The sequence below is a fragment of the Pseudonaja textilis genome, chromosome 3 (genome assembly GCF_049901715.1).
Source record: "Pseudonaja textilis isolate UNSWEBS1 chromosome 3, rPseTex1.2, whole genome shotgun sequence".
NCBI lineage: Eukaryota > Metazoa > Chordata > Lepidosauria > Squamata > Elapidae > Pseudonaja > Pseudonaja textilis.
Genome location: NC_141992.1, coordinates 42,421,812 through 42,531,779, shown reverse-complemented (window position 1 = coordinate 42,531,779; position 109,968 = coordinate 42,421,812). Strand labels below are relative to the sequence as shown.

General features: G+C 38.3%; 1 protein-coding gene and 2 long non-coding RNA genes across 13 annotated transcripts; 2 read left to right on the top strand and 1 right to left on the bottom strand.

The window, feature by feature from the left end:
• The first annotated feature begins 3,206 nt into the window (after nt 1-3,206).
• LOC148126084 (complement receptor type 2-like) lies at nt 3,207-14,412 on the top strand. The gene is made up of 13 exons (XM_087929351.1): nt 3,207-3,568; nt 3,761-3,940; nt 4,394-4,573; nt 5,313-5,495; nt 5,987-6,169; nt 6,565-6,747; nt 7,024-7,209; nt 7,999-8,262; nt 10,174-10,359; nt 10,508-10,537; nt 12,590-12,668; nt 13,080-13,171; nt 13,518-14,412. Exons 1-12 carry the CDS (start codon nt 3,562-3,564, stop codon nt 13,141-13,143), a joined length of 1,725 nt encoding a protein of 574 aa, XP_087785477.1. The 5' UTR covers nt 3,207-3,561; the 3' UTR covers nt 13,144-13,171; nt 13,518-14,412.
• A 19,697-nt stretch (nt 14,413-34,109) lies between these two features.
• LOC113444293 (uncharacterized) lies at nt 34,110-92,406 on the bottom strand. Of its 11 annotated transcripts, none has more exons than XR_015742796.1 (7): nt 91,709-92,126; nt 89,434-89,838; nt 72,629-72,753; nt 64,549-64,695; nt 51,040-51,146; nt 44,562-45,093; nt 34,110-37,328 (listed from the first exon to the last, which is right to left on the bottom strand). It is a non-coding gene; the product is annotated as an uncharacterized LOC113444293 (long non-coding RNA). The 11 variants fall into 11 exon arrangements; XR_015742800.1 differs by lacking the exon at nt 34,110-37,328 and adding an exon at nt 49,611-49,996 and having other exon boundaries at nt 42,572-45,093; nt 91,709-92,209; XR_015742804.1 differs by lacking the exon at nt 34,110-37,328 and adding an exon at nt 65,074-65,170 and having other exon boundaries at nt 42,572-45,093; nt 91,709-92,206.
• Nucleotides 91,055-101,211, top strand: LOC113444292 (uncharacterized). Its single transcript, XR_015742805.1, has 2 exons — nt 91,055-91,134; nt 100,201-101,211. It is a non-coding gene; the product is annotated as an uncharacterized LOC113444292 (long non-coding RNA).
• Nucleotides 101,212-109,968: the final 8,757 nt, after the last annotated feature.

Below are 109,968 nucleotides of genomic sequence, written 5' to 3'. Positions count from 1 at the left end.
CATCTGTGCCCTTCCAATTCAGTTAGATTGGACAGAAATTGTAGATGAATATAAAAAAAAATAAGTTGTTCTGAGTTCAATTGTGAAATATACTGGTTTATGTCATCCTGGTTATGTTAGGAATTCTGAACTGAGAACCATACTGCCATGCGTTAGAATCAGATTTGGTCAGAAAGTTAATTATTATGTCAGTCTTCCTTTACCTTGATCAAACTAAAAGATAGGATGGAATGGCCTTTCAATGGGGTATGAAAATGTGCAACTTAACCCTTAGGAGTGTGTTTGTCAGTTGCTAAATACAGATATAAACCTTGAATCAGTTTTATACATTTTGTGTTACCCAAAACATAGCATGGAAAAGTAGAATCTCTCTGTTTTCCACTAGGAAAATCATGTGGATATCCAGGAGAACTGGAGGGTGGCAGATTGCTTGTAACAAGAGATTTTCGCTTTGGTTCCACAGTAAATTATCAGTGTGAGGAAGGGTAAGTTTCAAGGAATCCAACACAATTTCCAGTAGTGCGATTCTTCCTGTTTCTTTCTTTCTCTTTGAGCAGTATAACTTGAAATTGTCTGGTGAGGACTTTTTTTTTGGGGGGTAGGGGGTTGTAGGAAATCTCACTTTCCTCACCAATCATTGGGCAAAGCCTGTACCTCAATGGGAAAGAGGCGCACACGTACATGCCAAGAAATTTTTAATGTTTTATTGAAAGATTGCAAGCCTTCATTGTCATTCCCCAGATGCCACTAAGGCTTGTCAGCAAATGGCCCTCCATCAAGAACCAACAAATTAGAGTCCACAAAGTCCAGGCATGAAATCTTACCATGAAATACAAAGTCTGAAGTCAAGGCATAAGTCCACAAATCCACACACAAAGTCCAAAATCCAGGCCCAAGTCTCAAGTCCAGGCTTGGTCTCCAAGGTCCAAGGCCAAAATACTGGCATGAAATCCAAGGTCCAAACATGAGGTCAGAAAACAAGGCATAGGTCCAGAATCAGAAAACATGAAATCAGAGCACAGACATGACAGGGAGGTGAATGGTTGGTTACAACACTGTTTTGCTCCATGTATCAGTCTGAGTGATCACCAGCTGGTGCAATATATTAGGAAGGGTAAGGCTGCTTCCTCATGAGTAGCCTCACTGATTTCCATATGCCTTCCTTTGCTACTACAGTACATGCCCTGGGATCTGAAGGGGAAGCAATTCCTCCTTCACTGACCATGTACAGCTATACCTCTTTTTCACCCTGTACCTCTGGCTATCGATGCGTCCCAGCTGCAGCTGTATTTCTGTTCTTTCCTCTTCAACCAAGCACTCATCCAGTCGCTAGCCCACCAGCTAGGGGTGGGATTCAATTTTTTTAACAACCGGTTCTGTGGGCATGGCTTAGTTATTGGGCGTGGCTTGGTAATGTGACTGGCTGGGTGTGGCCAACTCAACATCACTCACATCGAGGCACGCATCTCCTCGTCTGGCCTCTCGTGACTGTGGGGATGCTGCAATAGTCGTAAGTGTGAAAAATGGTTATAAATCACTTTTTTCAGTGCCACTGTAACTTTGAATGGTCACTCCACACAAGCAAAGTACCAGCAAAAGAGGGGAAAAAAACTCCAGAGAAGTTCCAGAGACAGGAAGTCTAGGCCTGCCAAGAATGTAAAAAGGGTTAACAGAGAGGCAACACCAGAATGTTTCCTTCCTGCCTTCCTTACAGGATTAGGCCAGTAATTTCTTCTAACAACCAGTTCTCCGAACTGCTTAGAATATTAACAACCGGTTCTGGTGAATAGGTGCGAACCTGTAGAATCCAACCCCTGCCACCAGCCCTTCCAATGTTCCTGGCTTCTCCTTCTATTGCTTATCCACTCCTGGCATGGATTCTCCTGCACCCTACCCACACTGCTCTGTGTCCTTTTCCAAAATCCTGTCCTGGCCAGGTTGGGAGGCTTCAGCCTGCTGTTGCAACTTTTGCATCTTTCTCGTTCAATCTAAGTTTGCTAAAACAAATAATCATAAAAAATTAGGACTAAACAGAATGAAAAGGAAGGACCACTGTCAGGTACACAGATTGTATCAATGAAAAGTTGAGTTGAACATGTTCTTCCTTCTGATATATTTTGTCTAGAAAATAAATCAGTAGAAAATTTCTCCTTCCATTGTATGATTATAAACTTATAAGACTTTTTGCCAAAATAAGACTTCGCAATCATGAAAACTAATTTCTCCTGCATGTTGCTGTTTTGCTTTCTAGCAATCTGTCTCTACACATACAAATATGCTGTCTGTCTACACATATAAATGCATATAATTATCAACTGACACCACATGAATAAAAAAGCATGGGATGAATGAATACTAAAATACTTTGAGGCCAGTCATCTTTATCCCTGCATTTTATTCAGAACTGAAGGCCATGTCAGAACTGAAACAACTTGAGGCTCATTTTGAATTAGAGTAAACAGATGGATATAGAGCGTCCATTTGATTCCAACCTTCTAAAGTTTGCATTATTCTATAAAAAAATAAAATGATTATATGCTGTTTCTTTTGTCTTGCTACAGGTATAGGCTGATTGGCAAGTCTTCCAGAAGCTGTGCATTGTTTGGTAAAACAGTAGCATGGACAGGTGACCTTCCTTATTGCCAGAGTAAGCAGCACTCAAAATGCAGATCTAGCTTAGGATATTTGTAAGAGAAGGCTTAATGAATGCCAGTATTCTAAAACAGAAACTATAGACAGGTAAAATGATGCAAATCATATTGAAGATAATGAAACTTGCATAAAAGAGTACTTCATCCTTAGGCAACATTATATCAAGCTGCAAGCAAATATTACAGCATATCCCTGAATGCTGATTGAAGTATAATGTTTATCAGAAAATGTATGGACAAACTAATTAGCCCTGTTCCTCAGGTACCTAAACTGAATCAATCAGGCCTGACACTTCTACAGAGTGATTCCAATGTTTTCTTTTTCCTTATCTGCTTCTGATATACCGTATGTCTCCTTTTCAGTGACACAGTGTCCATCTCCTCAGATTAAGAATGGAAGGATTGCTGCTGGAATTTCCAGCACTTACAAATATAACCAGACGGTTAGCTTTGAATGCATTGGGGGCCACAAGATGGTTGGTTCCAGAGAGATCTATTGCCAAGTGGATGGTAGGTGGGATCCCCCAATACCTGTCTGTGTACAGGGTAAGTTTAAATCTGGATTTTCCTTTTATTTTCAATATTCAGTGCTCTGTTTATTCTATTTGACTTAAGCATTATGTGGACTGTATGGTCTTCATTGCAACAACTTGTATCTTAATATTTTCATCTTATTATTCAACGATTGACAAAGTGGCATTAAAAACGTTTATTGAATATGAAGTATGCATTATATTAATTGGAACAATCTCCTTTCCCCTCCCCTTCCTTCGCCATGCCTCCTCTCCCCTCCCCATCCCTCCCATTCTGCACTCAATTACAGTCATAAGTCAAGGACTATCTTAATGTCATCTCTTTCCATGGATTGATTTAGGCTGTCTGATCTGCAATAAGGAATCTCCAGACCAACATGCCATGTGAATATCTTTTATCCTATTCCCCCTCTTATCCCTGTCCATTAAATCCAGCTAAATCCTATATGGTCTTAGGATGAAGTCTTTTTTAAAAAAAAAAAATCTATATTTACTCTTTGTTCAGTAAATTAGTTCTTAAGAAGGCATTATTGGCACAGGACTTGACAAATTTAACTGTTCCCCTTTCATTTTTAGTTACAGGCTGTGTGAATCCAGACATTCAGAATGGAAGAATTATTAGGCCCAAAGCAAGTGATCAATCTGTATCAACAATTACTTTTGAATGTGACTCTGGCTACACCATGAAAGGCCAGCATACAATTCGGTGTCAGCGTGGTAACACATGGGATTCACCAGCACCTATCTGTGTCAGAGGTATGTTTAATGAAGCTGGATTTTATCAACTCTTCTCACAATTAGAAAAAAAAAACATGTAGTTTCCCCCACCACATTTTCTTGCTAATTTCTCTGTGAATAATAAAAGCAGAAGCATCCTGTAAGTTTGCAGCCCTTTTTGAAAATTGAAAAGCAATTCCTTCTAGAGCATTTGGTTGTTCCATGAGACAACGTGGGAAGGTTCATCTTGAAGGTTTTCTTATTAAATGATAGCATACAATGATGAGAACCAAATGCCAATCCCCATTCACCCAGTTTGGAAAGATGATTTGGAGCATTTCACAATCCCTTTTTCAGGGAGAACTGTTCAGATGTGAAAGAAATGTAGCCAAAGTAGATTCTTACTGGTAATTTGTTTTTTCCCCTAGTGAAGTAAAATTTGTTTGTTTTAATTTTTTCAGCTTGTTAATTTGTTCTTCTCCTTTCTTCCAGTAGTGCAATGCCAGCCTCCCCCAGACATTCAAAATGGGATTAACAGCAACCAGGGAACATTATTTCCCAGTGGAATGCTTGTGAAATATACATGCAGTCCTGGCTACGTTCTGATTGGAGAGGCAACGATTCAGTGTATGGATAATGGCACATGGTCTTCTCCTTCCCCTACCTGTGAAGGTACATTTCTTGAGATAGGCTGTCTTGCCTCATGAAGATGAGAGGTACAGAAACAATTAGTCTTCACAGCTGTTGCTGTTTTTTATTGTCTGGAATGGTTCTGGACATACAGGATCCTTTGTATAAGGCTGCCTCAAAACTGCTAAAGTACCAGACCGAGGAATATTTAGGCTTACAATCTAGTGGTATATAAAATGATTCAAGGATTCCTTCGGTCAAGAAATCCAAACTACAACTGAAGAAATGAAAAGTCACCTTTAGATTAGACAGAGCTAATTTTCCACCAGTGAATTCCTTTTATATTATACTGCAAGAAGAGGCAGGTAACGCTTTAAACTTTATACCCATACGATTTAGTGAAGATCTTACCTCAACTAGCCTGTTAAATGATCTTTTAGTCATAAAATGATGCCAATTACTTTGTAGTCATATTGTTCTTATTACAGAGTTTAGAAATAATGCCCTGCTTGAAGAAACAGGGAATAAACCAAAAGCATATTTAATTACAACTTTCCACTGAATATCATATCAAAAATAATATTCTAAATGCTGTCCTCTGAGTCCCTTCCCTCCTTACCCTGTTTTAGATTCCGTAGGCCAGCCATGAGAGATGCCATTTTACTTGAGTAATCCTTTGCGTGTGTTCTTGCTTGTTGTAAACTATGTTTTCCTAAGAATATGCACACCTGTGAGAGATAGTGATAACTCATTGAAAATCAATACTTTTATATCTTTTCAGAGATTGAATGCAAGTCACCTCCAGATATCCAGAATGGGGTTCACAGCAACCAGGAATTAATGGTATTCAAAAGAGGAATGTGTGTGAAATATACATGCAACTCTGGCTATACAATGATTGGAGATGCTACTATTCATTGCACAGACTCTGGCACGTGGACCTTTCCTGCTCCTCACTGCGAAAGTAATTTTTTTACTAATTGCTGCTAGTAGCATAACACTTCATAGCATAAAGAGTAGCCTTTGGGATTGAATTTGGACATGCGAGATACAGGTTAAAGAATCTACTCAGTCATAAGCCTCACTAACTTACACTAAACGAGATATTGCCAGGGTTTCCTAATTTCACTAAGCCCAAAATGTGGTTTGTTATGATTTTATATATTAATGAACTCAATAGAGGTGAATTGTAAACTATGTTCTGTGGCTTAATATTATAGGTGAACCACTCTACTTAACAAAGCACGGCTTAAGCACGGCTAATCTATGGTATTGGGCTCTGTGATAATGAAAAAAAATATGAGAGAAGTGTCACACAAGATGCCCCTAAGAAAAGTGGAGGGATCAACTTGTAGTAAATAGCCTTTAATTGCAAGTTTCCACTAAGTATCTCATCAAAATGGAATTCTGAACACTGTTCTCTGACTTCTTTTTTTTCTTTTTCTTTTCTTTTAGAATCACAGTGTCCCTTCCCTCCAAGTATAGCCAATGGAAAACATGATGGTTTAGCTTTGCAAAAGTTTACTTCTGAAACATCTGTAACCTATTCTTGTGATCCAGGCTATTTGCTTATTGGAATGGCATCTATTTTCTGCGGACCTTCAGGAAACTGGAGCCTTCCTTTGCCATCCTGTTCAGGTAATAAAAACTGTAATGTGTACTATCTGGGCTAACGTGGGTTATCATTATTTTACAATGCACATGCCATTTTCCTTCAATTTATTGTTTTTCAAGCACACATTTGAAACCATTTAGAATTGTGGAAAAAACATTATTTTCTAACTCACCAGGGACTGTTGGAATGCAACTCCCTTGGCCAAATAGCTCTCAAATAAAAATGCACTGTTATCCTCAGACTGTTCCAAATGGTGATCACCATGGGCAGAATTACCAAAGTTTGTTTCTGGAGAATACATGCATCACATATGTCACAACAACTATTTTCTTGGTGGAAAATATTTGAACAGTTATAGCTTCTGGCAGATATAGAATGAAGATACTTTCCATACTTACCATTTTTTGATCTTTTGTAGTTATGCATTGTCCCGCACCCCCAAAAGTCATCCATGGGAGGCCTGTTGGTGAAGACTTCACATATGGGAAATCAGTAATCTATATTTGTGATGCCGGCTATTCCTGCATTGGAAACTACAATGTGACATGCATTTGGAATAACTCAAACTCTGTAAAATGGAGTGAAGCCCCCAGATGCCAAGGTCCTTTTTTGCTTGTATTTTTCAGATCAGTAGTTCACTCTTCTCTACTGCCTTTCACAGGGATCGGGGTGGCTTACCAGGGATGGGTGCTTGAAGCCAGATGAGTAAGAGTATTATAATTGGACTGTGCATACTGTCATACTAATGATTTTTATAAGCAGTATTTATTTAAGGACTATGATGGGTGCATCCAAGTTGATCTGAATGTCATAATTTGAGTGGAATTTGAGGGGTAAATCAATATTGTAGTAATGCAGTTGCATCACTTCTCTCTAGGTTGCCTTGCACCACCAAATATTGGCCATAGCAAACGAGACAAGACTACTTTGGAAGATTTCCCCTACGGCACCTCTGTGACTTATCATTGTGATCCAGGTTTTTTTCTTATTGGAAGACCAACCATTTACTGCCAGACTTCTGGAACATGGAATCGACCTGTCCCTCAGTGTAAAAGAAGAGAATGTATGTGAGAGCTAGTTGTTAAACTGGTTGTACCACATTAGTGTTAACTGACATCTGGTGCCAAGGATGTGGAGTGCCTCCTAAGAGCCACACTGCCTAGACCTCAGTAACTGAAACTGGCAGCATTTGAGAGAACTACATGGGCCAATGAATCGAGAGCTTTGTTACTGTGTTTCTTGAAAATGCATTGTGATAATATGCAGACAAGACCTGTGTTGTCCTGCTGAACTTTGTTTCTTCCAGAAGAGCAAACTTAGAAGTGGCGTTTTATACAAACCTTTTATAAGCTAATGAGCATTTTGTTTTGTTAATCACTTTGGCACTGTGGGTAGTCCTTGACTGAATTCACTGAAAAAAGAGAGTTATAACCATTCCTCGCATTTATGAGTATTACAGAACCCCCAGGGTCATGTGATCAAAATCCAGGCACTTGGCAACCAACCTGTATTTACAATGGTTGCAGTGTCCCAGAGTCATTTGATTGCAATTTGTGAGCTAGCCAGTAGGCTTCCAACAAGCAAAGTCAACAAGGGAGGCCAAATTCACTTAATGGGTGTGTGAGTCCCTTAACAACTGTAGTGACAAAAAAGGTAATAAAATTGGATGTGGCATAACACTGCCTTGCTTAACAATAGAAAGTATGATCCATTACTTGTATTTCTTTTGCAGTGCAGAAACCATGCAAATGATTGCTTTTTGGTTTAGGGAAACCAATCACACAATTTGTTACTAAGCCATTTAAAAAAAATCATCACGGTTTTGAATGTTGAATTTCTTCTTTTTTTTTAGATACAGAGGCTACCAAACTCCCAAGTGACTCCCAGGTGACCAAGGATGGGAGCAATCAAATAGAAAAAATAACTGGATCATTCATAAAAAACACAATACATTCAAAAATCAACAAAACAACTACCAAGGACTTAGCAACCACCTTAAATCCAGGTCTTGGAGGAGAGCCAGATATTGAAAGATTTTCAGAACAATTGAATGGTGGGAAACAAATAGACCTCCAGAAAGATACTTTTTCAGAGCTTAGAAATTGCAGTGGAGAAGGTGAGTTTCCTGGTTTCCAGTAGGAAGGCAGGATGAAGAACTGTGTTCTTATTTAATGATTTATTATATATCTATATAACCATATTTATCAATACTTCTTAAGCCCACTCTTTAGTAAGGGATGCTAGTGATTATTTATTTATTGCATTTATATGTTGTCCATCTCACTATCCAAAGTGATGCTGGATGGCTTACAATACAATTATAACTCAGCAACAGCTGGAGGACACAGGGTTCCTATCACAAAGGACACCTTTTTTGTATCTGTGATGGCATATTTCTAAATAAGAGATGCTATGAAATATGAAACTATGTATCAATTATATCTAGACAAATTATATATATACCTAATGTGGGAATGGGGTGCATGGAGGGTTATTGGTTATAATCCAAACTAGTAGATTATTCTGAATCATATTTGCATTTAAAATATAGGGAACAGCAACAATTGCATAATGTTGGACTGAGACATGAGTGATAACTTTAAATGAAAGCTGGCCAACACTATCTTTTGTTCAAATCCTTTTAAATGTAAATCTTCAGAGGTGGGGCTATTAGCCTAAGGATATCATTTATTTTAAGCCCGCACTGTTTTGAATTAAATGACAGAATTCTCATTGCTGGACTTCTGGAACCAAGTCACTGTGAAGACTATAATTAATTCCCTAGAGTTTTTGGATCAGTACAAGGAATACAAGCAGCTGCCAATTTCTGCCATATTTTCTTGAGCCTTATAAATATTATCTCATAGGCCAGGGGTTGCCAACCTTTTGGACTTCAGGGACCACCAAACTCATAATTTTAAATCCCATGGACCAAAGACCCTGGGAAAATCCCCCAAAAAGTCTACAGGAAAATTCCCCACCCCATTTTCCTACCAATCGATCATTCTTTATTTGGATCACAGGATACCATGTCCAGCTCCGTTCTTGGGGGGAGAGAGAGACTTTTGGCTTCATGCAAGGAAAGCAGCAGAAGTCTTTCTTTCTTTCCTCGAAACTCCACCAGAAATTAGTCTTTGCTGGCACAGCCTCTTGAAGCAGGATGCCTTGCAGGGTCCCAAAGATTCACTTCTGGTGGAGTTTGGGGGAGAGAAAGAAAGGCTTTTGCTTCTTTCCTTGTGTGCAGCCAAAAGCAGAAGTGGAAAGCAGCAGCCTGGTGGCCAGGCGAGGCGTGTGGGGCAAGTTGCCCTCCTCTGCCCTTTCCCCCCTTCCCTCATTACAAGCCGCGGGCTAAGTGGGCGGCGTAGCCTCGTGTTCCCATTCTCATGAACCCCATTGGTCCCCAGCCCACTGGTTGGCGACCACTGTCATAGGCCACAGGCTATTATTGAATAAATATAACATACCTGAATGTATATCTTAAACCAATTATTTTTTAGATGTATTGAATTTTTAAATGCAATTTGTAAATAACTCAGAATGAGGCCCCAAATGTATCATATTAATAACGATGAATGTGATATAACAGTTAGAATCCAGGTCTTGCTTTAAAAATATAAAGTTGAAAACTGCAGCCCCTAATAAAGTACCTTGTACAAACAATTGTTTTCTGCCCAGGGTGTTCCTTTAAAACTGTGATGGCCAGGCTGCAGGTATGTCATTGATCATCTCAGTTTTTCTGCTCCCAAAAATCTATTAGCATTGGTGGCAACAAGCTCATTTAGGTGGAGGCAGGGGATTGTCACTGAGGGTAAAAGTGGGGATAAAAATTAAGGTGAAAATAAATAACTTTCCTATTTTCTATTATCCTTATTTAAACTTCTCCAATAAAAATGATTTTGCTCTACCTCTTTGTTTGATTTAGCTGCATCTCTGGCAACCTCCCTACAACTCTCGAGTTGTAAAGGCAAGTGTGGCTCCTTGGTGCAAAAAGGGTGTCTAAGAACTTTTATTCAATTTTGATTTTCAGTAGACGGCTGTCCTCTCCCACCACTTTCTGGTAGCACCAAAGCAGAAACAAAAACCATGATTCAGACTGATGCTAATGTGACACTGGAGTGTGAAAATGGCTTTGTCAGGAATGATTCCTTTCCTGTTCAAGCGCAGCAGATAGGATGGGATACCCCTGTGCCAGCATGCATGCTGAGTAAACAAAGTAAGTTGGAAATAAGGCTCTAAAGATTTGAGAGAGAATTTAAATTTATATTGTTTGGAGAGCCTCTCAAAAATATTTTCAAGAACTGGTAAATGTAATTTCCCCTTTCTCTGATAGTTTGTAACTCTTGTTTTGCTTCTTTCTTTAGGCTCTTACAATTTTGCTACAATAGGTTTTGGTAAGTAATTTCTAGAACCTCCCGTTGAATGCCAAAAGGTACAGCATTGTGGACTTTACATTCCATAAACACTGGATAAGATAGGCCAGTATAGCTACTAGTGAAATGTCTGCCCTGTTCTTTACTTGTCTTTGTCGGATGAGCACATATAATACAGAGCAATCATATTGTAGTGAAAAGAAGGCAAGAAAGGAAAAGGTATTGCTCTGTATATAATAGCAAAGTTGTGGAAGCAACTTGACATAAGAAAAAAGGAGAAAAAAAGAAAAGGAACACTTCATTGTGATCCTAAATATACTGCTCAAAAAAATAAAGGGAACACTTAAACAACACAATGTAACTCCAAGTCAATCACACTTCTGTGAAATCAAACTGTCCACTTAGGTAGCAACACTGATTGACAATCAATTTCACGTGCTGTTGTGCAAATGGAATAGACAACAGGTGGAAAGCATAGGCAGTTAGCAAGACATCCCCAAAAAAGGAGTGGTTCTGCAGGTGGTGACCACAGACTACTTCTCAGTTCCTATGCTTTCTGGCTGATGGTTTGGTCACTTTTGAATGCTGGCAGCGCTTTCACTCTAGTGGTAGCATGAGACGGAGTCTACAACCCACACAAGTGGCTCAGGTAGTGCAGCTCATCCAGAATGGCACATCAATGCGAACTGTGGTAAGGTTTGCTGTGTCTGTCAGCATAGTGTCCAGAGCATGAAGGTGCTACCAGGAGACAGGCCAGTACATCAGAAGTGGAGGAGGCCGTAGGAGGGCAACAACCCAGCATCAGGACCGCTACCTCCGCCTTTGTACAAAGAGGGACAGGTGGAGCACTGCCAGAGCCTTGCAAAATGACTTCCAGCAGGCCACAAATGTGCATGTGGCTGTTCAAAGGGTCAGAAACAGACTCCATGAGGGTGGTATGAGGGCCCGACGTCCACAGGTGTGGGTTTCACTTATAGCCCAACACCATGCAGGACGTTTGGCATGTGCCAGAGAATACCAAGACTGGCAAATTCACCACTGGCGCCCTGTGCTCTTCACAGATGAAAGCAGTTTCACACTGAGCACATGACAGATGTGACAGGGTCTGGAGATGCAGTGAAGAACGTTCTGCTGCCTGCAACATCCTCCAGCACGACCGGTTTGGCAGTGGGTCAGTAATGGTGCGGGGTGGCATTTCTTTAGGGGGCCACACAGCCCTCTATGTGCTCGCCAGAGGTAGCCTGACTGCCATTAGGTACCGAGATGAGATCCTCAGACCCCTTGTGAGACCATATGCTGGTGTGGTTGGCCCTGGGTTCCTCCTAATGCACGACAATGCTAGAACTCATGTGGCTGGGATGTGTCAGCAGTTCCTTCAAGATGAAGGCATTGATGCCTCCCCAGACCTGAATCCAATTGAGCACATCTGGGACATCTTGCTCCATCCACCAACGCCATGTTGCACCAGATTGTCCAGGAGTTGGGGGATGCTTTAATCCAGGTGTGGGAGAAAATCCCTCAGGAGACCATCCGCCACCTCGTCAGGAGCATGCCCAGTTGTAGGGAGGTCATCCATGCACGTGGAGGCCACACACACTACTGAGCCTCATTTTGACTTGTTTTAAGGACATTACATCAAAGTTGGATCAGCCTGTAGTGTTTTTTTCCACTTTAATTTTGAGTGTAACTCCAAATCCAGACCTCCATAGGTTGCTAAATTTGATTTCCATTGATAATTTTTGTGTGATTTTGTTGTCAGCACATTCAATTATGTAATGAACCAAGTATTTAATAAGAATATTTCATTCATTCAGATCTTGGATGTCTTATTTTTGTGTTCCCTTTATTTTTTTGAGCAGTGTATTATTCTGAATTCTGTAGAATGGATTCTACAATGCATTACTTAAACACCTTAGGATGGGTCAATTTTCATTGTATTTTAATGTTAGAAATTTGTATTGCTTTTCTTGCTTGGCTATTCAGTTTAGTTTATAATAAAATCAGTGCTTTAACTTTTCCTTTTAGAGAAAATCAAACTGAATAAAGAAAAATATATTTATTTGGTTTTAATAGGTTCTGTGGGAAGTATCCTATTGCTTTTCCTCATTTTTGGTGCTGTAATGTGGATTGTCCTTTTGCAAAAGAAAAAACGGTGAGCATTTATTTGTTTACATTATTTATATTGAAGGAAGTGGTAGGGAGAAAAAAAGAAAGAAAGGGGGGGGCTAAAACCATCCCCCCCCAAAAAAAAAAAAAATAAGGGCAAAGATAAAAAACCAATCCCCAACCTTATTATACTATGTGACCTAATAATTCGAGATGTATATTCTATCATATATCAATATGGGATATATGCACTAAAATACAGGTATTTTATGAGGAAAAGGTTTTTGTCATTCCAATCAGCACGTTTTGAGTTTTGCATTGGTAAAATAAGAGGTGGCCATTAATTCATAGGAATTTTCATCTGCCTATTTCAAACAATGCATTTAAATGTATTTTTAAGTCTTATATAAATATTTTGGTTTACCTTCTCAATTATATGTTCTCCCTATTAATTTAGCAATTGTACCTGTGAAGCCCAAAGAAACTATTGTGTTGTTAATTATGAAGATTCCCCACTCTAAAAAGAAAGCTTTGTCTTTATAGCTACAGGTAATAAATCTCACTGTAAGACTACTATTTTAAGATGAAAATACATTATTTGTATAAATATGACTGCGAGTCAGATGGTTTAAAATAAGTTATAGTACATATGTAATTTGGGGAGAGGCATGCTATTGTGCAGCAACTTTGTTAGGTAAATTTCTTTGTACCTTCTCTAGCTTTCCATCAACCTATTAAAAATTATCCGACGTCAGTTGTGTTTGTTTTTTGCTTACAAGAGTACTTTACTAGGGTGCCTTCCTTTTATTTCTATATTGTATATAAACTGTCTTTTTAATATTTACTGAAATTATTGTTCTTGTTCAATGACATATCATTCTTACTTTCTTCATAGGACTAGATATTATTCTTAGTTGGCAATTTCTTCTGAGCAAGTTGGCAACAAATCTTATGCTGACATCGACAGTTATGCTACGAGAAGCAATGAATGCATAATATACTCCCGGAAAGTAAATATGAAGTAATCATTGATATGCCACCATGATTTTGGTATTAAAATCAAGAGCCATAAATGCTTAAAAAATAATGGGTTTTGTAAATGCGATTGTGTTACAAAAGCTAAAATTTTCAGATAACATTCTCTTGAACTGCATACCAGTACAGGGAATTTGACAATTGAACAATATAAATGGATTCTTCATGCCCATGTGATCAAAAAACTAGTTATCTGGGAAGATAAATGTATGTCTCCTTTTACTCTGTGGACTGAAAATGATCTGAAAACCTGGTTGCTGTTGTCCCTCATGAGTGAATTGCTTATAGAAGATTGTGTATGGACAAGTATAATGAAATATGGGACACATTAATAGAAATACAATGGATTAAAAGTTGAATGAATATATACACATTTTGAATATTTGCATTAGAGATGTATAGATTTTTGACTTGTTGACATATGCTTTTTGTTGCATTTATTTCACTTTGTTCACTTTTTCTTCTTTGATAATATATTGCAATCACTATTTTTTGTTATGAAGCATGCATGCATAAATAAAAAAGTTTTCTTATTCTGGACTTCACCTAGGCCTTTGGTGAGACAGACTGAGATCCTCCCATTTCATTGTGCTTGCCAGCTTTTTTTTGTTGTTGTAAGCTGCCCAGAGTTGTTGAGGGTATGGCAGCATACAAATTTAATTATCCATCATATTCCATATTCATTAAGCAGCAAATACTTCAAATGTGTTCAGCAAATTATGGTACTAGGATATACAATAAATAGTAATAAATCTTTTTAGGAATTTAAAACAATTATAAGGCTCAATCCGAAACTACATTTCCAAACAAAAAATTAACTAGTCTTCAATGTATTTCTTTGGGCGGGAGGGGGGACTTTTGGAGAAAAAGGCAGAGATTAAATTATGAGTATGGGCATAAGTGAAACTATGTCAACATCATAACGCTCGATAACGAGCTGCTGAACATCATTCTGCCAGGGCTTCTTCACGCCATTCAGTCCACTGAACAGCAAGAGAATGGTAGGAATTTTGAGGCTCCTACACTGAATTGCTAATCTCTCCCATAAAGTTTGCTGATTAAAAGAGGACGTGGGGACATTCAAGCCGGATGGTCTCCAAATGGCAGCAGCCTCGCGTGCCGTTTTGCTTCTGCGTCTGGCTCTGCCAACCAGAGCAATTTCGCCCGCCTACCTCTGTCTGAATCAGGGTGCCTGCATTTTTCCAAATGCCCAATATTCCTGACCTGACCAACATCCGGAGGCGAACTAAGTTAAGCTCGCAGCAAACCTTTCTAGTTCTTGTCAATGGAGATTCTCAGTCAGCTGGACTTTCCGGTTTTTCTTTGAAGACGTTTCGCTTCTCATCCAAGCAGCTTTCTTTTTTCTAGACCTTATTTATACGGACCAAATGTTCCACCTGCAGTCTACTTGTCTCCGCAGGGGCAACCCACCGGGGCCGCTCCCGAGATCCGCGAGCGGAGCTACAGTAGCTGCCTTCAGCCATCCGTTCGCGAGGATCTCGCGCTCCCGAGGCGCCTCCCCCTTTTTGTCGGCCTAACGCCGATTGTGGCGTGAAATGGAAATGAAAAGCAAGCCCGACTTCTCTGCAATGGCGGCAGTGGCTACGACCCACTCCAACACACACCTCGAACTCGCGCTCGAGCCCTGGAACCCCTCCCCCTTCCGCGCGTCGATCCCAACGTTTCTTCATCTTCCTGCACGTTGAGAGCCATGTCGCAACGACGACGACGACCTTCGTGGCTCCCCGCGCTTTTGATGCTGGCGCTTTTGGCGCCGGCGATTTCAGCGTTGAGTTTGGCCGAGAGAGGTGAATCTGATTCGCTTTCTCCTCACGCGGCAGCGTGGCTGGCTCTGACTCCCTCTTTCCCGTCCCTGCCTCCCCGGCGCGACCTACCAGGGCACCGGAGGTCTGAAGAGGCAGGTGGCGATAGCGGACTCGGATCGGAATCCCACGCTGGGATTGCCTCGACGTCCTCTAGGCTTCCGCTTCTGGGAGGAAGAGCCTGAGGCGAACGGGGCTGGTGGCGTAAAAGGCAAAGGCCTTCTCGGCCAGCGTTTTTCAGTTGGCCGTGTGGCGTTGGAGGTGCAAATAGACTGGCGCGGATTCTCCGACGCTTGCTGACCTATTAACGTCAGGGGACACTGAGTGTGGATAGAGTTTAAACCAGGGTTTAAAGATGTGCGGACTTCCATTCCCAGAATTCGCCAACGTGTCTGGGTTAAGGAATTCTGGGAATGGAACTTCTTAAAAGTTGCCAAGGTTGAAAAAAACATTGCTTTAAGTTTATTTTGTGTCCCTTCTTTGCATGTAAAAGATTGGCAAATTTAGTAACACTCAGGGTTTTAAGGGAGTGAATTTGAAGCCACAACCAGATTTCAAAAGTTTTTTTTTTTAAATAATTAGATAATTTCAGCCTTGAATTGCATGGATTTTTTTCAACCTCCTTGGCTTGCATGAATAGATAGCATACAAACAAATAAATAAACTGAGGTGGCTGCCAGGCATACATGGGAAGAGTACTTGTCTTTCAGTTTTCCCCTAGCTAATTGGTCACATGGGAGGCTTCACTTTTTCTACAATGAAATAAATCCCTTTTCTACTCTAATTATAAAACCTGCTTTACTGGTGTAGGAAGTTAGCACCCACCCCTCTCCTAGAAAAATGAAATATCCTAGGAAATATTAAAAAGGCAAAATATTTCCCCTAAAAAGAGAAGCAGAAACTCACCTCAGAAGGAGAAGCTTACCCCCCACTTTTGTTAATGTGCAGGCCATTAAGGCCTGAACCAGTATATTCTACATAACAAAGGCCTCTACCCATCTCACCACCTGGTCTGGGAAGATTGCATCAGCCAGCACTCAGGTGAAGCCATGTGGTCCAGACAAAACCTACAAGGTTAGCTAAGACCCCCCCCCCCTCCCGCCCCTGGGAGTCTGACAGCCAATGGATACATTTCTTACACAGGAACAGGAAACACTAAGGTGGGGCCCAACAGAGGGTATAAAACAGTTGCACTCTCAGCATCTTGCCCCTTTCCTTCTTTTCCTTCACCCAACATCTTGAAGCATGTAATCTATTTCACTTTGGAGCTCCAAGCCAGGTGGTCCTGTCCACTATTAAACCACCTTTCCAAACAGCCTCTATGTTATGGTGCAAGAGTCATAACCTCGCTCTGAACATCAAAAAGACCAAAGAATTGATTATAGACTTCAGACAATGCAAAACAGAGCCTCCCCCACTATATATGGAAAGAGGAAAGAGTTCATAGTTTTAAATTTCTAGGAACTCATATTTCCGACAACCTTACTTGGTCGGTCCACACTATGGCCACTGCAAAGAAGGCCCAACAGCGCCTGCACTTTCTGAGGCTGCTGAAAAAGTGGTCTGGGTAGAAGCTGCTGGTTACTTTTTATCATTCTACCATTGAGAGCATGTTGGCATACTGTGTAATGGTGTGGTATGCTGAATGCTTTGTGGTGGATAAGATGATGCTCCAGAAAGTTATAAACACAGCACAAAAAATCATCGATTGCTCTCTTTCTTTGGAAGAGATTGCGAAGACCAGACTCCTCTCTAGAGCACAAAAAATCTCCACAGACCGTTCTCGTCCTCGTCATTCATTTTTTGAATTGTTACCATCAGGGAGACGTTACAGGTGTTTTAAAATGAGGACTAATAACTGAGAAACAGTTTCTTTTCCAAGGCAATAATTGTCTTGAATCAAATAGTACATTTGTGATTTAGTTCTATGCATAAAGTGGCATTTTTAAACTATCTAACTTAATATATGTTTTAAATAGGTTTTAGACTAGGTTTTTAATTATCATTACTTTAATTATTTTCATTTTTAAATAACTGTAGTGTGATTGTGATGTGGTATTTGGAGCACTATGCTGGAATAGCTTTCAAATTTCATTGTAGCTTTGAAATATTCTATTCTATTCTATTCTATTCTATTCTATTCTATTCTATTCTATTCTATTCTAGTTTCCAGTGTTTTTTTCCCCACTTGGAATTGAACTCATTATCTTCCAACACTGGGCATTACTCAGACTCAGACCTTAGGCCAGAAATGTTTGTGGCTCAAAAGGAATCAGTTTGAGGATTCAGTTCTGAGGAATGCTCCCAGGAGCAAATTTTAGTCGTCTTGAACAAGAGCCACGATGCCTGTTAACCCTGCTGATTGCCAGGAATTCAGTTCTGACTGGCTCAAGGTTGACTCAGCCTTCCATCCTTCCAAGGTTGGTAAAATGAGGACCCAGAGTGTTGGGGACAATATGCTGACTCTGTAAACTGCTTAGAGAGGGCTTTAAAGCACTGTGGAGCAGTATATAAGTCTAAGTGATATTGCTATTGCTGTTATGAAAAACATCAAAGGAATTAAAGCACAGAGGCATTGGTTTTCCTCTCATTCTTCTATATCATCATCTTCATAATGTTCCTAAACGTCTACCAAAGACAAAACAAAAAACAAGAATATATCGGATTTAGTCGAGACTGAAAGCATGAGCATCTGCGCATGCACTGATTAAAAAAAAAATGGTGCCAAAAGGGAAGTTGGTGCGGAAAGTGAAACAATTTTGTTTGGCACCTGATTTTTGAATCGTGACCCGATTCAAAAATAGGGTGGATTTCTTGGTCGTCACCCGATTTGATTGCAGACAGAAGCGTTTGTGACCTGAGGTTCCACTGTACTATTAAGGCTTATTGCTTAATGGTAGGATTGAACATATGACTAATTCAAGGAAATATGGACAAGAATCTTTGGCATTTAATTAACTATTTTGTTGCAGGTTTTTACCTGAAAACAGCCTTATCTCAATGTAAGAATTTTAGGAGGCCATGAAATTCTATTTATACTCTGTAGCCAACTTTGATGGAAAATTAGCAAAAGCCAATAAATCTGAATTCAATTGCTTCCACACCTGCAAACAAAGAAACAGGGCTTTTCTTTCTGTGTGCAGTGTTGATCTAAACATTCCACTTGCAGTGGTATTTAATCAAGTGATAAAGAAAGAAGGGCTGACCAGTCTATAAGCTTCTTCCCTCTCTGGCTAAAAACATTGCAGCTTCTCTCCAGGGAGATGATAGAATAGCTTGGAAAGTTTTCCATTGATCAACAAGAGTATTTTAGGTTCTTCACAGATTGCCAGGCAGATAGGACATTACGATGGGTTTACAAAGCAGCATTAGAACCCAGAATGGGACAACCCTTCATGGCCAACTCGCCATTGGACAACTTAGCACAGGACAATTCAACAATTCCATTCAATTATTTAAAATAATTAAAAAAATATTTTACTTTTTCTCATTCACATTTCATTTTGTCCCTCCTTTTGCATCCTTTCTTTAATGATTCTATTCCACCATTTCTTTGATATTAGTGTAACTTGTTACGGGGTGAATTGTCCTGTGGCAAGTTGGCCATGGCGAGTTGTCCCATGGTAAATTGGCCATGGTAAATTGGTTGTGGCAAGTTGACCATGCTGAGTTGGCTGTGGCATATTGGCAGTGGCAAACTGTCCGAGGCCCTTAGAATCTAGGCAATCATCTCTAGTCTCCAGAGCTGTGAATTTTGGGGTTGTAAATTTTTGGAGCTGGAATTAGATTCTAAGCACCATAAAGAATTCAGTAAACTTGTTGAAACAGCTGAATTAATCTGTAATTCAGCTCCAGAAAGTTTTTCATTTGCAGAAAGTTTTTCATTTTATATTTGATGGCTGGAATAGCTGTGTACTTAGATTTAGGCCTGATATATTAGCAGTCTAAAGCTAACCTAGCAGCAAAACTTTTTATAGGAAGGAACTTGGGGGGCAAACCAGTAGAATACCCCACTTGTTAGCATGCAGTATTGCAGGTTAACTCTGCTGACTGCCAGCAATTTGATTCTGACTGGTTCAAGGTTGACTCAGCCTTCCATCCTTCCCAAGTCAGTAAAAGGACCCTGATTACTGGGGGCAATATGCTAAATCTGTAAACTGCTTAGAGAGGGCTGTAAAGTACTTTGAAGTGGTATATAAGTCTAAGTGCTATTCCTACTGCTATAAGAAGCACACTAGGAATTAATGACATAGAAATAGAATTGAATGCTTTTAGATATGACGACCCAATCAAGCAATATCGATGTACAAATGAACTCTAAAACTCTACAACTTGGATTTTCTGGAGTACTTGCTAGGTTTGACCCACTTAATTTTTCAAGATATACCAAGTTTAGCCAGGTATAGCCATCTGCAGTGAAACAGATTGCCATATCCTAATTTGTTTTTTCATGAAATCTTAGCTTATCTGAAGTAAGTCTTGCCATTATAAACAAACAGACATATTTTGCTGCTACATATTGATATGAAGTGTTTCCTAATGTTGAATACATCAGATTAAAAAGTGGCTTTTTATACTGGTTCTGAAATGCACCAAACTATACAATTGAATGTATAACTGCATGAAAAAAACATGAGCTATTGGAGGATATTATTGATTTTCCCTAGGAGCCCTTGAAGGGCTTCCCTAGGAGCCTGATTTATTCAGTATAGTTGTGTTCCATCTGATATCAGTGGAAGCAGTAATAAGAGGAGGGAAAGTCCAATGGATTATCCGGCAAAGACCGAGTTGTACTTTAAATTGTGGGCTTATACAAAAGCTTAAGGCGCTAACCTAAAAATACATACAACAAATGTAAGATGTCTGGTACTGCCAAATTATTACTAGACCGAGCTTAATCAATAATTAAACATGAATCGTATCGATTGGTCTTAGATACTCTGGTACACAGCATACTTCTCTGGATACACTGGATAAATAAAGGAATAGGACTTAATGCTATTAGGCTGGTTCTCTTTTTGCCCTGTGATTGGTTCCTGCTGGGCATTCACAGAGAATACAGAACAAATTCCAGACTTTAGTATGTGACATTGCAGGGCTCCTTGTTCTTGCTTATTCTGTTTCATATTTATGTGAACCTGATAGGTGAGGTCATCTATAACTTTGGGTTCAGGTATCATCAATATGTGCATGTTATCCAAATGTATATTTCCAACTGAGACTAACCGGACAATGCTTCAATGATGTAAAGGCCTGAATGAATAGGATCAAGTTTACCCCCGGAAGCTGGCTACAAAATTGTGTCTTTTAAACTGTCACTCATGCTGTGGTAACCCTGCACATGGAATTTTGCAGTGCACTCTACTTAAAGCTGTCATTGAAATCTATCCAGAAACTGTAAAAAAAATTGTTGCATGCTTTATTAATTATTAGTAAAACATACTTTATTCTGTTTTAATATATATCATTTTTACTCCTGTTGTTTTATATGACATCTTTAACAATTGTTTCCCCCCACCCCACCCCACAGACTACTGTCCTGTTTCTACCTTACCAGTTTTTGAAGGTTCTGAACCAGAATTTGCTTTCTCAGACCGTACACATTATCGTCAGGTTTTTTACAAGTGCAAACGAGGATTTAAACCAATCAATGAAAGTGTACTCGCTATGGTGTGCCGTAAGGGTATCTGGCATCCAAATAAAGACTTTTGCAAAAGTATGTCTTTTTCTTACTGGAAAAATGTATGTTTTTGTTAAGTTTAAAGAAGCATTAGAAGCATAGAAGCATAAAGAAGCACAAGACTTAAAATATATTTTTAAAAAACCCAGCAAGGACCTCCTATTAGGTGATGGTTGTAATCCTTTCTTTGAAATATGCTAAAGTTGCCAGTTCTGGCTGAAAAACCTGGAGGATTGCTAGATGGTAAACAAGAAGCTCTGGCTCTTTGCTGACCTCTAGTGGTTTTTTCACCCTGACACTTGGCCCTACATAAGCAGTGCTATAATGGGGGAAAAATCCCACAATTGTATAAGATATGGTTTTGATTAATGTTCATTATTAAGTATATAAATATCAATTATTGTGTCTATAGATTATTTGTGAATTTGTGATTTAAAAGGTATCATAGGACCAAACACTGCCTTGGTTTCTTTGTCCTGAGCTGATAGAAGGGAAAAGACTTTGGGGAAATATCTTTTGATCCTGTGCATTTTTTTACCATGAAGTCTCAGTTCTGACTCTCTGAGTTTAATCAGTTTATCAAGTAATTTATACATATATTTCAGTATAAAATTATAGCTTTTGCTCTATAAAGATCCACTGACGATTGGATTACAGTATGCAATTCCTTCAATATTTATTTGGAATCTGAGTACAGATTTGCAGGAAATCATTATTATAAAATTTGATAGTGCATTTACAATAAAAAAACCTTGGGAAGTATCACATGAGAAAAAATATTGAAGAATATTTGCAGTAATAAGTAGAATTGGATGCTAATCTATTTAAATTGTGACAAAATATTTTTATGTTTTCATGTGGTAAAATAATGTAATTAGGAAGTAAAGTGATACTGCCTACTGGATAAACACATTACTACAACATATATAATTAAACTTAGATCTGTTATAATAGTGTCATGTTTGTTTACATTATAAATGTGAGAAATATGCATGCAACTTATAGGTCTGCTTCCCTGCCTTTTTACCCCAGCAATATGTATCTCAAGCTGCAATGGATAGATTGAGCAAAAGAATACATTAAATACTAAGTTTCAAATTGTCTTCCCTAAGCTAAATGAAGAAATCCGTTTAAATGTTATTATTTTCTATGCTGCACAAGAAAAAAATGTTTCTTCCTCTAGCATGCATGATCCATCTTGAAATGCTTATTTTTTTGCTAGCATATAGTAGATTTAATTTTTCAGAATTGGTCAGTGCCACTGGTCATTAAAAGCATATTTTTTTCCTTATATTGATTTTGAATGTTATGAAAAATGTGTTATATCATGTAAGAAAAATGTGTTGGGAATATATGAAAAAACATGACAGTGTTTGTAACTGTTTCAGTTTTTTTTTTCTACACATAGGATTGGCTCATTTTCTCTATCTTGGTCTCAAATGTAGGTCTTTTCGCCCTTCTCTTTATTCTAAGAAATACTATACTGTTTCTTCTGCTGAGTAGAATGGAACCGTTTTATAGTGTCTGAAAAATTAAATAACCAACAATGATAACCAAATAACCCAAAACTAATGGAAAAAGATTGAATTAAAAAGAGAGTGTGAGTTGGACTTTGTAATAAGAGAACACAGCACTCATACAGACCTTTTTTTTTTTTCTATCAGTGCATTTTCTGGCATTAAATGAAAAATTTTGGCTTATCCTGAGGACACTGATGAGTTTCAATTGATTCACAGTACTTATCTGGAAGCAAGTCACAACTTCCCTTATCTCTTGGGGCCCTACAAAATATACATTTTTGTTGATATGTTCTTAGGACTGTATGTACATGTGCAAATACATTTTCTATTTATGGAAGTAGTTACAAATTGTAACAATAATTCTCCAATATTGCTTCTACACTATTCTGTCTTATTCTTTATCCTGATCATTTTGTTTTTTGTTTTTCTAAATTGTTTCTCCCCTCCCTCCACCAGGAATATATTGTGGACAGCCTCCAAATATTACTGCTGGATTTCACAATGGAAATGCAACCACTTACCCTTTTGGAACAATAGTACATTACAGTTGCAGTAAAAATCTTTCCCTTATTGGGGCATCCTTTATGGTCTGCAGCGTTAATAAAAATCTAACTGGACTATGGAGAGAGAAACCACCCATATGCAAAGGTTGATTCCCCCCCCCCTTCTTCAGTTTAAAACTTAATTGTTGTATGTTCCTTTTTTATTTTTGCAGTAACATTGAATAATTATTTTGCTTTATTTCTAAGCATTATATTTATATCTGGTTTTCTCAAGTTAGTTTAATGGTAGCCTTCTCTTAATCATATACTGTAAATGTAGTTTTTGTTTATATATTTAATTGGTCAATACCAACTGACTCAATTCAAAGTGGCCTATAAAGAAATAACAGTTAAAAGTTTTCAGTTCAAATTGAATCCAGAGTTCCAGGAAAAAGGTTTGCCTTTTGGAGGAGAAATCACAAGATTTCTGCTATACTGTATTTTTGGATTATGTTCAAGTAAAAATAGATTTAAAATATACAGAAACAGCTCGTGATATTTTATATCTTATGGTTGTATTTATTTTCCTATCTTATTAGGGGTATTCTGTAAAGATCCAGTGGTAGAACATGGAATACAGATAACTCAACCTGAGAAGTCATATATGTATGGAAGCAAAGTTATATTTCAATGCAAAAGTGGGTATTTTATGATTGGAAATTATTTGATTCGATGTGAAAAAAACAGCATTTGGGTTCCCATAGTACCATCATGTAAAAAGAGTAAGATTTTACATTTTTAAATATTTAATTGGAATTTCTTTGTAAGAAATAATTTAAATGTAAAATGGTTAATATTCATATATTGAAATTCATACCTTGACTTCTGTTTGCCCCATTCAATGTCATATACTGTAGGGTTTTGTCCAACTATGGAAAATTGGTCATGTGTGTGCAGCATAATTATTCATATAATAATACACTGTAATATAGAACGAGAGGCATCCCAAAGTTGAGAAACATGTCATTGATAGCATTTCTTCCTCCAATTTTTCATTAACACAACTCTGTGTGACAGCCAAAATCATCCTATGAAGTTTTGTAGCAAAGGGGGTTTTATACTGGGTTTTCCTGGTCCTATTTTAATTAGGACATACTGACCAAATAAGTTGTTGCCTTCTCTTTGTCAAAGAGAAGAAGTGACCTGGCAAAAACTACTCAGAGAACTTCTGTGAGGGATGAGGCTGAGATGGAATGAATTAGATTGGGATGTCCTTGGGAAATTAAAAAAAAATCCCAGAGGAAGGCAGTGATAAATGATTTTTATTGTTGCAACAACAAAAAACAACCCATGAACAAACCAACCCTATACAGATACCTCCGGGGGGTATGATTTGAAGGAAAACTGAAACTGAAATGAAGTTCAATAAATCTTTTTAGTTTGGTTGCCTGGGAACTTATTTATAGACATGTCAAAGCGTAATTCAGTGTAAGACACATCTCTATCTTGAAATGGATCAGGTGTGTGACTTTGTGTGATGTGAATGTGAACTAATAAAAAGAAAGTGAATTGTTACATACTGCCTTAGCATTATCAGAATGTAGATAGATGATATGTCTTGATAATTTTTGCATAAAAACTATTTTTATTACAGTTTCTCGAGGCATATGTGGTCCTCCATTGATTCTCAATGGCAACATACAGCCTTTGCAACCTCAGTATGAAACTGGAAAAACAGCTGTCATAACTTGCAACCAGAACTATTCTTTTATTGATGACACCACAATAATGACTATACAGTGTCAAGGTTATAATCTCTGGAATCCTCCTGCACAATTATGTTTCCGTAAGTATAAGTCTAGGTATGAAATGTTCCCTTCTATTGCTTCTAATGCTATAATGTAGACAAAGGTAGCTATATAGGAGCAATATATTTTAAATATTATCAATTTCCATATATTATAAATATTATCACTTTCCATACACAGTATTGTACCTCATGTTTTTGTTAACAGTTTCTGAATGTTGTAAATTTATTGCTTGATGAATTTAAATGAAAGTTTAGTTTGTACTAAAGATCAGGAATAATACAGACAAACTATTATAAGGAAGTAATTTTCCAAGTCCCACAATAATCATCTTGTCACTTTAGCAGGGTAACTTTGGAAAAGGATGTTTGGCCCTGATACGTGCCTGCCTGCCTGTCTCTCTCTCCATCCATTCATCCATTACACTCTTCCCCCCATTTTTTAAAAATATTCTTTCATCTATTGCAAACAAAACAAAACAAAACATGTAATGGTGCTAAGTCCGAGTATTAAGGATTAGGGAAAATAATAGAATAGAATAGAATTCTTTATTGGCTGAGGGTGATTGGACACACACAAGGAAGTTGTTTTTGATGCATAAGTTCTCAGTGTACAGTAGAAGCCACAAGTGATAAATCATGATCAAAATCATAAAATACAATAATCATAAATCATAAGATATGACATTCAGTGATAAACATAGAATACTAAAAAAACAGCCAACAGAAATCGTTATAGGATACCAAATAAAAGCAATCAGCGTAAGTCACCAGATACAAACAACAAAGTTGTAGTCATAAGAATCTAAGGAAATGGGTAATAAAATAGATGAGAAGGATAAGTAATACAGCCCTAGTAGGTGGTTTGACATTCCAGGGAATAGACAGGGTTGTGGGGATTAACGAAGTGATAGCATGGGGGGGTTAGTGTTAGGGTTAGTGTGTAATGCCCTTGAGAGAAGAAGTTCAAACAGTTTATGTCCAGGATGTGATGTGATTCAGTATTTCCTTTTTTTGCTTATAATACATATTTGTATTTTTAGTTAAAACTTCACCAGATATTGTTCATCTTTTCATCAATCATGGAAAAATTGTCCACGGGAAGAAAAAATATTACGAGCCCGGAGATGAAGTGGACATTGCATGCCATGGTGGCTATGTATTGAAAGGGCCGTCTAAGATTAAATATATTGGTGGGAAGAAATGGTTTCCTAGTATTCCAAATTGTCATCTGAGTAAGTATCAATAAGAATATTTACCTATACTAGGTAAATATTGTTTTAACTGCCTAGAAATTATTTGCTGTTCTCTTTTTAAAATATAGGATAAATTTGAAGACTGTAGAACTCTAATCTGACAAAATATATTGAGTGCTGAAGAAACTGCTTTTGCTTTCTTCACACAAAAGAAAAATACTACTTAATGCAATGGTCTAGGAATAAACGCCATTCACTCAGCTAGAAGGCAGTAAATGGCACCAAAGGATGTGTTCCAGTTTACCTCTCCATTCCCTTTATTTCTTATGTGAATAGAAATCAGATTTTGCTTTGTTGTAGCAAGGTAAAAAAAATTGGAAGTTCTGGTCAGCTCTTTTTAAACCTGTATATTTTCAGCCAGCTCCTATAGTGTGTAAATAACATTTTAGTACTGCTGTGCTGAAAACTTGTTTGTCACACAGTCAGTCAGATGTTCAGACTGTATTGGGCATTCTTATCCACCTATTAAGTCCTTTCCAAGAACCTTGGATGAGCAGATATTGATGTCATGCTCTTAGAGTTATCCCAAAGTATGTAAGCTATTCCCAGTAAAGTTATCTTCTATAATTACCATATTTGTCGCTCCATAAGATACTCCTGATCATAACACCCATCTAGGTTTAGAGGAGGAAAACAAGAAAAAAACCCTGTCTCTGCCACCCTTGCAGCAAACAACAAACAGCCTGGTCAGCCCCAGCACATGGCTCGTCAGGGCTCCATTGCGCCCACCACCCAGTCAGCTGAGTGATGGCTGGATCCCCGGCCTCCTGTTGCCCCACTGATCAGCGGGCTGGCCGACTGGAAACACCACAATTGCTGCCTCCTCCATGTCTGCTGCCTCCGCTGGGGAACGCTGGAGTGATGGCTGGATCCCCAGCCTCCTGTTGCCCCACTGATCAGCGGGCTGGCTGACTGGAAACACCACAATTGCTGCCTCCTCCATGTCTGCTGCCTCCGCCGGGGACCGCTGGAGCCTTCGCCACCAAGCAGCTGATCGGTGGTTGGATCGGCCTCCTGGAATACTGCCGATCAGCTGTTCCAGGCAGTGGGCATTGCTGCTGCCATTTTCCGTTGCTGCCTGTTGCCGCTGTCGTGCCAATCCCCCCCCTAGAGGGGGTTTGCCACTGTAAAAGGACCCCACTGTTGCGGCCCAGTCTGTGATATAATATTCACTCCATAAGATACACAGACATTTCTACTCACTTTTGGCGTGGGGGGAAGTGTGTCTTATGCAGTGACAAATACGGTAACTGATGGTGAACTGATGGTGAATACTAATGGTGTCTAATTGTTGCTCCACTTGTTTTGGCACTGCACCTAAGGCGCCTACTACTATTGGTACTACCTTTGCTTTCTTTTGCCACAGTTCTATTTTATTTTATTTTGTTATCTTGCACAATTCTCTCTGTTCTGTTCTCCAGGTACTACCATGTCCATTATGTAAATGTTTTTGCCTTTCTAATTGACAGTTGTTAAGTCTAGCATATTATGAAGCAGGTGCCTCTCTGTTTGAATTCTAAAGTCCCAGAGCATGCTAGTTTCTTTATAGTCTGTGATTTTCTCTATATTATGGTAATTCTTGCTTAAAATGGTATTTATTGCAGATCTTTGAAATTAGCACCATTTTTGCTACTTTGTCCTGCTGTAGTTGCTGTTGTTGTCAGTCAGTGTTGTCAGTGTAATTTTTCTTGCAGCAGCTAGCCAGCTTCTTTACAGAGGTGGCACTTGCTATCTGTTGCTATATTTTCAATTATGGCTTTGTATGAGTTTGTTCTTGTGCAGCCAGAACTGGGCCTTCTGTCTGTTTCATCAACTTTCCTTAGCTATTGCTAGGTCTTGTTATTATCAGTTTTCCATGCTATTTTTAAAAATCTATTGGTCATGTACCGCTTTGTCTTCCCATGCCTTGTTTCTGTCCTTCATTTGATTGTTGTTGCAGGCCAATTTGGTCTCTTCAATACTGAGTAGACCTTCCGGGTATACTAGCTTCGGACAATCTTCTTTACTGTCTTTCAGATATTCTTTCAAATCCTCTTTTTTTTTTACTTCTTCAACTGTCTGATGTATTTGCAACACTCCATACCCATCCATTTTCCTTGGTAAATGAGTCTTCAGCATTGCTCTTAATGAAATCATTGTCATTATTTTTCTAGTCTTCTTATCCAGTTTTTTTATTTCTGCTTGAATCCAGTTCACTATTCAAAATGTGTATCTGATGACTGGAATTGCCCAGGTGTTAATTACCTTGATGATATTTCCTCCACTGAGTTTGGAAGAAGAAATATCATCACAGTTTTTATTATTTCCGTTTGATAATAAGCATGGCACATTTGTCCAGTCCAAACTCCATTGCAATATCTTAGTTCAGGAGTCCCCAAACTTGGCAACTTTAAGACTTGTGGACTTCAACTCCCAGAATTCTCCAGTTGGCACAAGTCTTAAAGTTGCCAAGTTTGGGACCTCTGTGTTAGCTATATAGATGGACAGTATTGAGCAGCGATTCAGACAGTGTTTTTCCATACAGCTACGTCAATGTAATGGAGGTGGGATAATCTGGCAGATATTTTGATGTTTGATAACCATGGCCTGAGTTCTCAGTATTGCTGACAGAGGAATTAGTGCAATGAAAAACAATAGTGGTGAAAGTGAGTCTCCTTGCAAGATTCCTCTCGATATTAATCTCTGTCAATCTATTATCATTGCTTAACAACCATGTCATCTATTGTGCCATTGATCATGGCAGGATGTTGAATGTCTTCCTGTAATCAATACATGCTACATTCATATTGGTATTTCTTCCCTTGCAGTTTTCCAGAATTCTCTTGTCAATTAGGAGTTGATCTTTTGTTCCTCTGCTGTTTGAGCAATTTCGTTTCTGCTCAGATGGAAAAAGTTTTTCAATTGGATGCTGTTAGATTGCATCAGCTACCACACCAGTCAGTAATTTGACAGTTGTTGGTTAATTAGAAAATTGCCCTGTAGTTGCCTGATGCTGCCTCTTTTCCTGGACCTTTCATTATCAGGTAGGTTTTGCCAGATATTAACTACTCTTGCACATTACCCCCCTCCCCAGTAAGTTTGTTAAACTGCTTGGTAACAAGTACATGTATACTGATCAGATGTTTCAACCAAAATCCATGAAATTTATCTTCAACTGCTGCTGACCAATTCTTGATCTTCCTTGCCCTTTTCTCCACCATTTCTACAGTTATTACAAGTTCTTTCATTTCATCTTTCTTATTCTTAACCACCCCCTTTAACTAAGCTGCATTTTTGTTATAGTTCTTATAACTTCACCCGAAACTGCTCTATTTCTTCCTTGTCAGGTCCTGATTGATTCGCTACAGTCTTTCCATTTTTCCATTGATAGATTAGTAGAAATGCTTCTGCTTGGATTGAAATAGGAGATTCTGTCTATAATTTGCAATTTGAGCTTTGTATCTGCTAATCTTGATTATCACTGTTATTTGCTGCTTTATTATTTCCAGTGCTTTCTTGATCTTGCTTGTTTCTAAGTGGTATTTCTTGATTAGGTATTCTTTGGTCTTTTTGTTAAGTTTCTTTTCATTTGGTCTTTTTGTTAAGTTTCTTTTGTTAAGTTTCTTTTCATCTGTTCTAGTTTATTTGAATCTTATCTCAGCTTGCTAATCTTATTTTCCAGCCCGATTTTAGGTTTTGGTAGGGCACAGTTTGCCTTTTTTCTTTGTTGACTTTGCACCCCAGATATTCAATTATCACAGCAGTTTTGCTGTATATTAGTTGGATTGGCAATTTTGGCAACTCAGTCATGACCCTGCTTGTAATCAGTTTGTGTAATTTTATAGTCATTTTGCTACAGCCACTGATCAAATAGTCAATTGATACCTTTATGTTAAAAGAAGGTGAGGTAATAATACCAATAGTAATAGGAATAATAATCACTATCAGTCAATTGGAAAAGGCAGTTTTACTTGGAACGGTTTTATCCAGCAGCAATACCTTTAACATCAAAAATCACCACTGGCCTATCCCAAGACCTTGGGAAGGACTCAGCAGGACAAAAGTCCTAAATCTGGTCTAAATATCTGCCTGATAGTGTGAGCATCCATACTAATTGTAGACAGAGTTTATTAAATGGGAGATAGCCCAGAGAAAAGTGAAATCAAGCAGAAGGAGTGAACTTGAAGAAGAAACTACAAAATAGAGCAATCAGTATTGGTAGTTGGGTTGTATCTTTTTTGGGTGAGGAGGGAGGAGCAGAAATATAAGTAACTCAGAACCATTCAAGTTTCATATACACTATTTGGGAGCAACAGAGAAGCACAAAATTACGATTTCAACTGCAAGCAGTGACAAAAGTGAACAAGCAGTGAACTTGCTTAAATCTGCATCTCCTCAGATGGAGCTTCATTAGCCAGCCAGGAAATTCCTGATCCTGCCAGTTCTTAATCTCAGGTGCTCACTATATAATAGGAAAAGAGATAACTTTTTTTAAAAAATCAGAGAATTATTTGGAGGTAGTTTAACTAGGATTTTCCTGAAATGGGAATATATTCGGGAACTATCTGTGTTTCTCTTGTGTGTCATCTGCTTATGTCTGGCAGCATTGTACTGTACTTCAGCTTATAATAAAGAATACATCCACAAATAAATGACTCTTTTATTTATTTATTTGTTAAAATTAAAATTGTTTTAAAGTAACCATTATGTTTTGTATTTTTAAAAGAAAAGTTAATCAAAAATTTATTTCAGAATGAGTAGATCAATCTATATTCTTTTAAAACTGTGATTTCTTGATTGCGCAATAGGTTTTTAAGTTGAAAACTCATTTTTAATAAAAAAAATAAAATATTTTATATGAATGTTCTCAGAGTGTAGAATTTCAGCTAATAATTTCTGCATACTCACTTTGTAAGAAACTCACTTACCAGAATAATTTTTCTTTTTCTTTTTAGGTAACTTCCTCAAACTAGTTATATTTGGTATGTAACTTTGAAATGAAAATGGAAATATTAGTACTGTTCAATGCTTCTTTGAAAAATCTGCAGTTTACTTTTGGGAAATGCCACCTACTTCTTTATTGGGTGGAACTAGTTCTTCCATTCATTTTAACCCAGATGTCTCAATAGTGCAACCAGGTTTCCTCTCTTAATCTTCTGTGCAGATATGAATAACACAAAACACAATTCTGTCTCTATTGAGATGGTAATAAACCTGTATAGCTGGGGTTTGCCTTAATGTTGTTGGAGTTCTCTGTGATGAGGTTTTAGATACAGTCATTTCATTACCTTGTCAAATAATATTGCAGTAGAAATTCTGAAGAAATTGTTTTTGATGAAGGATACCTTTTGTATACCAGCCCTGTATATGCTTGAGTGGCTTGAATGATACAGGGTGGATGCAGGGGTAGGATTCAAATTTTGTAACAACTGGTTCTGTGGGCATGGCTAGGTAGGCATGACTCTTTTTGCAGCACCCCCCATTTTTTGGGTCTTCTGGGCCTCAGGGGAGCCTACTGTGGGGCATTTTTGCTCCCAGAAGGCTTCCCTGGGGCTCAGGAAGTAAAAAGTGAAGCATAAGGGGTGGGGGTATTTTTTTTACAAGTGATTGATCCTTGATGCTGGTAGATAATTTATTTGATAAGATGGTGCTTGTCTTATCTGCATTTTGATTGCACCCTTTGAGGTTGGTGGAGTTAATAATTATCTGAGATGGTTGATTAGGAAGGTATTGTTCTTTTGCCATTATTGTTTCACTATAGATGGTTATCAATTATTAGTATGTATGCATTTGCTTGCTTACTTACTTGTTATATTTGCAATATGGTACATGGGTGATAATTACCAAAGACTGTCTGACAATTAGGATGGTAGATTTATGATTCTATCTTATCCAGGTGTTTGGCAAAATGCTTTTTGTGAAGGTTTTAACTTTGGATCTTTGTAATGTCCAGTTTTAGGTCTTTATGTCTGCTGTTCACTGCTTCTGAGAATTGTTTTGAAATTTTCAATCTGGCTTCTTCCAAGATTTCCATGTTTCCCAAATAGTTAAACATGTGTCTGTTTTGGTGGAAGGAGATTAATGAAGTATATTTTTTATCACTAGCTGGCATTTGTGAATATGTGTTATTAAACTTCCTGCCACCAAATGTAGTGATCTTTTCCCTGCAGTCCTGTATTCTTCCATTGGTAATGGGTCTTTGGGTTTGCCTAATATGCTTTTCAAAGAACATTTTCATTTGTGTTCCAAAGTTAATCCAAATAGTTGGAGTAGTCTGTTTCTGGTTTCTGATGTGAATTTCTTCACAATTCATACATCAGAGTTGCTATGTGGTAAAGTAGTGAGATGCCCCATTACTGCAACCCAAAATCAAAACTTGAAGAATTCCTCCAGTGCAACATGCTTCTGTTTGTTTTTTAAAAATTGTATCCTTTAATTGCTCTATTTTATTAATGAGATTGATCCAGCAATGTCTCAGATATATCTCTTCAATCAAATCTGCATTCTTGAAATAGTAATTTGCTTTGATTCCAGTACTTTGAGCATTAATATATAAAGAACAAAGGCTGTAAAGCAGGGGTGTCAAACTTGTGTCATCTTGGTGTCCTCACGTGATGTATCGGGACTTTTTTACCTTTGGTAAACCAGATGGAGGCAGGGCCAGCATGTGACACATCCATCCCACAGGGCATGAGTTTGACACCCCTGCTGTAAAGTTATGAGTTAAGTTTCATACTGATTATTCAAATGATTTAATTGTCCACATCATCAGTTAATTTCTGCAATTAACAGGTATTAGGGCTGGAATAGTTTCCACAAAATATCCAGATAACAGATAATAGATAATCAGAGTTGGAAGGAACGTTGTAGGTTACTGTGCTTGATTGACCAGCAAACTCGCCTGACCTGAACCCCATATAAAATCTATGGGGCATTGCTGAGAGAAAGATGAGAGACATGAGACCAAACAATGCAGAAGAGCTGAAGGCTGCTATTGAAGCATCCTGGTCTTCCATAACACCTCAGCAGTGCCACAGGCTGATAGCTTCCATGCCACGCCGCATTGAGGCAGTTAATTGCTGCAAAAGGGTCCCAAACCAAGTACTGAGTACATATGCATGCTTATACTTTTCAGAGGTCTGATATTGTTCTATGTACAATCCTTGTTTTATTGATTGCATGTAATATTCTAATTTTCTGAGATTGTGGATTTAGGCTTTTCATGAGCTGTAAGGCATAATCATCTCAATTATGACAAATCACGGCTTGAACTATCTTGCTTTGCATGTAATGAGTCTATCTCATATATTAGGCTCACCTTTTAAGTTGCATTACTGAAATAAATGAACTTTTGCACGATATTCTAATTCGTCGAGTTTCACCTGTATGTGTACTTTTGGTTTTTCTTGCCTGAGTGAAGGACTTTACTCTTCTCTACATTGAATTTCATTTTGTTAAATATGGCCCAGTGTTCTAGTCTGTTAAGATCTAGCTGTAAGGATTTCACTAAAAGACTGAGTAACATTTTGAATCACATGTTAATTTTCTTGGTTTAAATTATTTTTACTTAGACAAGCGTAATGGCACTTTGTATTTTTTTTTTTTTTCAGCGTGTTCAATACCCGTGTGGATTCTGGCAATCAAAATGTTTTACCAGAAATATGTAGAAGAAAGGTAGAACTTGTTTTATTTCCTGCTTTTTGTTTTTTCTTTTGCTTTATATGGGCACTACAGTATTTTTAGATAGAAAAAAAATGCAGTATCGGTATAAATGCCATTCATGTACAATATGCATATATTGTAATTCCATGGTGGGGAAAAAAGAAAGCCAATAGTAGGCAGATTATGCTAATTTGTGCTTGTATCAATCTATATATATTCCTTCAGAAATTGCTTCTGAACTTGTTTTTGCGTTCATGTGTATTTTTGTTAAAGAAAAAAAGCTACATATGTATTTATATCTATCATGAATTCAAGGATTGTAGTAGGAACACAGAGGCTCATGTGATGTGGATGCTGAGTTAATTTGCAAGCCCACATTTGAAGCTCAAGTTCTGCTGAATATCAGGGAGAGCTCCCATCATTCACACCAGCTCCTGCCTACCAAGCAGTTTGAAAGCCTGCAAATGTGAATAGATAAATAGGTACCAGTTTGGTGGAATCATTAATAATAACATGAAAAGAGCCTCCAAATGGGCATCCCCTGGACAACGGTAATGTCACCAGTCACCAGCTTTCAGTAGTAGTAGTAGTAGGGATTGTAGATTGAAGCAAGATTCACAAACATTGATTCTTATTGGAAAACTTACCAAAAAAATTATCACTCTCCAATATATAGTTGGTATGTTTATCTTGTGTCTACTATTAGCTGTTCATAATTTTCTAAACGCTATTCTGTTTTCCATATTAACCTTTATTCTGACATATTTTATTCTTCTTATAGGTTAGTTCTCTGATATCCTATATTTTTGTACAATTTACAATCTTCTACTCTAGCTTGAGATCTGTTTTAACTTTTTTATGGTCTTAATTCCATACCCAACCAATTCCTTCTCCCTTGGTTGTCTTTATTGCTGACTGGTCTCTGTTATCAATTGTTTCAATGGCTTACAGACAATTAAAGCAAGTGACAACTGGACAATGCAATAGTTTAAATCAATAAAAAATGATACAAAAGCATCTAAGACTTTATCATAAACAGTTCACAAAATTTATAATCGAAATAATCACATCTAATAATGCTCAGTACAACCTTGTACTGTTGAGGCCAAACTGATCTCTGTGAGGATGATATACCACATATCATGGTATCATTCCCAATTGTTCCAGCTTATTCTCTTGTAACCCCTTATTCTCCAATGAATGTAAATACAAACTTTAATTGCCTTCTCTTACTAATGTCTTACTGACTGACATTTGTTCCTTAACAGGTGAACAAGTCAGAGAAAATGAAAAAGAAGAAAGTGCAGACATAGCAACCATAATAGGTGCTTGGCTGCCCGGGACGTGAGTAGACTTTGTTCCAACATGAGAAAATTGAAAGTTGCGTGAGCAATGACATATTCTGCAGTATGTTTAGAGAGTATCCAACGTCATCTCTTTAGTGAAAGAGCTCATCATCAGCAATAACGGTCAGGTAGATTTAATTTATTTTTTCTCTTTCATTCTTTTGGCCCTTAGTTTGTGTAACAGGCTGTATTTTGTTAAAAAACTTAGCAATAGTGGTCGAGCCATCATTCCATGCTGATGGTACATCATGGTTTTAATTGTGCTGATAGTATAAGATTAGAACTTAAATATAATAAATAAAAGTGTATAAAGTATAGATAGTTGTTAATTTAAAACTACATTTAATTATGGTTTAGAATTACAAAGGCCTTGGAAGGAGTACTTTATGGTCAGTAAAATATTTTCAGCCATCACAAAATGTTGCACATTACCTCTGTAGTGGCATGATTATACTCTGGTTGCTTGACAAACTGTTGCATTTACAACCAGTTGCCAAGGACCCCATGATCATGAGATTAACTATTTGCAACCTTTTCTGCCAGCTTCTCCAGAATGGGGAAACCAGCAGATAAGATTGCAAGCTGCTGCCATCTGCTGAGAGAATTCCCTCTGACTGAAAGAGCTGCTTCCCAAGGAGAGCTGAACGCCTATGGCAGGATGCAGAAATGTTGCTGAAATAGTGAAGATTTTATTTTATTCTTGTACCCTGCCAAATGAGTTTCTTTGTATTTCCTTGAATTTAAAGTATATACAGAAAGAATGTTTAGGGGCGTGTTTATTACTTGTGATGCTTTTCTCATTCTGAATATTTGAGACTCTGAATACTTGCCAACCAGTTCAGTCACAGTGAATATATAAATACAAAATTTGAATATATAAATACAAAAAGAAAATGCAAAATTTGATGGATCATAGGTGGTATAAGAACAGCTGTGACATCTAAATGCTGAAAATGATTTATTATTAGCGTAAGTAAATATTGTCAATTTTATTACCGAATTTTCAAAAATATTACCCTGCAGATACTCTAATTCAACTGATCAATTTTAATTCATGTTGGTGCTGAAAGTATACAGTATACTCAAATATTCTCTTTGATTTCATTGTATCTTCATTGGTACCTCACAGTATATCTAATGCATGTAAATAAAAGGCTCATATTCCAGACAATATTTATTGAGTACTGAATGGCATTGATTTATATTACCATTGCATTACATGCTACTTTGTTTGCCGTAATGATACTTCTATTACACAGAAAAACATAAAAGCTTTAAAATCTTCAAAGGTGAGAAATGTGAAGCATACAGATGCCCTAAAACTGAAGAAGAGAGTTTTGTTTCCCTGCTCCTTCTTCTTGTTACTTATCTCCTCAAAATATGTCTTTGATACTTTTTGTGTGTTTTGTATAATACTGTTTCTAAGCACTCTAGAAAGATGTTAACTGCTCTGGCTGTTTGGGGCAGGAATATTGAAAATATGCCAGGAGCAATCATGAACATTTTATTGTCATCTTAAAAAGTTTTATTCTGGATCCTATAGAATGGATTCTACAGAGTGCATTACATAACACACCTTATGAAAGGTATATTTTCATAGCATTTTAATGTTAAATATTTTTATTGTTTTTCCCTCCTAGTATACAATTCCATTTATTTTTGAGTTTTTTGTTTGTACTTTAATCTTTGCTTTTAGAGAAAATTATAACGAAATAAAAATATATTTATTTGGCAGGGGGTGTGCATAAGCGCACCAACGTGCCTACCGTCCCTGTCCTATTGTTTCTTTTATTTTTTATTTTTCTAATATGTATCCATGTATTCATAACTATGTTTTTACTTATACCTATTATCTTGTAAGCAATTGACAAAAATAAATAAATAAATAAAAATATTTATTTGGCTTTAATAGGTTCTCTGGCTGGTATCCTGTTGCTTTTCCTCGTGTTTGGTGGAGTGATATGGATTGTTTTTAAAAGAATGGTGAATACTTCATATATTTACATTCATTATTTATACTGAATAAGTAATTAAAATGCTTCCAGCCCAATTCTATGAGCCTTTCAGCAGAAGCTCCTAGGAATTTGTAACTTAATTCATACGGAAGACCTAATCTCTATTTGATTTTTTTCAAATCTTTGTCTTAGCCCTCAAGACACTTGTAATTATGATTGGGAATTTGATGACTCTTTATACATGCCTCAGCAATAATCTTCAATGCAATTTTGTATCCAATTTTTTTGATAAATATTTTTTAGTATTTGGTGCTGATTTATCCTTCAGCCAAATATGAATCCACATTTAGCTTAAAACGCAGATATAAAACAAACTGATTTTCCCATATAATGCCCACAAATTTAAATATTTTTAAATATTTAAATATTTTTGGGAAAAAATAAATGAGGTTTGACTGACACAATGGATTCTACTTATTTGCTACTAAAACAAAGAATATCGGATGAGAATACATACCACTTCATAGGTTCTAAGCTGTTGCATAGCATTTCACCGACAAACTCACCTGGATTTGTCAATGTTTTGGTGCTTCTCGTGGTGATAAGGATACTGTTTGCCCTATTATTTGGGACTCTTTCAGGTTTGTAAACACCAAGGAATTGAAAAAAGGTACTGCCTAGACTGCTTTGGCTGTATGTGGTTTGGTCTCATGCCGATCCTTGCTATTGCAAGGAGTTTATGGAAAAGTGACCACTTGGATTCCTCAGATATTTAATGCCTTCATGAGGGAAAGCTGTTAGCAGCATTGAAGGAGGTTGTGGTGCATCCATTTCCAAGGAGATCATCTCTGGACTCCTCTGTCCGAGATAACAATTATCATTTAAGCATGTGGATGAAGCTGAAACTAGAAGGTACTGCTTAGTTAAAGTGACAGTACTGAGATATGAAGTCCCAAAAGACATTGAGTTAGCCATTGTCTTGATGGCTTTCAGAGGTTATTAAAGCTGTTTTTTTCTGGTAAACATTTCAAATATCCAGAACATGCTAACAATTTGATAGGTATTTTCATTAAGCAAATGCTCTTACTATTTATCTTGAAAAACTAGTCTGAATAGATGGTTAGATGTCATTGGCTACTGAATATTTATAGTTGCAATTTGTGACAATACCAGGAGTGGGATTCTACTGATTCTATAGAACCCCTTGTTAACTTTCTAAGTAGTTTGGAGAACAGTAGTTAGAAGCAATCTCCATTTGTTTTTTCTCACCCTTATTACATTCTTGGCAGATGGCCATGACTTCCTGTGCTGAAGCTTGTGAGGCTTGGCTTTCTTAAAGGGGAAGGGTTGTTTTAAGATTTTTTACACTGCTGTTAGGAGAAAATACTTCCCTGGACAATCAGCACTTTGAAGAAGTAATTGAATAATGAAACAAAGCTTTTAGTGACAGGGAACCAAGATGAGTGACATTCAGCAAGGCTTCTTGGCTATCTAGAAGGATTGACATTCAAACATGAGTTTATATACCCTTTCTGGGTTTTGGTCTAAAACTGGTTTTTGGTGAAGGTTAATTCTGTGCTTGGTGAAGTTTAATCCTGTGTTTATTGATGTGATAATTTTCCCAATTCAGCTTCAACAAGCAACAGTTACTGTTGTGATTTAATTATTTGTATTGTGTTTGAATTTTTTCTTGCCTCATGGTTTCTTTTTCTATTTGGGGAGGGGGTCTTCCTTCACTGCTTTAATACTATCTGGCACTGTCCTTTTGGGGTATACTTCCAAGAGGCAGGATGCAAGCTTGGCACTGATTTTTTTTTACTGCCTTTCTGGGGGGGCATGTGACCTTTCCTTAAATCTGGGTGATCTCCTTAGGGTATCTTGTGAGGTGAGACCAGCTGGTATTTTTAAGTGTTCAAATGGATCTAACGATTACTTCTCTTGGGTGTGTTCTTTCTGGAGAGCTTAAATAACCTCTCTGCTAAAGGGTTTCACTTTATGAGCAAGAGTTAGCTGCTTGATAGTTATCACTGTGTTTTAACTATTTTCATTCCTCAAGGTGCTCTGGCACCCTGCCTGATTTGTAACTCTGGCTTGCAGGTATTTTTAATCTAATGATTGGTATTTAGGGCAGCTTTTTCCAAACAAAGAAGGTTTTTTTTTATTTTTTGTACAGGTAATCCTTGACTTACAACAGTTCATTTAGTGACCATTAAAAGTTACTATGGCACTGAAAAAAGTGACTCATGACCATTTTTCACACTTATGACCGTTGCAGCATCCCCACTGTCATGAGGCCAGGCAAGGAGAAACGCTCCTTAACATGAGTGATGGCAAGTTGGCCACCCACCCTGTCACATGACCACCAAGCCACACCCACAGAACCAGTTGTTAAAAAAACTGAATCCCACTCCTGGGCAATAACAACTAACCATTTCAATTTGTAAAACCTAAAGTTCCTATATTAATAACAATACTTTATTCATTTGCTAATTTGGTATATGTACGGAGATATATTTTCTAAATGCTGAGTGTTCATTACATGCATTTGAGTTCTTTTGGGGGGAGGGGGAGATAAAAGCTCATGGCACCTTCAAGGTAGATTGTAAGTATTTGCTCATATGCATGCATACTCATTATATTAGGTGAATTGATTCATTTCTAAGTATATTGAAATGTTCTACTAGCTAATAAGCAAACAAAAGCAAACAATTCCTCTTACATCAGCAAACCCAGTTGAGTTTTTCTTTCAGTAAAAAAGTATTGTTATATAAGATTGGCCTTATAGAATAGCTTTCATTCAATCAGGGCTAAACAAAATAAAAGCAGTATTTTATCTAATGGTTTCAGGGTAGCAGAAGAGTGTTTGTATAATAGATAATTGACATCTGGTTCTCTCCATGTTTCAGTTCTATCTGTGATGTATACAGACCTGGATAGAGTCATCTTTTGTTGTATCACTTTTTAATCTTATTTTCAATTAACATTTCAGCTCTTGCTTAATGATAGCTTTGTTGATGCTTTCTTTTGTACATCCAGTGCTGTAATTCTTGCTCCTAGAACACTGATTTCAAATGGTGCTTAGATACAGATGGAAACATCAAGGCACCATGTTGTTTCCAGAGGAAGACACATTGTTGTTTCCATGTTCAGCATCCATGTATTTTATAGGAAATTGTCCTGCAAGTTTCCTAGAAGGAAATTCTTTTGTTGTATTCTGTTAATACATACCATAGCAAAAGTAGGTAGCAACATTTCATTCAACATAATGCTTAAAAACTGAGAATGTTCCAGTGACACTCTTTAAGGTGAGCCTCCTCCTCCTTGGGAATGAGATTGACCTTCACCTGAAGAAGCACACTGAGGAATTTGCAGATTTTCTGGAAGACAAAATTGCTCAACTTCCTTCCCAGTTAGATGCAGGCGTGGTTTCTGGACTAGTGGAAGCTCCTGAGGAAGTGGACAGGATCCTAGGGAGTATGCGCGCAAGCATCTGTGTTTTAGATCCATGTCCCTCCTGGCTTTTTTAGATTTTTTTTACATTTTATTTGATTTGTCAATCGCTTACAAGATTCAGGCATAAGAATAAATATAATTTTGAATACATGAGATAGATATTTATAAGAAAAATAAAAAACAATAGGACAGGGATGGGTTTCCAGGAGGTGACAGGTGGGTGGACTCTGGTGGTGATTAATGCTTCTCTACAAGAGGGGGCAGTGCCCCAGCACTTTTAGATTGTGGTCCGCCCTCTTCTTAAGAAGCCATTGCTGGCCTCCACACAGTTGGATAATTTCCGACCTGTTTCCAATCTTCCCTTTTTGGGGAAGGTTGTTGAGAAGGTGGTTGCGCAGCAGCTCCAGAGGTTTCTGGATGAAATGGATTATCTTGACCCCTACCTGTCAGGATTCCGACCTGGATTTGAGACAGAAACGGCATTGGTCACACTTTTGGATGATCTCTGGTGGGTGTGGGATGGGGGTAGTGCATCCATCCTTGCTATACTTGACCTCTCAGTGGCTTTCGATATCATTCACCATAGGATTCTCCTGAGGTGGCTACGGGGGATGGGAGTGGGAGGCCTTGTGCTGTCCTGATTCACTTCCTTCCTCTACAGCTACTCTTAGTCAGTGTTGATAGGAGGGGAAAGATCCAGCCCTTGCCCACTGTTTTACGGGGTTCTGCAGGGCTCGGTACTCTCTCTACTCCTATTCAACATTTATATGAAGCCGCTAGGTGAGATCATCTGTCACCATGGACTGAGGTATCTGATGATACTCAGCTGTATGTCTCCATCTGTGGTGAGTTAAGTGTTGCTATGTCCTCCCTCTCGCAGTGCCTGGCGGCTGTTAGGGGCTGGATTCACCTGAAACAAAACCCTTGCAAGACCAAGTGGCTCTGAGTTTGGGGTTCGTTGGCTCTGGGAGAATTGCCACCATTGGTCTTGGATGGGGTGGCACTACCCCAAACAGACCCTGTGCATAATCTAGGGTTTTCCTGGACTCACAACTCCTGCTCAAGGAACAGGTGGCACTTGTGGCCAGGAGGGCCTTTGCATAACTTCAGGTTGTGCACCAGTTATGCCTTTTCCTGGACCAATGGTCCCTACTCACAGTTACTCATGCCCTAGTCATTTCCCGTCTTGATTATTGCAATGCACTCTACATGGGTCTGTCCTTGAAGAACATCTGGGAACCCAGTTGGTGCAAAATGCAGCGGCCTGCATGGTATTGTGCAGACCCTGATGTGCATATGTTTCACCTCTCCTGCGGGAGCTTCATGGTTGCCAATTTGCTTCTGGGTGCAATTCAAGGTGCTGGTTGTCACCTTTAAAGCCCTTCATGGCTTGGCACCAGGTTATCTGAGGGAACATGTTTCCGGTCACATTTAACTGACCCATTAGAGTGGGGGTGGTGGTTAGGGAATGCTGCAGGTCCCATCCTTGAAGGAGATACACCTGGTGGGACCCAGAAGAAGGGTTGCTCCCTCTCTCTGGAACATCATTCCCCCAGAGATTAGAATGGCCCCCTCTCTAATACTCTTCTAGAAGACACTGAAGACCTGGTTCTGCTAGCAGGCCTGGGGAATCCAGAGCAGGAAGTTGAAAAAGGAACATAAGTTATGCTATACAAAGATAAGAACAAAGGGGACTAAGGAACTTGTCATAAGAAAAAAAGTAAAGCTGAAGGAATATTTTCCAAGTAGTTAGTGAGGACTGAATATGCTCTGTTCCACAGAATGTTATTGTACCAATAACTGTATCTCCCATGATCTTTGCTTATTTTCTCATAACTTCTACCCTTTCCTTTGTCAGAAACAAAATGGTCATGTAGGAAAAATGGAATTTCTACCTAGAAGCAGTCTATCTCATTTCTTTATTTTAATGCATGTAAATAAAAGGCTCATATTCCAGACAATATTATTTATTGAGAACTGAATGCCATATCCATTTTTGGTTTCACAACTTAGTTGAACAAACATAACATCCTATTTAGATGGCTCATACCAGAAGGGATGCTGATATTGTGGCAGGATAAAAAGTTTAGAATAGATAGCATAGACAAGGTGAGGGAATTTTTCGACCTCTATGTATTATCAGAAGAAGATAGACCAGTAAAGAACAAATTGAGAGTAGGAGCCAGAAGGAACAATAGTCAGAGGAAAGAGAAATAGAGCATGAGGAAAAGGAAGAAATCGGACGACAAAAAAAGAGAGGGCGTAAGAACAAGGCAACAAAGAGAAACAAGAGCAAACAAACATCAATAAATACCACATACAAAGTAGGATGGAAGAAAGAATTAAATTAATCTCCATTAATGTCAATGGCTTAAACTCACCAATAAAAAGGAAAAAAATATTAACTAGAGAAAAAAATATAGATATTACATGCTTCCAGGAAACACATATTCAAAGACACCATAGTAAATTATTAGAATCAACAAAATTGGGGGAATTGTATGTATCTTTGGCCCAACAAAAAAAATGGAGAGACAGCGGTATATGTTAGAAAGCAATTACAATCTAAACAGGTCTATGCAGATGAGGAAGGTAGAATTCTAATGTTGGAAATATTTATAAACTATAAAAAATATTAACAGTCATATATGCACTGAATGAGAAACAGGAAGAATTTTACAATAAATTATATAGGGACTTATTAGAATTGGAGTATGAAAATGTATGTCTGGTAGGTGATTTTAATGAGATAGTGAATCCAAAAAGATTACGTGAGTAATAACGTAGACAAAAGAAAAAAGAAAACACTACCAAAAATATTCTATCAAATGATAGATGAGTTGGGATTAAGAGACATATCGAGGGAAATAAATCCAGACAAAAAACAATATGCCTACTATTCAACACCACATAATCATGGTATGGGATATGATATGGACAAATGTGGAAATAGAGCAAAATATAAAGGAACTGGAAATTGAAATAAATACATGGGCAGACCACAACCCTATCAAAATAAGTTGGAAAGGACTGAAAAAGTGAAGATGGATGTTAAATCAGGAAATTCTAAAAAAAAAAAGAATGTTTTAAGATAACGGAACAGAAATTAGAGCAATTTTTGAAGAGAAAATAATAAACAGCAAATGTCAGCTCAAAATCTATGGGACACTATGAAGGCATACATAAGAGGTTTAGCAATTTCATATACTGCACAAAGCACAAAGACGTAAAGAAAAGAATTGAATGACATTGATTTATACTGCCATTGCATTACATACCATTTTCTTTGCCATAATGATACTTCTATTCCTCGGAGAAACATAAAAGCTTTAAAATCTTCAAAGGTGAGAAATGTGAAGCATACAGATGCCCTAAAACTGAAGAAGAGAATTTTGTTTCCCTGCTCCTTCTTGTTACTTATCTCCTCAAAATATGTCTTTGATGCTTTTTGTATGTTTTGTACGATACTGATTCTAAGCACTCTAGAAAGATGTTAACTGTTCTGGCTATTTGGGGCAGGAATATTTAAAATATGCCAGAAGCAAGTATGAACTTAAATAGTTTTATTTTGGATTCTATAGAATGGATTCTACAGAGTACATTATATTTTCATAGCATTTTAATGTTAAATATTGTTATTGATTTTTTTTCCTCCTCGTATATTATTCCATTTATTTTGGAGTTTTTTGTTTGTACTTTAATCTTTGCTTTTAGAGAACATTATAACTAAATAAAGAAAAAGGTATTTATTTGGCTTTAATAAGTTCTTTGGCTGGTATCCTGTTGCTTTTCCTCATGCTTAGTGGAGTGATATGGGGAGTACTTTATATATTTACATTCATAATTTATACTGAATAAGTAGTTAAAATGCTTCCAGACCAATTCTATGTGCCTTTGAGCAGAAGCTCCTAGGAATTTGTAACTTAATTCATACGGAAGACCTATTTGATTTTTACAAATCTTTGTCTTAGCCCTCAAGACAGTTCTTGTAATTATAATTGGTAATTTGATAACTTTCTCTTTATACATGCCTCAGCAATAATAATCTTCAATGCAATTTTGTATCTATTTTATTATACTAAATATTTTTGGTATTTGGTGCTGATTTATCCTTCAGCCAAATATGAATCCACATTTAGCTTAAAATGCAGGTATAAAACAATCAGTGTGATTTTCCCATATAATGTCCACAAATTTAAATATTTGGGGGGGGAAAAATGAGGCTTGACTGACACAATATATTCTAGTTATTTGCTACTGAAACAACGAATATTGGTTGAGAATGCTGATAATGAATGGCAGTCACAATTTGAGATGATATAAATATCAACACGTAACATGTATTCTGAGAGAAATTTTATGAGGTTTTGCCATTTCCATCAGTAGCGCTCCATCACTGCTCACCCTCTGTTTAGTTTAACACTGGACAACCCATGATCTATGAGGTTACTGTTCCAGAGAATACTTCCTTACCTAAAAAGAGAGTCAGAATTAGCATAGCTGGGCAAAAAAAAATAAAAATCAGCCAGAGTGATGACTTCTGATTTTCCCACTGAACTTCCTTATGAAATCAGAAATCTTCCCTCCCACCCTCTCCCTCCCCTTCCAGTTACATACCACTTCATAGGTTCTAAGCTTTTGCACAGCACTTCAATGACAAACTCACCTGGATTTGCCAATGTTTTGATGGCTCTCGTGGTAGTGATAAGGATACTATTATTTGGGACTCTTTCAGGTTTGTAAACACCAAGGAATTGAAAAAAGTACTGCCTAGACTGCTTTTGCTGTATGTGGTTTGGTCACATGCCAATCCTTGCTATTGCAAGGAGTTTATGGAAAAGTGACCACCTGGATTCCTCAGATTTTTAGTGCCTTCATGAGGGAAAGCTGTTAGCAGCATTGAAGCAGGTTGTGGTGCATCCATTTCCAAGGAGATCATCTCTGGAGCCTCTGCTCCTAGAAGTTCATAGAATGCTTAAAGTGACAGTACTGAGATATGAAGTCCCAAAGGACACTGAGTTAGCCATTGCCTTGATGGCTTTCAGAGGTTATTAAAAACTATGTTTTTTTCTAGTAAGCATTCAAATATTTCTAATCTATTGTGGAATCACTTTTTTCTTTTGTGCTTATGTGATTTTTTTTGTTATGCTGTTTATTGGTACAGAAAGATGCATACAGTAGCATTAGTTAAGAATGAACTCAAGAGCTTTTGAAATTCCAACAAGTGCTTGAGGAAACATCTTGAACTCAGTACTAATTCATTTTTCTAGATAGAAATTCAATGTGTGTTCACTAGTGGCAAAATACAGAAATTAGCTACTGTACTTTTTACAAAAATCAGGCAATACCTGTTGGAATTACACTTTGATATCAAATATTATTTTTTTAACGTTTTGTACACATTTTTTCACTGGTTAAACAAAGATTTTTTTAGGATGGCAAAGTTCCACAATAGAAGCAGCCAGATATTTTAAATATATGTAAATCAGTTTTCTATTACAATTTAAGGCAATTTTAACAAATGCATCAATAACATATAAAATAATTACAATAGTGATAAAAATATTAAAATTTAAATAAATAAAATGTTTGTCTGCTATTAGCTGAAGATGTATGGTGGAAATATATGAACATCTCCTGTTTGTCTCTATTTCGTTGTCAATCTCTAATGAAAAATTATTGAACCACCCAAAAATAGAATAGAAAACACAATTCTTTTTCTGTATGTTTATTATCCATTTAGTCTCCATTTTTTTTCTTAACCTCTTTTCACATCAACTATTACTTTGTCTCTCTTATCCCGAGTAAAACTGCCTCCGGGACTTTATACAGCCAAATCTGATAGCCTAAACAGTGTCTTACTCTTTCCAATGTAGGGAATATAGTGATTAGAAAGTAAAATCATTACAATGCTTGAGAGACATCAGTTGTTTGCTGAGATGTGTGGTTATAGAAATAACAAAATACAATACAATACAATACAATACAATACAATACAATACAATACAATAAAATAAAAAATGATCTAGAGGAATTTTTCAAAGGACAGTTCAGCCCTGGGAAAGATGCCCCTCAGCCATTCTATCTTCTCACTTATTCACAGATATCATATTTAGTAACTTTACTACCTGATAATTCTCCTGTTTGCATAATTTGCAGAGTTCTTTGTAAAAAAATTAAAAATATCCAAAAACAATTTAGTAACTTTGAACTGCTTGTCAGTCTCCCTTTCGCCTTCCCCAGATGGTGGCAGTAGCAGCCTACAGATAAATATCTTCAATTTTCTTTTACCTTATTCTTAACCTTAAAAGCTTCCTGAAAAATGTGAAAGCTGGAATGTAAAAGTTCATCTCTATGGAGCTGTTTGGGACAGTTCTATGAAGTCTGTCCTTGCAGCATATTTGCCATTGTATATCATTAATGTTTATACATTAGCAATTTAGTGTAGCTTACTTCTAAAAATATTAAATTTTACACACAAAAAAAATTACTATCTCAATGTGTAACAGGACTGCATAACATTAAAGAAATCTAAATTATAATTTAATAGAAGTATTTGTTAGTATGAAATTCACAATGGAGAACAGGTTTCTGTAAATGCAAGCAACAGAAAAGGCATTATTTCTATCACAGTACATGGTATGTCACTTCAATACCCTTTTAACCAAAATTATCTTAAAGTATGTCCAGCACTTCCATCACAGTTGCTTTTCCCCCTACATCATAACCGATTTCAAATGGTGCTAGACAAAAACTAAGACTCTGAACACCAAGAGAAATCGGTCAGCCTGTGTAAGAGATGTTTTCCTGAGTCAACATTGGTTGTTAAAGCGCTATAGGTTATGCAGAACATGCTAACAATCTGGTATTTTCATTAAGCAAATGCTCTTTAATATTTATCTTGAAAAATTAGTCTGAATAGATGGTTAGATGTCATTGGTTAATGTTTATTTGCAATTTGTGACTTAATACCAATTAAATGTAAACACTAACCATTACAATTTGTAAAACCTAAAGTTCCTGTTTTAATAACAATACTTTATTCACTTGCTAATTTGGTATGTGTACTGAGATATATTTTTTAATGCTCAGTGTCCATTACATGCATCTGCTTTTTGGGGGGGAGGGAGATAAAAGCACATGGCATCTTCAAGATAGACTGTAGTGCAGTGATGGCTAACCTATGACACGTGTGTCATTCGTGACACACCGAGGCACTTTGACTGACACGCCCGTTGGTGTGGGGAAAACCTGTACATTTAGAGGCTGCCTGTGCTCTGCTCCAATCCCTGTTCCCTGCTTGTTGTGTGGAGGCGTGGTGTCACCGCTGCCGCAAGATCTTTGCAGCAGAGAACCAGTTTTAACCGCCATAAACTGAGGTTTGTCGGTTTCATTACCTCAGGAACGCTACAGGAGGAAAGGAGATCCATGAGATTCACAGCCCCGTAAGGTGTCCTTCCGATCCCCACATCCTGCACCTGCAGCCCTGAGACCAGGGAGACGAGTTTCACAGCCCTGTGTGATCACCCCAGCCCAGTCCGTCATAAACCAAATTATTGATATTTCTTGAAGTGACACACGACCCTAGGAAGGCTACATTTTTTCCCGATTTTCGACACACCAAGCTGAAAAGGTTAGCCATCACTGCTGTAGTGTATGTTCATATACATGCATACTCATTAAGTTAGATGAATTGATTCATTTCTAAGTAAGTATATTGAAATGTTCTACTAGCTAATAAGCAAACAAAAGCAAACAATTCCTCTTACATCAGCAAACCCAATTCAGAGTTTTTCTTTCAGTAAAAAAGTATTGTTATATAAGATTGGCCTTTTTAGAACAGCTTTGATTCAATCAGGGCTAAACAAAATAAAAGCAGTATTTTATCTAATGGTTTCAGGGTAGCAGAAGAGTGTTGTGTATAATAGATAATTGACATGTGGTTCTCTCCATGTTCCAGTTCTACCTGTGATGTATAGACCTGGATAGAATCAGCCTTTGTTGTATCACTTTTTAATCTTATTTTCAATTAACATTTCAGCTCTTGCTTAATGATAGCTTTGTTGCTGCTTTATTTTCTACATCCAGTGTTGTAATTCTTGCTCCTAGAACACTGATTTCAAATGGTGCTAGATACAGAGATGGAAAAATCTAAGCCACCATGTGAAACCAGCTTCCAGAGGAAGACACAATGTTGTTTCCATGTTCAGCATCCATGTATTTTATAGGAAGTTGTCCTGCAAGTTTCCTAGAAGGAAATTCTTTTGTGGTTTCTGTTTAATACATACCATATCAAAAGTAGGTACAACATTTCATTCAACATAATACTTAAAACTGAGAACATTCTATCTGGTAAAGAAATAGATTTAAGAAAGAAGTATAATTAAATTATTAGCATGTGAAGCTTGCAGTTCCTTCTTATATGTATAGCGTATAAAAACTCACATTACTATAGCATATTAAAATTAACGCCCATTAACTGTGTCCAGTAGAATGTTCTATTATCAGAACAAATTATTCCTTCCAATGTATCCAAGATCATTATCCCAAAATACAAATGAGAAATGCTGTTAGGCGACAGAATCCAATCTTCTGCTTAAGGCAGAAATTCAAATTGAAACCGTACCAAAAAATGCCTGACTAGCATCAACTTAAACATTTACAATGAAGGGAAGCTATCACACCTACAGTGAATTGGTTCTCAGAATGGACCTCAAAAGTTCAGGGAGTATAAAAGAGAAAAAGGAGTGTGACATAACAAAGCATAGAACCAATTAAGAAAGTAATTCTCCTTATTACTTTTAAATTCTCCTCAAGTTACTGCTCTTCCAAAAGTCTGTAGAGATTTTATTATTTATTTGATTTGTCAATTGCTTACAAGATAATAGATATAAACATGAATACGAACACAGAAAATAGGTACGAATAAATGGGGACAATACGACAGGGACGGTAGGCATGATGGTGCACTTATGCGTGCCCATACAGACCTCTTTTTCAGTCATCCTGCTCATGGTTTTCCCAAAGGTGCTTTTTCAGGAGGCAACTGGACTTTCTTGTTTTGAAGATATTTCAGTTCTCATCCAAGAAGTTTCTTCAGCTCTGAGAGGATAGTGGGGAATGGAAGAATTTATATTCCTTGAAGACAGATCCTTTTAGAAGGTCACTGAAGCACTTGGAGGTTTATCTGTGTCCTCAGGGTCACCTGAATAGTGCTCCTGGTTCCCGTAGTCTGTAATTTTTCCTCTGGAAATCCATTCCTACTCCCACACCATTCAAAGGGTGTTCATCTCAAATTGTATAGCTAAAAGTCTGTAGAGATTCGCAGTCATTCAGGTTATGGCTGAAGAAGCTTCTTAGAAGAGAAGTGAAACATCTTCAAAACAAAAAACAAGAAAAGTATAGTTGCCTCCTGAAAAAAACAACTTTGCTCTTCCAGAGGTATTTTGGATACTCAGAGGACATGAAGAAAATTCTTTAATTTTGCAACATATAGGCAGATTTAAGCATAGTTTCAATCGGGAAAATGTGACATTTCTAGACCAGCCAAGTCCAAAACTGCCAGGATATTTCTAGAAGCCTGGCACTCTGACAAATCAGCCACCAATAGACACATAGACATCTATAGACTGCAAAAGAGACAAGCAACCAACCCAAAAGAGAACAAAAAGACTCCAGCACCTCTCCACCAGTAATCGGCACCCAGATCAGCATAGATTAACTCCAAGCGTAAGTTCAGACCATCAATCAAGTAACAATGCCCCAAGAAGAAACTGTCAAAGAGCCATCAGTAAACAGCCCAACCAAAGAATCCCTAAGACAGACAGGCAAGTCACCAGAAAATAAACTGACATCAAACAGCACTCCTTACTGCACTGATGAGGTTAGGGCAATGAAATGTTTGCAAGAAAACAAGCTCACAGATCACCCAGGACCCCTCATTTCAACCCTGAGTTACAAATATTCTCCTTTATTCTCTACCAGAAGCATTGGCATTTCTGACAAGGACCACAACAGGGAGTAGCAACTCCATCATTTACAGTATGATGTTAAGCAAAGCATCATATCACATGATGGAATTACAAAACCTCACTTCTGCTGCGGGTGTTAAATGAAAGTCAACCTGTGGTCATTAAGTGAGACAAGACTGACTTGCATTTCACTGCCAGCTTCCCCATTGATTCTCTTTGTTGAAAGGCAACTGTGAAGCTCGCAAGTGGTGACCATATAACTGTGGGACATTGTACTGGTTGTAAATGCTGATTGCAAAATGTCTTTGTCTCAATCCTGTGACCACAGGGACACCACAATGCTCATTAAGTACAAGGCCACCATCATAACTTTGAATGGTTGCTAATTTGAATGGTAATAATTAAGTAAGGACTACCTGTACTTCAAAATTATTCCTATAGCACTTACCATTTGGTTATCTCTTGTAGTAAGCCACCAAGCATCTAACCAAACTACTTTCTTAAAGTTTTGACTTGTTCATCATTATCACCTTTAGTTGTTCTGCAGTTCTTTTACTGAAAAAAATGAAGTAACATTATGAAATGAGCAAACATTAATGCCAATTCAGATAAGCCCAATACATTCTTCCAATAGCTCCCCATCTTTATTTCTTTTTTCAACCTTTTCTGCCTCTTTTCATTATTGTTCTATATTCTGGATCATTTTTTTTCTTGACGCTTGTTTTTATGTATTACAATCATATCTGGATCAATTTTTTATGCTTTAACTAGGCATTTTTGTAATTCATTCCACACTGAAATTTCACAATTTGAAGCTATTTTTGAAATATGTTTGTTCCTCAGTTATATGATTTCCTTTTATTTCCAGCCATTCCTTCTCCTACAGCTTCATCAGCCCCATTTTCCCTCCCTCAGGTTTTCTTATTCAACATTGTCCTCATCTAATCCCTCATTTTACTCCTTTGTGAACTTTTGCGTATCTCCAACTGTTCCTTTCATTTTCCCACAATTTCTTTTTTTGAAAAATAAAGCAATCATTTTTGAATAACAAAGGCATTATTTTTAATTTTGCTTTTTCTAGGTGATATATTTTGTCTTGATCAATATTTAGCAACTTCTTTCTTCCTTTGTGCATCACTTCTATTTAGATTGGAAGTTTGGAAACATTAATAAATGTTACTAGTTAGGGTATCTAGATAGTAAATTCTCTTCATTGTAACTTTTACTCCCAGATTTTGTAATTAACAATTACCTGATCTTTATTGAATAGTATTCAACTACTTTTTCTGAACTAGACCACTATACATGTGAAGTTTGCCTCAGCTTTCAACTACTCTCATTCTCATTTTATTGGTCATCAACAATTTTGGCAATTATTACAATGCAATTTGCAAATACAACTGTAGTGTAATTTAATTCTTGTGGGTAAGTGATCTAAATGCTAAATAACCATGGCTTTTAAATTAAAAAAAGTCAAATTACTACTATTACTTTTATACTGTGCAAAGCCTTCAAAACTGATATTTTGCAGCATGCAGGACTCTATATTTTCCAATAATGAAAGCATTAAGCATTATTTACAAGATTCATATATATCCTTTGCAAGATGTACTAACCACATCGCTTTACTTTTTTTCAAGCAAAATAAAATGATTGTACATATAAAGTACTTTTCTCAAAAAATATTGAATAGGCTTTTGAAATAACATTGTTTTTAGCAACCTAATCAGTTCTGGAAATCAACTCTGAAGAATTCTATACTGATATGCAGAATAATGATTTTTAAAGATGATGATCAATGTAAGTTAAAATGACTAATTTGTTGAATGTTCACAAAAGTAATTAAAATCATTATGTATCCCTGGCAACCTATTTGCCCTTGAAGGCATGTTTTCACTCAAGAATACTGCATACTGGTCTTTTGGATCATGTCCGGGGCAGTTATAATTGGTATTGAAGTTGGACAAAGTACAATCAGACATTCAACTAGCCTACTAAACATTTGGAAGAAAATGTTTTAGAAGGGAGTTACTATATCACTATTATTTATTTAGTGTCTGATGAGAACATGACAGAAGAAAATAAATATATACTATGTCAGTAAATTGCTCACAAATAAGAAATTATATTTTAGGAAAAAGGAGATTTGATATTTGGTCTTCACCAGAGATATTTTCATTAGAGGAACATTTCAATGGATCAGATTTAATTTTCCCCAAGTGCTCTCCTTTTCTTGGGCAATCTAGCACATTCAAGCCTTTACATGTAGTCCGTACAGGTTTATGACCAATTCTTGCTTTTACAGTTCTCAAAGAGTCTTGTAGTCACATGATCACCACAGTCATAATTCTCAAGCAGCTTGCAAGAAGCAGAATTAATGGAGAATGTGCCTTCTATAAAAGTGTTAGTGTGGGGGCCATTCTAATCTCTGGGGGAATGATGTTCCATAATGAAGATTTAATGATAGCATAAATCTACCTGGCTTATTAAAAATTACATTCATTCTTTAAAATATGGATATATAACTCACTATGACTAGACAAATGAGATAACATTTCTGCTGTGATTGCTGTCAAAGCAAATTAGTTTGATACCAATAATAATTATGCTCAAGTGCTTGGTAATCAATTCCTTGTTTTTCTTCTCAAAAGAGGAAGAAGGATATATTTTTCAGGATCCAATTAAATGTTATTTTCCCACCATATTCATTTAGAGTCCTAAGTAAAAAGTATTTAACCTGTGATCAATATATTCTAGCTTTATGCTTCAAATATTTGGGAATGACACTGTATATGTACATTCTACTTTCATAATTGCTACTGATGAAGGAAACAATTTTTGTATTATATTAAATGCCTGTAATTAAGCATGAAAAATTACATGGATATGCAACACTTATACTACTAACTAAGAAGTATTATTGTGATTTTTTTTTTACATTGTTGTTGCTTATAGGGTAATCAGCATATACAACCCTTTACAAACCAATATACACAAAACAAGGGCTCCCTTTGATTCAACATGTTGATAATCTAAATTGTCAAGAGTAAGTTGGATGGCACGAAACAAGGAAATAAATGAATGGGATCAAATGCTACAATACATTTGAACTACTTGTATTCACTTATTTATTCTTCACTCCTTAAAGAAGAACTACACTTTTTAATTTGCCCCAATGGAGTTTTTTGAGGAAGAGAACTGAAATGACTGAAAGGAACAACAATAATGGCAAAAATGATATTTCAATGTATTCTTGATTAACTCGCTATAAAATAGATAGGTGACATGCAGGACCCATATTTCCTTCTTCCAGGTCTTATTCATAGGAGAGGAATTCCACGTAGAGAAGTATAGGCCACACACCCTAGTGCAGAAACATATTTTCTTCTAGCAGTGATTATATATGGATATTCTACCTATGTTGGAACACAGAACAAGATTGATTGAACACCGAAGGGAGTTTACTTATTGAAAGGACAAAAAATGGTAACTCAATGAAAAATAGTATGAATATCCCACAAATCTGCAACACAAAAACGTTATATCAAGGACTTTTGTTATGTTTAATAAATATTTTAAATTTATGAAGCCTCAGAAGATATGGCATTCTTTACATGTAAACTTACAGAAACAAAAGGAAATGCTCAGTTCTTAAGAAGACATCTACCTATCCCTAACTGCTGCCTTGAATGAGCTGCCTAGACTTTACATGCTGCATTGAAGTGCAAACTATAAAGAAAGACATTTAAATGTATGTAAATAAATGTATTAGGAAGTAGCTTTAAACTTATGAGCATGAAACATCCCTCTCTCACAGTGGAAAGATTTTATCAAGTTCCTTGTCAATCCTGGAATAAACTCATTTGCAGACTCTATTTAAAAGGAACATTCTTCAGACAGATGGTCTTTTAAAAGAACCAAACACTATCTGAAAAGTGTTCACATCAAAAGCTATTGCTATTAGCTAATCGCTTTGCTTGGAATAAACACAATAGGCTGCCTTCATCTCCCTCCCCTAGTCCTTTTAAGGATATGTAAAATGTCACCATGAACAGGACAATAATGCCTCCTGCAACATATGCAAATCATCATGCTGCCACGCAAGATGTTTTGCAACAGCTAATATGTACTACTTTTTTTTTCTTTAATTGAAACTGGACCAACATTCAACATTCTGTCTTGTCCATTTTTAATTTAATTCTATTATTACTTCTCCATTTCAACTTTTACATAAGAAAAGAACAAACACATTAATTCTGTTAAGTGATCTTACTTTCATTCTAAGCATCTTCTCAATTCATTTCAATTTATTTCAAATATATTTCTTAAACATTAACATTTCTTTTAAGCATGGCCTTTTCCAAAGTTCTTTTCTCATTTTACTTCTCAACTTTTATATAAGAAAAGGGACAGGCAAGTTAATGCTATTCATTAATATTACTCTCATTCTAAACAACATCTCAATTGATTTCACTATATTACAAATGTATTTCTTAAGCCTTAACATTTCTTTTAAACCTTGCCTTTTCCAAAGTACTCTTTTCTCATTTAAATCACTCAGTTTCCATATCTTCATACTTATTCCCTTTTAATTCTTTTTTATCTTGTCGAATTTGCAACGCCATCGCATATTCTTTTCATAAAGTCTAGATTAATACAAGTTTTTCATATAGAACAAAACATAAATCCCCCCCCTTTTACTAGTTTGGGGTGCCACCTCAGTGGTTTAAGTATGCCTTAATTCCCTCATCTGTAATTCCCGATTAAACATCTATTTTACTTAGTTATAGTAATAATCAATCCCTAGAAAAATAAACTACTTTACATTGTACTTTTCAGTCAGATTCTGCAATGTATTTTCTCCCTTTACTTCCATAAAATTTTATTTATGGTAATCAAAAAAAGAAAAAAGAAACAATCCATTTTGTTTGGTCACTGATATTAATCTCATTTTTAAACCTCCTCACAATTCATTTCAATATATATAATAAACCGTAACCTTTCTTGTAACAATAAAAATAAGAAAATGCATTAATCTTCTAAATAGGTATCAATGCCCCTCCCTCCTCTCAATAAATGATATTCTATAATTTGTAATTGCAAAGTACATTGTTACCCCTTATATCAATGCGGAATCCCCTCTTAATTTATTAACCATTGTCCCGATGTATTCTAGGTAAAGAAAATTTTTCCTTTATTTTACAATTCACATATTTCTCTTTCCTGTTCCTATTCCTCATTACCTCTCTTCCCTTTTGTTTTTCCAAATCTTTTCTCCCTCTGACTTATATCCCTCTCTCTATATATATTTTCTTTCCCCCTTACTTGCTGTTTCTTTCTGTCTTTCCGATTTTTATAAATATTCCCCATTTTAGTTACTTTTTAAAATCTCCCATTTTTAACCCCCCCTTCTTTTTCCTCTTCTTTGTTGTGCTGTGTTGATTGTCTATTTAATATGGCTTCTTCTTGAACTAATTCCTCCTTCTCTTTTTCTTCTCCTTCATATTCTTCAATCGCCATTTCCATAGTTTTTAACTCAGAGGCAAGTGATTCACCTCTTGCATGTAGTAGTTCTTTCAAATTTTTAAGTTCCATTTTTAGATCCCACAGAGATATCATCGTTACACACTCTTATATCTTATAGTCATTAAAATCCACCAATCACCAATCTTTTTCTTTCTTCTTCTTCAAACTTTCTGGATTAACAATTATTCCCGAATTGGGTTTATAGCAAAATCACCAATCAGTCCAATAATCCATATTTTTTCTTTTGTTCTAATTCAATTTTCACTTTTTAGGGTATTTGTTATATTGTTTCAATATTTTCTTTTCGTTGTATCAGATCCGATTCATAGAGTAATAGGAACTTTCCCTTTTTTAGCTTAAATTTTTGTCCACCAGATGGCCACTCTCTGTTATACAATGTCCTCACCTTTTCCCCCTGTTTTATTGTTCGGGCCTTTCCAAACCTCGGTATTCCAAACCAATAAAATCTTCAATTAAAATATTTCCCTCTTCTTTTTGAAAACTCTTAAGTCCAGCTTTAAATTGTGCCTGTTTGTTAGCAATGTATTTTAATTCAATTTGTTGGGATATCTTGTTCTGGCTTCTTCCAATCCTGGTTCGAAGCCCTGCTCAGCTGTCAAAGATATTTTCACTTTTTTTTCCTTTCCCTTTAAAAATCCGCCACTTTCTTATTCTTTCATAAAAATTCTTAAAATACCATCCTGGGATACTTTTTAATTAATTGTTGTGCCAAGTTGCCCGGTTCTTATGTTGTCCACCTCTTTCTTCTCTCCTGCACAAATTTTAGTCCAGCTAAGCCCTCCTCTTCAGGGTGGCCATTTTAGACCACCGCTCAGTCGTCTTCAGGGGGAAAAATTGCCTAGCCCAGGGAGGGGGGATGCGGCTACCCTCGACCTGGCTGGCAGCTTTCCCTTACTCTGCTGCCCCTCCAAAGCAGCTTCAGCCCAATTACAGTGATTGGGGCTCTCCAACGAGACAGCACGGACCAAAGCTGCGGACAGTCGCAGTCCCTGGTCCGTCGATGAGAAGGGCTTAACCAAAGTCCCAGGACACAGCTGCTTTTAATGTTGTCACATAGGTCATTGATATAAAGCAGAAAGAATGTGGGTCCTAAGACTCTGCCTTGGGAGACATCACTATTAACTGGTGCTGGATTTGATTTTGGTTTGTAACTGCTGTAGAGAAGATTGGAAATTGCTTCTTAATCTCCCTACCCCCTTTATTTTGTTTCTCACAATTTTAAAAAATCCATGAACTGGGAAGTTGATTATTAGGTTTAGACTGGTTTGAAAATCAATATCCCAGACCTGGTGCTTAAGATGGCACCTGCTTGAGCAGTGGTTGGCATAAAAGACTTCCAAAGTTCCTTCCAGCCTGATTATTCTATTATTATATTCAAATCCTAATTGGTGGAGGCTTTCCAAAGAGAGACCTGAAAATTGGGAGTTTGCTAGAAGCTCTTGTTAGCCAGCTTAATTTAAAACAGTATCTAAGAACCAGGGAAAAGAAACAATTTTAACCAAAAGGCATTTTTGATGTCTTTTGAAACTGAAAATATAGTCTTATAAATTTGAACTGGACAGTTTGCAGGGTATTAAACTTTGTAAAAATGCTTATCTGAACACCATAAAGCTGCAAAATAAATTTAGCAAGAAAAACCTTGCAACTTCTCTGAATAAAAGATGTCCCTTTGAATGGAAGATTTTTAAGACAACTCCAATAAAAGAAATGTGTGCTTCATGTTTCGGAAGCCTGAAACTTCACTCCAAGGTATTTATAAGTATGCACCTGCTCTACTGGAATTCCAGCAATTTGTTATTCATGCACCCTACTAATGTGTCATGCAAAGACTTAACACTAGTTTTTTTGATACTGCAAGTTATTCTTTTGAGCAAAAGAAAGCCTTTACCACCAATACCCTTCTCCTTCCCACCTGGAAGACTGAGAAACTTAACAAATCAGCTGCATATAGCAAAGCTGGCATTGCACAATCAAATCCAGAACATTTTCCCTAATGCATCCCTGTAGAAGAGGCGGAAAGACAATGGAAAGACCCAGATTCTAGTTCATATTTAGCCACAGCACTGGGCCAGTCATGTCTTTTTAGCTCAAACTAACTCATAGGTTGCTGGGGTAAAAGCAGCAAGAGGGTACCAAATACATTATTTTCAGCTACTGGACAGAAAGAAGGGATATAAATCTTATAAATAAATAGACAGAAAGGTTCTATTCTAAGAACTCAATATAAATGAAAACAAGCAACACCATGACTTCAAATAGCAGCCAAATTCAAATTGTACAATATCTCTGAGGGAGTAGTAAAAAATCAGATTTCACTGAACTAATCTTAACTCCTGATTACTACATCACAGCAGTTTTCTTTGTTCTCGGATATGTCCAATATGTAAAAAGAACAGAACTGCAACCACTCACCATCCTTATTTGTTATTATTTTCATTTTAAAAATAAAAAAAGTCAACAAGGAGCTTGCATATGAAAAAGATCCCAGGGTTGTTCTAATTGTGGGTAAAAGTAGGTGCTGGCTTTTGAGTTCCTTAAAGAAAGTTAGAAGCAAAGTCAAAGTATGCTTGCCAATTGCTTCCCAATACCATACCATTTATTATTATTTCAAAAATGAGATAAAAGAAATCAATCAAATGAAAGCCAGTTTGGTGTAGTGGTTAGCGTTGATCTAGAAAGCAGGATAACTGAGTTCTAAACTTCCCTTTGGCACACAAAACCGGCTGAGTGATTTTGGGCCAGTCACTCTGTCTCAGCCCAACTCACCTCATGAGATAGTTGCTTTGGGAAAAATAGAAGGAGGAAGGAATATTGGTATGTTCACTTCCTTGAGTAAAAGGTGGAATTTAAAAAAAATTAAAAAAATGATACATAATAAATATGGTAACCCAGGAGCAGAGATCTCAGAAGAGACATTTGTGGGTAAATGTAGGTTTTCAGACACTATTTTTTTCCAACACCATCATAATTTATTCATTGATGTAATCTATAGCTTATCCCAGACTTGTTAAGAGTCCAATAACAATTCCAGGCTTATCATGTAAACTTTCACATAATGTCCACAAAAAACATATACAAATATCTTTTTTAAAAAATACTACTTTCAAGTACATTTATAAAAAGAAAAATCTTGTACCAAATTATCCAGGTAAACTGTTAGATCCTGGAGTATTATCTGAAATAAACAGAATCTTGAACTCAATGTTTTTGTCATGGCAACAGTTCTCCAATTCTGGGATGAAATAGTGGAAGAACCAGTCTTCAAAGCTGAGAAGGGTGAACCAAAGTTTCTTCTTAGCTTTCCTCAGAACAGGAAGTAAACTCTTTGACATGTTCTTAAAGAGACTGCACATTCATGGAATGGTAGACTAGTAGTGACTTTAGGCTCACATCACCAGAAGTACTGTCAACTAGCACCATAGTTAAGTCTTCAGAGCTTTGTAAGTTGTCTGTTATTTTCTTACAATAAAGTTCCATTTCATCTAAACTGAATATCTGCCAAGGCAAATAACCACCTTTCTAGGAGAAAGTGGGAAAAGATGTCTCAAGAATATATGACGCACATCAGAAACTTTCCCGCCTTCCCTCAGATGCAAGGATCTTCCAGGACAGACTCATGGATAGGTTTCTTCATATAGGCAAAAGTTTGCAATTTGAAAATTCTTAAATAGACTAATATTTGTATAGTCTCATCTGTAATTTGTCTAACTCGATATTATCTATACCAGTGGGTGGGCCGTGAGAAAATTTTGGTGGACCGCAGAGAAATCTCACTCCCAGAGCACCCCTCCAAAGCAATTAATCCAGGCTGTGCAGAAACACAAGGCTGTGCCATCCACATGGCCTGCAGGAATGCTCCCCGCCCACTCACTCCTTACCTGGCAAACTTGCCTACTAAAATTGGTATTTTCCTTTTTCCGACCATCATCTGTTCTGCTTGGGAGATTAGCTAGTAAGCAGGAAATGGTTGGATTTCTTGCTTTCTAGCTAGTCTTTAGATCTTCAGCTCTGCTTTAAGTACAGCTGAACCTTCCTTAGGACTGAAGGTTTGCTTGCAAGCAAATTCACTGCAGACTCACGACAAGCAAATTTGAGAGACTGAGCTAGCCGATGGCAGATAGATAGATCACAGAATGATTCTGTGAGCAACTCAATCTGCCTGCTTTGCAGTAAAAAATGTTATTTTTTATATAAAAGATTCAATATTTACATACATTGTTTGTTGTGAGTTAATTTTGTGAGTTTGTTTGCAAGCAAATTTTATGTGACAGACTGAGCTAGCTGATGGCAGATAGATAGATCTCATAAATGTATCTATGATTCTATGAGCAACTCAATCTGCCTGCCTGCTTTACCTGGTTTTGGGTAAAAGTTACTCTTTTTCTATAAAAAATTCAATATTTATGTAAATATTTATAATATTTACATACAAGCCATGCCCAGCCAGTCACATGACCACCAAGCCACACCCACAAATTAGGCCACGCCCGCAGAACCAGTTAGTGGTCCCTGGAATCTAAAATTATGAGTTTGGTGGCCCCTGAAGTCCAAAAGGTTGGCGACCCCTGATCTATACTGTCATTTGTTTATCAGGCTCAGTAACAAATCCTTCATAGCTTGTAAGAATGCTGCTGCTGAGGAACAAGGTTTTTGGAATTAGAAGAACATGACTTAAGATTTGGGTGGTATGGATATCTATGGCATGATAAAACTAGTGTAGATTTTAAAAATCATCTTGTTAGACATGTTATATTGATAAAATGGAACAGATATACACCTATGTGGTGCTTGCACAGAAACATTTTACAGAAAAGAAATGATGCCTAAACATGAATGGTTAACTTACTCTGATATATTAGCATTTGGTCAAGGAGAATGTAAAATAAAATGAAGACAAGAGCTGATAGTAGAAAGATATTCAGTTTTATGTAGAACTATCAGAAATATTTAAACTAGATAAACTAATTTGGAGTTAAACATTTTAAGACTGAATTTGAAATGGAATTGTGCAAAAATATGAGTATGTCACTGCTATAATGCATAAGCTTTTATTGAAATAAAGTATGATAAAATAGGCTAAAACCTTTGGTTACAATATATAAATGGATCATGGGAAAGTATGTTGTTCAAATGATTGAAATTTACATTGTTACAGTCTTAAAGATTATTTTAATAAAATGTTACACTGATGCATAACACCAGAAAAATTGCTTAGAATGTATATATAAAGGTTCTTCAAATTTATGCTAGAAATTTAATAAAAAAGAGAGGTTGGTGGACAGTATAAAAAGGTGGAAAATTCTGGACTGAATTACATATAATAGTTAAAGATTAATATACAATTAAAACTAGAAGCTTTTCTTTTGGAACCGATGGATAACCAATTGGAAAAAAATCATTGGAACTTTCTTTTTGTAACTGCAGTGAGACTATTATTACGTAGAAAGATTTGGTTTTACCTACAAGAAAGCAATGAATGGGGAACTTGATTAAACTTGCTGAGAGTGCCGGCTTTAACTAGAGAAAGAATACTGTCTTAAGTTGATTAGAATCTCTTTACTGACTTTTTGCAGGAAACAAAAAAAATTAAATGATGGTATATGGTCCTAATGATTTTTTTAAAAAAAATGATAATAGAAAATATGTAAATAATGATGTAACCATAGCTCAAGAGGTCAATTTATATCTAGTTATAACTATAAGATAATGGAAGTAACTTCTTTATAATCTTTTTTCCTTGTCTTTGAGTTCTGAATTTTTGTCTTTGTTCTTTTCTTATTTTTATCCTTCTTTTTTTTCTTTCTAAATATTAGTTCTTGTTAGTTTTCAATGTTTTGTTTTAAAATTTTAATAAAGTTACATAAAAGGAAATGTTACTTTTTAATTCTGCCATTAGAATTTGGATGGATAACTGGTGATCCCAGGACAGATTTCAAAATCTCTTTAGTCCAGGAAGAATAATCTGATAATTTATTGGCAATTGTCCAAAAAAATATTGGGGAATAATGGTTGAAGGAAGAAAATATGTCAAAAAGAGAAGGAAGACTCTTGTTTCACCATTTCAGAGTCAAAACACCTTTTTCCTATCAGGAACACAGCTTCTGACAAAGTGACATTGACAAAAGTACAGTAATCTAAGGGGAAGAAAATTCCACGTTTGTTACCTAGACTATTCTGAGAATGCATCAAAATGCTGTTTGTAAAATGTAAACATTACACTAACATCATCAAACATTTTAAAGTATGTGATACACATACATTGTGGACAGAAATCTGAACCTAAAGTTAGTTTATTTACAGAATATTATGTTCTGAAACTTTCCCAATAATTTCTGAAAAAGCAAACCAGGCATTAAGTAGTGAGAGTTATTAATTTATTGCAGATAATAATAAGAGATATTATGCAAAGGAATCTGCTTCAACAGGAATCTCTTTAGCCTTCTGCTGGACAGCCTGCCAAACTCTGTTCTGCCAGGGACAGAAAGAGATGTTTCATTGTTTTGGTTGTCTATGGCTCTCAAACTTAACAAAACTTATTCAAGATGAAAATAATCATATCAGACAAATACTTATTCTCAACAAATCAAATGGTATCCTGAGTGTTTAGGGCTTACCATAAGAATCTAGATGCACTGCTGGATCAGACTAAAATGGATTTATCATATGGAATGATATGTAATACATAAGTAATTCATTAATATCAATTATTTTCAAAATAAAATATATACTCCCACCAATGTCCTAAGATAGCCATTCAAGGCTCTGCTCTGGATGCACTCTGATACGATGAAGGAAGCATCTATCCATGAGTGACTCTTCTCAATGACAGCCACCACACATTATACTTCCAAACATATCAGTCTTTTAGAACTATGTTTGGCAACAGATTTTAGTATCTTTTCTTGTAGGCCATTAAAACAGTTATATGATGTTGCTGTTCAATCCATGTTTTGAACTTCTTTCAGAATGATATTTATATATTTAATGATCAGTGCTGCATATTGTTTTAGTGTTTTTCAATCTAAATGGCTTTTTTCTGCTTTTAAAGTTTACACATATTTGAAGTTCACTGAATTTTATTCTTGTTTTATGTGGGTTATATACAATAAATCACTTGAGATCATTCTGTTACATAATGGCTAACACACTAAATGAATAAAGAACTACATTAAGATGATATTCACCTTTGCACTTTCCCTATCATAACCAAATATCCTGTCAAGGCCATATGAATGAAAAATTAAGCTGTTATCATCCTATATGATTAAAAAATAAATTTATGCTATATGCAACCTTTCAATCTGTTTCTTGCCTTTACAATCCTAAAACAATATTAAGTTCTTTAAAAGAACACAGTACAAAAATTGAGTATCTATCTCTTCACATAATGGAGATTGTACCCAAGACATCAGAGTAAATACTGCTTTTCTAAATGTCTACAAAGATTCTCAGTCATCCAGGTTATGGTTATCCCAAAGGTGCCTTTTCAAGAGGCAACTGAACTTTCAAGGTTGTCTTTGAGGACGTTTTGCTCCTCATCCAAGAAGCTTCTTCTGAAGAGTTGAAGTAGCTTCTTGGATGAGAAGCAAAACATCTTCAAAGAAAACAAGTCAGATTTCCTTTTGAAAAAGCACCTTTGGGACTACTTCTTTTCTACTTTCTGAAAAATCAAAATATTGGCCTTACAGCACTTTAGACCTTTCTGGCATATCTGTCATTGTATATGCCAATACAATTAAAATATATCACAGTATTATGAATATATATTATTTCCTGAATAATCATACCCTCAGGACAATAATTTGCTGTCCATAAATTCACTTGTGCAAGACAGTACTAATTCTTTGACATTTGAGAAGAAAAACGCCTCATTTGAAAAAATAAGGGCTTATTACAATCCTGCATCCATTGATATTGGCACTTCCCCAAATAATACAAATATATGAAAACTGTACAGAGACTGGCATATTTTTCTTAGTAAAAAAAAAAGAGGAAGAGAACATTCTTTTGAAAATAACACTCTCTTAATCGCAAGTCACATACAGGTAGCCCTTGACTTATGACTGTAATAGTGTCTACCCATTACAGTCACAAGTTGTGATGGCTATAAATCAGATCACTAATGTGACTGACCCAATTTTCTGATATTTTTTGTAATGGTTGTTAAGCAAAGCAATGATTTGCTATGGGCTGATTTTGCCAAAAATTGGAAGTAAAAGCTGTTATAAAACATGGTCATGGGAACATGGGATGCTGCAAATGCCTGCAAGTGCAGGCCAACTACTGAGCACCCGAAATGTGGTCACATAATGGAAGGGCCCTGGAACTTCAAAACTGGGTTATAAGCATCCACAGTGTGATCTGTCATAACTTCAGGTGTTTGGTGAGAGACCAATAGTAAGTCGAGGACTACCTGTTGTAGAAAGCCATTGGAGTCCCTGACTCCTATTAGAAGAGAATACGTTCAGGTGCAGGTTCTTCTCTTGGCACTTTCAAGTATGAGAATGCAGACCACAGTAATACAAAAAAATGGAACTCTAGATTGTGATAGTCATTTCTGTAAAAGAATTAATCAAAAAAGATTAATAAGAAACGTGTTAGAAGAATTAGTATTCTTAGAGAAGCAGAAAAAACGTATAATAAATAGCTTAGTAGAAATATAAAATACAACCCTAAAGATAGATTTAGCATGCACTAAAACTTTGACAGTGATTACAGATAATAGGAGAAGAAAGCAGAAAAGGATGCAGGTATAACTGAATGCATTATATTACAGAATATCCTTGAAGTAAACAAGCTGGGTTGGAAAAAAAATCTTTAAAAAGGAACAAGATTTTGTTTTCTGTTTTTTCAACTTTACAAACTAAAATGTTTCATTCCTTCAAAATCTTCTACTAGTATAGAATGGTGTTTTCTTAACTCATACACTATTTACCTCAACAATTCCATCATATTTCCATCATAGTTCCTCTTTTAAACTTTTCCTTTACCATTTCATTTTCCTTGTTAGAACAGTTATCCTGACTATTTTCCTGTTTTATTGTCCAAAAGACAGAAAAACAACCAAATCAATTGTATTCCATGGAAGCATGAACAGCAAATAGCATTGCATTGTTCTTCTATCCCTCCTATGTGGTATATATCTATTCATTGTAGTTAAGGCCAATCAGAAATTCAATGTTTTGTTTTGCAGTAAAGCTCAGGAGAACTTTTGAAGCAGCTATAGATGATATCCAGAACTGTATTTACTTCAAACAAAAAGTATTTCTGGCAATTAATTATTAACTACAAAGTTAATAATTTCTCTTTGATATACTCACCATGAAGAACTGTTTCTCTATGATGCTTCCCTGGAAAGTTAGGTATGATTAGCATAACATACAAATATTCTTAAGAGCCTTTTGTGGGTCTTCCAAAAGCTTTTGCAATAGATGATTCAATGAGCCTGAATGTGCATAGCAAAAAAGATATATGAGCTAGGCAATAATCTATGTATCAATGGTTTTATTTAAACAAAATGCTAAATTAGGATATAATGGCACCAGAGTTCTGTGGGCAGCAGAAATATCTGTGCTCAGAAGCTCTGAACGATTTTCCATCCATCCGTCCGTCCATCTCTAATTGGTCGCCCCACCACAGGATAACTCTGGGAAGCTTAGTACTGGGATAGGAGTAATAATTAGTAAATTGGTTAGTATTGGGATGGGAGACATCTGGGAATACAAAGACTGTAAGCTAACCTGGGAATTTGAAACACAAATCAAAGGAAGATATTTGTAGCTCAGGGTTGAAATGAGAGGTTCTTGGTACTTTCTGAGCTTGCTTGTTTTCTTCCACATGTTTCATTCAAACTAGATAACAACATCAGTGCTAGTAAGGAGTGTGGTTTGCTGTCAGTTTATATTTTAATGGCTTGCACTGTCAGTGTTGGTGGGGGTGGTCTTAGAGATTCTTTGATTGGGCTGTTTACTGTTGGCTTCTCTGGCAATTTCTTGATTGGGGTATTGCTTACTTGATTGTTGTACTGATGATGTTACCTAATTTGGTAAGTTAGGTAACAACTACAAGAAAACAAGCAATCTCAGAAAGCACCAAGGATCACTCAAACCAAGTCACAAGACTAGCACAGACCAGCATAATTTGAAACATATCCCAGAAGACAATGGCAAACACTACCTTGACTTATATATAGCATTACAAAAACAAATATTAAGGTGCACCGGCACAAATAAAATAAAATAAAAATTCAGGAGTAATCTCATGTAACAGATATTCCTACTGAAATGTAGCTATGCACACCTGATCTTTGAACTGAGTCCTCAGTAGAGAGGAAGGAAAGAGAGGCTGTTGAATCAATCAGTTCCTTTTTGCCAGAAAAATTGAGGCACATTGGTGTTAAAGATTGGAGACAGAGAACATAGCAAGAATATCAAAATTCAAGCAGAAGTTTCTTGGAAATTACAACTGCTTTGAGAATTTCTCTTGAAGACTTAAACTCCATTAGCAGTTAATAAATTAGTGACTTTAGATTATCCTCTTCCTACATAAAAGCCTCTGTTCAAGAACAAAGATGTTATAGAAACAAAATCTGTACATTTTGTACTTTATGATCAAGCATCTTGCATCCTGTGCCATGACTCACTAAGTCCTTGGGCGTTCAACTTGACCTTGTTTCTCTTTGCATCCTTCAGAATTTAATCTGGATTATTTCTTGTCTTAGATTACTCAATTGCCTTTTGACTACCTCTTGGTTTGATCCTCAGATTGCGAATAAACATAGTATTAGGCAAGATTTTTCAAGAGAGATAATTCTGATAGGATAAACACCTGGAGAAATTAGCTTTCCCATCTCTAATAAATCAAAACAATATTAGATAGCAATTTTTAACTCTATCATCACAAATAATTACATCAATCTTCAGAAGCTGAGAAAGACAGGTATTTAATAGCCATAGCAGACCCAACCTTCTCAATTGCAACTACAGCAGGGACCTTGCCTGAACTCAACCTAGATATTAACCTATTAGTTTACTTATATTGACAAAAAATTCTGTTAATCCAGTATTAATAATTTACATCTATTAGAACTTCTTCATGACTATCAGACCTATCTCCCCATTTGATGTTTTGAAATCTGATAGTCATCCATTTTATCAAATGGAACATACTTAATCTGTAGTAAACATATGGTCTGTTTATCTGTGATCAAGTTCTGAATGGTTATTTACCTATTATTAACCAATAGCACTTACAAGCTCAAAGGGAAGCAATCTACTGTTACAACAGATCATGTGGAAAAAGATGTGAAAATAAAACAATAGTGAAATGAATAACTTCTTCCCATATGATACATAGAATGGAAAAACACACATCAACCAGGCCACACAAGCGGCAGGCCGGCATCAAGCTGCATGCATATGCATCAGCTCACCACTCGTGGCCCAGTTCTAAATAGGCCATGGCCCAGTACTGGGCCGCAGCCTGGTGGTTGTGGGGACCCCTACTCTAGACCATCTCTAATAAAAAGCTAGTCAAAGCATACAAGAAGTTACAAAACAAAACCCAACTCTCCCACTCATTGATTGGATCCATGCCTTACCTAGCTCCTTTAGGGAGTGTGGGTGATCTTTGGCATGTGTCTAGATAGACTTGATTCATAGATTCATACTTTTGGGGGATGGTAGCAGCTGCCTTGAAGATGTGCTTACTCCTGAAGAGGCCATTTCTAAATCCAACCTTATCAGGCAATTTCTGCCCAGACTCTAATCTCCCCTTTCTGGGGATATTTCAGGGAAACTGGAAGAATGTCAACTGCATACAACCCTAGATTTTTTAAAATCTAGGATTCAGTCACGGCATTGGCTGGAAACCTAGAGGAGAAACCCGGAAGGGAGATATAAGGAGGAACTGGATGGAGGGAGTTCACCCTTCCTGATCTTATTAGAAAACTCAGTGGCATTCACACATCTACAATGGACTACTGTAAGGATTGGGGGTGGCAAACATGATGGTCCTTTCATTTCCGAATGAGTAGTTTAGGATGGAAGTTATGAACAGGTGAACCCATGACTGCTGCAATTTGGGAGGCCACAGGACTCAGCAATCTCTTTTTACTTAAACTGAAAGGAGAGGTTATCCATTAATTTAAGGTATTGTATCAATATGCTGATAATAACCCAGTACATTTCCTTGCAAGCCTTATGGAGATGCAGAGTAGCCTTTCGTGTTTTTGAGGAGTTGGATGGATCAAACAATCTAAAACTGAATCCCAAAACATTGCAGGTACTGTTCATGTATGAACTATTTGACTATGTCTGACTCTGTTTCAGTTTCTATATTGGTTCTGCACTTCCCCGAAGCAGCCAATCTGAGATTCAGGAGAAGTAATTCTATACTAGCTTCACCAAGAGTATAAGCTCTTGAGTATGTGAATATGTATCAATTAATTCATATAATGGGCAGAAAAGGCAATTCCAAATATGTATCTTACTATGGTCCCAGAAAACAAGTAAGTGTCCACCAAAGACCATCTATGAAGAATCAAGAATGTAGCAGACCCAAACAACGTTACATTATTGAATGTAATCTTTCACTCAATAATTCTTCACAGTAAAGAATTATTTGCAATTATTTGCAAAATAAGAACAGACACCAGATTATAATTACTAATAAAATAATATTACTAGCTGTCCCCAAATTGCTTTGGATAGCATATAAATTATTGCATAAATAACTTAGACCCAAGCACTTTCTATTAAACTTCTAATTACATTTGCCTGAAATTATTGTTCTTTCTGCCAGATCAGAAGAAGAAGCTGCCAAATTTGTTTCAAATTAAGATTGGCATAAGAAATTTTAAGATTTATTTTAAGTATACATATCTGCCAAACCATTGTTGACTGTACTAGGTGTTTTCTAGTTTATCAGAGAAACAATATGTAATTTGCTTTGAAATTAATATAGAATATTAACTAAAAGGTGATCTGTATCTCGCTTGAGATGAAAATTAATTTTATGCTTCTAATATGTATGTTAGAATGGAAGCTATATCGAACTAAGTATCTGATGCATTCATGTGAACCTCTATGAAATTAAGCCACATTACACATTGTAGCTCACTAAACAAAGAAAATGAATGACACAATGAAGAGAACAGAAGAAATTGCCTTGAAGGCCAGGAAGACAGCTGTCAAGTAAAAGAGGCCTGAGTCTAGAGCAGGAGATGTTCTTAGTAAACATCTCAAATGCCCCTCACACTAGTTTTCACCAAAATGAAGGGAGGATGGGGAGAAGTGCATTCATACTTTCAAGATTCTTTTACTATTGTTTTACAATCAAGTAGTATTGAACCTGACACACAGCAAGGAATTTAACAAAGAACCTAACTTTATTTTACAGGTGGTTCTTTGATAAAGACCACATTTTCAGCAACTGATCAAATTTGTGAGGCACTGAATGAGTGGCACAATGATAGAAACCTAAAAGAGTTCTATCTATTGCAAAGTCCCTGTAGGTATGTGATAACTATCTCTGTGCTCTACACCTGGCTTGTGATTTTGATGGTGCAGAAACCTGCCATCACATGGTCACTATTTGTGATTTTGTTTGCTGGCTCTCGACAAATAAAGTCAATGGGAAAGCCAGCAGGAAGTGGTCTGGCAACCATGCGATACTCTTGCTTAATAATCTGTGATGATTTGCTTAATGAAGGCAACCATGCTTGCTGAAATTGCCATTTCTAGGCGGTGCAGTCAAATGACATCAAACTTTACAATGTTGTTAGTGATGGGAATTCTAGTCCCAATTGCTGTTGTTAATCAAGGACTACTTGTATATTTGATTACTTCTTGAAGAGAGAAATCTAATTTATATCCTGCTGGATCTATCACTGATGACTTCTGCAAAGTGAATTTAAAATATATAAAAGTATTTATATAAGGATCTAATTTTCTAATCTCTGGTCTACTTTCAGTAAATTGATTCACAAACACTGAAGTAATACAAGGAAGAAAATTTAGTTTTTGACTATTGCAACACTATGAAATACGGTAAAATAAATTGATTAAATAAAAACAAGCACCAAATCTGGTATTTAAACAATATGCAGCTAGAAAAGATTTTTGAAATTTTGGTACCCTAGGATCTGCAATGAAAGAGGTCTACTGTATCCCTGATGTGTGTGTGTGTGTATGTGTATATGTGTTGGGGGGGGGGAACAGCTAGACAATAGAAAAAAATCAGCAAACAAAATTATGTAGAGTATATTTCTCCTTTACTGATACAAGAGCCTTCTACCAATAATCAATAAACAATAATATTTCATGAAATAAGTCTGTCTAAATTCAGATTAATAAGATTCATTAAGCCATATTTTAGTATGATCACACAAGAATCCCAACAAGCATTTCTGGTTTCATATCTGAACTTAACATTTAGATCATTCAAAATAATTGGCTCCTTTCATTGTCCTGTCCTTTCAAAGATGGGAGGAGTTTATCTCTTCTGAGACAACTATTATTGCTCATGTAAGGGCTGCTTGCACCATCTGTGTGAGACTCCATAATGAAATCAAAGTCTTAAATTCAAGAAGTACTTCATCTAGATTATAGCAGTAAACTATATAAAAGAAACTGTTGCTGAAGCATGCCTGAAGTTTATCTATGTAACAGAATTGAAGAAGTTAACTCCAGAGATCTAGTATTTATAACATTCTGAAGCAATCTAGAAGCTTCATTCTGTATGCCAATCTCTGGGACTGTTTTGCATGCTCCTTTTTCCTCTTATTTGGCCTTTGAGCCAATGTCTCACCTTATACAGCATAACCTAATTTATTACATGTAAGAATTCTTAAGGCAGTTTAATACATGCTCCCACATAAAATCCATTAAACACAATGGAATTTATTTCAGAATAGGACTCTGTTACAAGGCTTATAACACAGACTCAGATCATGAAATTCTTGGTTCTCTAGAAAACTTCATTTTTACTATTCTCCAACAGAATATTCTCACCAATAAAAAGGTGTAAACAGTTAAATTGAATTGTGGAAACTTGGCACAGTTCTTTTCTGTGCTCCTAATCATTTTGTTCTGTTGAGGAGTCCTCTGCTTCTGCCCCCTCACCCACCTCTTCCATGGAGATATTCATAACTCATTATATTTACAGCTATTGACAGTTATACCTAGCAACCATTTCTGTACATCAAATAGTTATCGGTTTCAAGCTACGTTCTTTCAAAGCCAATTTAGCTTCTATTTAGTTTTACCACATGCCTGTTTCTTTTAAAGGGCATCCCACTTCTCTTTTAAAGCTTATGATAAAGATAACTAGTGAGAAGTGACATGTGCCATTTTCAAATATGAAACCCAAAGCTTCTATGGTCTAGAAGTATTCATATTCTAAAATAAAGTAGAAACCTGGCAATAGTAAACTGAGAACTGAGAAACTAAGAGCATAGATGCTCCACTTGATTTTCACCAAAAAGCTAAGAATTATAGATTGGATGTTGACATTGAGGCTCATGTATATTTAATTCTATGGAAGAATTCTACTTTAAAAACAAGTTGAAAAATACTATTGGAGGAAATAATGGGTGGGATCTGGAAGTTACTTTAAATCAATTACTTTGTAATAATAATTGTAAGGATTCTCTTTGACTTATGATTAACATTCATTTGCCTAATTCATAATAATGGCACTAGTATTAAATAGTGGAAATTAATTAGAACACCAGGAAGCAGCTTATGAAGTAGCCACACAGGACCTTAAAAAACTTCCTTAAAGTTGCCTCATAGATAGCATAGATATAATACTTGTACACAATGGTGCTAAAGGTTTTATAGTAAAAGTGCATTATTGCCCCAGGAATATAGATGTTTCTACAGAGATCTGAAGTCAACCTTCAAACCCTTCTCTAATTGTTATTATGCTGTAAAGTTTCAGTCACCAAGGGAAAACTCATTAAATATCTGGCCTTAATCATACAAATATAATTAATTTCAGTTACGTTTAAATGAAATTGTACTGATTTCATTGTCTTTAAATTGTCTTTATTTCAACTCTACCCACTTTTTAGAATATGGCTCCAGAGTGGCTAAGCAAAGGCACACAACTTCAGTATGAAAAAAAGTTGTACAGTTCTAAACTAGAAACTTCTAAGACTATGGAGTCAGATTGAAAGGACTATACATTTTATTTTAAATTTGAAGATTTACAAGATTTTAAAAGTAGTTTTTCTTGCATAATAAATCCTCTCAAGGATATTCCAACAATGTGGCTTGAAGGAAGAATATGAAGCATTAGCAGATAAGTAGGCTAACAGCTATAAACAAATTAATAGTTTCAACAAATTATGATGGCTCATTTTATTTTAACTTTTTCAACTATAAAATGTATTAGTCAGTAAGAATTGGAAGCCTGTTCTTAAACAGCATAATATAATCACATAATCATTTTAAAAAGATAAACTTTTGTATATTCATGTACCTTACCTCATCTGTTTTTGATGGCATTAAAGACTAGCAAATCTTATTTTATAGCAGAAGTGATGTGATAACAGTATCAGAAATTGTCTTCAGACTCCATAGCCTGTTTGGGCACCAGATTCAGGGTACTGCTGAAAAATGAAGGAAAAAGGAAGTTACTTGGAACCTGGAACCAAAGACATAGCATTTAAAATAATTTTTACAAACTGCAAATTAGAACCAAATTTCAAATCAATTGATAATTTTATTTGTAAAGTCTTGAAAGCTTTTAAAAATGTCTTTTTTCAAAGGGCCAAGATTCTTTGAAATATGGCACCAGAATAGGAATGGGATTTACAAATGGTCTCAACTACTCTCCAGCTAATTTTAACTATTGCAAGGGTGAATGTTGCAAGATGGAGGTTTTTTACTGCAATTTAACCCATAGATCCTTCCTTAAGAGATCCCAAGTTAGTCAGCACTATCCGCTACATCCTGGAGGATAGCTATCAAATTTGGGCAGTATTGGTACAAAACTACTGCAATGCACAAGACATTCTTCTTTGGAAACAGTCTTGATGCATTTTGTAATATTTTCTTTGCTTGTAAAAACCACAGTAGTTCAGGTACAGGTAGAGGTAGTTCTCAACTTATGACCTTTAAAGACAGTTCAAAGTTAACAACAGCCTTGGAAAAAGTGACTTATGACCTGTACTCCCATTTATGACCATCATACCATCACCACGATCCCATGACTGCAATTCAGAAGCTTAGCAGCAACTGAATTGCAACTGATTTAGAGCCATGGTGACACAGTGGTTAGAGTGCAGTATTGCAGGCTAATTTAGCTTACTGCCAGGAATACAATCCTCACCGGCTCAAGGTTGATTCAGTTTACATCCTTCCGAAGTTGGTAATATGAGGCCCCAGATTGTTGGGGACAATATGATGATTCTGTAAACTGCTTAGAGAGGGTTGTAAAGCACTATGAAGCAGTATATAAGTCTAAGTGCCATTGCTATTGATCTATGACTGGTTGCAGCATTCTGCGATCATGATTCTGATTTGCAATCATTTTTTTGTACAATTTCCAGCAAAAAAAAAAAAAAGACAGCAAAATAGTCCATAGAAGCTAGTTTAACAGCTGGGTAATTTGCATAACAACCTCCTTAAAGATTGTTGTAAATAAGGCCTAACTCAACTTAAAGCCATAATGACTTATGATGGAAATTTCTGTCCCAATTGTGATTGTAACTCAAGAACTACTTGTAGGTTTTGGAGGGAAAAAAAACTACAAAACTGTTAAGCTTCAAAACTAGTGTTCATTAATAATTGTTTTGGTATAAGCCCGTGATGGCGAACCTATGCCACATGTGCCACAGGTGGCACGTAGAGCCCTCTCTTCAGGCTCACAAGCGGTCGGCCCAACTTAGCTCCACTGCGCACGTGCGCCTCCCAGCTGATTTTTCGGTCTAGATCACACTGCTTTCCCTGTCCCATTTGCAAAAACAATGGCCAAACCGTTTAACTTTTTGTCCCACTGGCTGGCCCTGCCCCGCCCTTTCTACCTCTCCCACCTCCAGAGTCACACACACTGCCAAATGGTTCTTTGTCTGCTCTCTGGTTCCCGCTCCTTGCTTCTTGTCATCGCGGCCACTTGCTTGCCTGCCCTGACTCCTTGCTTAACTTCTGTGGTCTGCATAATTTTTGGTAAGTTACCCAGGCCCAGCCCCAGCTGCTCCCACTCCTGGCCAGCTTGTTGTCGGTGCCGTCGGTGGCCGCATGGAGCCCTGGGACATCTGCCCCCTTGCCAGCCAGGAGCATTGCCACCAGTCACTCCCCTGTGCCCGTATGCCTGCCTCGCGCCTCCAGCGGCTTTCAACAATTCACATGGGCTGGGGGGGGGAAGGCAGGTATGCTGGCTGGATGCTGCCCGAGCGCGATTCTGGCAGAGGAGAAGTGGGTATCCCTACAGCCCTTGCCCGCTCATGCCGCCGCCACGGCCACCAGGAAAGGCTGGTGGTCTGCAGGACACCCATGTTAGCAACAGGGGTAATAAACAGGGAGGGATGGTACTGTGTGAAAGATCGCTGCATCAGAGCCCTTCCCAGGTGTCCCCTGGCTTGCGAGGGGAAGGCGCGGGTGCTTGCCTCCCCTCCCACTGTGCTTCTCTTCCTCCTTGCCACAAGTGCTTGCATGCCCAGTGGGAAGGAGGCAGCTTGGCGAGGGCCAACGAGCGCTTTGCAGCTCCTGAGGGGGAGGGGTCGAGCCTCCCCTTTGCAACATCTTCAGGTATCACTGGCAGCCACTTCCTGCAGCTCAGGAGTTCTGCGCTTTTCCCACTGCTGCTCAGCCTCCTCAATGTGCAGAGGCAAGAGGCAGCAGCCATGATGCAATTTTGCTAGGGAGACTGCAGGGGAAAAAATCACCCCTGTCCTGCTTGGCCCCATCTCCGCCTGCCCGCGTGTCTCATTTAAAGCTCTCATTTTGCTTAGCTCCGAAACAAAAAAAATCCTGATCAGCGGGATTTCTATCTCGAAGCAGGAGAGAAAGCCACAGTCACCTGAAGCGGCTCCCCTTGAGTGTGGAAAAAGGTAGTGATTTAATCCCCTTTACCCTCTGAAAGCCCTTTCTACCCTCCTGCCTTGTCTCTCAGAGCCTCTTCTCTGCGTACAGGAGCTGCATTCTCGCAATTGGCTAGCCCTGCAGTCGAAGGGAAAAGCGAGGAGGAAGCAGCTGGGGGGAAAGTTGGAGAGACCGGAGGAGCGTCCCCCGTCCTAGCCACCTGGGGCTTTCTGCAATTGCTCCCCTTTGTGGGGGCGGAGCCCAACATCTTTTCTCTCGTCCGGCAGTTGTGGCTAAGGAAGCGCTGCCACTGGATACTTTAACACCCATTGCAATCCAAAGCTTGGCTTCCTGCTCTCAGTCTCCCTCTGTCACAGGGGTCAGTTCAGGAATCGTGTGGGGAGGGCTACAGAAGGCTTTGCCCTTCTCCCCTCTGGGTTCATCTCCAGGCAACAGTGTGTATAGCCAGAGAACTGGGAGAGGAATAGAGAGAGAAAGAGAGACGGGGGGGAGAAAGGGAGAAAGAGGGATAAAGGGGAACAGAGAGAGAAAGGGAGAAAGAGGGAGGCGGGATAGAGGGAGAAAGGGAGATGTATGAAAAGGGAGAGAGATGAAAGAAAGAGAAAAAGAGAAGAAGGAGAGAAATAGAGGGAGAAAGAGAGAAGGAGAAAGAGATGTAAGAAAAAGAGGGAGAAAGACAGAGATAGAGTGGGAGAGGGAGAGATGAGATGTTGCTTCTTATGGGAAAGGGGAGTTATCTAAGGAAGAACCCCCTCCTCACTTTACCACACCGAAAAGGGGAGAGGGGATATCTTTGTTAGTATTTGAATAAGATGAAATCCACTATTTGTACCTAGTGTGGCTGTACTTTATTTCCAGCTTTTTCAACCTCAGCTGCTTTGCGTGGCACAGCTGCGGTTGAAAAAGAAGAGGATTTTCAAATGCTGCACACCTGTACACAGTGCTTGTCAGCTGTCCAGGCGGCACAGCTGATTTCTTGCAAACACTGTGCACACGCACACAGCGCTCATCAGGCATGGCCATGCACACAGCACACGGCCGTGTGCAAAACGTGCACTCACCGAACTGGTTGTAATACCGGTTGGATCCCACCCTCGCATGTTGGCACTTCACAATAAATAAGTGGGTTTTGGGTTGCAGTTTGAGCACTCGGTGCTGAAAAGGTTTGCCATCACTGGTATAAGCTATAACAGATACGTGGTAAAAATATTCCAGGAACAGGAATTTGCCTAATATGAAACTTAATGGTATAATACCTTTCAAAGTAATAGTGAAATTGGGGATACAAAAAGAAAAAAATAATTTCAGCATATTTACTGAGTCTACTCAGGTATGCAAAACTATATCGGTTTGAAAATTTGAAAGATCTCTCCTCAAACCTCCCCAAAATACCTGACAATGATTTGAATGTAGTCATCATTTGTGAGAAAAGGAGTAGTAATTAGAATTCTCACATTTCAATTCCTGAACATATTGTCTCAGACTACAGAATGTTATACAACATTGTTTAAGTACAGAATAGTTTTCATCTTGAAAGGGAAGGAGGAGTCCTACTATCTCATTGATTTATTTATAAAAGTTTAAATAATTATAATTATTTATTAAAATATTTATATTTTGGTTTTATTATCAATGCTAGTGAGTATCCTTTAAAATTAACACTGATAAATTGCTTTAAACAGTAATTCAAAATTTGGTGAAATATAAGCCTTACTACTAATCACAGTTAGGGCTAATGCAGAATTAAAATTAACACTGGCGACCACAATTACGACTGCCCATCCAACTTCCTTTGTTTAGTTCACATCAAATGAAGGCTGCTACTTCTTTAGGTTCCTCTTTTGGTCTTTGAATGCTTGGACAGAGCAACAGTGGGAAGGAGAAAAAGGGCGTTGGTACTTACCTGAACGCCCGTTCTCTTTGAGCTGTGAAGAGCATCCAGTAGTGGGATGTGAGGCGAGGGCGTAGGATGTCAGTCTCTGCATGTCTAGGCTGGGCTTAATTTGTGGAACGCTTCTCCTCCTCCACGGTACTCCTCCCCAGCGTTCCCCAGTTTTAGCAAAGATGAGAGAAATAACCGCCCTCGTCCTCAATGCCCTAACAACTCGGTGGCCGAAACAGGACCCCACCAGATGGAAAAAAAGGGTGGGGCTGGATACTCTTCACAGCTCAAAGAGAATGGGCGTGTCAGGTAAGTACCAATGCCCTTTCTCCCATGAGCTGTTCAGAGCATCCAGGAGTGGGACATACCAAAGCTTGGCCTGTCCTACGGGACGGACTCTGTCTGGCCTGGAATCTCCTCCTGGTCCCTGTAGACCCGTTGCAGAACTCTTCTGCCAAAGGAGGCCTCAGCGGATGCAAACACATCTATTTTATAATGCCTAATGAATGGCGATGGAGGCCCAGGTTGCGGCTCGACAAATTTCAGTTATTGGTGCCTGTGTGGCCCACGCTGCCGATGTTGCGGTGCTCCTTGCTGAATGAGCTGTTATTCCCCTGGGCACCTGCAGGGATTGAGTCTGATACGTTTTCGCTATCGTGGCCCATAGCCAACGGCCTACTGTAGAAGGTGAGACCATGCATCCCTGAGTGTTGTGCTGAAAAGACACAAATAAGGCCTCCATTTTTCTGAAAGCTGCTGTGCGGTTGATATATATTTGCAATGCTCGCCTCACATCAAGCCTATACCATTGTAATTCCAACCCTTGGGATGGCCTGGGACAAAAATTAGGAAGTATCAGCTCTTGTGCCCTATGAAAGACCGAGTTAATTTGGGGTATAAATGTAGGATCAGGACAAAGGACCACCCAGTCAGAATGGAAAACACAAAGATCTTGTCTGACAGACAAAGCTGCAATCTCCGAAATACGACGAGCAGAAGTGATCGCTACAAGGGAAACTACTTTATACATCAGAAATTGGAAACTTGACGATTTCAAGGGTTCGAAAGGGCCCTTAGCGCGACGAGGACCTTGTTAAGGTCCCAGGTGGGATAACGGCGTACCGCTGGAGGGCATAAATTTGTGGCTCCTTGAAGGAAACTTCCTATGTGTGGATGATGGGAAAGAGATAGTAGACCTTCACAAGAACTGACGCCAAGGCTGCCACCTGTCTTTTCAACATATTAGGTGATAATCCCTTGTCAAGTCACTCTTGCAAGAACTCTAGAATTTGAGCCACAGATGGAGAGATGGGATCAATTTGAGACTCAGTACACCATTTGCAGAAACTGGACCATGTGGCATTGTAAGTGCAAGTTGTTGAGGGGCATCTGGTGGCTTGGGTAGTGGCGATAACTCTGTTGAAAAACTTTTCGCTCTTCAGACAACTCCGCTCAACCTCCAGACGCTCAGGTGAAACCATTGAGGGTCCGGATGTTGAAGGGGTCCCTGGGTTAGCGAAACCCTGACTAGCGGAATTCTCCATGGTGTTGATACAGATAGACTGCAGAGGTCTGCAAACCATGGCCACCTGAGCCAGTAAGGAGCTACTAGAAGTAGTTCTGCCCTCTCGTATAGCAGTTTCTGGATGACCTTGGGAACCAGTGGAAGTGGTGGGAATGCATACAGAAGTCCTGGGGGGCAATGACAGTGGAGGAATTGAAGTTCTCCGCTCCTTGCGAGGGGTACCTGGAAAAAAAATCTCAGGAGCTGAGCGTTGAAAGGGGAAGCGAACAGGTCCACCACCGGCTGTCCAAACGTCCTCTTGAAACAGGGTCAGATGGAGGCACCACTCCGACTGATCGATCGTGGCCCTGCTCAGCCAGTCTGCCTGTGTATTTGACAGACCCGAAATGTGCTCTGCTCTGATGGAAAGTAGGTTGCTCTCCGCCCAAAGACACAAGCGCTCCACTTCTCGCATGTGATGTTTTGACTGTGTGCCCCTGTTTGTTTATGTGAGCTTTGGCTGTTACGTTGTTGGTCAATATTAGTATGTGCTGATTGCATACCTGTGGAAGGAAGCTGCGGAGAGCCAGGTGTACTGCTTGAAGCTCCAGCCAGTTTATGCTGCACGACTGTTCTATGGCGGACCAGCGGCCTTGGGTTGTGAGCAATTGAATGTGCGCTCCCCATCCAAACAGGCTGGCATCAGTGGTGATGGTAAGTCTGTGTGGTTCTTTGAAGAGGCAGCCTCTGTTGATCACTGGTCTGGTCCACTAGAAGAGAGATATGAGGACCTTTGATGGTACCCTGACCTTGTATTTGGAGTTGCTTCAGCCGGAGCGCTGGTACGGGAGCAGGAACCACTGGAGGGATCTAGTATGGAGCTGGGCCCAAGGGATGATAGAGATACATGAGATCATCTTGCCTAACAATTTTGATAGTTCCGCTAGGGACACCCTCTTAAGACCCCTGATCTCCTGATTAATTGCTGAATGCTATTTAGTCTATCTAGTGATAGGTAAACTTTGCCTTCCACCGTATCTATGACAGCCCCCAGATGGGTTAACCGAATCAATGGTGTTAAATGACTCTTTTTTCAATTTATTGAGAATCCATGTTGTTGTAGGGATTGTAATGTGTTCTGAGTATCTTTGACTGCTTGACGAGCAGAAGATGACAAAATTAAGATGTCACCAAGATAACACTGGAGTTGTACGGGGATATCACGGAGATGAGCAGCTAGCGCTGCGAGAACCTTCGTGAAAGTCCTGGGGGCAGAAGCTAGTCCAAAAGGAAGGGCCACATATTCAAAATGGTGGTTATTATAACAGAATCTCAGAAATTTATAGTGAGAAGGCCAGTAGCAATATGTAGGTACACCTCCGTCAGGTCTATGGACGTGAGGACGTCACCCTTTCTGATGCCAAGTGAGATAGATTGCAGGGTGTGCATTTTAAACTTGCAATATACTAAGAAACGGTTGAGACGTTTCAGATCCAATATTGCTCTCCACCTCCCCCCCCCCAACTTTTGGGAACAACAAAAAGATGTGAATAGAAACCTCACCCTCATTGGTTGGTGGCTACTGGCTGGATGGCTCATATGTCCAGTAGGTGTTGGATAGCTGTTTCCATGAGATTACGTTTAACCGGGTCTCTGGAGAGAGGGTATGACATGAAAAAATCTGGGGGAGTGGATTGAAACTCCAGCGCAAGGCCAAATCTAATCGTGTCTCTGACCCAGGAATCAGAGGTTGAGAAGTCCCATTGGTCTGAGAATAATTTAAGGCATCCGCCAATGGGAGTCGGGTCCAGGGAGTTATCTTGGACGCCGAAAGGACCTGTTTCCTGCTCCCTGAAAGGAACTCTTGGATTGACCACCCCTTCTGCTCCTATCCCCGAAGTCGGACCTGTCTGGCTGCTGCCCTGGTCTGAATGATGGGGGTCTCTGGTATCTGGGTGAAAAAGATCCCTGGTAAAAGGGCCAAAAGGATCCCCTCCGAAAGGACTGAGGGTTTCTAGAATCTGACTTCCAAAAAAGGGAAGGAAGAATTTTCTTTTTGTTTCGGGTTTCAATTAGTAGAGGATCAAGGGAAGGGTCAAACAGTCTCTCTCCCACAATTGGGGATGAAGCCAGCTTGCATTTGTACTTAAAGTCCGCTTGCCAATGTTTTAACCATAGTAAGCGTCGCGCTGTGACATGTGAAGTAATGGCCCTGGCTGAAAACTTGACTACATGATAAGTTGCGTCAGCTACTACCTTGGGAGTATTCAATAATTTTGAGAAATCAGGGGCCAAATTGAAATATTTCCTGTCATATCCAGTGGGGGCTGGGTACACCGCTGCAGAGGCCCACTGTTTCTGTACCAGGTCCGAAAACATGGGAGGAACTGGGATCACCTCTGCTTCAACTACTGGTTGGTTGAAAATTAGATCCCCTGGTCCCTCTTCCGAAGGAGTTGGAGTGATAGAAGAGGTCGACTTGTTTAGGCGTGCAATATTTTTTGCCTTAAACAAGAGAGATCTGAAAAGTTGTGGGCGGAATAAGCCTGTAAAAACAGGTTGGTCAAGAACAAGGCCCTCATCCTCAGACATTCCCCTTTCTAAGGGGTCTGCTTCTGACAGGGGCTCGCTGTCATGTATTGATCCTGATTCAATCTCTTCCATTTGATCAATTTGATCCACTTCTTCCTCCTCCTCCTCAGTCGGCCCTTGGAGGGGGACCTCCCCTTGTAAATGTACCTGGGTATAGTGCTGGTCTGACCTGGTCAATGACCTCAGCGACTGGGAATCATGATTGGCCATCACAGGATATTCCCTAGTCATAACTGCGTGTTGAAGACCTGCTACGATTCCCTGGCGGATTGCCAGCTCCATCCAGGCCTTCATCCTCTCTGGAACTTCCTCTGTAAGAATGTCGTCCTGATGAAGCCCGGCAGCTGTCGGAGTGAATGTAGCTTTGGGAGCCCTTCACGTGGTCGGTGTCCCAGATACTTGGGCCTGTTGGCCTTGGGGAGCCAAGCTGCGCCTGGATGAGAGGGAGAGATCTAGGGGAGGAGGAGGGTGGGAAGAGGTAGACGGACCTGGACTGGAGGAGGCGAAGTCCTGCGAGACCTTGTGCGCCTCCCGTGTGCACTTATCTGTTTTTGTAAAGTTTTATGGCGCCTGATGGCATCCCTTTCTGAAGTTTTAGAATTCCCTTTAGCCTGCTTAGGTTTATGCTGAGATTTGGCTTTGACCTTCAAGATGAGGTCTGAGAGCTGCTACCGTCTGCCATTTCGATTGAAGTTGGAATTGCAGTATGCTTGTTATACAATGCAATACTGTGAAGACGGTTGGCATGCCCAGGAGCCTGATCTGAGGACAAACCGGTTGCCCTGATGTTTTTATTGCCCCCTTTCCTCTTTTTTTTCTTTGAACAATACCTATCTATAATGAGTCATATCTCAGTAAAAATATTTTATTGATATTAAAATATTATACCAAAGAGAAAATATTATTATTATTATTATTATTATTATTATTATTATTATTGTTGTTGTTGTTGTTGTTGTTTTGTTGTTGTTGTTTTGTTGTTGTTGTTGTATTATATATCCACTTATATATATATATGACATTATGTATATGAATATTAATTAAGTGGCACGCTATTATGTGCTGAGAAGCCAAACAGCCAAATTGAGAACGCCCAGGTTGATAAGGTAGAGGCCTTCAACAGCTTCCCTACATAGGCGGACACAGGCCTAGGTGCTCGCTATTGTGCCCCTGGGTTGATTGGGCTGTGAGGGTTAAGCCAACAATTTAACTGTAAGAATAGCCTTGAATGTAGAAAAAAACCAAGAGGAGGGTATAATGCTCCCCAGTGTTCCTGAAGGGAACCTCTGCTCGGAACAGAGTTACCTCACACAGCACGAAATGGAATACAGGTGTGCAGCCACGAGGTCTTGTAAGAAAAGATGGCCTCCGGCCGTTAATCTTTTGGCGTGCTCCCCAGCACCAAACACCCGCTGTATTAAGGAATAGCCTCCGATGGCTTTTCCTATAAGGCTAAACGGTAGAGGAAGGGTGGAAGGCACTAAGCATTTGAATCCTCCACCCCAAGTGGCATTCAGAGGGGGAAGGAAAGCGATACGACTCTGTTGGGATCAAAGAGCTCACGCCGCTGTTCGGGTAAAGAAACTCTGCGGCAATCTGTCGGAATGGCAGGGGTAGAAAGATCGGTTGTGGGGAGGGGGCGTGGAGCACTGCCGAAGCATCCCGCCACTTTGGGGTGTGGATTGGCACTTCCCTCTGTAATGCGAGCCAACGTCGAGAGATCACAGTGTGATTAGAAGGCTAAAGGATTCTAAAGACAAGCTGATTAACTTTCAAACCTGCTAGCAAGGAAAGAATTTTTCCTGTTTCGGTCAAGGAAGAATCATAAGCACTGCCTATCTCTCACGAGGCTGAGCCAAAACTGGGGAACGCTGGGGAGGAGTACCGTGGAGGAGGAGGAGCATTCCATAAATTAAGCCCAGCCTAGACATGCAGAGGCTGAAGCACCTACCACTACTGGATGCTCTGGATAGCTCATGGGAGAATCTAGGAAATCCTATGGATCATCAACTTGTCCTGCCAAGTTTTAGACCACTGAAGTCACTAATTCTTGAGTAGACCTGCAAGTGTTTCCAAAAAATTGAAAGGAAGATGCAAAAAGTATTATTTTTATTCTGAAAAGTTAATCAAACTGATTTTAACAATCTTTACAACATTCTAAATTACTGTAGAACAACAAACACTTTTTTGTATAACTGGTTTGCTCATAAAGTAATCAAGTTTGGTATACTAAATTTATGGTTTATGTTTGATTCATAAAGTTAAATTCAGTTCAAAAATAACTTCCTCAAAATATAAGAAATTGTAATTGTCAGATTATAAAAACACAGAAATAAACAGTCACCCACCCTATTTATAAGCCTTTCAGTCCTTTGAACTTAGTAAGATTTGCAGGAACATATTTACCTTTCTATGAAATTAAAAAACAAACCTATAAACAAAGCAAGCACAGAATCCATTTCTCATGAAAATGGCAATGCATTCCTAGAGGGGAAAAATGAAAATTTATATCTACTGCTTGATCTTAATATAGGTCTGTTCCCAATTCTATGTAAAAAAAAAATTTGTGTTGCATATACACATAGATAATGTATAGACACAGACGCAACAATTTCAAATTGCAATAAACTGATTTTTGAAAGCTATGTACAAAGGAATACCATGGGAATAAATCACTAGACAAAAGTAACTTGAGCATAAAGAACTAAATCTTTGGATCTCAGCCAAAATATATAGTCTGATTTATGGGTTTTGTTCCAGCTCCCCCCCAAATATTTTGCAATCAATCTATCCACAATATCAACAGCATTTTAGTTACCCTTTGCCAAATAAAATAATAATGAGATTTCTGTTTTATTTTTATTTTTGTAAATTTTATTTGAGTTTTCACAAAGAGAATAAAAATACAAATAAAACATCTTTTTTGAAAGTAGCGTAATCCCGGGTTACATTTCTTCGTACAGACACAAATTCAAGTTCATGCTCATTTTTATATTCTATTCCATATCTTATTGCTATTTTACATTTTCTGCATAGCTTCTCCCCTCTTTTAATTTTCTCAATTTTAATTATCTCAATTCAAATCATTGTATTTATATTTTTTGTCTGTCCTGTTTCAATTATCTATTATGTTTTCTCATTAAACAAAATTTCTCCTGTAGTTACTGATTGGAGTATGATGCCTTTATATCTTTTCCCTAAGTTGTAACATTCAGTATAATACATAACTTCCATTCGGATTCTGCTTAGTACATTCTTAAAATACACACTGTATTCTTAAAAAAAGAAAAAATTATAAATGTATATAATTAAAACAACATTCCATTCCATTTCAATTCTATCATTAATATTAATATTTATTAAAGTCTTAACATCTTTAACATTACTTTTCAATTAAATACCATACTTCTATGGGAACAATTATAAACTTTCCATAGTTAATTCCCCCCCTCTTCACTTATATTTTATAAAACATTAACTAATTAAAATGTTCCTGTTCCTTCCTAATTCAATTTTCTCATTTGTTTTATTTCACTTATTTTATTCAAACATTTCACTAAATTACACTAACCATTTTATCCCTCATTTTAATCATACGTTGTTTCCAATTTTCTAAAGTTATTTCTATTACTAATATAACAATACAATCTTATGCACCTTTCCAGAATCCCTTTTTCAGTTAGATTTTCACCCATTATCTCTAAAAAGGGTCTATTTCTCTATATCTTGCTCCGGGTCCTTTGTAACTTCTTTTCTTTTCCTTCTTCCCTCTCTTCTTCTCTCTCCCCTTTTTACCCCCTTGTCTCTCTACCTCTATTTCTCTCTTCAGTATTCCCCTTTTCTGTTGCTTTCCAGTATTATACTTATTTTTCAAATTATTTTTCTTTTCTTTGGTTGTTTTTTTAAGTCTTAAATTCTCCATTCTCTTTCCCCTCTTTCCTTTTTCTTCCCCACATAAAATTGCTTGTTCATTAAAGATGGCTTCTTCTTTGTCCCAGTCTTCTTGTTTTGCAGTCGTTTCTTGTTGTTTCTCATAGTTCCAAATCTCCATTTCTAAAAATTGAAAAACGAAGCCAAAAGAACCCTTCCCTTCTTTGTACTTTTTAAGCTCCATTTTCAATTCATCCAGAAATGGCGCCATTGTATAAATTTTTAAACAACCACCTAATTGATTTTAGTCATTCAAATATAACAACCAAGAATCCAAAGATCACCACATAATCCAAATACATGCAAGCTGTTTCTTTTTTGCTCTTTTTTTCACTTTCTCTTCCTGGGATTACTATTTAGTTGCAAAGTTTCAGTTAAAATGTATCTTTTAGAAGTCTTGTTGAAGTTTTACTGTAGATTCTTTTTAATTCCAGGCAGTCTCCTCCCTCTTCCAGATCCTGCCCTTATTCCTTTTCTCTCCCTTCCTGCTTATGAAAAAGAAAATTTTTAATGTCCAGAAATCTTTATTATCCCTTTGGCATTTTGTTTTATTTTCAGCTTAATTGCCTATTGATGTCAAAGTGGATTTTTCCGATTTCTTATTTAAGTCTCTTAGTTGTCAGTATAGGGAAGGAGAGAGAAGGGAAAAAAAGCCAAACCTTTCCCTTTTCACTTTCTTTCGCTGCTTCCAACTCTTCTTTGGGAGCGATGTTATTTTTTGTAAGTTTAAATTCCAGGGTACCTTTAGTTGTTGCTTTTAAAATTTAACCCGGTCAGCCAAAACTTTCACTTCTTATCTTCCTCCTGCACATTCTTTTCCGGTCGAGTTCTCCTTTGTGGTGGCCACCACCGCTGCAACTGGCCACCGCTGCAACTGCCTTCGGGAAAGGGAGTAATGGCCAGCTGAGGAGGAGAGATGCGGCTCTCCTCAACCCTGCTGGCAGTCTCCCCCCTCTTCACCACCTCTACAGGGTGGCTTAGCCCCGAAACCAGCCGGCTCGGGGCGTTGCAGCAGCGAGCCCAGACAGAAACCATGCACGATCACGGATTTCTGTCTGTCGCCGAAGCCCTTCAAACCGGAAGTCTGAGATTTCTGTTTTAGAACACAAATTTTACTTCAAGGCAGAAAAGGGTAACTTATGGATGAAAGTTCATGTCATGTAGTTGAAAACAGAATTTATGGACATCTGGCCTGGAGTCAGAATCATATGTAGCAGGGACGTCAAACTTGAGGTCCATGGGCCAGATGTGTCATGTGCTGGCCATGCCCACCCCGGTTTAATGAACGGGGGGAAAAAGTCACGATATATCATGTGATACCGTGAGTTTGACACCCCTAATATATATAATGGATAAATCCTTTGAGAACACATGAATGGACATTATTTGAGCATCTGTAAAGTATATACATTATTTTTATCTCTTCTTAAAACCAAAGTGAAGTTTAATTCATTTTTTAATTAAAACTAGCAGTAATATCATCACTAAATAAAAAAGCCCAAATAATTTAAGCAATATTTCAATTTAATATTATATTAATTTAATGCCTAGCTGAAGCAGAAGCAAAGAACTATTGTAATTTATATGCTTGTTTCTTAATTCAAATGTAAAAGGCCAATGTCGCCAAAGACTTTTCTAAAAAAAAAAAAAAAACTCAGGAAAGATGCTGTAGTGTACTCAGATTAGAGATGTCCATCTATAAATGCACTGAAAGATCAATTTTTAACATATACATGAGTATCAAGAAAAGTTTGCAATCAATAATCATAAACAACAGAAGGAAGAAATCCAGGCTCTTTGATTTGTAAAGGCCATGAAGAATAGTTTATAGCAGCTAATGGAATGGGAAATAAAGTCTCCCAAAGTAAGGAACCTGCCTACTTCCTTGTAGAATATGGGAATTCAACCCAAAATACAAGTTAATACACACCTCCATCTATGACAAAAGTGGTCACAGACTAAGGTAAGAGATACATAACATTAAAAAGTGACAGATATATAAATTGACCCAATCTGCATGTTTGGGTCAACAGTTACAACATTCTATTTTATACTAATGTTTTCCTTTTAAAAAAAAAAACAGTAGTTTTTCCTATGTGTATTTTAAATTAAGGAACATATTCTATAAAGTCTTGCTTTCTTGCTAGATTATTGCTCATTTAGACTGCTAACAACCCCAGAGCTACCCACCATCTTGGCTTCATGACTGTAAACTAATCAATATTAAGCTGACTGTTCTAATGTCATTCAAATACATAATTTCAATGAAAATATTTACATATAGAGAATAATTTACTGATCTCTCCAGCAAATGAACACAGAGTATTGAAGAAAAAAGTAAGATTATAAATACAGATAGTTAAAAGATGAACGAAAATCTTACATTACGAGAAAGCAGAATTTGCTAACAAAAATACTCCATAATTGTAATTCTGGCTATAACTTAGAGCTTCATAGATTACTTAATTTATATTTATGCATGGACTATTGAATTGGCATTTATGTTCAGTCAAAAGACAGACAAAAGACGAATAACCGAGTCCACAATTTGGTTTTGGACATTATGTCCCGGAACTACAAGTAAATATAATTTAGGATTTTGCAATTTGGTAATGGTGATGCAGCAAAATGGCTACCGAGAAAGTTACATTGCATCATTTTTCTTCTTCACGCAATTCTGAAATATAAAAATCTTCTAAAAATGTGTTTTTGTAAAGGCGCAGTAAAATGTTTAATTTAAAAATAAATATTAAAAAAACTAGTTGTGGGGAATAGTATAGAGGAAGCCATAATTCTGTCTTTCTTGCAGAAACTTAAGCTTGCTACTGTAGGAAATAGTTCCTCCCAATTATAAATGCAAATATTGAAGGAATAGTATTTCCCTCAAATTCTTATTTTTTTAAATTGTGGAAGAAAATGATAGACAGAGTTACCACACCCAAATCAATACAAATGACTACCTTGTATAAGATGAAAAAATGCAAAATGTGACTGTATTTTAAGTCCGTATTCTGGTCGGAACAGGGTGAGGGAAATGAAATGGAGTTATTAAGTTTATAATCAAATACTACTTCATGAACTATATATATATATATATATTAAATCCAGGAGAGAAAAATTCCTCAAGAAAATGATTCTGCTCCCAGCAACAGCAAGTATCTTCCAGATACAAATTGAAGACTATTTTTGTGCAAGACAGAAATTAATAGCAGTAGTACCACCGGCTTTGAATATATTTTACCAGCAACAAAATGGACAGGAGTCATCATTAAACTAAATATTCTCCTGCTGTTAGCATGAGTGAAAGTAATATGTCATGATACCAAAACATTTCTGATTAAGAACACAAGTTTTGATATGATTTTAAAGATAGGTTCCCTCCCTCCACACAACTATTTTTTGTTAATATTATTTAACTTGTTAAAGAAATAGTATATTCAAACTTAGATGTGTCACAATCAATCACTAGAAAAAATGTACAGTTAATTGGGTCCATCTGTTTGCCAAAATGGTGCCAATAAAAAAATAAAAATAGTAGTAGCTAGGGACACACATTATGTTTATTGCATGGCCTTGGTAAATTTCATCCACACTATGTAATCTTAATATAAAAGAACAATCCCATTTCGTAAGGAAGTCCTTTCATTTCAGGAAAAACTTCATGGTTCTTATTTAAAAAAAAACAAGCAGAAGCCTCAACATTCCTATGACGCACATCTTATTATGCCCCTTTGTGGACGACAAAGAAAAGCAGTAACTGGCAAATTAGTCCAAGGTCACAAAGCTGAGCAAGGTACTAATGTCAAACCCTCTGGCTTCAGGATAGCATCAGAAGACTCAAAACCACCTGCAGACAAGTTCTATACAAGCCTGTGGTTCACTTATATTGTTAACTTGTGACAAGAGATGAACTGTCAAATCTTTCCACAACAGTAGAACAAAAATGATGCCTTTTCACTCATTATAGCTTCACTTTTCATGTTAAAGTATCTTTATGTGAGCAATTACTTATTAAAGCAACAATGATTAAGAACTGTATTCAGATTTATAAAAATAAATTGACATACACATAAGCAATCTCAACCTTTAATGCTTGGGTGAGAAAATGCACTTATTTGGGAGAATCAAGAAAAAGTATGTACTATTAATCTTCCTCTTGTACAAATCCAACTCACTCTAAAAATATTTAAGGTATGCCATTACAGAGCATCATGTGACAAGAAAAAGCAAAAACCAATATACAATCCCTAGTGGCTGTATCTAAAAAATGCAAGCTATGTTTGTTTAAATGGCGTCCATCAAAATGAAAGTAACCCAACTTTTTTCAAACCTACTCACTTTTTTTGTTCGTGACAACAGCAGCAAAATCTCAGCCTGAGAGTATCCCATCACAGATGGACCTCTGATGGACCTCCTCTGCAGAATTAGCACCGCAGGATGCAAGACTGCCTCTGGAGGAGACAGCTTTGCAAAGCAAGGACTCTCAATGGGGAGAAGGAGAAATGAAGGTGGTACATTTCCAATGGAATAATTTCAAATTAGGCATAACACTTGACAACGGAGAAGAAGAGTAAAAAATGAAGTTATGTTTGAGAGAGTAGCAGAGGAGGTAGGTATCTGTCACATCTATCCGTCTTCTCCTTTCACGTATCATGTCCATTTCCAGATATGGCTTCCTGGTTATTTCTCCTTCCTTCTGAATAGAAGACTATGCTTGTTCATTCTTCCTGGGACTATTAAAGCCTGCAAGCAATAAAATCTTGAAACAATACTTGAGAAGACAGGAGTAATTTAGAATAATCAAGATGGCAAATCAAAATGTTATCTGATCTGGTTCCAAAGCCAGAAAACTACTGCTGAACAACCGGCTATATTTGACTCTCTCAATGCCAGTGAGTCACCCACACAGATTCTTAAATTATTGTTAAATCTTTCAGTTTACTGAAACAATTCATGAGAACGTGCCACAGGAAATTGTCCCCCATGCTCTGTGATAATGCTTATTGCTTAGAATTTCATTGAAATTCCAAAAGAAAAAGAAGGAAAGAACATAGACTTCATCCTCCATAATAATTTTATATCTGGAATTGGCTTTGGGATAGGTCAGAAGGGAAAACATAGTTGATCTGAAATGGTAAAGAATCATGTCTACTTAGATACAATATGTACCATAAATGAAAGATTTCCAGCACTCCTACCAGAACTGGTTATAGTTCACAACTGTCCAACTATCTTAGAAACTATCTCATTTAAAAGCAAAATAAAACAACCAGAAAGTAAACTTTGTATTTCTTACCACTATATTCATCCAGCACTGACTTTCGATTCACAGTGTTGTAATCTAAGACACAGTTTTTGTTCTAAGCTCTGTCCAGCCTTTTACAGATTCTTCTCTAACAAGCAATCTCTCTGTCCTCAAGAGAGTTTATAATAGAAGAAAACTGCTTGGTCTAGTTAAGAGTTTTTTCACACAAAGGCAAAGATAGACACCCACTGAAGTCTCTTTTTGTTATCTCCTCTGAAGGCTATAATAATGTCACGTCATCGTGGCTTGTCTCACAGCAGCCGGAAATATGCCTGTCACTGATGCAACTCGAGTCACAGAATATTTGTTTTTCCTTCTGCGTCACTTGCACCAGTAATAAACTAAAGTAATCTACAATAGACAAGCTCCTGCTTTTTCTCTTTAAAACACTAGCTCTGAAAATATAGACACATTCTAAAGTGCTTGCTGCAAAGGAGAGGAGTGGGTGGGGAATAAAAGCAAATAGCCAACATTTTAAGTCACAAACTGTTCAGAACCTCTTTTAAAGCAATTGAAATGGAATATTTAGATTTGATATTCTGACTCTAACCAATCTCAGATAGCATTTCACCTGCCATTGCTTCTCCCTCCAATGGAAATCAGTGTTTAGAATGAAAGCCCTCCCCAGCCAATCATGTGCAAGCTCAGGCACTCAGTTAATGATGCAGCAGTACAGGGAAGACTATCACATGTGAGCTGGAAGGCTGCCAACATGGAGACACGCAGAGAGAAAGGTAAACAACTTTCCGACGCCAAAATGATGACATTTAATTCTTAAATGGAATCTTCCCTTCTTAACTCACCCTGTCAGTTGGTCTGGGGCTTCACAATGTACCTGTCCCCTCTCCACCCCCCTCCAACCAATGCTTTCTAAACCTAATAACATGCCAAGCAAAGATCCCTGCGTCATCATTTGTCTATTTGCCACTTTCTTAACTCTGCAGATACAGATTCTTAGCTTTAAAGATCCAGAGTGTTTTGATAAATCTCTCTGCCAACTTTTTGATTTAATAAGGAAATTGGGGAAGGGGGTATTAGATGGCATCCTGTGCAAAGCTACTGTTCTATTTCCCTTCCTTGTTTTTTGACTATGCATTATAGCTAGCTATACACTGACATTTTACAACTTGTGCTTTAATTCCATTAGTCTGATGCAGGACATAGAAACAACATTTAGCCACAGGAAAATACTACTGAATGAAAAGTTTGAGGGATGGGAGGGCAGAAAGATATCTCTAGCCACATACATACAAAGTGAGACACTCAGTTCAACTCCCCTCCCCAACTCCGATAAAAAAAAATACGTACGTATTTAATAGAGGAACCATGAGCTCTGCTCATCTACACCTGTGCAGTCCTCAACCCTCTGTTCGCTCTGCCGCAGCACAGAACATTCCAGAATTTTCCTCCCATTAACCCTTCCTATATCTACCCCCCCACCTTTGCGGGATTAATTGCGTCACATCGTTCCGGTACCATCAGTGGACAAAATCCACTTTTCTTCAACAAGTTCCCAAATAATGTTTCTTTAAAGAAAAAAAAAATGCTAGATTGAAAAGGAACCATGCTTCCCAATGTTGTTATTACTTCTCTTGCATGATCTCTCTCTCTCTCTCTGTCTCTTGCTGCAGTAGGCTGTTGCTAGTAGACCTATCGACAGAGCTGGCTCTCACTCTCTCCCTCTAAGCTGTGTGACGCAGCTCAAAATTCTCCAGGCTGCTCCTTGTGTTTTAACAGCAGAATTGCAGCTTTTCCCTAGAGAGCCGATGCCAGCAGTATCAGGGCCAGACAAACCAAGACAGAAAGTCACTCCCCAGCTAAGCACCCAAGTTATTTATATCTCCCTGTTCTCTCCTTACTTTGGCTTCTCTGCTTCTTTTCCACTCTTCCCTCACGTTTGCATCATCAGCTTCTCGTGGCTCCATCACTGCTACACTTGCTCAGTTAACTCTTTTAGGAGTGGCAGTTACAGGTTCCACTCTGGGGCAGCAGAACTGGAAACACAGTTGTTTGTTTTCAATTGTGTGCAGGAGATCTGACCGAAAGAAATACAACAGCCTCAAAACAGATGGCAATTTCCAAGCAGCCATACAGTAACTGAATTAACCCCTTTAAAGGACAGAGAATACCAAGAAAACAGTTGCTTTCCTCCAGGACTGGGCACACTGTCCAATAAGTGATTCACTTTTTTGTTGTACGAATGAGTACACATAGTCTTCGACATTTGGCCACAACTGAATCCCAAAATTTTGTGTTGCTATATGACAGTTGTTAAATGAGTTTTGCTCCATTTTACAACCTTTTTGCCACAGTTGCAAAGTGAATCACTGTAGTTGTTAACACCATGGTTGTTAAGTGAAGGTGGCTTTTTCATTGATTTTGCTTGTCAGAAGGTCGCAAAAGGTGTTCAAGTGACCCTGGGATCCTGCAACCATTGTAAATATAAGCCAGTTGCCAAATGTCAGAATTCTGATCATGTGACCATGGGGATGGTGCAAAGGTTCTAAGTGTGAAAAATGGTCATAAGTACTTTTTTCAATGCCATTGCAACTTTGAATGGTCAGTAACGAGTGGTTGTAAGCCAAGGACTACCTGTAGTTATGAATATCAAGCCTACCGCTTTCAATTGAAAGAAGTGGCAATGAAGGAACAGGATAAAATACCTCAGATCAGATCAGATTCGAATGCATAAAATCTGAAGGTCCAAGTCACCAACAGTGGTATGCTCAAATGCTTGTTTCTTCTTTGCCAGCTAATCCTCTCTGGGCTCTGCGGGACTAGGCAGCAGCAAATGAGTTGCCTCCAAAATGTTCCTAAGGGGGTGGGCAACATTCCCTGAATCTCAGGCAACAAATTAATCCCTTCTTTACCACTGCTAAGTATGCTGGGAGGTTAAAGGCTTGTTCCAACAGTGAGAGAAAATAATTGGAAACATTAAGGAAAGGAAGAAAATGATCAGTATGACAAAAGAGCGTAATTCAAAAATGAAAGGCAGCTTCCCTTAAAGCAAGACCACAGATGAAAGAAAAATCTGGAGTGATCACCCTACACAGAAATATGCCAGCCTTAATTCTTGCACTGGAAGGCAATTCCTCATCTCCTCCTTTACTGAGCTATTTTAAAGTCCTTCAAGCCTGATAGTGACATCGGTTATGCACAGATGCATACAAAAACAACTGCAAGCTTTCACATACAGTACAAAGCAATGCACCAAGATACTGAGCTTAGAATGCATAGGGAGGAAAAGCAAAGGGTAGGCACTGAACGAAGAAACAGGCCAAGGCACAACTGAACCTCCCAAGAACTCTCATAGAACTTCTTTGTAGCAGCATTTCTTATGTCATTTCCTTTATTCGTGCTCCAGAGTTTCAGTCAATCATCCTTAACTGAAATTCAAATGAAACAGTGTTTATCCCTGCCCTGATGCCTAAATGGATCCAAATGAGAATGGGACTCCCATTTGAGTTGCTGCCCAAAACTTATTTTACAAAGGAATGAAACTGTAAATTATCAGTGACTCAGCAAAACAGCAGGAAGCCAAATATTTTAATTCAATGGAAAAAGCTAGATTGGATCTCAATTTGCTTAATGAATAGAACTTTAAGAGGATCATCTCAGAAAAAGTAGCTTTTCCAAAGAATCAGAACTTCCTGGAATTGCCCTCTGATGACTAGTACACGAGAGAAGACGTTTCAACAAAACAAGAATAAAATCAAAATTAAAAAGTCTGCCATTCCTTCACATGTCTGATGAGTACAAACTGTTCCTAAAAGTGAAATGTGCCCATATGTTTCTTAATTTATAATTGGAAAGCAACCTGTAATGGACAAACTATAGAGTAAAAAGCACAATGGTGTCCCCTTGAGCTAAAACAAGACAATTTGCTGATGACAATATTGATTGGTGAATAATGTTTCCAAAAAGCAAACTATACCATAATGATTACAGGCAGCCATAAGAGGTATATTTGCACCAGAAATGTGATAGGTTTGTTGGTAAACCTAGAACCACATATGTTTCTATCACTATATCATTTCCATTGACTTGTTAATATTAAATTGGTACTGAGTGAGCCAGACAGTTTATTACTATGTGCCTCAGAAAGGCTGAGAAATGGCAATGCAGACAGTTACAACTTAACCGTTCTGTTTTGTTCCCCCCCACACACAACAGAAACAATTTGGTACATCTTTAAAAGGCAGTATCTTTCATGACCCCCCTTTTTAGTGGATCAGAATCTTTATTTTTCTCTCCAGAATGGAAGCAAAAGCATGAAAGAACAGCAGTAGTCTAATATCCAAAGTGTCAACATTAGAGAAGGACGCCATGATTGAACTTAAAATGGGAACTAAATTACTGCTGCTTTAAAAAAAGTCAGCAAGTATGTACTGAAAGTGGGAAAAATGCATCCTTAGAAATGGAAAATCTATCATCTTCCTCACTACTTGACAAGCATTGAAGTTATTATAGTGCAACTCATTCAATCATGGAAATCAGAAGCTTAAGAAGGACGGAGGGCATATCTTACCTATTAAATATGAGTAGATCAAAAATACATGTCACTGAAACTTGACTGTATGCAAAGAACAAAACTAGAATTACCAGAGGATCAACATAATTATCAAATCACAATAGAAAGAACTGCATAATGCTACAGAGCTTTCTGCCACGCATCTTCTTTGAAACTAGGCATAGGAAACTCCTGTTCTTCAATCTATGCACAACATAATTGCTTCACGGCATCTGGCTCTCTCAACGAAACATGAGATAATGATCTAAAGGTCATATTTGTGCATAACAATTCTTCCACCAGTAGCACCAGCAGTTGTTGTAATTCCTACAAAAGGCAGTCTATGGATAAACTCTGAAAATTCCTTGCAGGTTCAGAGCATGACAATGACAAATCATTTCAAGGCCTTTATTTACTCTATAGCTGAAGATCAAACACCAAACTATATGCAACACCAAACAAGTTCCTTCCTGGGAATAACTAAGGTGCAGTTATTGATGTATGCAAAAAAACCCTTTAACTCAACCTCTTAGCAAGGAAGCTTAGTCATTTCTAAATATAGTACATATATAAGTATGCAAACCCAGAAAGCAATTCTATATTCAATTGGTAAAGTTTCAATATTAAAAATGTTATATTGTACTTGCAAAGAATGTGTAATGTTAATTCTTCAGTTCATTCAGGAGTTCAATTAAATTTGAAAATGTTGATCTGTAAACTAGATTTGGTTTAGAATAAAGCAAGATTATTTTCCCCCCAATAAGCGTGTGAGCTGCTGTGATAGATAGGATTCTGATCTAAAACCAGAGAGACTCAGATTTAAAGTCCATATTGAATTACAGAAAACAAAATCTCATAAAATGATTATAATAAAGAAGGAAAACAGTCCCGTTGAATGATCTATGTAATAATAACTATAAAAAGTTATAAAGTGCAGTGCTTTGACAATAGAGTAGAATGTTACCTTAATAAGAGTAAGGTTTCAAAAAATTTGAATTTATTTTTAACAGTATATTTGAAGCATTTTTAAAGCTTGCTATCTATTACTTAAAAATTATATGTTAAAGTTATCAAGGAATATAAAGCTAATTTTTCAGTAAATAGACAACAAGTGTTTTGCTGCATAGCTGCAAAAATGCTTGCAAACTAATTTTAGGAAGTACAAGAAATTGCACATCCAGCAACAAACAGCAATAAAATTCAAGAGTGGAACTTAACAGCAAGCTTAAAATACAGAACACAAAGTCCTAGTAATGCTGAGACAATGCAGGATCGTAAACCTTATAAGAAATTATTATGCAATCACATTCAAGAAATTAATTGTGGGTTTCCGAATTGTCCTTTGGCACCAAGGGATGCTGCTGTCCTTAATTTAATTTTAAATGTTAAATATATTCAATTGATAAATATCTTGTGTTATAGCTATTGACAGCATCAGTAATGCAACTATTTTAGGAAACTGTACAGAGCAGGGATTTAATATTGAGTATCCGTATCCACTCTACAGGTGAGCGAAATGTCAAGAAGCTGTAAGTAGGAAAAAAAGACAAGCTTCTGAACAGGAGAAACCAGTATTGCTGAAGATATTTCCATAAAGATTTGCTAAGAACAAAGAACACAGGGTGCCTCCTACAATGGAAGTTCACTTGACAACATAAGTGGAGGTAGTGGGGTTTGCACTGGTGGCACAGAAATAGCCATTCTCTGTTTGGCATCCTGTGCTTCATGAGTCATGGAAGAAACGCATGAGGAAAAAAGCTTTAGAGGCAAGCGTATATTGTATGCTAGGAATGTAAAGAAATGCACGGTGATTGTGTTGCTATGAACAATCTGAAGATTTATTCTTATACTGTTTCCAGTTGGGTTAGGTGTAGTACAAACACAAGTACGCGTTTATTCAGATTCCAATTTGAATGTGGCATCTCAGGCTTATTCCCCACTAAACATGGTCAGTTTTTTCCCTAGCACAGAAAGACAATTGTAAGAAACAAGAATTCAGGAAAAAAAATAGTGGGCTTCTATATCCCTTTTTTAACTTGTCACTGTGGGAGGAATTGATAATTTCTCATATCTGTCATATGAACATCTAACTATCTCTACAACACACAGAAGGAACTCTGTTTTGAAATCCATTTTCTAACAGAAATATAAGAGAAGTTAATCTACCATCAATTATTCACTTCAAGTAAACAAATATTCTCACGTATACACATTTTAAATAGTGAATACAGCAAGTAAATACACTGGGCAATTGACATAAATTAATCTTTTAAAAAATCAAGTAAAATGATAGAAAATAATGTCATTCAAAATCTGAGCATAATCATTAGCCTAGTAAAATTTGCACATCCCTGGATTAAAATGTTGAACTATCATAAAGGCAAAGATACACTATCACAAAATAATCATATTAATACTATTTGAATCCAAAGATGGAACAGCACAGAACAGATTTGATAATAAACTGTGAGTTCTGATAACTTTGCCAGCAGCTTCAGAATCTATTGTAATAAAACTGCAAATGTCAAGACTCCTCAACTTTCCAGTTTAAAGAATCCTTTTTGAGAAGCATCAAGCAAATGAGGCTTACTTAACAATACTGGTTCTTGCAATGTAAAAAACAAAATGTTACTTGTTTTTAAAGGAGCCATGCATTCATAAAACTCAATATTATTCCTTAATGGAAATAGATATCATGACTGTTCATTCTTCTTTCTCCTTCTTTCCACTACTTAGATGAAAAACCATGGGTCAATTGTCTTCTGCAAATAGGCAAGAATATAAACAGTTCTTAGCTACCTAATTGGAACATTGAGATTTTTTTTTTGCTCTATACTGATAAAAACATCAATATTAACAGATCACAGCCAAGATATTAGGGAAATAAGAACATATCAGAGTTTGTTATACTGAACTCAAACTTTCCAATACTAATATAGGGTGAGATTCCTTAATATTCTGTTATTTAAAAGTGACATGAAAGTTTTTGAAAAGGGAGAGAAAAAAAGTTCAAAAGAAACAGGAAGTTGGTGCTGCAACAGATAGAGTTAAGAGTTATGTAATTTCTTTACTGGGACGTGGATAGGACAGCACATGCTTGCTGATTAACTAAAAATAGAATAATCCCAATTACAGCCACACTTCAACTTTTTCCTAGGTTTCATGTTTCATGAGCTCACAGAGAACTCATGAATGGAGAAGGTGGGAAGAAAGAGACAGAAGACCAAACAGCAAGAGATTATTTTATTTTTCTTCTAATTTAGAGAACATAAATATCAAAAAAAATCTTCTTTCCTACTCTAATTTTCTAGGTTGTTATATTTCAGATCTGAGTAGGCTGTTCTAGATTATTTGCTTTTAAGATCCATATTTTCCAATGTGAACATAAAATAGAGTAAAGAAATGAAAATCTGCTGTTTTGATTAGTTTTACAATAATCACTTAAACAATGCAAAGAAAACAATAGTTTACCAATGGCTACTTTAAAAATTAACAGACTTTGTAGAACTAATTCTAGATGTGGCCAGCATATAAAACATGTTTGAACACCATACATTTACAAATAAAAATTAGAAAACTAACAATGGTTGTTCTTATTCAGTACATTGGAGGTTTGGCTAACCATCTTTCAGCACTTGTTTTCTATATTTACATCTTTTTTCCTACATACATGAAATATATCCATATAATCTTTTCCTAAGAATAGGGGGAAATGAAATAAAATAAAAGGCATGCTCTGTCATAGTAATCATGGCTTTTATTGTAAGGTTTAAAATGAAGCATGAACATTCAACCAATCATGCTTGCAGTTTTAGTTTTGAAGAGCTGGCACTCTTCATAGCCATATTTATAGAATGACATGTATGCAAAATAAAGAAAAAAAGACTGAGGAGAAATATATCCACACACATGCATACTGCATCTTTTAATCTTACATACATATTCATATTCTGTTATATGATCAAATTATTAACATCTAGCAATAAACATCAGGAAAAAAGTATAAAATTAATCCAATATATCACCCAAATTTCTAAGTAGCAATTCCTTAGAAGTATTTTCTGTTATAAAATACATTACCGATATACAGAGATTTTACTACTTTTAAATTTGTATTTTGATTATGTACTGTCAAATTTTTGTCGTCTGTTAATGTGAAACTAATGAACAAAATACTAGTTTTACAAATTTTCAACATAATTTTATAGCTTTGATAAACATAGCAAAAAAATGGGGAAAGGGAAAAGAAAAATGAAAAATGATCTGAAAATTAGCTTATAAGCAGAACTTCAAAACTTTCACCATGTTGCTAAGTTTTCTTGCTTTTCCCTTTGTTGAAAAAAGACTGATTTAAATATTGACAAAGAACATGTGTCACATTTTATTACTGAACATGAAAGGATAATTGAAACATTTCTGTAAAAGCTGAAATGGAATGAGAAATAGAAGCCATGATAAAATAACAATTGCATGTCATTATATGGGAAAGATATTCAAATTTATATTTGTAGTTATTAAAGGAGAAAATGACAATGAAATTGCTATAAATATTATCATAGAATAATGGTAGCAAAGCAGATAGAGAACGTATTAAATCTGCTATCAAAAACTTTCTCTGGTAATCAAGACAGCAAAGAAATAAAAGTGGGTGTCCTGAGTAAATGAAAGTTAAAACTTACCACTTAGCTCTTTTCACCTACCATGTATTGAAACAACAGGATACCCCATCATTTTTGTCTGAGTCCTAATCATCTATGTCCGTGAACCTATGGCATGTATGCCGGAAGTGGCATGCAGAGCCATTACTGCTGGCACATAAGCCCTCGCCCAGAGAAGGTCTACTGTGCAAGCGCAGCCTATCCAACAGCTGACTGTTGGGTATCTGGTGCCCATTCGTGGGGGCGCACATACACAAAAATGCACAGCATGTGGGGGGCTCATGCATGCATGTGCAGAACTATGCAGCGCACAAGGGTATGGGCCCCCCTGTGTGCATTGCCTTCTGGGTGATGGCACGTGAGCGCAAATGCACAAGCACGCGCGCATTTATCGGCACAGGAGCCCCAAAAGGTTAGCCACCACTGATCTATGTTGATCCCATTATATAGACTAGACCAGGAAATCACTTCCACAGGAAGGCTAAAACTATTTTTTTAATTGAAATTAGCCTTAGTAATAGAATCTTGCAAGTTTGATTGGGTTGTACATTATTTCCTCTCCTTTTTACCCTCCAGTGAAACAAAGAGGTCTCTTTGCCAGAGCTAGTTTGAAACATTGTTTTATTTCTCAGGTCTGAAAAAATTAAGCGCCCTGGACTCGCCGGTGGCACTTCCATCAAAGACGGACTGAAGACTGCAATCATGCACTGCTTCGATCTGTGGTTAACCTGTTGAAACGTCCCAATGGGACCAGTTCCATCTTGGACACACGTTGGAGGGGTGGGGGAAGAGGGGGAGACAGCCAGCTAGGTCGAGGGAGCTGCATCTCCCCTCCCTGGCTAGGTATACTCCCCTTGAAGACAGGAGGTAGCGGCAGTTTTAAGGCTGCCCTGAAGACTGAAAGCTTCCGGGACTTAAATGTGTGCTGGAGTGGTGAAGCGGTGAGCAGCATGTAACCAGGCAAAGGATTTTGGATTTTTTTTTGACAACCCGAAAAACAGAAGAAAAGAGTCCTCATTTAAGAATGTGGCAGCGGACAATGGAAAAAAAGAGGAAATTATAAGGTAAATAAAAAACCAGATTATAAAAGGACTAACGGAATTAGAGACCAAATTTGGAATAAGATACAGAAATTAGCATTAATTAGGCATTGGATAGAATGCTGGATTTGCCTGGAATTGACTATATTTAAAAGAGCTAATGGTTGAAAATTAGCGGAATTAATATAACTGAAAAGAGAAAAAAGAACTTTGAAAAGTGGAAAGCAATGTAGAGCGCCATCTAATGATGAAAGGCACTTTTTCTCTTACGATTTCATGGAAAATTACTGGTCTTACAAATGTGTGAATGAGAAATGAAATGAAATGAAAGACTATATTATAATAATAACCCCGGAAGCACCAAAAAAGGAGGGATTACAGCAAAGGGACAAGTGAAGATAATATCTTTGGACCTTTTGGTATTTATTGTGACAAGGAGACAGAAGGATTAACAAGAGGAATTGAGAGAAACAGATATTGTTGGCAAGGACTAAAATAAAAGACACTGATTTTTAATAAAATAAAGAATAACTCAACTGATTAAAAAATGGAAGAAATAGGCAAAGAATTCAATCCAGCAATAAATCATTTGTCAGCAATGCATTTCCAGTCAGACAATTATTTGCCCAACACAGATAACAGAAGTTTACAACAGTAGGAGAGGAAGGGATATGGCCTAACCACACTGTGAATACGCATCAGTACATTTCATTTTCCTACACAAATCCTAACTGAGTTCTCGTTAAAAGGTAAAGGTTCCCCTCGCACATATGTGCCAGTCATTCCCGACTCTAGGGGAACTGCCAACCTAGCAGTTCGAAAGCACGTTAAAGATGCAAGTAGAAAAATAGGCACCACCTTTGTGGGAAGGCAACACCGTTCCGTGCACCTTCAGCTTTTAGTCATGCCGGCCACATGACCATGGAGACATCTTCAGACAGCGCTGGTGTCAACTCATAAAATATTTTAAAATATTTCTTTTTAGAGTTACCAACAAAAAGAGAGGGGGGAGCAGTGTGGCAGCTTTGAAACAGAAAGTGCATTCCAGAAATAGTTTTCAAAAATAGTAATTAGGTGACTGAAGTTTCTGCTGCGCAAAATTCTAATTGGGGAACATGATTGATGATACTTGGCTATGGATGTGTCCAATTGGAGAATATGAATTATGATACACCGAGGGGGGTGGGGGGGGAAACCAGGATCAAGGGTGACAATGAATTATGTGTCTCAGAGTCAGCTACAACCAGGTAGTGCCGGACATTTTAATTCCCAATAAATCCTTCTGAAGTTTTGGAAGTTTGGCTCAAGACTCATTTAACTGGGGTAACTGCCAGAATCCTGACAGATAGCCAATTTTCATTATTCATCATCATTACTGGGATACCTGACGCCCGACCTCTTCCATTGCTTCCCAACATCTGGAATGCATGGAGAGAAAATCAGGTGGACATGGCAGAAGAGGGATTGTCTGAGGAGAACTTGCTCCAAACTACCCAAATACAAATAGAAGCTGACAATATAATTACAGCCGAAGCAAAGGGGCGTTGGTTCTTACCTGATACGCTTCTTTTCGTAGAGCTGTAGAGTGTCCAGGTTGGGAGGAGCTCGAGTCTCGGCTCTCACAGGCTGAGCTTGAGATTGAGGAATGCCTCTCACCATCACGTGGTCCTCTGGGTGCTCCCCAGTTTTGCGAAGACGAGAAGGAAGGCCCTGTTCTCATCTTACTCAGAAAAAAATATTAGTTTGCTCGGTCGAACAGCAAGGTTTCCCACCAGACGGCCTATGGGTGGGGCTGGACACTCTCTACAGCTCTACGAAAAGAAGCGTATCAGGTAAGAACCAACGCCCCTTTTCCATAGAGCTGTCTCGAGTGTCCAGGTTGGGACATACCAAAGCTTGGCTAGTCCTGCGGGCGGGCTCCCGTCTGGGATGGAACCTCTCCTGGAACCCTGATGACCCGCTGGAGGGCACACCCGACAGGAGAACCCCTCGGAGGTTGGAATGCCTCAACAAGAAGGCCTAATGAAGGAGGCGGGGCTGTCTAGAAGGTAGCCCTGCAGGGGACGCCGATAGAGGCTTACTGGGGCCGTGGGGCAAGGAGACTAGGTAAGAGCGGCCAGGACCTTGTTAAGGACCCGGGTCGAAAGGAGCCTGGGCAGGGGCGAGGATGGGAAGCTCCCCTGAGGAAGACCTAGCCGGGGTTGAGGGGAGGAACCCTCAATGACCGGAGGGCCACCGTTGCGAGGATAGCGATATGACGCCCTAGGGTATTATGAGATAGACCCTAGTTGAGAACCCCCCTGAGAGAACTCCAGGTCAAAGTGATGGAGGGGAGGCGTGGAGGGGCCCTAAAATCCAAGGGCCGAGGGGACCCGGCAATGGACTACCTCCATGACCCGGGAGAGAAGGAGGGGCCCCTCCGCTAGGATCAGGGTGGCCCTGGAGAGCCAAATTGCATAGACGTAGAATGTTCCCGAACTGTGGCCTGTGCTGGTGGGGGCCAGGTTCGGTTCCACCCAACGGCGAGGCGGTCAGCCCTGTTCAAGAGCCAGCTGGCCGAGGGCCGCCTCAGCTGGGAATAAGGGTTGTAGTGAGGACCGGAGCGAGAGATCCGTGTACCTGGATTATGAGGCTGTGGAAGACCGGGAGCACAGAGAGGAACCCCAGCTAACATGGGGTGGGGGTAGATGTGTTGCCGGCCAGTTGCCCTGGGGCAAGGTGAGGAGGGCAAGAGTGCTCCAGGCTAGGAGCCTGCTCCCGGAGCCGTATGGCCTACCGGGAGTCTTGGTATAGAGAGGTAATGCAGTTATGAGGATTAGGCTTCCCCAACGGTTTGGGCAAGGCTGAAAAGAAAAAGGTTTTGCAGGGGTTAAGTGTCAGAGTAGAGCCTGACTAGGCGAGAAGCCTGAAGAGGATTGGCTTTCTTGCTCTCCTTCTTCTCGTTTTTACACTTTTTTTTTTTTTTAGGGGGCAGCCACCTGGGGGCGACTGCATTATCGGTAACGACGGAAGGAACCTCTCCCAGATCCCCGGGAGGGCTTCCTGGAAGAGGTACCTCCGGACCTGTCTGGTTCCGATCGGTCGGGAGGCCTGTAGGGAGAGGATTGGTAGTACCTGGGGAAGGAGGAGGAACGGGAAGAACCCTGGAGAGAAGAGGGAGAGGAGCCTCTGAAGTTAGACCTCCTAGAAAGAGAAGGGAGGTATTTGCGTTTGTTACGGGTCTCGGCCAGGAATGGATCGAGAACCGGTCCAAATAGCTTCCCCCCAGAGATGGGGGCTGATGCTAGCTTAGCCTTGTTTTTTATGTCCGCTTGCCAGTGGCGGAGCCAGAGTAGGCGACGGGCAGTGACCTGGGACGAAATGGCCCTGGTGGAGAATTTTGCAGCCTGGAAGGTGGTGTCTGCCGAGAACTCGGCCGCGGCCAGGATCTTAGCAATGTCCTGGTGCGCTCTGAGATTAGCTGCGGGAACATGCTGCTTGAGCTGCTGGAGCCACTTGATGGAAGATCTAATGAAAAAGGACGCGGCAGTGGAAGCCCTGACTGCCCAGGCGTCAGAGAGGTGAGCGCGGCGCAGGGCCAGTTCAGCTTGTTTGTCCTCGGGCTGGAGGGCCTCGAGTGACTCGCTGGGAGTTGAGCGGGAAGCCAGACCTACTACGGGCTCGTCCACAGGGGGGGATCGAGCAAGGTAGAGAACTGCGGTTCAAGATTGAAAAACCGCTTGTCCTGGGCGTTGGGGGGGGAGGGGGCCCCGAGGAGGCTAGCTGCCTTGAGACCATGTCAGAGAATATGGGTGGGACAGGAATCACTTCGGTTTCCACCACAGGCTGGGAGAAAATAGAGTCGGGAGGAACCCCCGATGCCGCTGGATTGGGTGGGGGGGATTCAGGCCCGAGGTATTCCTGGCCTTGAACAGGAGGGACCTAAATAGGTGCGGTTTAAACAGCCCCAAAAACGCGGGCTGGACTGGAGTGAGACCCTCGTTGTCCGACATGTCCCCTTCTAGGGGGCTTGCTCCCGAGAGGAGCTCACTGTCTATGATAGACCCCAATTCGAGATCCTCCTCGTCCCCAAAGAGGGTAGGGTCCCCGGGTTCCTGGGCCTCCATCTCCAAGGGCAAGGTCAAGTCCCCGTGGAGAGCTACCTGACCATGCGAAGCCGCTGATCCTTGAGCCTCGGGGGCCGCAGGCCGAGGGGCCAGACTGGCCAGCTGCTGAATCTGTTGCGCTATCCCTTGCCGGATGGCCAGCTCCATCGCTTGTTTCAGGTTTTCGGGGATTTCCACCGTGGGGGGTGGGTAAGGCTCCTCCGGGCGCAGTCCTACAGCAGTGGGGGGTAAGGTGGCCTCAGGGGCCTGTCCAGGCTGAGAGGAAGAGGCAGAAGCAGGGGAGGAGGGGAGAGGAGGATGGGTGGAGGTTGAGGGAATGGAAGGATCCAGAGGCACAGAGCTTGACTCTTTAGAGCGTCTGTCAATCTCCTTCTCAAGGGCCCTGTGTCGCCTAAGGGCATCCCTTTGGGAGGCTTTGGATGCTTCCTGTGCTTGTTTGCGCAGGTGGTGAGATTTAGCCTTGGCCTTCAGGGAAGTGCCACGAGATGTATTGTCGTCTGCCATCTGGAGAGGAGAAAAGAGGAAAATTTTTGATTAATGTGAGGCGGTTAACGGGTCTGGATACAGCCTAAGCAGAGGCCGGGAATCCCAGTACTCGTTTGTACCCCCCTTTGATCAAAGGCAACAGAGATGTTTTGCAACGTTGATGAGAAGTAGGGCCTAGCCCAGAGGCCAATCAGCCAGAATGAACGCCAAGGAGCTGCCCCTGCCGGGCAGACCGGGGAAGGGGAATGGCAGAGCTGCTACCTCCCTTGCTGGGGAGAGACTGTGGATCCAGTAGACTCTTATATCTAGAGGAGTACCAAGGCAGGATTGCAAGGTACAAGCAAGGATTTGGGCAGTCCGAGGATCTGCCCAGGAATCAAAAACGCAGCCTGCAGGTAGGCCTCTAGCAGTGGCAGGCGGCCCTGGGGCCACCAACAAATTAATTTTAAAGTAATGCGAGATGGTTGCACGTCTGGATGCGGCCTACGTAGAGGCCGGGGATCCCAGCGCATGTTTCGCACCCCCCTTTTGATCAAAAAATTTTTTGTATTTAAAATAGAAAGTTGTTGCACAGCAGGGCCTAGCCCAGAAGCCAATTAGCCAAAAATTGAACGCCAGGCAGCTACCCCTGCCAGACGGACCGGGGAAGGGGGATGGCAGAGCTGCTACCTCGCCTGCTGGGGGAAGGGCTGCGGAGCCAACTGACCCTGGTTAGCGGGAGAGCCTGGTAGAGAAAAACGAAAACAGGCAGAGATATAGGCAGTCCGAAGTCTGCCTATAAATCAAATTAAAGAAAAGCAGCCTGTTATGGGCCTCTGGCAATGGCGGCCGGCCATGCGGCCACACGCAAAATGGCGGCGGCTCCTGGGCACACCCAAGATGGCGGGCGCCACAGGGAGCTCAAAATGGAGGCCGCAATAACGAGGGCAACCCCAGCGGCGGCTATCTCCCAGGCAGAGGCAGAGAGGCCCGGAGGCCACAAAGAAAAAACCTTTGGGAGAGGCAGGGAAGCGATTCCCTGGGCTAGAGGGCGTTCGCGGGGGGGAAACGGCGATTAGAGCACCAGGCAGGGAAGGAACGAAGCGGCTTCGCGCGGGGCGAATAGGCGGCAAACGAAGGAGGGGCGGGAGCAGCGCTCGAAGCGCTGGAGTTTCCCCTGAAGAAACGTTGTAAGCGAATTCCCCTTAAAAGAGAAGGGCTCCCTAGGGAGTTCCAACCTTAATTTCCTGCGCTGGCTTAGTAGAGTCCAAATTGAATCAAAAAGGCCTGAAGTACTGAACGACCAGGAGCAAAAGGAAAAACAGCCTGACTGCCACGAGGCTGAGCAAAAAACTGGGGAGCGCCCAGAGGACCACGTGATGGTGAGAGGCGTTCCTCAATCTCAAGCTCAGCCTGTGAGAGCCGAGACTGGAGCTCCTCCCAACCTGGACACTCGAGACAGCTCTATGGAAAAGAAACCTGATTCTGTGAAGGAAAGAAAAACAGATGAGTACTGGAAGGAAAAAACCTCCCCTTTTCATGACTCTCTTCCCAAGTCAGGGTTGATGAAGCTGAGCATTTATTGGCTGGATGCCCTTCCTGATACCATATGGCGTTCTCAGCATTTTTTTATTTGCACCCAAGGGAGAGAGCAACATCTACCGCTACCTAGAATTGAGCTCTCAACCTTCTGCATGCAAGGCGATTAGCTTCATTGCTAGGCCACCACACCGCTTGCTGTCAGGATTCCAGCAGTTATTCCAATTAAATCATGAGTCTTGAGCCATACTTCCAAAACTTCAAAAGAATTTATTGGAAGTTAAAATGTCCAGCACTGTGTGGGTATAGCTGACTCTGAGACACGTAATTCACTGTCATCCTTGACCTGGGTTTCCCCTACCCACTGGATGTATTATAATTCAATATTGTCCAATGGGACACATCCATAGCCAAGTATCATCAATCCAATTAGAATTCTGTGCGGCAGAAACTTCAGTCACCTAGTTACTATCTTTGAAAACTATTTCTGGCATGCACTTTCTGTTTCCAAGCTGCCGCACTGCTCCCCCCTCCCTTTCTGTTGGCAACTCTAAAAAGACCATAGAAATATTTTTTATGAGTTGACAGCTGGCTCTTCGACTTTGAGACAGAGATGAGCTTAACAACTATGGCAGGAAAAATTGTAAAATGGGGCAAATGTTAATAAGTGTCTTGCTTAACAACACAAATGGGGTCAATTGTATACTCATAAATCGAGGACTACCTGTATGGAGTTTTGTCCTGAACGCACAGCTGGACTAGATGATCTTCCTATCACTTCCAGACTTTATACTGTCACAGTGTTTGCTGTACTGAAGGTCACTTTATAATCTTGTAGAGATTGTAACTTTATTTTTTAAAAAAAATCTAACATTTAACCTATCTTTTAGATTAGAGACATACCAAGATCCAATATTTAGTTGCTAAGCTTTAAATCCTATCTTAATCTCTCATTTCCCTAACTCCTTTTCTTTTGCTCATATTTACTTAATATTCTTTTGCTCAACTTCTGCAATTAAATCCTACAAACACTATTCATATCTACCCTCTCAGAAGGGAACATATTACAGCATAGTATTTATTTCAGAATCTAATGGACAAAGAAAACAACGTTTATGTCAGGCTAACACTTTCTTAGATCACCAATTAAAACAGCGGTCTTCTTGTCTTTCATCTTAACTCGAATGATATTTGATGTACAGGTCTCTATTCTATTGTGTAAGTTGAATGCAGACTTCTACAACTGGTGAATTCTGTTAGGGAAATTTCAGCTGGTTATCCTACAACTAAAGTCTGGGGGTGGGGGTGGGACTCAGATACACAGGTAAGGACACATTAGTGGATGTTGAGACGTGAGGTACTGAGCTTTGTGCATCCTTGTCCTGAGTTAACCCAAAGTCCTAGTTTCCATAGGTAACCATAGCAACCTGAATTCTCATAGCAAGGGGCCTGTTTAGCTGATTACTGCAAAGGGCCTAAAATCATATCCTTAGTCATCTATACTGTTTCAAACATGTGTATAAATGTCCTCTTCTTGTTTCATTAAACTGAGTAATTAAAATACAAAATAAATTGAAAAAGGGTAGGGCATAAGATTAACAATGAAGATATTATAATAATATGGATATAACTGGTTACGTGGCAACCAGAAAGAGGTGTATCAGAAAAAAAAATTAATTACAATTTTAGAGAAGGCTTTTGAACAGAGCTTTGTTAGTGCATCTGATCTAAGAAAACAAGCAGAAATTATGTTTACAAAACATGCATTTACTATTCCTAGTTAAATACTTCAGTTTTATTACCTGTTAGCCAGACAGGGAAAGCACATGGAGAACCTTCCATTTGAGGCATGTTTTATCCTTTTTGTTGTTTATATTCTTCTGTTAAGAACAATTACAGATATGGTAACATGGAGGGGGCAAATAACATTTTTAACTGTTAGAATAGGGAAGACAACAGTCCTATGTTAAGTTATTCATTTTTAAAGATAGCAAAGGCATACAGAGGTGCCTTTACAATATCAATAACCTACTCTTTATGAAACAGCAGTACATGCACTTGTGCAGACATGAATACAGTCATTTCTATAGTGCTACAAAACATTCAAATGTACAATACGACCTTTCTGTTTAACTGCTGTTTCTCTCCGGTATTTTTCTTTAAATGTTATCCAACTTCTGTCACTCAAAAGGTTCTATTTTATTCTGAAAAATCCAACCAAGCAAACACTTGGAATCTACTACAAATGGGACTGCACCAGAGTTACTGAAAAGCCTTATCTAACCAAAAAAGCTTACTGGTAAATTTATGAGGGAGATGTTGAATTGACTAAATTAGATCCCTGGTAGAAACTGGCCCAAAGCTGAAGTGTTACCTCCTTCCTATAGGTAAAGTACTTCAGCTCTTCTGTAGTGTATTTGCCAGAAACTCTATCTTGTTCACTAAAGATCCAAAAGCAATAAAATATCCAATACTGTAATTTATTCCAAGTTTTCTTTTCTCTTTTCAGCATATTCCTTTATTGTACTTCTCATAAATCTAGCCAAAGAACCACTCATTTTTTTAATAGTCTTAGTTCAAAACATTGTACTTGATTACTTATCCTGTCATCTCCAACTTCCACTGTCAAACTTGTAATTTGGCACAGGTTTGATTGGGGTTCACTTAACTTCCAAGTACTTTCCCTGGAATTCTTACTATTCTATTTGGGGGCGGGGGGCTAATGCCCTTTGCATGGCACAATCCTTCACTTCTGTTCATGACTCATTTCAATCCTTTATTTGCTTACTAGCCAAAGCACCTTGTGAATATGAAGGCCCCATGCATACATTCGTGAAAACTATCACTGATAACTCCATTAATACATTTTCTGGTGGGATGATCTCCTATAGTAGTGGAGGCTACCCTTTTTCGGCTCTCATGCCAAAAATTGCGCACCAGTACCCAGAAGGCAATGCATGCTGCCCCCCCATGCCCCCTGTGCATGCGCGTGTGATCCTCCTGCATGCGCCACACGTCTCTACACATGCACATGCGTCTCCTGCACGCCCTTGCACATGCGTGCCAGATACCAGGCAATCAGCTGTTGGGCAGTGGTGCACGCATGCGCAGTGGGGCTCTTCTGGGCGACCTCTCGCATGCCGGCAGAAGTGACTTGGCATGCCACTTCTGGCATACATGCCATAAGTTCGCCATCACGATCCTATAGTAAGTAATTACTGGTATGTGGTGGTTAGGCAAAGAATTTAAC

Bases quoted from the DNA above. Each gene is read 5' to 3' on its own strand.
- LOC148126084 (XM_087929351.1), top strand. The intron at 10,360-10,507 runs GTAAGTTGGAAA...TTCTTTCTTTAG, and splicing joins ATGCATGCTGAGTAAACAAA to GCTCTTACAATTTTGCTACA. The intron at 10,538-12,589 runs GTAAGTAATTTC...TGGTTTTAATAG, and splicing joins TTTTGCTACAATAGGTTTTG to GTTCTGTGGGAAGTATCCTA.